This window comes from Vidua macroura, chromosome 4 (assembly GCF_024509145.1).
Source record: "Vidua macroura isolate BioBank_ID:100142 chromosome 4, ASM2450914v1, whole genome shotgun sequence".
NCBI classification, from domain to species: Eukaryota; Metazoa; Chordata; class Aves; order Passeriformes; family Viduidae; genus Vidua; species Vidua macroura.
The window spans coordinates 68,450,674-68,568,405 of NC_071574.1; the positions used below are offsets into that span (position 1 = coordinate 68,450,674).

The window sequence follows — 117,732 nt, forward strand, 5'->3', positions numbered from 1 at the left end:
CAAGGGAAATCCTGGGGACAAGAAGAGCCCCAGAAACCATTGCCAAAAGAGTGTAGGACCTTCCCAGCCACCCTGCTGGGGCCTTAACTGAGCAAGGAATCACCCTGTTGGACTGGCCCCAGGTGGCCCAGAAGAGCAGCTCATCCTCTCCTGAGCCATGAGGGAGCATTTTGGGTTTCTGTCACCGCGTTTGAAGCCTTCCCCCGAGGCTTATTGGTGCCTTGTGTTTGCTTCTCTCCCTCCCAGCTGCCCGCCGCGCTGGACCAGTACAAGAGCATCTATCGGAAGGACTTCTGCTGGCACGACGATTACCACTCACCCATCCAGGCGCACGTACCGGTACCGTGCTCTTGTCCTGCCTTGGATGCCCAGCCCAGGCTGCCCCATCCCCTCCCGGCTCCGCTGGGGACGGGGCTGGTGCCAGAGGGGCGGCGGGGCTGGCTGCTGCCTGCGGGGCCGTGGTCCCCACGGCTGTGACCCACCAGCGGCTCCCATCACGCCCAAATGCCCTCGGCTTGTGCCCCCGTCCCTCCTGCGGGAAATCCCCCTTGCACCCTCGGGTAAAGCTGTTGGTGGGGAGCGATGCTAATTGCACTCATTAAGTCAGGGCACTAACGACTGCTCGCTGAACCGGTGCCGGAGCCTTGGGCTGCGCCTGTTCCCCGTGGGGCTGGCGGGGTGCGTCAGCCCCAGCCCCGTCCCGGGAGCGCCTTGCGGAGGGGAATTGCGTTTGGGATGGAGATGGCTCCTTGCCCTGACACGGCCTTGAGAAGGGTTCTGTGGTGAAGCTTTTTTTTTTTTTTTTTTTTTTTTTTTTTTTTTTTTTTTTTTTTTTTCCCCTAATCTCTCGCAGTGCGAGCGACCCCCTGAGCTATTTAATCTGATTTGCCTCGCTCCGCCTGCCCTGGCTTAATTGCTTGTGGCAGCCCGGTGGGGACAGCTGCGGTGTGCGCTGGGCCACAGTGGTGGGGGGCATGTTCGGCTGCTGGAGTGCTTTGGGCTCATAGCTCACGATAGAGTGGAAAAAAATGTTGAGGCTGGGGAGGAAAAGGTGGGGACAACAACAGAGAAATCATTGTGTGAGTGTGCCCACCGAGGCAGAGGGGCTGTCTGTGGGCACCGCTGCCATCTCTGCCCCAGCAGCAGCCTGGGGAGCTCCTCTCCTCTCCTCTCCTCTCCTCTCCTCTCCTCTCCTCTCCTCTCCTCTCCTCTCCTCTCCTCTCCTCTCCTCTCCTCTCCTCTCCTCTCCTCTCCTCTCCTCTCCTCTCCTCTCCTCTCCTCTCCTCTCCTCTCCTCTCCTCTCCTCTCCTCTCCTCTCCTCTCCTCTCCTCTCCTCTCCTCTCCTCTCCTCTCCTCTCCTCTCCTCTCCTCTCCTCTCCTCTCCTCTCCTCTCCTCTCCTCTCCTCTCCTCTCCTCTCCTCTCCTCTCCTCTCCTCTCCTCTCCTCTCCTCTCCTCTCCTCTCCTCTCCTCTCCTCTCCTCTCCTCTCCTCTCCTCTCCTCTCCTCTCCTCTCCTCTCCTCTCCTCTCCTCTCCTCTCCTCTCCTCTCCTCTCCTCTCCTCTCCTCTCCTCTCCTCTCCTCTCCTCTCCTCTCCTCTCCTCTCCTCTCCTCTCCTCTCCTCTCCTCTCCTCTCCTCTCCTCTCCTCTCCTCTCCTCTCCTCTCCTCTCCTCTCCTCTCCTCTCCTCTCCTCTCCTCTCCTCTCCTCTCCTCTCCTCTCCTCTCCTCTCCTCTCCTCTCCTCTCCTCTCCTCTCCTCTCCTCTCCTCTCCTCTCCTCTCCTCTCCTCTCCTCTCCTCTCCTCTCCTCTCCTCTCCTCTCCTCTCCTCTCCTCTCCTCTCCTCTCTCCTGCTGTTCCCGGCGCTGGCCAGGGCTTCCCGGGCAGCCTCAGCCTTAGGTGGCTGCTCCAGTTCCAGGATCCCGGCTGGCAGGGCAGGGTCTAACCCCTGCCTGCTGGAAAAACCATGCATCTTTGTTTCTTTTTCTTCTTCTTCTTTTTTCTTTTTCTTGTATTTATTTCATTTAAATTTTGTTTTTGGAAGGCTGCACACTTCCTGTGGAGGTGCTGGTGTATCTTGGGAGATAGGAAGGAAGGAAGGAAGCTGTGTCTGATTCTCTTGGGTTGCAGCTCCCTTTGGCTCCTTATTAATTCCCAAGGCCTGCCAAAGAAAGTTGTCCCACTGGGCCATGTGATGATGAGGTACTCGGGAGGCCCAGGTTTCCCTCTTGGCCCTGACAGGATTTGTTCTTTTTTAAGAGGGTAAAACAACTGTGGTGTTTTCATCTGTGAAATTTTGGGCACTCTTCCCAAGGGGAAGGGGAACCCCTTGGGTTAAGGAAGAAAGCACTGGCTGGTGAGCCATCCCTGCCAGGGTCTCCTGGAGGCTCTTGTCCCTCTGGAGATACCTCAGGAGAAGCTCTGGCCATCCTCAGTGGGGGAAGCCCCCAGACACAGGTAGTTCCTGTAGCTCTGCAGCCTCCACCTGCCCTACTGCCAGCCTGGCAAAGGAAAAACATTAGGGGATTGCCCTGGGAACCCTGGAGTTTGAGGGACAAACAGAAACCCACCGAGACCCAAAACAACCACAGACAAACCCTGTGAGGAGGGTCCTTGCTGGCCCAGCAGCCTGGAGTTGCTCACAGCAGGAGAATCCCTTTCTGAGCCCCTAAAAAGCATCTGCAGAGGCTAGAGGCAGCAGCCACCCCAGGATCCTCTTTAGCCTTTCCCTGACATGAACCCTGGAGCCATTCCCTCTCCCACTGCTTTTGCCAGGGCTGCTTCCCTCCCTCCCTCCCTCCCACTGCCCAGCCAGGGCCCAGCAGAGTCCCAAGCTGTGAGATGGGCAGACAGAGGAAGCTGGAAGTTCCTGTACTTCAGTGAGAGCACAGAGCTGCTCTGTGGCCCTGTATCCCCAGGGATGCTGAGCTGGGGATGCAGGGGCTGAGCCCAGGCTTTGCTGTGGGTGGCTGCTGGACGATGCTTTAGCAGCTGCCCCCCAGCTGCTGCCTCTCCATTCACACGGGACCTTTTCCTGCAGACACCTTCATACCCTCCTCTGGAAAACCTACCCAAGTGCTACCTGCCAGAGTTCCAGCCCTCTGACCTGACACCACGGCGGGCGGGGAAGCTGGAGATTCTCGCGGAGCCCATGCACGACCTGTGCTGCTGCTCGCCCCTTCCAGCTCCTGCTCTGACAGATGGAACGGAGGGTAACCCCTGATGGTTCACTGCTGGTGAACAGGCCGTGTCCAGCTGCCTGAGGGACTGTCTGCCTGGGCCTCTGCCAGCCCCCCAGCCCCTGGCCCGTGCTGGCTGGACACACGTGGATGGATTGCAGCATCCTGATGATGCCTCAGTGCTGGGCTGAGCCTGGCGAGGGTTCTCACAGCGCCGTCACCATGAATATGCAGCTCCCAGGCCAGCCCAAAGCATGGGTGTAGGGAGCTGGGGTTTTAGAAACATCTTGGTGCATGAAGAGCCACTTCTAGCAAGGGTCTCTAAGGGTTTTATCTTTACAGCTCTGCTGGGATAGAGGGAGAGGCAGTCAACCCCATGCTGCAGACGTGCAGGGAGGGAAAGGGGCTCTGGTTGGGTGTGAGGGGTTTGGGTGGTTCAAAAAACCCTTCTGCTAAGGGTACCTGTCTGACAGCAAATGAGCTGGTAGCCAGCCCTCAGCCACACCATTGAACAGCTTGCTTGCATGGATTAAAATACTCATGGAAGTCAGGAAAACAAAAGGAGTGGTCACCAAGCATCATTCTGACATGCCCAGCCATCCCAAAACAAAGATTTTTTTTCTGACTTCCTGCTTGAGAGGGAAGAGGGTGTCATTGCTCAGCAGTGCTCCAGAAGCAAGCAGGAGACATGGCCAGGGATGTCCTCTCTGTTCCCTGAGCTGATCTCTCCCAGTGTGGGATGCCTGTGTCTGGATCCTTCAATGATCAGAGGGGAGCAAAGACACAGCCATCTCCTGTAGCTTAAATGCCACCCTGACAATGAACTGAAGTAAACCCTGGTGGGTTTTCCCTCTCCACTCAATAGAAGGAGAGTCTGGACAAGCAGCTCAGACAGATGTGTCTCCATATGGACTTCACTTACATCTGAGGGCTGCAAAGATCTCCTTGCCAAGCCCATCTGAAGCTGTCTTATGCTAAAACTCCAGTGGGCTTTTCCCTTCCTGCTCTCCCCCATGTATCCCAGCAGTGCACTCACACACAGACCTGCTGCTGAGGGTCTCCTTTTAGCACTCCAGGGCAATGTGGAGACAGTGGGCTCTTTCCCCTTGCTTTGCATCAACATAAATCCTTCCCTTACTTGAGTCATGGACCATTAAAATTGATGCCCCTCAGCAAAGTTGATGCACCTTCAGCTGCAAAGCTCTGCTGAAGTGACTGGGTCTGCCCTGATTTTTGCCAGCTGGGACTCCAACTTGCCCTATCCAAAGGGTAGGATTTGGGTGAATAATTGATGGTGATTCCTAATTCACCTTCTTCTCCTCCCGTGTCTCAGGGGCGTTGGTGCCAAGGGAGATGCCATCTGCTAACTTGGTCACCTACCAGCAGTTCGCCCAGGATTTGTACAAGGAAGTGATGTTCAATGCTGATAAATACAAAACCAAGAACCTGAACTCATCTGTTTTAATGCAAGGTCAGTGGATGGAGGCTGTGGAAGCTGCCCCAAGAGAATAACTGGTGACCTTCAGCCTGGTTTTATATTTTTTTAATATAATTCCAGAAGAGACTGAGGAGGGTGAAGGGAAAATGAGTGACACAGGAAGGGTCCACAGATCCCCTGTAATCATCTGCCCATCAGTGGGGAGAAAGCAGGGCAGAGAAAAACAGTTATCTTCTAGAAGAGGTTGGAGTGTTGTAAATGGTGTTTCTTTCACCCCAATATCCAGACTGCCCATCCCATGGACCACAGACCTGCTTGATGTGGTCTCCCTGGAAATAATGTCAGGAGACAGGGGCTGCTGCTGGGTTGCATTAACAGCCTGACACAGCCATGCACGTGTGAGACACCTGTAACCTCAGCCTCAGTGAAAACAACAAAAATACTCTACTAATTACTCACTATAGGAATGTGTCATTTTCAAAATACCCAGAAAATCTGTCTACAGTGGGTGGCTCTTCTTTGTGTGTCCTCCCTGCATGTTTATCCCCAGTTAGATCTGCTTGATCAGAAGGACACACACCGAGCTCTTCACACACAGATAAGACATCTCTGGAGAGTCCGATGGGAGGATGGCACCTCTTCAAACCAGCTCCCACAGGGATTTTGGGGGAAGATATTACAGCAGATGTGATGGTGCTCAATTAGGGGCCTGAATCTCTTCCTTAAGTGGGCCGTGAATCTCTTCCTTGGTTTAGTCTCTGATGAGTGGCAGGATGGAAAAGAAAATAGACAGTGTGGGAAAATTGATACCAGGTGACAAGTCAATATCCAGACAGGAAGATCACAAGATGTCATTTCCAGGTCTGCCTTGTGTGGCTTCCCTCACACAGGCTGTAGAAAATAAGGGCTGAGTAATCTCATCTGAATAACCTTATCTACATCAGGGAAGCAATTCCTCCATTTTCCCTTGGTTAATCCCTTCATCATGGTAACTCCAACAGGAGAGCTGGAAGCACAAAGAGCCGATGGAGCTCAAGGGAAGGGGGAACACTCAGACTGTGCAATATAGGAGACAGAGGTCCAAAAAAAGTCTTTAAATTATTTGGACTCTCTTTCACTAGACTACTCTGACCTTGAGTGGAAAAGTATCTACAAGCAAGATTTCGAGCCCCGGAGAGGAATCCATGCTGGATTATACACAGAGGAGATAAGGCCTTCTCCCGTTTTCCCTGAAGATACCCGCTTCAATGAGTAAGGGAAAAGTGGGATGGGGAGGAGAGGGTGGCTGCTGGGAGTGGGGGACAGACTAGGAGTAGGTCAGGGAGGTTTTGGAGCTGCTTGGAATTAGAAGGTGTTTCTCCAGCGTATTTCTCTTTGTCCATGTTATGCAATGAGCCCAAGGAAATTCCCTCGGGGACAAATCCATTCCTAAAGCCTGATCAGCCTTTTCTTGAAATGTTTTGCAGTGGGGTTCATAGGAGTGGGGAGACAACTCCTGAGACAGCCTCATCCCTGTGGAAAGAAGATCCCCATGGGGCTGGGGCAGGAGGCATGTCTCATAATTTCCATGCCCAGGCTTCCCCTGGGAAAGGGCTCTCTCAAATCAAACAGGGCAGGAACTGTTTGCAACGTGACTCATCTGCACACTATGAACCAAACAGGCATAAACTGCTCCTGAGCTCTCATTTCTCACTGGAAAGGCAATTCCTCCCCGCTGCCTCATGCCCCCCACCTTCCCCGGGCACACATGTATTCCAGCTCTGCATTGCAGATTTTAATCTGTGATCCTGGACTTACATGTGGGGTGGAGACTGCACCTGTGTAATGGCTGGTCCAGGTGGGAGATGGATCCCGATGGCAGCCGTGTGTGCTGCAGCATCTGCCCCGTTCCTGATGGACACAGGCTGTTCCCCCTCTCCCCCATCCCACCTGAATGTGCTTTTGTTTGCTCCACACGGATTCTTGGCTGGCTGGTCGAACACCACAGAAGGGGAAGCAGGTCCCTTGTCCTGGCACACGAAGCACAGGATGGAGATCCTCTCCTTATGCCCTTCTGCATGTTCTCTGCAGGAGCCGCTGGGTTTCTGAGTATGCAGACAGCTACAGCATTTTCCTGAAGAAGCTGGACTGGTCCTCTCCCATCTCTGCGCAATGGCTGCCCTTTGGGAAGGACGCGCGATGGACGCCGCGATGGAAATTGGTCGGTAACTGAGTGGTGCCAAGGTGGCTGAGGTAAGCACCAGGATCATCCATTTTGGCCCTGAGAGCTGGGATTTCAGGGACTGAGGCAGTGGGGAAAGGTATGAACAGTCATGGGACCTGGCACAAGCTACCATGAGACCTGATAGTTCGGCTGCTGGAATGTTCTTCAGGAGGGTTCTCCAGGAGGGTTGGGTGAGATGACCTTCAAAGGTCCCTTCCAACCAAAACCGTTCCATGATTTTCTGGCCTCCTAGAAAGTGATTTTCCAACCAGATCTAATTAGGAGAATATTTTTCACTGTGAGGGTGGTCAGACATTGTCTGGAGACTGGAGAAGGTGGGGGAGTGGCATGGAGATGTTCACTGGGTGACAATGCTGGGTCTGAGGAGCCTCTTCTAGGCTGGCCCTGTTGGACCAGGACACCTACATTATTCCACATTTTTCTGATTTCTTTTAGGATGTGTTACCTATGTTGTTCTGTGATTACAGCTCTTTGGCCCTCCAAGCTGCCTGTGTGATATTGCTCATCAGAGACCCTGAAAGCCTTGGAAACCTTGTCACTACCAAACCCACCATGTCTGTCAGATGTGAAATGTTTGGCAAAGACCTCTTTAAGTGCAAATTATGATTAAAATCTCCCAGGAACCTCAGCTTTTATCATTGTCAGAAAATGTTTTTTTTTTTTTTTTTTTTTTTTTTTTTTTTTTTTTTTTTTGAGGGGGACAATGGAGGTTACAGAGCTAAAATCACTCGGGCAGTTTCAATTTATGTACTTTAACGAAAACTTGATGATAAAACTTTGACTCTCAGCAAGAAGTAGTGTGTGTTAAACAGCATTGTTGGTGTTCATTTACTCTCTAAAACCCTGTACACTTACAGGGAGGGAAATACTCATGCCATCCAGGGCATCTGAGTACCAGCCTTGCAGAGCTCCTTCCCCTCCTTTACATTTAACAGCTTATTCCAGGTTTTGACCATCAATTTCAGCTGATGCTGGGCAAACGGGAATTGAGTTTGCCGTGTCCGTTCGGGATTTTTAGGCTTCTGGAAGGCTCAAGGCTGCTCCCAGCCTGAAGATGGCAATGGAGAGCCGCCGAACCCAGACCTGGAAAGGGCTGACAGCCCTTCTGCTGTGGCTTTAGTGATCTGAATGGGTCTTCTAAATTGATGCCAAAATTATCCCAGAGTAAATGGTGTAGAGAAACCTCTCCCTGACTCCTAAAAGGTATTCCTTTTAAAGGACGTCCTTGCAGTATTGAGGGATAAGCAAGAAATTTTTAACAGATACAGCTAAAATGTCAAAAATAATGAAAAAAAAAATTATTTTGTTCTTAACAGTAATATCAACTATCCTTAGACCTGTTGGTGACAGGACCTGCGTAGACACAGCAGCACACTGGTCCCTGCCCCAAAAAGTTCATCATCCAATTTCTACAGGATTTAGCAAAATGATGTCTGGCAGGGCCAAGCTCCAAGCAGAGGACACAGGGAAGCAGAATGGGCCAGTGTTTCTCAGAGCTGCCCTGGTGTGGGGCATTGCTGACCACAGCTCATGCAGCATTTGGGATTTCCACTGTAGCTAAGTGTACTGGACTGGTGTCAATTTTGGAGGACAGAAACAATGAAACTACCTTTAACTTAAACAAAAGGGAAACATACTTGCTCAGATCAGAGGGGAGACAGAGTTTGACTTCTTTGAGGAAAATGAGACCATGAGAATTGAGATGTTCTTAAGGGAAATGTGTGCTTTTATGCCACTTAAGATTAACCCTGTGGCCTTACTGATAACTTTCTCTTATTAAAAAAAAAAACATTTTCTTGCCTCCTTATGCTGGAGTTGGGCTCCCCAAACTCATTCCCACTCTGCTGTGCTGTGTTTTGCTGCACAGATGGAGGCTGTGTCTAGGTAAGTTCTCAGAGCACATATACAAGGTAATACTGCTAGGAAAAAGCATATTGCTAAATTTTAATCACAACCATGGTGGAAAAAAAATGGCTGGATAAGAATCTTGGGTTTGTGCTATACCCTGTCAGGAGCACTAATGAGGATATTTGATCAGGCAGATGGATGCTGGGTTTGCTAATGGGGTCCTTAAGTTTGTGCCAGGGAGAAGGAAGGAAGCTGCTGATGCTGGAGATAAATGTCCTTCCTGGTTTTTCTAGCAGCATCCTTGCTCAGGTACTTCTCAGATTTGGACACCAGGCTTAGAGATGCAGCTTTTGAAAGTTCAGCCCCCACAAAGGATCCAGCCTGTTGCAGCCTCATCTCCTGCCATTCCTCTTCCCATAATTTTCTTTCAAACCTTTGTTTCTCCAGCCCTCATTGCCCCTTCCAAATCTGGGTCTGTGTGTCATAGCAGTGATTGCTGTTAGTGCTTTTCCCCCATCCCAGCTCCCTGGAAATGGAAATTGTGATGGTCCCAAGGTGGTTCAAACACACCAAAAGGCTCTCACACCTCCCCAGCAGTCACTGCTGCATGCAGGGGGCATTCAGGCTGCGTGCAAACATATCCAGATGGCAGAAGGGAGCAGACACAGAATCAGGTTTTCAATTTTCATTTCATTTTCAAAATGCATCCAAGGCTTTTCAGTGGATGGATCCTGTTCATGTGAGTGACACAGGGTTAACACTGAAGAGCACTGGGGTCAAAAAGAGGTGAGAAACTCTAGATAATATTGGCTTTACTTGAACACCATCCATTTCCAGTCCATTTTTTGCAGCAGCAAGATGACACCAGCCATGAGCTCAACAGGGTTCAAAAAGGGATGCAATCAGCTTGTGCAGAAGTAACAAAATCCAAGAGAAAACCCCTGGAACAACACAGAGAAACAAGCTGGGCACGAGTCAGGAAGTGGCTGGTGGAGATTAGGAGATGTTTTCCAGGATCTTGTTGCCTCTTTACTGCTATGGTTAAGCCATAGGCAAATTTCTTCAGCGTATTTGGTGGTTCTCTGTGTCCAAAACAGAGTAACATCACTGGATGGAGGCTGCTCTGATCTGGGGAGAACTCACTGGAGCCATGAGAAGGACAATCAGTGTTCCCTGTCAGGACACTTGGTCCCGTCACAAGAAGCACAACCCAGTGAATGTAAAATTTGCAGCTTCCCCCCCTCAATGTACAACTTCAGAAAAAACAGATTTTTAGTAAGGCTGAAGTGATGCTTTTTACCTGAATGCCTTAGTGCCATCTCCTGGGTAGAAGGGGAAATTCTCACTTTGGAAGTGGAACTGAACTCCCTTGGCTGTTCAGCCATTAGAATACTGACTGGCATCAGGATCCCACACTCTGCCTGGTCCTGCTGAGCTGCTAAGGAATTGTCTTCCTTGGGATTCATAATGGAGATGTCTGTTCAGGGAAAAGGATGCTCTGGGTTCATCCCTCATCTTCATCACGAATATTGAAATAGCATTTTCCATCTTTAATTTTGTCTTTTCTATTTCTCAGCATGGAAACACTGACTGAACTCTAAATTTACTTCATGCATCCTTTATGGAAAAATTAATTCAAAATTATCATGGATTAATCCACTGATGACTTTTTCTACTTTGAGTCTTTCTAGAACTCTCCACAAATTATCTCACTGTACATCAGAGGTACAAAACACCCTTATTGAATGGCTAAATGAATTTCACAGTGCTGAAAGACAGGTTAAATATGTCTGTGGTCATTCTGGCCACCACTACGGAGCATCTACTTCACCAAGGAATAATTGAACCCTCAAATGTGTTTGATGCTGCCTGCACCTTGCATGGGAACAGGCAGAAATCCCACAAAGGCTTCCTTGGAAGAGCCTGCTTGGGAAGAACTGGTGATTTGTGTCGTAACAGGCACAAATTTTCAGAGGTGTTTTTACAAATGTAATTAGAGGATTAATTTAGCCCAGCAGAACAAAACATTGGGGTTTCAGTGGCCTGATGTGACATTTGTAAAAGGGAAGCACCTGCAGAAAATGCTTGGTCACCTTCACTGCTCTGCAAACAGCACTGCCCTTGAATGCCACCACATCTTCAAAGATTGCAAAGGCAATCAAGGGCTGATCCTCAACCCCATCACTGAACAATCAACTTTTCCTCCTGTTTTGGACAAAACTCTTCCCATGGTCTCCACCCAACTCACAATTGTGCAATAAATCATTCAGCATATGCTTCATGTTAGCAGAGAAGGAGCTAATGATGAAAATCCACATCTGCTGCAGCCAGGTCAGCCCTGCCCCTGGCTCAGCCACCAGCCTGAGCAGAAGTTATGAGCAAAGAACTTGCCAATCAACACGTTCTGCTAAATTGAATTTTGTCAAGGGATGGTGGTCAACTCTTTTTGAGTGGTATAGTTTCAATGGCACTTTCTTGGGTAAATGATGGAGTTCAAAAGAGATAGAGAGAAACAGAAAGAAGTGTGAAAGTTTTACTGTGATGGCTTGGCAGTCCAGAACAAAGGCAAGTTCCAGCCACTCCTCCTGACATCCCTAAAAGCAGGTATTTTGCTTTCCAGCCAGACTCAGCTGGCCTCATGCCTGTTTCCACACTGTTTCTGTGGCAGCTCAGGTGCTGTTAGTGCTTGGGAACAGTCTGCTGGGCTTGAATTTGGGACACTACCTTCATAGAAGCTCATAAACCACTAAAAGTTCTTCACTGCCTTTATTTGAGCTTGCTTAGATGAAGAGGGTTTCTTTGGTTTGGTTAAAAGCTACATGAATCATCAATAGAAAGAGAAAGGGGATGTATTGCTGGATGGGATGACTCCATTTATGGTGTACAGATCTGTCTGATGCTGCTGCAAGATAAAAGTGAGTTTACAGCTATAAATGACTGCATGATGATGACAAGTGCTCTGCATGCACCTGCCTGGCCTGTGCTCAGCTCAGAGGTGGGTTCCAAGTGCTTTGCCTCAGATCTCCTCCTTCTGGAAGGAACCACACTCCTGATGTCAGGACCTGAGGGAATGGCCTGAAGCTGTGTCAGGGGAGGTTTGTGTTGGCTATCAGGAAAAGGTTCTTCCCCCAGAGGGTGGCTGGGCACTGAACAGGCTCCCCAGGGCAGTGGGCACAGCCCCAGCCTGGCAGAGCTCAGGCAGTGTTTGGACAATGCTCTCGGGCACAGGGTGACTCCTGGGGATGGTGCTGTGCAGGGCCAGGAGCTGGACTGGATGATTCTTCTGGGTCCCTCCCAACTCAGTTTATTCTGTGATTCTGTGGTCAGCTTGAAAGCTGCTTGAAGGATTTGCCTCCATCAAATATAAACCATGCTGGTAAAACTATTAGAATTTTCCACTAATTCTGTAATATGTTTTGATTTTGCCGATATTTTTTCAGTTCTCCTTCCATGAGTTCAAAACAAAATGTTTCAACCCAGGGTCATGCTGACCCACATGTTGTACTTTCCTCTTCATCTCCTTGGTCACTGACCTTAAAAAAAATTGTTTTTTGGGTGGCCTGAGCCTTTTCTCTCCCTTGCAGGTCATTCTTGGTGCAGTGGACACATCTCAGGTGTTCTGGGATTGTGTGGCCTTGGTAGAGCTGAGCATTGCTGCTCTCCCTCTGAACAGTGGTGATATCCAGCCAGGCCTATCCCCCTTAGGCAGAGCCAGTCTTACATAGAACTAAGCCTGTATAAAATATTTCCCTTTAAAAAAAAACCCCAATTATCAAATGGAAACATGCTGTAATATTTGCAAATTCAGTTCTCATCCTTCCATGGCCAGCTGGAAACATCCAGCTGTGTGTGTTACTCAGCAGGAAAATTATATGCCAGAGAAATATGAAAAATAAATAGATTTTATTTCTCTGTGGGATGGATATTCAGGGAGAATATTCTCATGGGTGCTGTTGGATGGCTCCTGGGGGAGTTGCTGATAATGAATCCATTAATTAAGCAGGTCAGCAGGGCAAACAGTCCCATCAGGAAGCTCCTGCTCTAATCAACACGTGAGGGTCTTCCAGGCTAGGAGCTGCTCCTTCCAATGCCAGCTGCTCCTGCTTTCCATCACTGCTCACACTGTGAGATTTCACTGGATTTATCCCAGGAATGTGCATGTGAAACACATTAATAATGACAAAAAGTGAAAACAAGCACTTCAGCGTTTTATTTCAATCAAACTGTCTCAAAAGCAGATGTGATTGATGTGCCACCTTTACAATCACCTACACCTTCTTCAATTCAGCTGTGACAAAAACCGCCTTGCCTGGAGAGCCAGATCAGCTGTATTGCACTGCAGGTGACAGAGGAGTGCCCAAAATCCTATTGCATCTCTCACTGTGGTGGTGGTGGGTTCACACACACTGAAAACTGCATCCAAAGGCTATTGGGTTCACTGGAAAATCCTCCACTTACTTCAAGAGGCTCAGGCTTTGTAAAAAATAAATAAGGAAAAAAATTAGAAGCAAATTTAATAAAAAGCAGAGAGAGGACACCCCTGATATGACTCTTTGCAGTCCCACAGCTGAAAGTGCTCACTTTCCCCATTGCCTCCCCTGCACTGTTTCTGGCAGTGGCCACAGCTTCCTGCAATAAATCAATAAACCCAATCTTGCTGCTACCAATACCAGCCTGCAGGTTTTAATTCTGCCTTAGCCTGGCTTTGCAAGGTGCTGGTGCTGAGTTAGGCTGATTCACATGATGCTGCTGCCCAGACTGGTGCTGAGTGCCAGGTGTGACAGGGCAGAAAACTGGCACAATAACAGAACCCTCAAAAATTGGGGCACTGGCTCAAAACAGAGCCCCAAACCTTTGCACACCCCACTGAGGCTTTTGGAGGAGTGTGAATCTTGAGAGGTGGGGAAAATTGCTTTAAGACTAGCAAAGAAATCAAGAAGTGGTGCAAAGCAGAAGGAGAAGAGGTGAGCAGCAGCTGATGTGCTTGGGGAATTAGGTGCCCTCTGAGCCTGTGCCTGCCCACTGCTGCCTTGGAACCCAGCCCATGAAGTGGTAGGTACCCAGTGTTGCTTTGTACCAGTTTCCTGTTTGCCTAATACAAAATAAATGGGCTTTTTTTTTTTTTTTTTTTTTTAATTCCAAACAGAGCTGTGCAAGACAGATGGAGAAATGCCAGCTCTGATTCTTTGGTTTTTCATACAATTCTTTCTGATCCCAATATCGTGTTTGCAGGAAAAAACATCCAAGCAGCATTTCTGCAGTTCTTGGAGAGCTCTAATATCTAACTCCAGTCCTCTCTGGAGGTCATCCTGGTGAGACAGGAAGACCATTGGTGCTGTGGCTCTGTGGGATGGAGAACCTGGAGCTGCCCAGGCAAAAGGGACGGAGTGCAGGGTGTGGGAACCAGCCCATCCTGGTTGGGAGTGAGGTGTGGGGTGTCAGGTGAGTGCAAGGTTGGGATGTTCTGTGGTTTCAGGAGCAAGTTGCTCTAGGTTAAAAGAAGTGTGGGAATAGTCCTTGAACTAGAGTCAGGCCTTTTCCTTTCACTGGCACACTTCTAGCTTTTGAAGAAGAAGATTGAAAAACAGAGGAACTGGAGAAAAGACAATAGTTGTGCTTTTAGAAAATCATAACCCTCTTTTTCTGTTCATTTTTGACCTAATTTAGTTATCCACCTTTTTCAGGGCAGAATCTGCTGTCCCTTTAATCAACATAATCCTAACCATGCTAGCAGGGGGCGTTTGGTGAAACCCACCTGAATTTTCAAATAGTTTTGTGGCCAAAACAGTTTTTCACTCTGAATGAAAACTGCATTGAAGGGGAACCACTCTTCCCCCAGAATTTCACCTCTGGGAAGGAAGGGAAAAGTTCCTGAGTGTGAGCCCCAAAGTCCCAGGCCTGCAGCTGGTAGGGACAGACAGATGGATGGATTTGGGATGCTCCTGGGGATGGGACTTGCACGACAGGACAGAAATCTGCGAGGCTGGAGATGAAACTCTCCGCTGAGTCACGTCAGCTCTGCAATGCAGGTGCTCTGCTGTCACTCTGCTCCTCACTGTTTTGACCACTCTTCTGGGGATGACCAATGTCTGAGTCACCCCTCATAAAGCTGCTCCTGGATTCACATTTTCCACGGTTGCTGCACATCCTGTAATAGATGTTTTCCTATTCAAACCCTGTTTGTTGGGGTGTTTTCTCCTCAGAGAAGGCAGCAACCCACTCCTTCATTTGTTGATCACTCAAAACCTTGACCAGTATGTATAACACATAATCTTGTCTGGGGGATAGCACTGAAAGCTGTTTTTTGGGTGGTTGTTTTGTTTTGTGTTGGGTTTTTAATATCTTTATTTATTGTACTGTTTCCATATTAAACCAGACTATGGAGAATGGGTTTGAAAGGAATCCTGAAGGCACTTGTATGATGCAAAATCAGAGAACCAGGGAAATCAGCTGAAGCACTGGAACAGGGTGGTCCATATAGCTGAATTTGTGCTTAGCCCATGACTCAGCAAGACAAAGCTGCTGTAGAGGATTAGTGACAATGGGTGTGGATGAAAGGCAGATCTGGCTGCCCAGCCTTGTGGCCAGGGTTTGGGTTTGAGCATTTTTTTTTCATTTAGCACTGTGTGGATGTACCTCTGTGTGTGTGTGTGCCTGTGTGTGTCCCAGCCTGACTTCAGGCACAGCTCTGTGTTTGCAGGAAGAACAGCTCGTGCACCCCACGTGCCAGAAGTCCAGCATCCCCAGTGCCAGCTCCTCCTCATCAACCCCTTGTGCATCATACCTGACCTCCTGCAGCCTGTCACCATCAGCCATTCTTCTATCACAAATCATTCATTAATTTAAGTTTTTTATCTCCTTGCTTAACACCCAAGCAAGCTCCTGGAAGAGCTCTGCTTTGGGAATTTGAGTTTTAATAGCTGGCACCTTCTGGCTGCACACCTTACTCTGTGCAGCACCTCTTACTGTGAGCCAACCTCTGCTCACCTTATGATACTCTCCAGACATTTATTCAGAGATCTATTTAACATTGTTCATCGTTTAACAATAATAAACATCCATCTCCTCCAGCCTGCGTCAGGCGCCGTCATCGTGGAGTTTTTCTGGCAGCAGAGAGCTGAGAAAGGATGATCACAAGGGTGACACAGCATGGGATGGAGCATATTTAACTGCTGGATTCCCAAATGGGGAGTGATGAGATCCATTAATGCCAGAAGCATCCCAGCAGTGCCTGCCTGCCCTTCACCTCCAGCTCAGCAGTAATTGCTTTGCCAGGCTTGGCCACAGAGCACAGCCCGCTGTGACAGCCAGCAGCACTCTTCTGGTGAGGAAAGCTCAGAGGTTTAACCAGCTGAACACAAATCTCCACTGGCAACTTGTGCAGGTTTTTTGGTGTGTTGTTGTTTTTTTTTTTTTTTTTTTTTTTTTTTGTTAGGGTCAGGATTAAATGTGCGAGATGGTATTTTTTGTTCGGACGCAGATGTTTATTAGTTTTTATTTATATTATATTTTTATAAACTGTGAGTTTCACAGTACTTTAACAAACTAAAAATGGAGCTTTATCTCTCTCTCTCTATGAGGCTTTTCAAGGATAAATTGTCTAATGAAGAAATGACAAATGATTTTTACTTTTAACTCAATAACTAACTACTCGTGGCCCTCAGTGTGGACTTTCTTATTTAATTACACAATACTACATAACCCAACAGCAACTCATGAAATCTGCATTTTCCCTCCCATTCCATATCCAGGGATACAGCACCTGGGTGCTGCAGAAGCCTCTTAGGGGTCACTGGGCACTCTGCAGTTATAAAGCACTTTCTTCAGTCAGCCCATTTGTTGTGCCAAGGGCACAAGACGAAGCTTCAGCTTTCCATATTGAGCATAAAATATTAAACTCAACAGGTTTTCTGTTGTTCTGTGAGGCTGCCATATGTCGATGGTTTAGTCTAAGGCTGAGCTGGGAACTTCAGTGCAGCTCAGACAATTTTATTCTCAGGCTTTTTCTGGCCTTCAGGCCAATTTGTTACTGCAGAAGCACTTGCTCCCAGGTGTGGACCAGTGCTGGGCACCAACACAGGTGTGTTTCACTGCTGGAAGGGTTTTGCCTTCTGGGATTGTGTTGTACAATTGAAAGAATTTGGCACGGCAGCAGCAGGTCACCAGCTGGAGTCTCACAGGGCACAGTGTAATGGTCAGGGATTTCACTGGGCACTTTGGCTCCTGTCAGGAGTTTCAGGAACACCTCCAGAACAGGTGAGAGCAGTGTAGGAAGGTTTAAATGCTTCATCCATCCCCACTCAGACTCATGGCTTGCTTCCTCTGGGTATTTCCAACATGTGCTTCAGCCATTGCCTCTATGGCTGGGGAAAAAAAAAAAAACCAAAAAACAACAACAAAACCAACCAAACAAAAAAACTCAAAACAAAACATATATCAATACATCTATATACATGTATAAATATAAAATATATGTATAAAATATATAAATATATATATGTATAAAATATATAAAATATATATATAAAAGGATGTGCCAGTTACACAGGCAGACCCTAAGTGCCACAGAGGAGTGGGGTCAGAGACTGTAGGTCAGTCGTGCTGTACAATTTCTTGTCGTTTTTATGAACAGCTCCCTGAGTGCCTCCAGGAGCCCTGCAGGCTCCAGCACTTTTCTCCCCTGTTTGTTCATCCCTGGTTGACCATGCTTGGCAGGCACTGTCAGATTAATTTGCTAAAGGATTCCTGCAGTCAAAAAAAAAAAAAACCAAAAAAAACCCCAAAACTTTTAATCTTTTTGTTTTCATAATTGAAAATGTGTTTGTTTTGTTTTGTTTTTTTTTTTTTAATGTGGGTCTCCTTCCAGTGTCCCTGTGATTTATAGGCCCCTGCCTCTGCCATAAAGCACACATTTAAGCACACAAGTCCAATAATGGCTTGGAAATCCTTGTGTTCCCTGTGCTTTTGGTTGGAAGAGTTTTTAGGGAGCTGATCATCTGACAAAGAAAGAGGATTCTGATTGTTCTTCAGAGGTGACCTAATTCCATCTATAATTCACGTTTGGGACTGATGACCTTCCAAGCAGGACCTGGCTTTGACCAGAGGCTGGGAACCAGGCTTGGATAGGGGATGAACTCCAAACCCTTCTGCTCCTCTTCACACTGAGTTCCCACCACAATCTGAGACTGGCAGGAACTGGAGCTGGAAAATTGCTGAGTGCAGCAGCAGGCTGCTCTTTGGGAAAGGTGACCAGAAATGCTCAGAGCATCCATTTTCCAACACCATTGTTGTCTTTTAGGCACTTGCATGCCTTTGGTGCTTTCAAGCCCACCACAAGGCACAGGGAGAACTTGGCATGTTGGAAATGTGATCCAGACACAGCGGGAAGAGGAAACAGCTGAACATCTCCACGGGGTCATGCTGAGCTCAGCTCTTCCCTGGGAAATCAGGCAGCTCCCCCCATTTTCATAGGCATGAGGAGGAATTTCTTGTTCTGTTCATGACCTTTTCCCTGTAGCTCAGCCAGGGCTGACTCCTGATGCTGGGATCTGCTGGTGAGGGCCAAGTCTGGGTGGAGATGACACTTGGACAGTTGTGGAAAAGCATCTGAAAAGTTAACTCTGTCCATTTGTTCACCAAAACCAAGTTTCTAGCTGCTATCAGATAAAAAAAATTAAAATATTTATTTTTCAATTTAGAAATAAAAATGTCTTCAGGTTTTCTATTTCCCAGTGTTCTTGCCAACTTGAGAAAGGTACCAATGGGCCCCTATTTAAAGCATGGTGAACAACAGAAAACTAAATATTTAAAAAGCAAACAGTTGTTTTTTTTTTTTTTTTTTGCCTAAACACAGAGCTGGAAGGGTAAATTTAAAACACAAGCACCGAGTTTAACAGACTCTATTTCATGTGTCAGAATGTGAAATGAAAAAATATAGACTGCCTCTCGCCACAGGTTTTTTTATTCCCCATTTATCCCTGCCAGGGATGAGGGTGACTCAGGGGAGGAGGATGCCACTTCAGCAGGAACAGCCAAGGGTGACACTGTCACTGAAACCTACAAATTATGCATGGAGAATTGCTGCTGGTTTAACCCTAGACTCAAAGCCAATCAACACATTTTCTATTTGGATGGAAGGCTCTCCTGGGCCCCTTGGGGTCGTGTTTTGGGTGGGCATTGGCTCTGCTGCTCATTCCCCACCTCTGAGGACACACTTCTGCCTCTGCAGTAAGATATTTTCATTATTTCATGTTCCACCATGAGCCAGTGAGGAGGTGCTGCCAGGTGTTTCCATCTGAGGAGTCCAGAAAATGCTCAAATACAGACATTCTTCTCCTTTGAGAAGATATGAGCCCTGAATTTTCCCTTTATTTTTGTTCTTATCATTTTGGCCTCACAGAAAAGCAATTTCACCTGAAGTTCACCTGAGATTAATGTATCTTTATAAAATATTCCCATCCTTACTTTGGAGATGGTTGTTTTTCACTGTACACAATTTGTTTTCCAAGCGAACTAAAAGTATTTTTGTGTTTTAGTGGCATTTTTCATTTTCTATCAAAATCCCTGCACTAAATCAAGTTTGTGAAGACTGCAAATAAGTTTTCCTATCTCTAATAACAAGCATGAAAAACTGGATTTCAGACTCATCCCACTAATGGCAATGTTTTCTGTGTCCTGCTGTCTCAGTGCTATGGGATTTTGTGTGTTTTGGGTAAGCACAAAACAATAAGAAGACTGAAGATTTGAGTTTTTTAAAACCAACATCATCATTCACCTCTTCTAGACACCCCATACCTAAGTCCCCTCCCGAGGCATTGCACAGAGGAGGCTCTGTAACAGTTTATTTTATCTTATCTTTCTTTATTGGCTCTCTCCAGGCATTATCTTTTTGCCAGGCTCACTGCAGATTTTTGGAGCAGTTTGTTCAAAACATGGATTTATCATTCAAGTGGTGGTGGGTGCTGGCACAGATCAATTCCTGCAGCAGCTCCTACACTGACAGAACTGCAGATATTGGCCTTGCAATCCACAGAAGCACGATGCCCACAGATGAAACGCTGCTTATTTTTGAAATGACAGCATTTCTGTCACAGGGAGCTGGGGAATGTGGTCAATGCATAAATCAGCACGCTGGGAAAAGGAAATGGAGTTGCAAGGTTCTGCTCCATGAGCTTCAATTCTGTGAGTCATGCAATTCACAAGCAAAGGTTAAAAATGTTCTTGGGCTTCAACTTAAAAAAAAAAAAAACAAAAAACAAAAAAACCAAAAAACCCCAAACAAACAAAATAAAACAAACCCCAACCAAAAAACAAACAAACAAACAAACAAACAAAACCCCCCCCCCAAAAAACTAACAAAAATAAAAGGAGAAAATTAATATGCAAGATTCTCCTTCTAATGCATTTTAATTAAAAACTTAATTGGTTTCAGCTAAGTATTTCTGAACTCTATAAAGTAAATGAATATTTAAAGCTCCCTTGGGGCCATCATAACAAGCACAAGCCGGAAAAACAGGATTTCCTTTTACCAAAAAATAAAGGCTTTTAACAGAGCACTGTGCAGCACCAACAGGCAAAAGTCTGAACTGGGCAGTGGTGAGGAATCTGATTTGCATGAGGGTCTTTTTGCTTGCCAGAAACTCTTTTGTTTTCTGCCCCCCCACAACTGTTTTTATATTTGTTTGGGGTTTTTTGGGGGCGGGTGAGGTTCTAGGTGATATTTTTTGTTCTATTTAGTGGAGCAGCACATCCCCAGAAGTGACCTCACTGGAAATTACTACAATTGTTCTGATTAGAGCAGCCTTTTGGCACACCCTGGGTGTTCATGAAAAAAGGGACATGATACAGCATTCTTCATCAATGCTCTGTGCAACATGAACTATATAGTAAAAAAAAAAAAGTAAACAACCAAATTATCAGAGAAAAAACATCTTCATGTGCATCTTAACCTTCTGCAATAATTTACATAAAACCTGATGAATTTACATAAGATCTGATGACCCATCAAAGGGACCTGTTGCTAGAATGATGCAATTTTTTTCAGAGTTGTGGCTGCCCCAACCCTGGAAGTGTCCAAGGACAGGTTGGAGGGGTCTTGGAGCAGCCTGGGCTGGTGGAAGGTGTCCCTGCCATCACCCATCGCCTTGTCTGCCTCTGCAGACTCACCCCCAAGCTGCAGGAAGGTATTTATCCCTCCCAGTTAATGGAGCAGAGAATGTGAAATGCTTTAAATTCAGTGCTCAGACCCTGCCTGGGACGTGCCCATCACTGACAGCATCAGAAAATGGCAGCACCTGGTTGTGCTGCTTGGGAAGTCTTTGCTGTCTGTGGTGATGGCTTCAGATCAGGCTGTTTTCCTCATTTTATTCCTGGAATAATGTGGGATTCAGCCTTCAGAGCCACAGGACTCTGCTTCAGCCACAGTTTTAATAGATAAGCACTCATTTTTGACTATGAATTCCTGTAAAACACAGCCACTTCCAGCTCATTGTCCAAAGACTCCTGGAGATCCCCTGCCAGCTGTGATTTCTTTGGGCTATCTCTCCTGGCTTTGGAAGGGGAGAGTTGCACAGCCTGGGTGAGCAAAAGCAGAGAGCAAAGCTTTGCTCCAGGTCCTGCTCACAGTCAGACCCAGACATGACAGTGCCTCCCCCAGGCCAGCCTGAAGGTCACTCTGACCTTCATCTGCTTCTGTGGATGTCCCTGATTTGGGAAATATCAGCTTTGTAGCTATGGATGGTGTCACATCTAAAGGGGGTGATTGGCAACTTCTTCACAAAGGTCAGAAAAATATAGTTTTGCAAAGAGAAGAAAATAAGAAAACACATGAAAGCAACTTATAACCTGTTCTTGTTTATTACCTGGTTCCTTTTCTGTATTCAGATTTTACTTCTTTACCTTGTTTAAAACTGATTCAGCCAAGCTGCTAACATAAATAGCCTGGATACCAATTCTTTGAATCCAACCTATATTTATCTGGCATAGATCATATTTATCTAGCACAAAGTGTAAAATAAACAAATATAGCCTGGCTTGTACAAAGCCAGACATGAAAAACAGAACAACCAAAAATGAGTTTTGGTATTACAGATTAGGCAGTGGAAAGCAGACAGATAATTATTGGGAGAGAAGGGTTTTGGTGGTCCTTAGGGATCAGTCTGACACAGTTGTCAACAGAAATACATTTTTGGATTTTGTTCCTAAGCTGTTGGCTAGGGACAGCACCTGGTGCACCATTTAATGTGAATTCCTGGGAAAGAATTACTGAGCTGGGAGAACAGGGGAAAAGGGGCGAAGAAGCAAACATGAGAAAGCAGTGAGATGAAGTAGAGATCTGCTGGGTGGGCATGGTTGTCTGGCAGGGCAATGTGCACACACTCTCACAGTTTCTGCTGTCCTCATCAATGATGAGAATTTTCATTCCCTTCCTCACTTGCTTTATACCTGTTTCTGGAAAACATGAGGTTTTGACGAGATGGATTTTAGTCCTGCCCCTTAAGAGCTGTGTGACCCAGCTCAAAGAAGTTCATCATCTTAGCAGACAAGGTGTATTTTCCTCTATTCAGCCTCTGCTATGCCATAACCCAGCAGATGAGTTTCCCTCTCTCCTGCTCTTTCTGAGAGCCAGCGGGTCCAATTGTGGGGGGGCAGAGGGCACAGCTGGGCACAGCTGGGCATCCCCAGCAGAGGTGCCAGCATGAGCACGTGCCCTTAGGAACCTACCAACATGTGCAGTGATTCTTGCTGCCCCCCAAACCGCTGCATTTTTTTCATTTATATTCTATCCCTTCTCTTGCCATCCAGATTGAATGACCAAGTAATATTCACGCATCGCGCCAAAAGAAAAATCCTTGGAGAATAACACCTGATTTCCAGCACATGCTTCTTTAATCTCCCTGGGGCTTGCTTATCTCCGGAGCAAAGCAGCATTTCCAGAGAGTGATTTCCCATCCCGGAGGAGCAGCATGCTCCTCCTCCTGCTGCTTCAAACGCATCCACAAACACTTGCACAGGCATTCAGATCAGGTGTGTGCTCTCAGCACAACCGCGGGCAATTATCCCACCATTCCCGGTGGAACAGCAAGGCTTTGCCTGCTCTCATCAACTTTCCACCCATGGAGCTGTGAGGTATTTTGCAGCTTTGGTTAAGCTTAAAAAGACAAGCAATGAGATGTTTTTTACATGCCAATGCACATTGCTTAACTTAGTAAAAGTATAGTGGCAAGGGACGTTTTGTTATTCAGCTCTAAAGTATTTTGTAACTCTAATTATGATTTTTCTATGTAAAAATTTAATGGGTTAAGTAATGAGGGTAGGGGGGAAGGGAAATAATGTTCTAAACAAACAAACAAACAAACAAACATCTTCCACTAGACCAGGTTGCACAAAGCCCCATCCAACGTGGCCTTAAGTACTGCCAGGGATAGGGCATCCACAATTTGGTGGAGGGAAAAAAAAAAAAAAGAAAAAAAAAGTGTATAGTTCAAACTTTGAATCTTGTAAATAATTTTTAAATTCTCAAGTGAAAATCCATAATAAAATGTGAAATATTAACCTTGCCAGACAACATTTCATTCTTCAACTAATGAATCACATCCTCTTCTGGACTGAGGATGAAATGCCTGGGAAAAAGAAAAGATTATTCATTTGCTGTTGCTGTGCTCTTCAGCATAAGGTATTCTACATCGTGTCTGTATTTCTGCCACTCCACTTGCTCTGGGTGGGCAGTGATAAGATTTGAAAGAATACCTAATTAAAGCTAAAAATAAACCACAGAGATACTTGTCAAATGAAAAAGGCACAGCACAGCTTTTCGTAGAGAAGAGTACAATTTCCCAATGCAACATAGGATGGCCTCACATTGAAACAGAGCATAGCTCTTTTCCTGTCCAAAATCTCTCTGTGCACACAAGTCTTTCCTCCTGATTTGTAATTTTTTTTACTGTGAAACTTCTCAAAAAATCAGGCATCACTGCCCTGATGCCATCCAGCAAGATAAAATCTGTGCTCCGGGCACATCGAAGGAGCTGAGGAATGCACACTGTTCATTTCACACATTTCAAACATATTTCACAGCTCAGGAGCTGTCCCTGCCCCAACCACGCCAGGAAATGAATGGGCATGTCAATGGGACTGACTGCAGTGCTTCAGGGATTAAATAAGGGTTTAATCAAGGGATTAAACTTCAAAAATTAAACAGTGAGGGGATACATTTTCAAATGGGACTGTAAAATTGAAATGAGACTGGCTCTTGTTGGAAGTTGAGGCTCAGTGCTATGGAAGTTGAGGAAAAGCATTTAAGAGACCCTGTGTTTCAGAAATCCACTGTCCATCTCACTGTGAAAGGATGAGTTTCTTCAGAGTTCTCCAGGGTTTTAGAAGTAACTTTGTTTTTTAAAAAAGTTGTCTACTTACTAAAGCCTATCTATAGCAGATCCATCATGTCTGATATTCTGACTGAGACTCACTCCTGTGATCTCATCTCCTGCTCAGCCCAGGGCACTCCTCTGTGGCTCTGGTCTGCCCTGATGTGCACAGAATCACAGAACCATAAAATGGTTTGGGTTGCAAGGGACCTTAAAGATCAGCCAGTTTCAACACCCCTGCCATGGGCAGGGACACCTTCCACTAAACCAGGTCACTCAGAGCATCATCCAACCTGGCCTTGGACACCTCCAGGGTTGGGACAGGCACAACATCTCCAGTAAACCTGTGCCAGGGCCTCACTGCCCTCACCGTAAAGAATTTCCTCCTAACCTCCAATCTAACCCTACCTTCTCTCTGTTTGAAGCCATTTCCCCTTGTTCTGTCACTCCATGTCTTGTCAAAACTCCCTCTCCAGCTCTCTCGTAGCTCTTTAGGCACTGGAAGAGGTTCTAAGACCTTCCCAGAGCCTTCTCCTCTCCAGGTGAACACCCCCAGCTCTCCCAGCCTGTCTCCACAGCTCCAGCCCTCTGAGCATCTTCGTGGCCTCCTCTGGACTGGCTCAAACAGCTCCAGGTCCTGCTGGAGGTCCCAGAGCTGGACACAGCACAGCAGGTGAGGTCTCAAGAGCTGGTGTAGCCCCAGGGCAGAGAGGAAGAGGTGCTGTAGAACCCAGAAGGACCCTGATCTTCCAGTGGGGTTGGAGAGGAATTAAAATGTATTTACTGTGCACGCTGATGAGGGTGTCCAGGGTCCCACCGTGGTGTCCCTCCTCCCACCACCTGGTGCAGAGCAGGGCTTTCAGGCACCAGCATTGCTCCTGCACAGGAGGTGCCCATGAAGATTTATTCCAGAGAGGGATCCCTGTGGCAAGCACATTTCTTTCTCTCTCAGGATTTTTCATAGAGCAGCACAGAGGAAAGAAAGAGAATACAATTTCTATTTCAGCTCCTTGTTTTTCCCTACGTGGAATGTGTTTGGAGAATTGTTTACCTGGGGTGATTGCTTGATTGGATTTTGGTGAGGATTGTTTGAGCCTGATGGCCAATCCAATCCACCTGTGTCTGGATTCGAGAGAGGGTCACAAGTTGTGAGAGTTAGAGATGGTAGTTAGAAAAGTAGGTATGTAGTTTTAGTATCTTCTTGAAATAGTATTTTAATGTATTATAGCATAGTTATAATAAAGAAATCATTCAGCCTTCTGAACTGGAGTCAGACATCATCATTTCTTCCCACTGGATTCGCCTGTGTTTACAGTAGATCCCCTTTTTTTCTTTAAAACGGGAGGCCCAAGTGATAAATGAATAAAGGGTTTCACAGCCCTTTATTTAAAATAAAGGCCCTGTTTCTTCATCTCTTCTGGGCTGTACAAATGGTATCAACCTGCAACAGGGATTGCCATTGAAGGCACTGGATTGTCTCTCAGTGGTTTGTCTCCTGCCATACTTCCTGCACGCAATAATCCCAGATGTCCGGTGAAATCTTCCTCCCATCTTCTCCCGATTACTCAGCCTAATCCTTGCCAGCCTGTAATCAAGCCAGGCAGCCCTGTGAGATACTAATGTGTTCTGTGATTGCAGCTTGCTTGCCAGCATTTATGACATTTGCAAAGACAGTGGTGAGTCATACGAGACAAATGGTTAGTGCTATCTATTTTTTTATGTATGTATATAATTAGATTTTTCAGCACAAGATAAAAGAGCCCCTGTCCAGCTTGTCAGGAGAACAATAAAAAGGAAAAAAGAAAATTTTCTTTGGCAATTTATTTCAGCGTGACAAGTGGTTTCAATGATAAGTTTCTCTTTTTTTCTTCAGAATTATACAATAATTTCAGCACTGTTGCTAGAAATACACAACAGAGCCAAGAAACAGGATTGTTGGAAGCAATTAAAATATGGCAGCTATTCAAATAGATTCTGTGTCCTGATACAGCATGTAGGATATCCTGAGTTTTTTCCTCCAGTGTTTTTTTCTGTGGGTGTTTAGTGCTCTCCTCTTTCTCAGGACGCTGTTTGGTGTATCAATGGTGGCTTTTCTTCCAAGATCAACAAAAGCCTTTGCAACTCCCCTTGGTGGTCTCTGCAACAGATCTCTGGTGTCTCCTCAGTGAGATTTCTGACTAGATTTGTAATTTTCTCCATCCCTCACATCGACACAGTCTAATAGATAACACACTGAACCAGAGTTTTGCCTCAGACCATGACGTTGAGTCACTGTGCAGCTTTTGGCAGGCAGTGAAGGCTTAAAAAAATGTCCTCTCATTTCTGATGACTCAGTTTGAGCGTTTTTATACCTCTTGGGCTTGAATTTTCTCATGGTCTTTGAGAACTCAAAGCACACACCGAGCTCAGAGGTACAGCCCTGCTGCAAGCCCAGCCCAATCTGGATGCTTAGGAATGGAGGAGCCCATAATCAGAGAGCACTTTGGGGAATGTTACTCACTGGGTTTCAGTTTAAGGATAAAAATACCAAGGTTCCTTCTGGACAAAGGGTTTCTGTTTGCAAAACATGGAGATCCTCAGGTGAAAGTGCCGTGGTGTAAACATGGCAAGGAGCGTGACCATGGTGAAACCCTGACCATCTGATAACTGGGACATGCCCTGTGCAGGGAAAAAACATTTTGCTTACAAGTGCCATCAAATTTCTGGGGAGATCTCCCACACAAATAAAAGTCATCTGCCCAACAGCTACAAGGAGATAAACAAGCCACTTCAGAGATGTGAGCAAGCAATTCCATGAGAATATGTAGCAGATGCGTGCACACTGCGGTGTGAGCTATCCAGAGCTCCCAGAGAGTCTCTTGATGTCTAACAGCTGTAAAAATCATTATTGCTTTCAAGTAAACTCAGGGACAGCTCCCTGGCAGCCTTGGATACCCCTGCTTGAATTACAGGGTATGTCTCTGCTGGATTATTGGCCAGTGAGAGAGGACAGTGATCTGGCAGTATCAGATCTACTGTCCCTCTCTGGGATGAAATGCTCAAGGTCTCCCCAAGCAGTGGTGAAGGTTCAGCTGGCATTGCTCACTCCTGTGTGGAAGGACACCAGAGTGTGGCTGAAGTGAAGCTGGAAAGAGCAACATGAACATTCAAGAGCACTCAGGAGCTGTCACCGTTGCAAGTCATGAGGCAGAGCTGGGCCATTTCTTTGTCTGGATGTGCTTTTAGAGCTTGTGAGCCTCAAACCCTTCTCTAGCTCAAGGGAAAATCCAAGACAGAGCAGAACTTGGACACAAAATCTCACTTACTGATTAACTCAGTTCAGTAGCTCCAGCCCTGCAGTTAAGAGGCTGTCAGCACAATTCTGGGGATGGTGACCAGAGGTCCCTCTGGCAAACACACATGGCTGGTTTGCACCAATGGAAAACTCATGGGGAGTGACAGAAAAAAAAGATTTTGGAACTCATTTTCATCATCAAGCAGCTTCAAAGGAGTCACAGGCTGCTCCTCAGCAGTGCCCTGCAGACCAGCCCTCTGCACTGCCCTGCCCTGTGCCAGAGGTCACATCTGCATCCTGGGCACCAGGACTGACTGGGCTGAATCCACACGTGGCTGGGAGATGCCCACAGCATTTTAGGGTTTGGGTTCAGAAGATTTAAAGTGTGATTGCTCTTCTTCCTCTCCAAGTGGGATCGATCCAATGACCCCAAATTGCCCTTAAAACCAGAACCATCGAGCATATCCGTACAAAATTCCTGATATGTACAAACACCAGCTCTCATGAGCCAGTTTAAATTTTGAGGATTGTTTTTCTTCTATTTTTTTCTATAATACTGTAACTGTATATCCATCTTACTGCCTTGAATTAATGGATGTGATGATAATAAATGTCTAATAAACTATCTCAGGCTCCAGTAATTCCCATGGATTTCACCAAGAATGTTTTGGGTCTCCCTAGTTCCCCTGATAGTGGGGAGGATGCTGATTTTTCAGCAGTGTGACACAGGCTGCAGTTCAGCTGAGGCACACCCAGAGACATGGAGTTATTTGCAGGGTTAAAAGTGTATCAGCGTAAACATTGTTGGAAAGTAGTGGGAATACTTGTATTATTTATTTCCAGAATATAAATTGCATAATGCTAAGACAGAAAAATATAGATCAAGAAAGCAAATGCTCCTTTCTTCCTTCTTCTTCTCATGCTGCTGCCTGAAGAAGGGGCTGGAGAAGAGGCAGTGCTGTCAGGACAGGCTCCTCAAGAGGCAAAGGAAAACACCAAAACTGCCCCTCCTACGGGCCTATTTGCCCAATACCATGTGATTTGCAGGTCTATTTTATCCATCATTCTCTGTGCATTTTGTAAATCTCTGTGCATGATGGGGTTATCACCTGCCACGGCAGCATCTCCACTGCTGAACCATGAGGTCTAAAATCCACCAAATTTCCTTGTGTCCTTCTACTTGGCAACACAACATGTTGGTCTGAGCTCCTTCCTCCTTCCCAAGGGATTTAACAATGCTGCCCAAGGGGCCACAGAGCGTAAATGAAGCCTCAAACCATTCCTGAGTATTCCAGCCCCTGCACCACCTTATTTGCCAATTTAAGGAGCTCTACCTCAGTGTCTGCATGTCTTGGTTTGAAAGGACAGGTGTCTGCTAAGGAAGGCAGGAGCCTCCCTTGAAATGGAAAATGTAAACCCCCTCCCTCTGAATTATTATAATTTTGAAATTAAAGGGCTCTCAGGCAAAGATGTGGGAGTAGGAATAACAGTTCTTTACTAGGAAAATTAAAAACACAAATGCAATAGTACAAAAAAAACCCCAAACACTGCCAGAGTCAGAGCAGGCCCTGGCAGCCTGTGGGTCAGGGTGGTGGCAGCAGTGCCATTCCATGGTGGCTCAGCCCTCCTGCAGTGCCAGCTGTGCTTCTGCTGGAGCAGGATCCTGGACAAGGCTGGAGTTTTCCTCTGAAGCTCCAGGGCTGCTGGAGATGGGCCTGGGCTTCCCCTGGGAATGCAGTGGAGAAGAAAGCTGCTCCTCTGGGAATGCAGTGGGGAAGAAAGCTGCTCCTCTGGGAATGCAGTGGGCAAAGGCTGCCATGGTGTTCCCCAGGTCAGATTGTATCCAGGTAGGAATGCTTGGCTCCTCTCCCTGGGTGGGGCATCTCCTCATGGGATGATGGAATTTTATCAGCCCTGCAGGGACACTCACTGGCCATGAACAGAAGTTAATTAATAATTAATGGCCCATGAACAGAAGAGATCTCCTGGAGGGAGGATTGGTTGTAGAAGAGATAAAGAAAAAAATTGCCCAATGAACAGAAGAGAACTGCCCCATCTCTAACAGATGGCAGTAGGATACACACCCCCATTTCCAACCTAAGATAATCCTGTATAGGGCTTTTATCAAGTCCTAAGAACTCTCTCCAAATTTGTTTCTCACACGTGAGTATTCCAGCCCCTGCACCACCTTATTTGCCAGTTTGAGGAGCTGTACCTTGGTGTTTGCATAAATGCTCTACTATTTCTCAAATTTTCTAAGATCAAGCTGCTTTTGATAAGCAAAAGGACCCGGCATGTTCATTGCCTATTACCCTTCTTGTTGTGAAGGTCAGAAAGCTAAATAAACTCAATTTCCCCTCATTCCTCCCTTTCCAGGTAGCTTTGAAAATATAATGTAAACCAGAACACCAGAACCCATGAGACAACATCCCAGGCATCCCTGCTTGACAACATCCTCAAATTTCCAGTAAATGTTAAATTTTTTCATGTTTTTTTCTGATGGTTTGTGACATGCTGACAGGTGAATTGATCACAGGTGACATTAATATGAGTGGCTGTCACAGCATTTGCAGCACTCTGTCCAGACCACTTCTTGCTGTTTTCTCTCTCCTTTGTCATTTCTTTTGAGATTAGAGCTTTGGAAGAGCTGCAGGCCTTTGCTATTATTCTCTACTCCATAAAAACTCAATTACTGGAGTCTGACAGCCTGCCTGGAATCCAGGAGGACAAAGAAGGGCCCAGCCAAAGGAGAGCCAGGACCCAGCTGTGCCACCCTCTGGTACCACAGACAGTGGCTCAGGCCCCTCCCAGCCCTCAGGAACCGGCAATTAATGCTAATTAGGGAAAGAGGCAGCTTCCTTCGGGAGTTTTGGGCTATTTTTTTTACTATGAATTCAAGGGAAATAGAGGAGAAGGGGGTTTTGGCAAGGCCAGGTGCTGGTGCTGAACCCCGGTGGATGCAACCCCATTATCAATCCAGGCTGGGGGATGAACAGACCAAGAGCAGCCCTGACAAAAAGGATTTGAGGTCCCTGTCCACAGCAGGGGGATTGGAACTGTATGACCTTGAAAGGTCCATTCTGTGATTTTGTGAGTCTATGAAAACAAACCAAGACCCACCATAAACGAGATATTATTAAAAATCACAATTTTTTTCTTGTTTCTGCAATTTAATATATTTATTATGCTTTTAATGTATTAATATGACACAAAATACAATTGATATAAAATGTGTATATAATATATATACTTTAATTCTATTTGTTGATGTTTGTTTGTCAGCAAATGGAGAAATAAAAGACCTTGGTACAAGCTTTTAAATAAAACTTCTACCCTTTTGCTTATCTTCCCTGGTCAGATGCTCCTGTTTGGTTCAGTGGCATTAATGGAGTGAGGAAGGAGATCAAAAAGTGGCTTCAAGAGCTCAGCCTGCAAAGACACTGGTGAACCTTTTCTTCAGGTTTGAAAATTGTTCTTTTGATCAGAAATAAAATATTTTGTTCAAATTTCAAGTTTTATTATATTTTTTTAAATTAAATGTAAATTAGAAGACAACTTTAAACACAATAATTTAAAATATTTACATTGAAGTTGTCAAAGCTGATTTTTTCAGAAACACATGGAAGCTTATTTTGACTAAAGTAATGGAATCAATCTAACTCCACAGAAAACTCTGCTTCACACATTACTTATTTCTCCTGCTTTATAGAAAATATTTTGTTCTTATTAAAGGAAAATACAGGGATGAGGGTGTGTTTGGCTGTGACATAATCCTTTCCTTTCCTTTTTTTTTTTTTTTTTTTAAGATTTTATTATGTTCAAAGAACAATCCACTATTTCTGAAGCAATAAATATGACACAAAATGATCCAAACGTGCTCTTCCATCACAGTTTGGTTGTTAATGTCACAGACAAGCCTGAAACTTGAGAGGCCAACTGCCAGCCAGGAGCTGAGCTATTCCAGGGAGGGGACAGTAAATCTGAGTTTCTTTTCGTCCCACCAACCCTGATCAAGAGATTTCCTTTTGAAGAAAGGAAATCCATTGAAAAACCCATTGAAAAAAAATCTCCGGTGTCATTTTTGGTGGTTCGTGAAGCGAGCTTTCAAAACCTTTGCAACAGTCTTTGGAAAACAAATGGAAAAGGAGACCGACGTGCCAATGACAGCAATTCAGTGTGAAGAGCTGATGCCTTTGAGCGTGATTTGGGGGTTGTTTTAGGACAGGAGCCATGGCCGAGGGTTACACCCGCCCTTCTTCGTGTGTGACATTCACCCCAGCACTCAAAGAGCCAGATTTTTACACCGAGTTCATTTTCTGCCAGCTGAGCCCGAGAGGTGCCGGTCCCTCCCTGAGCCCGGACCCGCAGCTGGGGACAGGACTGGTCCTTTCCCGGCCAGTTCAGCCGGGCTGTCCCACGGACATGCCTAAAGAATCCAGTTCCCAAAATCCAGCACCCACCATCGCAGCCCTCCCAGACTCGGGGACAAGGCAGAGCGGGGCTGGCCGGGTGACATCTCACCAACCTCGTGCCACAGGTTCCTCTTCCAGCCCGGGATTCTTGGGATTTTTCCGCTTAGTTTACGAACAAAACACCCTGTCTGGCAACAGGGGAGCCAAACCCACGGAACGCCTCTTATTTTTTATTGTTGTTTTCATGCATCAGGTCGCCGTGTGCCCGTAGCTGCCGAGGGGGAGTGGGAAGGGCTGGCTGGAAGCAGGAAAAAGGAGAGCAGCGTTTCCACGGGAGCCCCGTTTCCCGGAGGGAAGGAAGCTTTCCCGGCTGGAGCGGGAGGAGCGGGCGCTGCGGGGCGGAGGAGAGACGGGGGCGGCTCCTCTGCCTTCCTCGGTAAGTGCTGCCGCCGGAATCCTCATCCTCATCCCCATCCCCGGGCAGATCCTGACAGCCCTTCCCCTCCCCTCGGGCAGGGCTGCCGCTGCTGCTCCCCGCTCCGGGGGCTACCCCAGGCACGTCCTGAACCCTCTGCCCTTTCAAATACGGTCTCCCCCTCGGAAAGGGTTTCCTCCTCTTCTTCCCCACCTCCAAGACAGATCCTCTCCGCGGGCAGGACCCCTGCCCCTCCCCGGGCTGATGCAGATGTGGTCCGCAGCATCCTCGGCGTTTTGCCCTACCTGGGCTCGGGGGTTTTGGTGCTCTGGGGGTTGGGGGTTTTGTCCCCAGAGGTTTGGCGGGTGTGACCCCAGGAAGGGTGGATTTGGCACCCCGGGGCTGTGGATTTGCCCCCCGGGGTTAGCGCATTTGTACTCAAGGGTTTGATGCTTTTGCACCCCAGGGTTTGGGGGTTTTTGCACCTTAAGGGGTAGAGCTTTTTGCACTCTAGGGGCTGGGGGTTTTGCTTCCCAGCGGGTGAGGGTTTTGCCTCCCCAGGGTTTGGGTTTTGGCACCACGGCTCCGTTCCTAACGCCGGTGAGCACCCCGGTGCTGGCAGCGCGGGTTTAACCTCGCCTCGAGTTTTGCTGCTGTGATGTCGCTCCGGTGTCTCCTCTGTCCCCGGGGCAGGCAGCGGCTGCCAGAGCTGCTGCGGCTGTGCAGGAGCGTTCCCGTCTGCCGGGGGTGATCCCAAACGCTGTGCCGGCTGTGGATGAGGATTCCGTGTCCCGCCTGGGGGCAGGAACCTTCAGCCTCCCGCAGCCAGGCTGGGAGCAGCTCGGTGGGCAGGGATCCGGGCTGGCCCGAGCCCCGGGCGCCCTGCAGCTGGGAAAACACGCTCCGGGCTCGGGGACAGCGCTGGGCTGCTTCAGCCGGCACTTTGGAAGGTAAGGATATGGTGTTTTACTGTGTTCCCAGCCCCGCGGCTCTCCGAGAGGCTGTAGGAGTGCAGGTCTGGGGGTGGAAAGAAATAGTGCCCTGAGAAATGCAGTCCTGCCAACGGGAAAGTTGGATGCGGGGAGGGAGAGAGAGAGGGAAGGAAAGTCAGTGCAGAGACTCACTCGGGTGCGTGTCCTGCTGGTGGAAGCATCCCCAGGCATTCTCCCCCTCCTTTATCACCACCCACAGCCTTCCACAGTTCAACAAATTGCTCGCAGCGTTCAACAATCACTGAGCTGTTGCAGTTTTCTCATGGGGAGGAGGAGGGAAAGGTGTGTGAGGTCCTGGGGCAGGCGGTGCTCCCTGCTGCCATGTGCTGGTTTGTGCCTGATTCGGCAGAGCAGCAGAGCCTGGCAGCAAATAATTCCCAGTAATATATTTCCAGTTTTCATCATTCCTCAAAGATTTTAAAGTGCAGTCAGCCTTGAGATTGCAGAGCTTTTTTTTCTCCCTCCCTTACCATCAAACTATGCCTTTTACCGGTGAAAATAACCTTTAGCTTGGGATTTATCTGCTGAATAAATTAGGTCAAACTTTCTGGGGAACAGACATGGTGGAGTTGCTTTGCTCAGGCAGCCTCAGAGCAGAATGCAGCCCATCAGTTTTTTGAAAGGAAGTAAAACTATAATATCCAAAAAAGAACAGTGCAAACCCTGAGGCATCTGAGATCCCCAGGAAACCTGGGAAGATCCCACATCATGGTACAACTGGGCATTTTTCCCTTTGGTTTAAGAGGGCTCTTAGAGGAAAGACTGAATGACTGATGTTGTAGAAAGACTCTGGGCTATCTCATGGCTATATCATGGGCTGCTGCAGCTCACTGGAGCATTTAAAAGATCCCATATTTTAAGCTGAGGAAGTGCATCCCTGGGAAAGATGGCACATCCTGCTTTGTCCCAGGAATTTCCACAGAGAGGTTAAGATGGTATCATCCCCTGTTTCCCTGTTGACAATTCTCCAGGCAGTTTGAGAGCAGCACTTCTTAGTTAACTTAGCACACTTTGGATAAAGGTTGGCTTCTCAGTCAGAGGCAAAAGGATCCAGACATCCACCCTGGGCTGCTTGGCTGTGGCAGGGACTGTGGATGAGATTCCTGGGACTCTGCCAGGGGGTTCTTAAAAGGGATCAAGAGCAGCAGGATCCTGTTATCTGCATCCTGAATTAGAGTTCAAGGTTCAAACCTGAAGTTTCAAGAATGCATCATCTCTTGTTTTTATTGTTGGAGTAATGGATGTCAAATAAAGACAGCCTTATTTCCAGTCCCTCAACCTTTGTGTTGATAAAAAGAAGGAAAAAAAATGACAAAAGAGTGTTTCTCTGGTGTTTTGTGAGTGTGGGCACATCTGTCTGCTGGTTTTGTGCACTGTCATACTCCTGGATGTATCCCACATTAAGGAGCCTGCTGTGAGTTTTTCCCTTGAGAAGACCTTTTAACCCAGGCTGGTGGCTGAGATGATGCTTGAGGAGCACAGAGAGCTGGCAAAGAGGAATCCTAGTAACCGTGTCCTAATTCTGCTCAAAGTTTGAGAGTGGTGTGTGTTCACAGAGCAGTGTGAGTAATGATCTGCTTTAATTAGAGTTGTTCTAACGCTGATACAAACTTAATGACTGTGTGGGAACAGTCATTCTTTGCAGGAAGGTGTGACTTCAAAACCTTCTTGTCTCGGTGTTACATCTAACAAAACCCAAATAATTAATCCAGAGTTCTCATCTATCATTCTCATCTACCCATGAACAAAAATTTGACAGTGATTTTTAAAAACCTGAAGACTGAATGTTTTAAACTTTAAAATTTGACATAGTGTTTTTTTTTTTTCCTTAAAAAAATTGATTTTTCATCAAACCTGATTTTTTGCTGTTCATGTCTTAGGACTATCCTAATGCTGCATGCCCTCCTGGGAGAACCTGGGGTTCACTGGGTGGTACTCAAGTGTTTAAACTGGTTAGGGGTCAACTCCACGTGGGGTGAGAGGGCATATTCCAGGTCTTGTAGAGGTACCAGAGGTGTGAGGACACCAGCAGGAGTGGGAGATGAGAAGGAAGATGGCTGTGGAGCAGGGAATGGCCCTTGGAGAGGCGGGTTCTGGAGCCTGGCTCCCGTGTGGCCATGCACTGTGTCCATGTGGATTTCCAACCTGTATCCATGTGGATTTCCCAGCAGTGTCCATATGGATTTCCCACCCGTGTCCCTGTGGATTTCCCACCCATGTCCATGTGGATTTCCCAGCAGTGTCCATGTGGATTTCCCACCTGTGTCCCTGTGGATTTCCCACCCGTGTCCCTGTGGATTTCCCACCCATGTCCATGTGGATTTCCCAGCAGTGTCCATGTGGATTTCCCACCTGTGTCCCTGTGGATTTCCCACCCGTGTCCCTGTGGATTTCCCACCCGTGTCCCTGTGGATTTCCCACCCATGTCCATGTGGATTTCCCAGCAGTGTCCATGTGGATTTCCCACCCGCTGTCCCCGAGCTGTCTGTGTGGAACACACAGGGAGGAGAACAGCCTAAACAATTCCTTCTTCCAGGAAATGCAGCTGCATTGAAACCCAACTGTTCCACAGGAGCTCATCCAGTCTGATCACATCCTCAGTGGAGCTGTTAGAAAGAATGGCACATATCATCCTCTTTCCTAGCAATTATGGGAGAGCTGGAGACTGGATTTTTTAATTTTATTTTATTTTTTATAGGGTGTTACCAGGATGTGGAATGTTGTCCAAGGAACATTTGCATAAGGACTGAGGCACTTAAGACACCCTGCAGACTTTTAGCAGTGCTGGCCCAGGGGCTGCCTGAGATGATGTCCAGAAAACTTGCTTGTTCTCAGTGCTGGAGGAGCAGGAGAGCTTCAGGTTTCAGCCAGTGACTCCCAGCTCCAGAGAGGAAGAGCTTTCCTTCTTTATTTTTTTCTTTTTTAGACACCTTGAGTCTTCCCTTAATTTTGTTTTTTATTTTTTATTTTTTTATTTGAAAGAAAGGAAACCACTAAGTCCAGCAAATAAACAGAAGTCAGGGGATAGAGCGGAGGATTTTGAAGGATGGGTAGGTGCATGAGCACACGAATACATCCAAGGACAAGGTCACTGTTGCTTTCAGAAAATGCAGCCCAGCCTCACAGTTGTGTAGGAATGCTTGGAAGAAGTCAGCAGGTGGAAAAGAAACACCTGGGTGGTGTAGACTGCTTGGAATTCTGGAAAGTTTTCAATATAGTCCTTTATGGTGGGGGCTCTTAAGGAAATCTAATAGTCCCAAGTCAAGAAGGAAGTTCCCTGTGTGAAAAAATGTGGGAAATGTATTTGTATAGATATATAAATCCATTTCCTACATTAAAATACTTGTCTGAAAGGTGACATGCAGGAGGGGTAAGTGCATGGTGAGTTACAGAGAGGTCAGGGATGCTCTTTACAGGGATAGGGGCTGGGATATGTAGGGTTGTAGAGATCGTGAATCATGAAGTGGTGATATTTACAGGCAAAAGAAAGTGTAACCAGGGCATGAAGGATAATGTCTGACTTAATGAAGTGAAAAAAAGTTTTTATGAGACTCATTGAGAATTACAGTGGAAGAAAGAATTCAACTGTGAAGTGATGGGGTTTTGAAAAGATGGAGAGAACTTAATTTCCTCATTTCATGCTATTTTCCCATCTAAAGCAGTGGACTCTGAGCTCTTGTTGCTGCCCAGGAACCAGGCCAGGGATGGTGGTGAAAGGGGAGCAGGACAGAGCAGAGATCATGCCCTTAGGTAAATCCACAGAGCATTTACCTCTTGGAGATTGTTTGGAGTTCTGGTCCTTCTCAGAGGCTCAGAAGAGCAGGAGGGACGGGCAGGAATCCTCTGCTGCTTCCCTGCGAGGAATGAGCAAGTTGGCAGATGAGGAGGGAGCTGGTGGGGTGTGACAGAGGTTGAAGAGCCCACCAGTGGCACTGAGGCAGTGGCTGGGGAGGGGTTGTGTGATGTCTCTTCCAAGGCAAGGACCAGAGGTGCCGGATGAAGCTGGCTGGTGGCAGGCTCAGAGCAAGCAAAAAGAGGTGTTTCTTTGCAGGCTGTGCAAGGCTGAGCCATGGAAGTTGTTGCTATAGCAGGTGATGGATGCTAAAAGTTTGCTGGGCCAGAGGGGAAGCAGGACAATTTCATGATTCAGAAATCATTGAAATTATCTTAAGAGGCAATTCTGGACCATAGGCTGCAGGAAGGACAAAGAGATGTTGGGAACACTTAGCTGCCTTGTTCTTACGCCCCTCCTAAGACAAAGTTTGGCCCCTGTGAGATGAGACAAGTTGGGTTACAGGGATATTATCCAGTCCCACCCTCACACTGCACTCAGAAGGATGCCCTGGAGATGTGGGATTGACTTGAAGGTACTGTGGAAGCAGATCCCAGTCACAGGAGAAGTGATGATATTTAAATATAACAAATTTTAATCAGGAAATATTTCTATAATTCTCTTCCCCTTGCAAGTTTTGTCTTTGTGTTCCCTCAGCTGCACCAGTGAGCTTTGAACTGCTGGAGTTTTTGCAGGGCATCATTCCCACCTTTCCACCCACCTGTGCCACACTTGGTAGAGTCTGGGAACTGAGCTGTGGACACAAGCATGTGGATTTCCTCAATGGAAAAATCCCCAGTTAAGGAGCTGGGAGCATCACCTCCCCTCTGGGCACAGAGGGAACATGAGTCTGTGTCAGGGCTGCACCTGAGACACCTCAGTGTGATGATCCTCCAGGCCAAATAATTCTGTGATTCCCTGATTCTGCTCCCTGTGTAGCTGCTGGCAGCCCTGCCTGGCCATTCAGGCTGGAGGATGGAGCTGCCCACTGTGGTAGCAAACAACCCCTAAACTTCAGAGTCTGAAAAAGCACCAGGACAGCCCAGGGCACAGCACGGAATGAACAGTGGGGCTATGGAAGCAGCCAGCCTGGGCAAGCAGCCCCAGCTGCTCTGGGGGTGGCAAAGATGATAATGAGAATATAGAGCCACAGAATGGTTTAGGTTAAAGATCATCTAGTTCCAGCCCCCTCATTATGTGCACTTGGCATGCTGTTCAGTGGGATTTAGCCCAGCTGCTTTAATTTTTTATATTTCAGTTGTTTTCTTTTCCTCTCTCTGCTCTCAGTACATTTCTATTTTTTTTTTTCTGGTCTCATGCTTCATCTGATGATGCATTTTCATTCACAGGAGGGCTTTTAATTGCTGTGAAGGACTTCAGTCAATGCTTCACATTTGTCCTCAGCCTCAGGATTTCAGACACTTCTAATGGCTGCTAACCCAGGACACAGGCACAGCAGGGTGTGTGGATTTTTCCTGGAGCAAATGAAGCATAAATGTTATTTCCATCCTCCCTTTCACACACCTACAAATCATCACTGAAGCAATTCTGGTTCTCCCCTTTTGTCTCGTTCAGATTTTAACAGCGGGAAGATGCTGATGGACAGGAATGAAACCTGGCTCTCTAATTTCTCCTCTGCTGCCTCCTCCTTTGCAAGGGGAGGGGCTGGGCTCCAGGAGGTGCTCGTTGGGCTTGTCCTCACCCTCATCGACCTGGTCACACTGCTGGGAAACACCGTGGTGTTCCTCTGCCCGGTGGTGGAGAAGAGGCTGCGCACCGTCACCTACATGTTCATCATGTCCCTGGCCATGGCAGACTTCCTCGTGGCCTGCCTGGTGATGCCCTTCAGGTGAGGAGTGTCTGTGGGGTGGGAGCAGAGGATAAAGGTCCTTTCTCCCAGCTCTTGGAGCAGAGCTGGGGTTCACCTGCTGGGCTCAGGTCTGGCTCTCCAAAGGGCTGAACTGTGGCTGTATGTGCTTCCCCGTCTCTGCTCTGTGTTATGGACCCCCTTATGATGCATGGATGTCAGGATCTGTGATATTTAAATGCTCCCGAGATTGTAGAGAGTCTCTGTCTTTCAGCCCCGCTGCCAAAGAAGGAGTTGTAATTCGTCTGTGCTGGTTTTCAAGGTTGTTTATTTCTTCTTATCTAAAATATTTTCTCTCTGACCTGCAGCAGGTCTGTCTTGCAGGACAGCGTGCGGGGCTCTGCCCCTCAGTGGGATGTTACAAACTTTATATCCTAGAAACTACGTGTGCTACATTTACAATAACGTGCCAATATCTATCACCCACGTTGAACAGTGTGTCCCCAGCCCAAACCAACAGAAAAATGCCAACACCACAGTGAAACATGGAGGGCATGAAGAAGAAGAAAAAGGACAAGGCACGCCCAATTTTCCTCCATCTTGCCCCCTTTGAACCCCTTATCTAGAATCCTAAAATTCTACTTTTGCACCCATGCCACACTAATTACTACTTACATCAAACACTCAGAGCTTGTAATTCATCCTGTAAGATTGAGAACTCTTTTCCATGGACAGAGATCAGAGACAGTGTCTCTTGGGGCTCTGTACAGGGGGGTTCCTGACCCCCTGCCAGGGTCCCAGACCTTCCAGGGCAGCCAGAGGGATGCCCTGCATTCCCACACATGGAGACACAATTCCCAAGGGTCTTTTTCCTGTTGGCCACACAGGGACCCTGGTTGCTGATCTGAACTTGATTTCCAGCTTTGCATGTGGAGCTCCAGTCGTTGAGCCCCCTCTTCCAGGACTAGCCCTGCATGTGGAATGTAAGGAATTTATTCCGTATAAGCAGAGTAATTTAGGCTTCCCCTACATTTCATGGAGGAAGAGGTTCTTGAGAGGGCAGGTGTCCCTGCATGAGGTTTATATTTATGGGAGCTTCACTACCTGGTTAAAACAGTGAAACAAAAGCAGAAAGCAGCTGGCTTGTGATCCTGGCTGTCTTGTCCTGCAAAGCAGCCATAGGTTTGTGTAAATCAGGGAGCTGCACCCTGTTTTGAGTTCACGGGGCAATATGAGGAAGCTGAATGCTTTTCATGTTCTATGCTTCAGTTCTCATTGGGCTGCCTATTCCTTTGAATTTGACACTGAAAAATGTTGTCTCAACAAGCAATGACAAACTGAGTTAAACATTCATGGTATCAGGTAAAAAAATGCAGTTAATGATGTTCTTTTATAAAATATTACTGCTAACTTAAATTCTATGCTCGATGAATTTAAAGTTCAGGTTCTGAAATTATAGAACCATAGTGTGGTTTGGGTTGGCAGGGGCCTTTAGGGGTCATCTGACCCAACCCCTGCACTGAGCAGGGACACAGGCAACTGGACCAGGTTGTTCAGAGCTCCATCCGACCTGGCTTTGAACACTTCCAGGGATGGGGCAGCCACAGCATCTCTGGGCATCCTCACTGTAAAAAATTTCTTCCGCCTATCTATTTTGAATCTACTTTCAGTGATTTAAGCAACAAAAATTACAAAGGGGAGCAAAGATCAGAGCATGGTTGGTGCTTTGTGCCCCTCCTGAATGTCCTGGTGCTGCCTGGTGGGGAGACCTGCCAGCTCCTGGCGGGCCACGTGCTGAGGAATGGACCCTGCTGGCTCCATCAGCCTTGTCCAGCCCTGCCAGCAGAGTGGCTGCTGTTTCACACTTTCCTCTCAGGGTCTGGGTGTCAGGATGACCCCATGATTGTAAAAGTCCTTGTTCTCCCAGCCCGTGCAGCTAAAGAAGAAGTCAGAATGTGTAGGATTGGCTTCTCAAGGTTGTTTATTTTCTCTTATCTGTAACATTCTTTCTCTGACCTGCTGAGCTCTGTCCATCAGGTTGCCCATGCCATTCTGTGTGCTGCCTCGGGCAGTGTTTACATTTTATACCAAAACCTACATGTGCTATGTTTACAATATTGTGCCAATACCTGTCATCTATGTTGGACAGTGTGTCTCTACCTTAAACCAATAGAAAAGTATCACCATCACAGCAAGACATGGAGGACAAGAAGAAGAAGAAAGTCAGGACACGCCCAAATCCTTCCATTTTATCCCTTGAACCCCATTCTAAAACCCCAAAATTCTACTTTTTCACCCTATGTTAATTCAACTACCACACTACTCAAACCCTTGTGGCTTGTAATTCCTCATACAAAGTTGGCAACCTTTTCCACGGGCTAAAATCAAAGCCACAAGTATTTTTGACTTCTTGCCAAGGTCTCTGAGCCCCCTGCCAGGGTCTCGAGACAGCCAGGGCAGCCAGAGGGATGTCCTGGACTCCAGCACTTTCCCACTGTTTTGGCTTCACATCTACGCTGCTCTTTTGGATTTCAGTTTGCTCCTCAGTTGGCAGGTTATTACGTGCCAAAGGGAAGGAAAATAAATGATCTTAAGAGGCAATTTGGCTCAGGAGAATGTGACAGAAGGGAAAAACAAATTTGTTCTTGGTGTCTTAATTTCATAAGAGTAAGACTTCTGTTTTGTTCCTGGCTTAAGCAGGAGTGGTTCAGCTGAGCTTAGCTCGTTGTCTGAGTACTCCAGCCAGTTTGTCATTTCCAGGCTGAATATTTCCATCTATTCTTTTCCTCTGCAAGCAAAAGGGCAGGGGTGACTTCATTGTGTGGGTTTTTTGGCTTTTACTACTCCTTCTTGTCCAGCAGCATTTCCAAGCTGCAGGGACTTTTTACCCCAGAGAAGAGGGGTCAGGTATCCATTACCCCATGCTGTGAGGACATCTGCAGGTCACCTGCATCCCACCACATGTGTGCAGGTGAGAACATGGTCACCTGCTCACCTGGGATCTGTGTGCAAGCGTGTCCCCACAGCAGAACATCTCCTTCTGGGAGGCCAGGGCACACCACTGGCTCTGCAGCATCTCTGGGGATAAAGAGGGCTCTGAGGAATGGCAAAACAGCACCCAAGTCCAGTGCTGAACCCGTGCTCCAATTCTAATGCCTCATTTCCCCTCTGTAAAAGAGCCATGAAACCTTTCCATGAGTGCGCTGTGGGATCCTCCATGCTGCCCATGGTGTAGGGACAGGCTCTGCTGTAGTTTGCTTGGATTTTTGCATGGAATCCCACATAACAAAAAGCTCCTGAGGGTTGGGACCCTTCAGCAGCCTGCACCCACCCACAGCAGTTGCTGTGCTCTGGAACAGCCTTCACAAATCGATTTGGTGAACTGGTGCTGATGAGATGTAGATCAGGCATTGTTTTCTGACATCAGGTTGAATCTTTCCCCCGTGCTGGACACCTGAGTGCTGCAGCTCAGCAGCCCTGATCTCACTGTATTTTACCAGCAAGCTGGCAAGTTACAGGATAATTAAAGCTTTGCAGGACTAGGGAGTTACTCATCAAATTAACTCACAATGGTGATTTCAGCAGCACCTCGGGAGCTGCAGAAAGCTGGAGAAAGAAAGGAGAAGCAAATGGTTTCTCACTGAATGCTATAGAAACATTCATCAGCCTTCCTACAGCTGCCATATGTTCCTTCCTTCACTGCTCACTTCTCACAGGCCCCTCTTGACTTTGTTAGAAATATTTTTGGTACTGTGTCTTTTTTTTCTGGTGTGTTTACCTTGTTGAGGCATTCATGAGCCACATAATGTACAAGCTGCATGGGCTTCCTCCCATTTTTTTTTTAACCAAGAGAAATCCTTTCTGGTTTTTAAGCATTTGATTGGATGTGAAGTGAGTTTCTTGGAGATGTCCCATGCCCCAGGAATTGGGGAGAAATCATAAAAGACTGTGCTGTGTCAGGCACTGGGAAAATGCTGTGATAAACAGAACTGTGCAGATGTAAATTTGGGGAGCTTTGTGGGGCAAAGCACCTCTCTCAAGGCACTCAGGCTACAAGAAGCACAGGTTTGCTCCTGTCCAGTCATGCTCTGGCTGTGGGGTGCTCCTTTTTTGGCTTGTGCTTGGAGGATGAATCCCTAATGTCTGAGCTGTGTGTCCATCTTCAGTACCTGTGTGATAAAATACAGCATTACCTCAGTCACAAAGAAACAGTCACAGAATGGTTTGGGTTGGAAGGAACCTTAAAGATCATTTTGTTCCAGCCCTGGGCAGGAACACCTCTTACTAGACCAGGCTACCTACCCAGCCTGGCGTCATACACCTGCAGGGGCTGCTCAAACAGCCCCTCCAGCTCTGATTTCCAGCTGTTTTCTCTCCCAGCATCATTTACGAGGTGACGGGGATGTGGCTCTTTGGGAAGCTGTTCTGCAAAGTCTGGATCTCCTTCGATGTCATGTTCTGCACCGCATCCATTGTCACGCTGTGCTTCATCAGCCTGGACAGGTACTGCTCCGTGGTCACCCCCTACCACTACTCCAGGAGGATGTCCCGGGGCAGGTGAGTGCAGCTGCTCCTCCTTTGGGGTCCCTCCAGGTTGTCACTTGGCCATGGCTTACACTGATCTGAGGCTGAATGAGCTCAGATCATTCAGGTGCTGCCCAGAAGCAGAGTGATGTGGGGAAAGGAACTTCCACCATTTAAAACTGCAGAAAATGCTTAATGCAGTGCAGGAGAGGACAAGAAGGATGCAGCTGAAGGGCTCCTGTGAGAATATTTCTTGAAGTAAGGAAAGGGTTGCAAAATGGGGTAGAAACCAGTGATATGGACTGAGTTGGACCTACAGGTTTTTCCCTGTGCAGTTATTTCACGGGAATTTCATAGAATCACAGAATGGCTTGGGTTGGAAGGGACCTTAAAGATGACCTTGTTCTATCCCCCTGCTGTGAGCAGGGACACCTTCCACTAGACCAGGTTGCTGGAGCCTTGGCCTTAAACATTTTCAGAGATGGGGAAGGACTTTGAAGAGCTTCTAAGGACTAGGTGAAAGGAGACCCAGAAGGATGCATGTAGCAGCAGTCTTCCCTCTCTTAAACTCACCATCTTTTCTGAAGTGATATTCGGAGAAAACAAGGAGAGTTCCTGAGTTCCCACGGGAGTTTCATGTGAAAGGCTGAAATGAGGACTGCAGGGTGAGGAAAGTCATCTGAGGGTGGGCAGAGAGGGCACTGCAGCAGTGGAGTGCTTTACAGGGTGGGTTCAGGCTCTTCTAGGAAGGTTTTCCCACTGTCACTCTTGCTGTGTGTGATTTGTGGATCACAGCAAAGACAGGAGGGGGCTCTGTGGCCCCCCCTTGCAGATTCTGCCATCTGGTGTCCATCAGCTCCATCCTCATCAGGCCCCAGAGGGTGAGATAATGGCAGATACTAGAGCTGAAAGCAAAAATATCTACATGCTGTTGTTTCAAATACTAACAAACATCTTCTGTAAAATCTTTCCTCGTCTTTTTTTCAGCAAGCTCTGAGCACTCCTTAAGCTGACCCCAATTCTTTCAACTACAGACCAATTACCCAATTGTTAGAGATATGCGAGCCTGGACTTGTTACAGTCCAGCTTTTCCCTTCTCCACGCCCTGCTGGACTGCTCAGCAGCGATATCCCGCACAGGTTACCATGGGAATTGAATTGTACTGGATGTTCTCAACCCAAAATTACTCAGACCCTCCCTCCCCTCCACATCTCTTTCCTTTTGCAGATGCATCGTGATGACCTGCACGGTCTGGGTATATTCCTCCCTCATTTCCTTCCTTCCCGTCATGCAAGGCTGGAATGAGATCCCCGGCGTGGACTTTGATGCCGGCAGGGAATGCATCTTCGTCACCAACTGGGTTTTTGCCATCGTGGCTTCCGCCCTGGCCTTTTTCCTTCCCTTCATGGTCATGTGCAGCATGTACTTCTTCATCTACCGAGCCTCCCGCCTCAAGGCCACCCGCATCATGTCCCAGACGCTGGAGATCCACTACCACCCCAACAGCAAGCGGCAGAACCACCTGCAGCTGGAGAACAAGGCCACGAGGACCATCAGCATCATCATCTCCGTGTTCGTGCTGTGCTGGCTGCCCTACTTCGTGCTGAACGTCTGGCTGGCGGCCAGAGGCACCGACTCCACCAGCACCGTGCTGCTCGGCACCTTCAAGATCATCACCTGGCTGGGGTACTGCAACTCCACCATCAACCCCCTGCTCTACGCCTTCCTCAACAGGGACTTCCAGCACGCCCTCAAGAAGCTGCTCCTGTGCAGGCGCAGGTCTCAGGTGGATGTTGGGGAAGACATGGTTTCCATAGCCACGTTTTCCAAGACTGCTCCAGAGCTGGAATACAGCGTGACGGTGCCCAACGGTGCCCCGAAGGGCAAACCCAAGTCATAGGGATTCGGGATCAGTCGCTGGAGGTGGTGATACAGAAAGTGCTGGAGCACATCCCAATGGAAAAACAAAGGGTAGGAAAATAGGGGAAGCAGGGGCTGGAATATTACAGCTGGGGACAATACCACAAAGATGCATTTCTTCACCTTCCACAGTTTCAACAATGAGGAACTCAGATGTTTTAGGGGCAATCTGCTATATATTAATGGAACTAATTAATTCCTGGATAATTATTTTTCTAATGAGCATTTTCTAAGACAAATTCAACCTTCATGTTGGGTAAAAAAAACCAAACCAGTATGGTACAACGTGACCTTACATTTGTGCACATCCTGGTGATCTGTGTCAGGTGGGACAGTGTTTCTTATCAAGCCACTGTAGCTTCTCATCTCAAAGTTTCATGACAGATTTGACCAGTTTTAATAACTCCATGTGTACCAGTCTGTGTATGGGAATTAGAGGAGGGATGTGCTCACTTCCTGAAGAGGCACCACTCTGCAGCCTGGGCTGTTGCTTAGGGTTCAGCTCACTAGCTTCTGCAACATCTGGGTATTCAGAACTTTCTGGGGCCTGCTGTGCATTATCTGTGGGTTTCCTTGTTAATTCTGGAAGGGGACATGCCCTGTGGTGGACCCCAGGAGATGACAAAGACTTGCTGTAAAAGCAGGAGCACCGCAGTTTCAAAGCTACAGGTGGCTGACACCATCTGAAGATGGGATGTGAACAGAATTACTATTTGTGTGTACACTGTGGTATCTACCACAGATACAAAAAAAAAAAAAAAAAAAAAAGATAAATGGAAATTATTATTTTTACTACTCCCAAGTGCTTGTCTGGACTTTCAACAGCACTGGCTCTCTGCAGGAAAGCCACAAGTACCTCACTGAAGGGTTACTCTGGAAAGGTAGCAGGGGACTGTCCTCAGAGGCAGCAAAATGCAGGAGGACCTGCCTGGAGCATCTGAGCTGCTGAAGATGCCAGCACAAGGGTCAAGAGTTCTCTCTCAAGAGCCTGGTAGAAAAAATAGCCCTGACCTGGGGTTCAAGAGTGATTCTTGTGTGAAATGATGAGGAGAGGGTGAGGTGTTCCAGGCCCTACAACTCCAGCAACAACACGAAGTGGTAACTACCTACATCTTATTCTGGGGGAAGCATCCCGTGGGCACAAATCCTGCTGCTGCCACCCAGGTCATTTTGATAAAACAGGACAAGGAATGGGGTTTCATTCCCAAGAGCTATGGGGGAGGAAAGGAGCTGAGGGACAGGCAACATCCTGTGAAAGAATGGGACAGGAGCCCGATGCTGCACAGCAGAACCCCAGGCCAAAGGCCCTTTTGCAGGGCTGTGAGCTCACACTATCCCACTTTAGGTGTTCTTCCACAAAACAGTTGTCAGGAAGGTACACATCATTCAAAGGAAAACCCCTCAGATTAGAGAAGAGCCTTTCTCTGTCAAACCCTTGACAGAGAGCAAAAAGGGACAAAGACAGGGACGACACACTCCAGTGCTTAGAGAAGCAAAGACTGACCAGGCAGTTCAGAGCTGAGTGTGGCCAGATGCTTTTATGGCTGGCCAAGGACCCCACAGGAGAGGACTCATCCACCCCTTTGAGGGCAAATGTAACATCCCAGAATATGCAGACACTCCTGCTGTGAACACATATGCTACCTCTGGTACTGAAATGCTGCAGGGCCCTTGGAATAGGCAGTTACCCACATCCAGATATACAGCAAGTTAAAAATACCTTAATCCTCATTTCCTGTGCTCCACCTGTAATCACTGAGCTGGCAGGGAAGGCAAAGAGGCTCCACACGTGGCCATTTCACTGTGCAGCTGATGCAAACAGGGACATCCAAGGGAAGAGGACACACTTAACTCTCCTGCTTTAACCCAGCTAAACACAAATTCTGTTCTGATCAGACACTCACTGCAGCACTCTGTTTCGCCTGGACAAGCCAGTCTCTAGCAGCATTATCCAAGAGGACATGGAAGACAATCATTGTAATCTAATTCTGCCTTATCATAAAGCTGCAGGGTGCCAGCTGGTTTAATTGCTGGTCACAGTGTCACACCACAGTAGAGTAATCCCCACAAGGATTTGAATCCAGTATCTTTTTAGGAAATTGATCTCAGAGACTTTAATAAATTTAAGTCTGTGAAACAGAAAAGCACAAATGTACAAGAACAGCTCTAACAGCGTAAGAGTTATCCCCTCCTCCCCTCACTGATGAGCCATTGCCTCCATAATCCACCCAGTTTAGAGCTCAGTTCCCTTCTTTTTCCAGATCCTGTCTCACTTCCAAGCAGCACATTCAGTTTTGCGTCATCACACACGCTGTGGCCAGTGTGAGACAGGGAAGCAAAGGAAGTTTCAGGAATGCAGAGCCCATCCTGTTCCCACTGCACAGGGCTGCCATCTGCAGCACACATGGATGCAGGCTTCCAACAGAAGCAACTACTATTTTGTCTTATAAATAAAAAAAGTTTATTAAATCATTTAGACTTGAAAGAAGTCACAATAATCAATGCACTCAACAATTACAGCAAGTGCATCCTGTACACCACCAACCCAAATGGATTGATTCTGTATTTTATAAATAAAAATTAACATATTTACAGTGAGAAATAAAAGCACGGCATTAGGCAGTTAAATTAGCAGATTACACAAATGCCTACCAGTTGATTTTTTTAAAAAGTACAAATCTACAAGATTACATACGACATGTATGACTTCATTAGGTTTAAATTTTTCAGAATCACAACATTTTTGTACATAATTTTGACTATGGCTCTTCCAACCACTGCCTATAAAATCCCCCATTTAATGGCAAAAAGCTCCTTTTCCTTCTCTACAGCTTCATCCGTGTAAGATGCAATCCCTAAGATCTACTGTAGTGCAGAAGTATGAAATGATTTCCTCTAATGACAGGCTATGGACAGTGACAATATGTACAACTGTGGTACTTTTTTGCTTTAAAAATAGTGCAGATTCCCAGTTTACCCACCAGGGACAAAAATGGAGTCAAAGTTAATTTCAAAATCATCTTCATTTCACCAAAGAGCAAGTGACCCAGATAGACACTCACTAGGCTTAGAGACTGTAATTTGCTCTATAAAAATACAGTATTTTAATTCTATTTACATGTTACAGATCTCTCACTCACCCAGCAAGCTGACATTTACAAGCTTCAAAAAAACCCAAGAAACCCCCCAAAAAAAGGCTAATGGCGCACAATATTGGCAAGCACAGCAGCTGGACCCGTCCGCTTAGGAGAGCAAAGGTAAGGAAAATGGAATGTGAAAGGTTTGGTTACTGGGCTTCGTTGGCTGTCAAAGTGAACAAAAATCTGTCCAACACGTCTTATACATTGAACATGGCAAAAAAAAGCTGAAGTAAACTATTCCCAAGATAAACATTCTGCATCATAGGATCCTTCTGCTGAACAATCCCTGTGAAACCTGCCGAGTGGAAGAAGTGATCCTGAGGATAGTTATTTGCTTGGTTGTCTGGAATGTTTATTTCCTGATAGGCTCATTGTCCGTGACCTCTGCCTGAGCACGGGTTTGGGTGGGAGCTCCAAGTCTTCAAAGACAGGATTTTCTATGATTGCTGCAGCCTCTGGTCGTTCAGTGGGACTTGGAGAGAGCATGTCCTTCACCATGGTGTACTGAAAGAAAGCACGACACATATTACATGAACCAATCCATAAACTCTTCCTCATTTCATGTCCTGGTGTCAGCTGTGGCTGTGTGAACTAGTGGAAAATACCCCCAGCTGCTTTCTGAGTTATTGGGTGTTGGTGCTTTGGCTCAGTAGTTAGATGTGCACTAAATATTTTAAAATGTATCACTGTGCCTCTCTTAAAGTGTCTTCACTGTCATCGGACTCAAGGTTTAATAGAGTTATAAAAAACTTCACATTATTTGCAATCAGAATTAAATTTTATGAGACATAATTTATATGTAATTTTTAGATTAATGTTTAAACCATCACATATTTAGACACACTGAATTTTTCTCGTGGCAAATTAGAATTTTCCCTTTAAATATTCAAGTAGTCTGAATATTTATTTCAAATTTAATCAGAATTAGTGTCCTGCTCCAGCTGAGCACAGCACAGCCCCTTCTCCCAGGCAGCCTTCAGCTGTAAAGCAGGAAAGGCTGGTCTCATTTGGCCACTGGTCTGCAGCTACCCTGAACACCTGAAAGCACCTCAGCTTTTTACTGGGGAGGTTTTGTACATCATCTCCTCTTTAACTACAACCACATCACTTTATAGCCCTGACTAACGAGAACACAGCACAATTTGCTCATGTGATTTCCCTCTTGGGAGGTCCAGTTCTGGAGGGGATCCCATACAGCCACGGTGCTACCTAGAGCTTCTCCTTTACCTGTATGAAGCATTGCACTTTCTCTTTGGGAATATGGATCTGTTGCAGGAAATCAGGACAGGATGTATGTGAAATGAATGACTGTAAGTGACAAAGGGAAGCCAGGTAAAAATGTATTCCTGGAGGAAAACTGTGACAGAAGTGTCATCGTGCCCATTATTGCAATGTTATAGCTTTGAAATGTAGCACTGGGATAGAGAAATGCATCTTAATAACATGAAAGCAACCTGGTTTCTCCATTTTTACCTGCAAAGCAGTTGGAAAGCAAAGAAAAAAAGCTACAATTATTAATGAAAAAGCTGTAATTAATAGCACCAGCTGTACCTACCTCTTGTGCATATTTCTGAGTGAACAATGGTGGAAACTTCAAATTTCGAACATCACTTAAGGTCTGCAAAAATATGAAGAATGACATTAACTTTTCCAAAATATCATTCTTTAGTAATATTACACTTATCCTTCAAAAAGATGCAAATATGCAAAGAAATCAGCCTGCTGGAAAGAAAATCCTTTGTTTTAAAGTGTTGCTTTAGTGGTTAAAAATCACAACCTAGTTGAACAGGTGAGTTGCTGCTTCCCTAGGTATTGAGCATGCAACAGGAAGAGTTGTGCTACAAGAATTGTGATCTTTGCAGTTTTAAATCAGTCAGATACATGAACTTGTACTTTCTCACTTTAGCTGAACAAAATCAACAAATCTGTGCACCACCCATAACTCCCAAGATGGACTACACCAGTATTAAGACACATGAAATGACTGTCTCTGCATTACCAATGTAAGCACCTGTCTTCGTTCAACATTTAAGGAGGAGTGAGAACATTTATCAGCAGTTTGGAAAGCAGTTGTGTTGGGTATTTCTGTGCTTCTTTCATACCAAGGCCACTGGCTCCATCTAGTGACAGTGCTTTTCCTATGTTCAGCCAGAAGCACAGCATTTAGCACTTCAGTTTCTTTGGAAGGATCTCCTTTTACAAAAGCTTGAGCACAAAATACAAGCATTCTAAAGTTAAATCAAAATTAATTTCACTGTTACTCCACTGGAAGTATAAAGTGACCAGTTAATAGTGATGTGCAACAGCCAAACTCCTGTTGAAGAGAACTGAGTTTGATGACATGACATTAAAATGCTTCAGAAAACTTTTCTCCTTTTCTGTCAGTTCAGTATGCATTTAGTGATCTGTTTTCCAGCATGTCATTTGGAAATAAATTGCACTGCTACTGACTTAACTGCTCACAGCTTGAGACAAAGGCAGCTCTCACGCTCCACCTCTGGGGATTTTTCCAGCCAGTTGTCACAAATTCCTAGAATTTGCTGGGTTACTTGGTCAGGCAGAGCATGTTTTGCTTCAGCAAGCAGTGCTAATGCTTGGCTGATGCCAATGAAAACCTCAGTGTGACAACACAGAAATAACTACTGAAGTAGCCAAGCTCCAGAACCTGGCAATGAAAGGGCAGGGGTGTCTTTTTAGCAAAAAGAGTGAAATAACAGTGAAAATCCTGGAAAGTCAGGGCACTCTTTTAACACTCTCTTCAAGTAAAAATTCAAATTAGATGGAATTTAGGTTTCATTCTGATTACTTGCTTTGCTTCTATTCTTAGGAGAGAAACTGGAAGGGCAAAGCCTGCTGCAAGAGATCTGACAATCCGGGATGGCTCTTTCCCAGGTATTTTGTTTCAGTAAAGCTGATTTAGAGAAACTGCAACTGATTGCAGTGCCAGAGGTTCAAATTAAACACCAATTCCTCCTCTAGACTATACTCTTAGTGCCATTAAAAGCCAGAGCATTTAAATCAAGAGAATGCAACAGATGAAGCACTCAGTCAGGCTGCTGTTCCAAGTTGTTTCTTACCTCTGTGCTAAACCCACTCCATCTTCATCTTCACCTGAGAATGTAACGCCCTCAAGCACATTCAAATGATAAATACAAGTTTTAATGACTCTTTCTTTTCTGCACAGGTCACTGGTTGTCACAGAGGAGAGACCTTTCTGGCTGTAGCCCCTGTTCTCCATGAACTTGCTCCTGAGCAAGATGAATCTCACACTTTAACAGCAAGCAACAGCTGTAATGCTCAAACATCCCAAATTCAGATCTGGTGAATGTCATCAGTTATGGGAAGATTGTGCTTGAAGCTGAGCAAGACTCACAGCTAGGACTCACTACAGGAAAAGGAACAGCCATTTTTCACCGAGTGCTCTGGGTGAAAAAGCACCACAGATGCAAAAGAAGAAATAATCAAAATGCACAGCATGGTTCCAATTCTTGAATGGAAACCAAGCTGGAAGGCTTAAAGTCACAAGCTATATTTGTTGCTTGAGTTCTTGGATATCGTAGTTCAATAGTTTCTCTTACTTGGCCTGACAACAGAGGAGCTTTGTAAAGAAATTAAAGCCTCAATTCAACCACACGCAGTAGGAAGACTGCAGTTTATTTTCAGTGATTCAGGGGGTCTGTACAAGGCTGATAAAGAAGCTGTGCTCCTAGCTGCAAGGCTTTTTTCCGAAGAAAACAGAACAGGAATATCTTGCCAGTGTTTCACCAAACAAATAGCTGTTTTAAACAAATGCTCAAACTGAAAATAACCCAACACCACACATACCTTGACCCTCTCCATCTGTGTGCTGAAGGGGTAGAGCAGCTCAAAGAGAATCAGTCCCAGAGAAAAGATATCCACCTTGTGCGAATAGGTGTTGCCACAGATCTGAGAAGGCAAAGTCAGGGTCAGGGCAATCAAGCTACTGCATGCAATTATCTACAAAGTAAACATCACCCTTGCAAGTTCACCTGTGGAGGTCACCAGCCCTGTGCAGAACTGAAAGCTGCAGCACAGGAATGTTGGTGAGCTTCAGCAATGAGCACCAGGGAGTAAGCAAGGTCCTGATCCTCAGCTCCTCTGTGCTGCAAAGCAAAATGCTTCACCCTACTTAACCTCATGCATAGGAGTGTGTCCTTCCTCAGTTAAGTGGAATCTTTTACAGTTACCTTCCTATACTGCATTAAAAACAAGAAAAATGAATGCAGCCAGTCTGAATAATTAGCCACTGTTTTGCTATAACAAATATATACATTTAAATATTCATTTTGGAATTCAATTTAGCTCAAAACTCTATTTTGATGAGAAGGAATTTAAGTGACTTGATTGCAATGGTTTACTAGGAATGCCTGATCTTAGAGCTCCCAAAATTCCAGGGCTCTTCTAGGCACTGCCAAGCACAGCTTTAGAGAAGAGAGCACAAACCTGTTCCGGGCTCATGTAGAGTTTGGTCCCTACTTGCCCTGTGTGCCTGGCATAAGCTGGCATTGGGGTCAGAACTGATTCCTCCTCCTCATCTTGGTCCATAGCAGTCACCAGTCCAAAATCCCCAACCTTTACTACGTCATCCATTGTGAAAAATATATTGGAAGGCTGAGAAAACAAAGAGGTGAAAAGAAAAAGTAAGTAACAAACAAATGTCTGTGTTTCAGTGGTTATAACAGTTCTAACTCAGAAGCTGTCAAGGTGAAAAACACTCATTAAAGTGCTGAAGAATAGCAGTTAAGAATTGTAACTATTCAGGAAAAAGGAATTTCTCCTGCATTAACCATTGTCTCTTCCTGAAGCTCAGATTGCTCATTTCTTGTCATTCAGCAGAGGTTTACCAGCAGCACATAGGTCTGCTGAGGAACACACACAGAGTCAGCACTGCTGGGAACAGCACAGGTAACTTATCCAGCTCACATGACACTTTCACACCACGTGCTGCAGTTCCATCTCCTGGGCTTTTGTATTTTAATCCCTAAGTGCTGAAGTTGTTTGCTGTATTATCAGCAGGCACACAGGACATCATCTCAGTGTTAAATTATAGATACAATGGGAACAAGGTCTGCTTTTCAGTATAATTCTACAGTTTAACATGGGAACAGCTGTTTGCATAACAGAATTAAAAGTTTATTTTTGGTAGAAGCTTAAGAACTTTGCAATTCATAAAGGCAGCAACAGTGATGATCTGGCTTTAGCTTGTTTGCCACACACCACCATCCCTGGCTTAGCCTACTGATAAAAGAGACTGGAACAGAGCTGTCCCTTGGCCAGTGGTGCACATCCAAGACAGTTTTTCCAAGAAATTTGCTTCCTGGCTGATAGAACAGCACCCACCAAAAGAATGATTATTCCCTTGAAATATAACCACTCCAGCTGGGTTACAAATACAGACACAGAGTTTTGGGGGAAGAACAGAGTGATCCTGCAAGGGGAAGGAAGCAGCAGGGTGCTGTGCAGGGCCAAGCTGTGAAGAGGCAGGTGGTGCTGGGCAAGCTCCTCTCAGAGCTCCTGGGCCCTCGAAGCTGGGAGAACATGGTCTATGCTTTGCTGACATAAGCCCTGCAACAGGAGAAGGAAGTCAGACAGAAGGAATATTTCTCTACAAGATAAAGGACCACAAAGCTGACCTATTTCTAAGTCCATCTGACTTCCTCAGTTAAAAACCCTCTGTGTGCACAAGAAACAAGACAGAGAAAAGGATTCTTGGTTTTTTTTTGGTTTTTTTTTTAGGCAATGGTCAGCTCTGAGGGAAGCACTAGAGAAACAGTTCCACAGTGCCCACATCCTGCCTCTGCCTTCTGAACCAGGTCCTATCCCCCACTGTATTTCCCTGTAATGAACATCCAGCCCTTTGGAGTCACAGTGCATTCAGGCCACAAAAGCCACTGCCCTGTAAACCCACAGTGTTCTCCAGGCTCTGGCTGAAGCACTTACAGAGCACCGACCCCTCAGTGCACACCTATGTGGTCAAAAGCCTTGATATCAGAATTTTAATGCTCAAGGAATAAACATCTTCATCAGGAGTTTGATCTCCATTCTCCTCCTACAAACATATAAGGCAAAATTTGTCCTGCTTCCTGGGGAAGAACTCCTCGTAACAGAAAGTTTATTTTAATACTTCTCTGGCTGGACACAGACTGTCTCTGAACAGGCTGGCATATGGTTTCTACAAATAAGAGGAATGGACTCTCTACTATTGCAAAATATCAGCAAAAAGAAGCCATCAAGATCATATTTGGGAGAACAAAAAGCCTAAGGCAGAAGCAGAGAGTTTTGATTTAAATCATCAGCAGAGTACAATCAAATATAACCACCCTCTAGTTTAGTTATCTTGCCACCTGCACAAAGAAACTTCTCTCCATATTCTTCAGTCAGAATAAGAATTCTCATTTTTTCACATGAATAAGCTTCTCACACATCTGGAGTACTCTGTTTAATTCAATTAATGCTGCAAAATGTATCCCAAGACTGTTCTTGCAGTTCTGTGAAACTGATAATTTCTTTTGAGCTGCCAAGCATGACCGACAGCTTATCCTAGGAAAAACAGTTAATTCACTTGACAGGCAGACTTTTGTTTTTGCACTTCATTTTCTTCAAAAGAATTTGAACTCTGACCTCTTCACTTGCCCACATAAATTCCTACCATCTTGTCATTACAGTATCTCTGATTAGCAGGAGCCTAATTAATGCATTTTTAATGTGCACTGTTAATTTAAATATTTAGATTACTTCTTGGATCTTTTAATATGCCCACCTAGAAATTTATTTTCACACAGATCTACCAGCTTTTGTTGGTGCCAATGGGAGCAAGAATTGGCCTCTGCTATCACTGAGCTCTGCCTGCAGCCAAGCCAAAGCAACTTTGCAGGTTATTCAGTTGTTGGTGCTGGCACCAACTCAGGGCTGCATGACCAATCTCTTGGACAAATTACAAAATTAGATGAGATCTCTCCCTAGGAGTTTCTGAAAAGTATAGAAAATAATTAAATAAACTGGCTGTTGTTTTGACCAAATTAACACATAACAGACAAATAAACTTTGGGATCCAAGAATAACATCTATACATGCAGAGAAAGTTTCCTGAAGGAGGAAGTTTTCATCCAGGGAGATTGTTTCCAAGTTGGTTATACCAAGTAAACAAAATTAAATCTCTTGTTCAAACTGCTGCCAACACTGAACTTTTAAGATGTTCCAACAAAACATTCTACACCTGATTAAGACTAATACAGTTTTAACTGAAGATCTACATAAGGTTTACTGAACCTTACTGAGCTCAGTGAAGACTGCAGAGGGCTACAACTGACAGTATTGTTAAGAAAGGTTGTTAATTAACATGTCTAGCAACATATTAGTACAGGGATTTAATTACTTTTATGGCCAGTTTCTCAAGCACTAAAGGTTTGTCAGATAACTGGTTCAAGGTAATTGCCTAATGCTGATGGGAAAAGAAAATACTTGGAAGGGCTCATGAGTTTTTCTAACTCTGACATACCCTTTGAGGATTATTGAATTTGAACCTCCTTTTACTGCCACATCTGACATGGTATTTTTTAGCTTTTTTAGCTTTTTAGCAAATTACCATCTGAGAAGCCACAATCATTTCAGTAATTACTCCACTGAGGTAGGGTACTAATGCCTCCTCAAACAAGCAAAGAGAAACTGAACTGTCTCCATTTGGCAAAAGGGATTCATTTCTCAGAGCTTGGCCTAATAAAACTAACTTTGGCTGGGCTCTTCAATTAAATTTATTTATTTGGTAACACATACTGACACTTCCAGTGCATTAAGTTAGAGCAAAATCAGGCACTAGCATAGGAGGATCATGAACAAAATGAGAGAAAAGGTAACAAGGTACTCCTGACTTCAGTTACACTGAACACCAGAGATGCAAACCACCTTTCCCAGTCCTCACTGCCTGGATGCTATGAGACATTAAAAATACTGTGAATCCTTCAGAAAGCTTCACTGTGATAGCTGGCATTGGCTCACAATTCTGCTCCAGGACAGTTTACATTTCAATCCCAGAGAAGCACTACGTAATTTTTACTTTCTCTAACCAAGAGTAACACTGCTCCTTTTAGGCTATAGAAAGAAGGAAAATACCAGAATTAGAATCACAGAATCATTTAGGTTGGAAAAGACTTTTAAGATCAAGTCCAACTGCAAGTTCCACACTGCCAATTATGTGCTTCACTTGAAATAGTAGAACAGGATCCAAAATAGCTTTGTCATACAGCTCAGCACTGAACAACCCTGTACAAAGAACATGAATTAAAAATACCATAGGACAAATGCCACTGATCTGTGCCAGGTACAAGAAGTCTTACTGTAAGAAAGACTTTAATTGCAGTAACAAATGATGAATATTTATTTCCTGGAGCACTGCACCTCCAGATTACTGCACAGACATTAATTCAGCTTTTTTAACACCCATGCCGAGGTCACTGAAAGGAGTCAGCTATTTTGGCAGGCTTTGTCTGCAGTGCCACATTCCTCCCACATACAGCAACCTATGGATACAAACCTTGAGATCCCTGTGCATTAATCCTTTGCTATGCAGAAAGTCAACAGCTTCAGCAATCTGCAGAAATATCTGCAGACACTCTGTCCTTTCCCTCTCCTCTATGGTGCATCTTCTGCTCATCCAGTCTTTAAGGTTCTCTTTCCGGCAGAGCTGCATCTGGATGTACAGATACACCTTTGGAGAGGTGGGTTTGACTTTTTCTGCAGTGTTTTTAGAAAGGTCCAGGCTTAAACTCGTTGGCCTTGGAGGAGAAACAGAGAGGGGACTTCCTGAAGCAGATTTCTTGTTATCAGATTCCTTTGTACTTTTCCCTTTATCCTCAGAAGGACTCTCATTATGTGAGACATCAACTTTATCTTCCTTACTAGAGGCGTTTCCACAGCCAGAATCCTCAAACACAATAGAGGAGGAGGTCCCTTCCTTCAGATGTACAACAGGAACAGCTGAAGAGCAAATTTCCAAGGAGTGTCCCAGCTCATTACTGTTGATAGTACTGTCTTCTACATCACACCCTGTAAGGACACTATCCTGAAGGTTTAACAGTGGATCTTCTGAGTGCTGCAAGTCCCTGTTGTCTGTGTCAGAAAATTCCAGAGGAGAAAACTGGCTTCCAGATGAATCTGACTGACCACAGGGTATCCCCACAGACCTCACCCTCTCCGAGGAAGCTGCAGTAACTTCAATGTGTTCCTTTGTTGAAAATGGCTCTGTTGTGATCTTAAATGATGGGACATCCATTGGGCTGGGAGAACTGAGTGGCCAATCAGTGCTGGAAGATGAGATGAGAGATCAATACTAGAGAAATTGTAGTAGATTCCAACATTCCACTAGAAATGCACTTCCAAAAACCTGTATTTTAACAACTGCTACCCCTGACACCTGTGTCATACTGCAACAAGGAGTGACTACCCAAGTGTGGGAATCACCAATAACCAGGATTTAGCATCTGTATCTTAGCAAGGATTATGTTTTCTCATTGAGACAAAAGTGTTGATAAAGGAATATTTAACAAGCTCTACTGCCTGGATTCCTAATGTGCAATCAAGGCTCATCTTTTGAAAAAACCCATCCCTTTGGAACACGCACTGCAAGGACTATTTAAAGTGCCTTGAAAGAATTACAGCTGTGAAATGTTAATTTGATGCCTGAAATATAAAGGTCGCTGTATTCTAAAAATTGTGAGGCATGTTAAGATGTTATTATGAAACCACCCAGCAGTCTTGTATTAGGCCTCATTCTATAAATGCCAACATACACCCACTTTTTTCCTCTCTCTTCACATTCTCTAACTCCTTTATCTAATTTTCCATTTTTAACCTACTTCTACACCAAGCTTCACAAATCCTCAGTCTGATTATCCCTTGTATTTCTAGTGAAATAAATTCATTGAATTCTTGGAGTACTGTATCAGATCCATCTAACTAAAGACATTGAACAGGAAGAAAGCAGTAGGAAGGAACAAAGAAGGCAGAAATGCCAAAGTTTGCAACTGAATCACAGCAGCAATGCTCCAAGCTTCCAATCACTGCAAGGTTCAGCTACACAAGTTCAATTAAGAACCATGTAATGTTTCCTAAGCTGAAAGAAGGATCTTAACACAAGAGAGGACCCATAAATCAAGAACTTTATGCAGAAGTGTGATATATTTTTATCTGTTCAGTGGAAAAGTTGGCAGGCTAAGTTAAGAACCATCTCTCTCCTAGATAGTCTCTCCATCTTCCTGGATCCTCTACCAGTTTTCTAGTTCTCTTGACACACAATCTCAAATTCAATTGTTAAAAAGAGCCCCATGAGTTACCTTTCATCTTTTAACCACTGCTCATCCATCTTTTCCTGCCATCTCTCAGGGGGAGCTTCCAGCCAAGCATTGAAATACCGAACAATCCCTGGATGCTCGAGCTTAGCCAAAGCCTTGACTTCCCTCATCACCTTTTCACGAGCCAGCTCCCTGTGGTTTGGGGTGAGGAGAAAAAGAGACATGGTCACAAAAAGCAACAGCACAGCACAAAAATTTCTGCAAAGGAATTTAATCAAAGCTGCCCCAGTATACACCAGGCCAGTAGCATTGCTTTTCACATCAAAACAAAAATATGTCTTAAATTCCCCAGAGTAACTCCTTTAGCTTTGAAGTGTGGAGGAGCAGAATGCACTCATAATGGCTCAATATTTAGTCTTCCCTTTTCACATAACTACAGGAGGCAAAAACAAGAAAAAATTCATCTTTCTCTCAACTGTTCTCAAGGATAGAAAAAAAAGATTTTAAACAGCAATATTCTACAGGGATGTAGAAGACACTGACACAAAAGACAGACAGCAATACCTTAGTATTTGTTTTTTAATTGGCAATAGGTAAGGAAGTTGCATAAGAATTATTTCTGTTCTGTGGACAGGAAAGCAAGCAGCCTCCTGTCTTATTGAAGAAATTTCTCTCTCTTCATAAGACTGTAACTGGATCAAATAAAGCCTGATGGTTTTATTTAATAGCTTTGAATATACTTGGAAAAGAAGAATTTAGGCTACCTTAAATTTCTGAACAAAACCTTTAATCTTAAATAGTTATGCTTATTGAACACATTAAAAAAATAGTAATTCTAGATTTCATAGCTTTACCCCCTCCCTCTTGCTGTTCTAACTTGAGATTTTCAGCAGCAGTGTCTCCCATCTCCCACTAAAAGGAAGTGCTGCAAGCTCTGGGTAGGGTAATCCAGCAGCATGGCTTGACCACCTATGACTGAGAAAAAAGGTAGGGGTTGTGGGACCAGAAAATGAAACAAATGGGCAAATGGAGTCAAAAAAGTAGGTGAGGGAGAGAGAAAAGAAAGAGGAGATGGAGTAGGAAAGGTAAGGAAAAGAAGGAGAGAAGCACATTAACAGCACTACAATAACTGGTCCTGTTAGCAAAGGCTCCATTCACCAAGGAAATCCCCACAGAGCAGCATCCCCACAAAGGGATCTGCAATGTTTTAGCCAAGCAGGCCACCTCTGCTGGGATTACATATGCCAAATTCTCTGTGCCAAAACTAAGACAGCCCCCCGTTAAGAAGTATGTCATTCACCCAAATGAAATACTGGGAAATCAGCTCAGGAGCAGATGGTTCTGTGTAGGATGGGATCCCACCATTCATTCATTATTCTTCCCAACAAATCCATTCATTACCTGTTGGGCAATCGGATCCTCTTGATGGCATAGTTGCAGTCATCTACTTTATTTCTGGCTTCAAAAACCACTCCAAAACCTCCACGACCCAGACACTGAATTGGTTCAAAATCTGTCAGATATCTGGGAAGAGAGGGGTGTGAGGAAGGGACAGAAGAAGAGAGGGAGGATAGAGGAGAAAAATGCATTAGTATAGATAGAAAAATAAAGTAATTTATGGCCATGACTGAAATAGTTCTGTGCAGGCAAAACATGCTGAAGGACTTGCAGAATTTCTTATTTTTCCCTGCTCCCCCACTGTGAGCAATTCCCTATCTATGAAATGGACAGTTGCTAAATATGTATTTATGCAGAGCCTATCACAGGCCAGCAGGATCCACCCTGCATGCACTGGACAAACTGAAGAGTTTTTTCAGAACACCAGGCTGCATGCCTACTGGATCCTGAGTACAGAGCCCACATTTCTATAGCTGAGTATTTTCTAAATCATTATTTACCTTTAACCCTACTCCAAATAACTGTTTCTGCAACTAGTCCTTCTAGTCCTGATATTTTTCCCTCCTCACAACAAATCAATTCATTCAAAACCAGCACAACATCCCATCCAAAACATCACTGTTCTTATATATCACTACTTTTCTTACTCTTCCTCATTTTAATTAGGAATAATTTTAAACTCTCCAGTTCTTACTTTCATTGAGTCACAAATGTACAGGAGATGGTCACATTTGCTCTGGAGCATAATGGCATGCCCCTATTAAGCCTTCTGTCTTAAGCAACTCCTTTGTAAAACCAATAAAGGTTTTACTTCAAGTATAGACTGTTTATTCTGCAGAGTATATAAAATGTCATCTGTTTCCATGTGCAACTGCCTTTCTCTGCCTTACACCATAAACACAGGAACAGATGGAGTAAACACTGATTAAGACCTACAAGGATCAATCTCCCATTTTGCTTATCAGGAAGAAGTATGAGAGCAATACTTCTGACCACATGTAACCTGTTGACTCTCTGGAATTTCTGAGACTAATCATAACTGCAATCTCCCATGAGTAATGGGGTCACAGAGTCCTTTGTGCCAGTTGCTGATTATCCTGGGAAGTCAGAGGACTGGGAGTTCCTAGGTAAGAACAGGTGAACACCTACTCTTTCTATCTCCAGACAGCATTAGTAGCCACACTGATTAAACACCTTGTTTATGTTGTGTTGAACAGACCTCACCTTGACACATATCCCGAGTTCTTGGCATCACTCCAGCTGTTGTCTTTAATGTCTCCACAAGTGGGCTCATACTTACAATCAGTCTGACACTGTGTTTCAGACTCCTTCCGCAGCTAACAAGGATTTCCAAAACAAGAACAAAACAAACAAACAAACAAAATCAACTCCTTGAGTGCCTGAGACTGGCTTGTACCCTAGATATGGCATTAAATAAATATCTCCAGACACGTCAGAAGCAGTCTAATCTGCTTGCTGAAGCAGTTAAGCAAATTGTATGTGGCAGCTGGCAGCCTTCACACACAGATTAAACAATAAATTTAGGCTTTTGATTATATTATCTCATTAGTTATTAACTTATTAATATTACTCATTGCAGAGTCCAAACTGAAAGAAACAGCTAAAATAATTCCTTCTGTATTTGGGATTCCAAAAGAAATACTTACTCTGCTGTAAGGGTGGGGATGGAAGAGTTTGCGCACAATAAAGGTTGTGGCCACGATACAAAATAAAATGGTGCCAACAATTTCTTTCCACCAGTGAAGCAGAAGAACAGGATCCTTTTTGCGAATGTTCTTGTAATTCGTGTCGTCAAAAAATCTAACCGTGATCTGGTTGCTGCGTTTATTTCTCTCCCTCTTGTAGTAGGGTAAGTAATAACCATTATCTGTGTATAAAACACAAAGAGAACACAGATTTATTTGCAGGTACCTACAAAACAACTTTGGCTTCTCATTAATAGGTCTCCTCAACAGACATGGGGTGTTTTTATTTCCATGCCCCATGATTTTAAATGGCACATAAGCAAATTCAGTTAATTAAGGTTGTGGACAGCAACTAGGTCTCTCTAGCTTTAAACCAGAATATCTTCCATATGGACAACTTGTGACAACCATTCTGAGTCTCCAGCACTGTTAGTAAATTCTGAAAAAAGTAATTCCCAAGATTTTTTCCACTCCAAACAACTCTCAGTAGCAACAGCAGCACACACAACAGCTCTTCAGTGGCAATCCTTGGCACTTTGTTGTTTTTTATTTGGCACTAATTGTACCTACATTGCAATCTGGAAATCCTAGTTTGGGCAATAATTTCCTAATTCATTAAATATTTAAAAAATTACACATATTTAAGGTCTAAGAAATGGTCATTTATTGAAATTCACAGATAATAAAACCTGGGTATTTGAAACACTTTGAAGTCTGGAACTTCACCTACCATAAGGGTACTGCAGAACTGACAGTGCTCCGTTGCTGTATTCCTCATGAGAATACTTGTCATTGCTGAGACACTTATCAAACTCATCAGAGCCCACCAACACTGGAGTCCTGGAAGGAGAATCTAAGCACAGAAAGGTCTCTGAGAAATTCTCTGAGCTTTATTTCAAGTACAGACTGCTTATTTTGCAGAGTATATAAAATGTATGTCAATTGTTTGTAAAATCCTGCTCTCACATTAATTTAAAGAGAACTCCAATTGCATAATCTTACAAAATGCCTCTTGAATCAGGTAATGAGAAGTAAATTTAATGAAAGGAAACATTAAGAAAGGTACTTTAAGGTAACAATTACATAATAATTCTCCCCCTTGACAAGTCAATTCACTCATATTCACATCACTGCAAAAAATTTCTTCCCCTTTTCGTTGAAAAATTTGATTAAGAAGACCCAACATTTAATTACTAACAAAGACCCTGTCAAATCCATAGTAAAAGAAAACAGACATTAAACATTTAATTAGAAAAAAATCAACACTTAATAAAGCACAGAGATATTCCTGAACTACTTTACAGTTGGAAACATCAGACTAGTTTGAAACATACTGGAAACCAGAAAGATGCCCTGTCTTTTCTGAGTTAAGGCAATAAATTAAACTCTGAATTGTTACTTACGGATTAAAGGTTTCCATTTGATTTTGGGAAGTGGAATAATTGCATTATCATTCCTGGATTCCAGAGCCTTTGGGTTGGTTGGGAATTTCTCAGAAATTCTGACTGATGATTGAAGATACAACTGGCCCCTGAACATACCTAAGTAATAAACAAGCAAGCATATTAGTCTTTAGATTTGGTTCTCTTCACCCCTGGAATAAAACTGCCTAGTCAAAATACATGGTTAAAAACATGTTTGAAAATATTCCTTCTTATTCTGAGAATCTGAGATACTGACTCTGGTTGCTAGGCTGGATGAATTCAAGTAATATCTTCCCTCTGTTCTGGAAAGCAAGAGTTCAGGACATCTCATTTTTACTGCTGGAAAGCTGGTGCTACAGGAAAATGCCAGCAACTTTTAAGAGCTATAAAGGAGTTTGGGATTTGCAGAAGTAAGACCTCATTCAAGCTCCCTACCCTTGTTAATGCTGCACAAAACAGCCATTACCAGGAAGGCTGCAACAATCTGGCTTCTTCATGGTGTTATTCTTTATCTGTTATTCTAACCATTAACTGGAAAGCTACAAGGTGCAAAGATTTAGAGAAAAAGGCTTAAGGCAAACCAAGTCTTAGAAAACTAAAGCACATTTACCTCCCAGAGACAGACAGCTGAGGAAGAGGACCTCAAGCCACTCTATTTCAAATAGTCACAAACCACATCCAATGAATCCTGACAGCTGGATGAAAACTAAGCCATGTAAAATCTTATCTGAATTTTCTTCACAGTATGTTAGTGCAATCAGTGTACAAATTAATGGGCAATAAGGCTGCTTTATTAGCTGTCAACCTGTCTTCTAAAGTTTCAAGACTTTTAGTCATCTCCAATGAACTGAAACTACAAAGCAATGAACATTTCGGAATCAAAATGGGAAAAGATTTATGGGTTTGAAACCTACCAGTACAAAAAGATTTGCTTTACTACAACCTCAACAGAGAAATGAATGATGTTTAGTACAGAAAATGCTGCAGTTGGTGTCTCACCCAAATAGACACTGGATTCTGTGGCCCCTCTGGCAGCTTCCACAAGATCTTCTTCATCTTCCAGTACCTCATTATTTGCTGTGTAACTCGTGTCATCAAACAGACTGATTGGAATTACTTTGCCATCCTTAAGGAGCCATGCAGAAGCAATTGGAGTGCAAAACTTAAGAGGAGAGAGGTAATTGGAAAATTAATGTTGTATTAATGAGCTATTAAATAAGAATAATAAAAAACAAAGTGCTTAAATTTCTTGTTTGCATTTTTCTAACAGATACAGCAGCTCAAAGTCAGAACTTCAGTTAAAAAATTACAAGCAGATGTGTGCTCCTTTACAAAGACAGTGCCTGAAACCAAAGATGAAAGACAACTTCAAAACATCTACTTTTGTGATATTTAATATTCTATCTTTCCCCCTACCTGGTATTCCCATTCCAGATGTCCTCCTCGTCTGTTAAAAGCCATCACCTTCCAGTCAGCCACGGAGACCTTTATCACTGTGTCTTTCATCATAGCTTCCTGCTCATCCACATCTGAAATGATTTTTGTTTCTTCTTTGTTCATAGTTGATTTAAAATTGCTCTCAATGTATCCTGCTCTAGTTTCAATATCTGGGACATAGCGCAGCTCAAAGTGACCAACACTGAAATTCCACCTCAAAGGAAAAGAGAAAACCTCTGTAGAAACAGCTTTTATATTCCAAGGAAGTCCCAAGTCCTCTGTGCAGAAGATTTCTACACTGAATTACCTATATTTGGCCCATATTTTCACAGTAAACTCTCAGACTGTCAAATGAACAAAACTATACCAGGAGGGGAGTGCTAATCCAGAACACAAATCAAACAAGCTGAGAAATGTTGTCCAACACGATGGGTGAACTGAGGAAAAAGCTGGTAAAGTAGGGCCAATGGTACTACAGGTTTAGTGTATGAAGGGGGAAATTAAAATCTTCAAGTACTAGAGCTGGGTCTGCCTAGTAATAAAACACTCTGTAGCTGAGGAAAGCAGTAAGTACAAAGCTGTTAGGAAGCAGCATTCTAACAAGCCATTTCTCTCTTCACTAATTAAGTGGATTTAACTGGAAACATAAGAATTTTCAAACTGGGAAAGGGACAATGATTTTTTTGTTTAACCCCACATACAACCTGACACAGGTCCCTTGACAGGTACTTCATGAAACCAGGACTGCTCATGTCCCATAGCTTAACACCAAAAAAAGACAAATGTATAATGAAATGTGTAAGGAGCAGAGTTTTCTTGCACAGCAAAAACTCTTCAATTCTTGTAAAACTACAAAGATACAGGATGGGAAAAGCATGCAATGTTTGGACAGCATGAAGGGGTAAATATTTCTTGAACAGTATATTTGGGTACCTAAAGCTTCTTATCAGTCTGGCAACCACCAGGAGTCCAAACTGTCTCTTTAAAGAATTTACACCCTTATGGTAAAAGTTTGGCATATTTTATACATTCAGTCGATTTATTAAAGACATTATTTTTTTTTCCTCTGCATTAAAAGCCCAGATGTTTCCTACCCATTCCGTGTCACCAGGAAAGCACCTCTGTTCCTCACCACAAAGACAGGAGGATTCTGGGACACAAGACTAAATACTATGGTTTTGACATACCTCTCCTGGCTAATATCTGTCACCAAGAAACACAGAAACCAAGATTTATCCTCTCAGACATCTGATCTGATACTGAGTTCTCATTAGGTTCTCTCTGATAGGCTACAAATTCACAACTTGTCACATCCTGCTGCAAACAGAAGAGGGAGCAGGGGAACAGGGAATGACTGGTTCTCCACTATGTTGCTGGGCAGTTACTTGTATCTATGTACAGAACCCATCTTTTTAAGTCTGTGTTTTATGAAGTGGGTTTGGGTTTATTTTTTTTCCCAGAAAATATGTGTCTGTAATTTTACAGAAATCTTGATGTATTAAAACTTCAGTGTGACAGCATTAGAAAAATCACAGATTGAATCTGTTTCTACAGCTTAGAAAGAACAAACCACCTACATTATGGAATGAACAACATAAATTTAAGAATGATTTAAAGTATCAACTTAAAATGAAAACTTAAGACATCATGCATAACCTCCCTCCCCAGTGACAGCTACCATTAGCAGGTAAAGAACCTTAAAGGGAACAGATTATAACAAGACTTTTAAACTGTCTCCTCTTGCACAAAAGCAGCAGTTAGAACAAACGCAGTGGCATTTGCCCTGTGCAGTACAGCAGTGACAAACTCTCCCGAGGTGAGCAAGGACACGGGGAACAGTGTGATCTGACTCCTATGTTTTCTGCCTCACCATCTCTACGGGAGTGTTCCTGAACAGTTCAGACTCACTTCTCGTTGCCACTGCGTGGCCCCACAGCCCGGACGGTTTTCTGGGTGCGGTGCAGCAGGAGCGTCTCCTCCTGCTCCGTCTCCTCATCGTCCCAGCGGCGGCAGCCCACGGCTGAGCAGATGTACTTCACCTGAGGGACAAGGCAGGCTCACATGTGCGACTTCAAAACAAATATAATCAACAGCAATATTCAAAGCTAACAATCCTTACAGCCTGCTCTTGGCTGGCAGGCAACTTGGAACTCCGTGACTTTAGATGTTTGACTGGAGGGATGTTGAAAAGCCTGGTTTTAGAGATAACGGCTTTTCAGAACAAAAAATTTCAAAGGATTCCAGAAAGTTTACAGTCTGTGGTGTTTTGACTACCATGTGACAATATTTTGTATGTACTTCTAAAACAAAGAAATCTGAACTCTCTCTTTTCCCACTATTTCTATGGACATCAAAAGAACATTCCTGCAAGACCCGCAATATAATTGTGCTTTCATGTCGTATTTGTCTCAGCATAACTCTATCAGCTTCAAATGAAGTACTACTGATTTATCTAAAATACCACAGTGCCTTCCCCCTTTGCCCTGTCAGCTATTAAAAGAAAACCTTAATGAACTCTCACAGAGTTTCCAACAGTCCCAATCTCAAACAGAATTCGCATTATATGGGCAATGCCAAAGAGATGAAACTGCCCAAACTTTTAGGAAGGAAGAGTCAGGCACTATTTCCTCTAAGAGGCAGCTTTGCTACTGTGAGCATAAGCCAGGAATCAAAACAGAAATGAAAATCTCCTCTTCTGAGCACTGGAGGAGGAGGAGCCTGTTGGTGCACAGAGCCCTCTGCTACCAGTGAGGAAACCAAAAGGAATTAATGAACTCTGGTTTGGGGTCTGTGCTCTTTATCATTAGTGATGATTCCACACCACAGAAGTATTCCACATTAAAATGTATGGTGAAAATGAAAAAAGAACCAAAAAAACACCCTGATTTTGTTGAAAACAAACACTGGGAACTTTAAATTTTTTAACTGAATCTATTTAAAACTTATTTTAAAATGCAATGTTTCTGAATTATCAAATACCTGTTTTTCACTACACAAAGTACAAGCACTTCAATGACATCTGACATTTAACTTAACTTTTAAATATAACTTTAAAACATAAGGAGAACTTCTTCGGATAGTAAGCACACTGACAAAACCCAGAAGTCCTAAACTTTTGCGTATGTTGAATTTTTTCTCTTCTCAGTAGTTTCAAAAAATTTGAAATTAGGTTTAAAAAGGTGTCACCTAAAGCATTAATTGATACACAGTGAGCTGAACTGCAAAATCTTCTTCAAGCAGAGGCAGATGATAAAGTTGAACTCCTCCCACAGAAAGGGGTCATCCCTCTTATCCTCTCACTATGCTCTGGTGACAGAACCCCTGTCCCTTTGCTTGTGTTGGCTCTGGCACTCCCTGATCCCCTGCTACAGCTAACCCAGCACAAAACAAATCCAGTAAAAAGTGAACAGTGCTCTGCTGGGTTAGCAAATGGTGAGACAAGGGTTAAAGCCAGCACAGGGCACAGAGCAGGAGCTCCCAGGCAGGAGGAGATAGCAGTGCCATGGCACCTACTGCAGCCCAAGAGGCTCAGGTTCTGACCTTTTGTGCCCTGCATTTAAACTCGTGAGCTGCACCACAGTTTAAACCTCAGGAGCTCCCTGTTTGCAAGGCAGAGCTCGAAACACACAGACACAAAACACCTTTTCAGGCTTTTACCTTCCCTGAATAGGAGCTCAGCCCGTAGGTGGTCAAAGACTTTCCCCCAACTAAGACAACGTCCTCGCCGAATTTGTAGGATGACTCGAGAAGAGACTCCACCGTGAAAGGAACGGCTTCCATGCTCTCTCGATCCCGGTCCCACTGGAAGAGGTCCCCATCCAAGGAAGGGATAATCATCTTGTTTCCAAACACCTAAAGTAAGTGAATTCAAGGTTAGCTATGATTTAACATAATTTTATGAAAGCACATGGACCACAAATGGCAACAAAAATGCTGTATAAGCAAGTCTAGTGTGTTATGGTCCAGTGTCCTAATGGTTTTGTATCTCAGAGTCCTATTTTTCAAAGTTCTACTGAAGACAGAAAACTTTCAGGCATTCAAATCAAATCCATATTTCACTATTCTTAGTTAAAAAACAGTTCAGTGTGTGACACTTCTTCAAAACATTTGAAAGCTCGATGACTTGACAGGTTTCATCCAAAACTGCAGAAAATATGATGTGGGTTGAAAGCAAATTCTCCAAGAGACAGGCACTGGTTAAAGTGCAAAGTTTTACAGATTATTTGTGATAGTTTCAAAATAGAGTAATTTTGAAAGTACAACTGAGGCTGTTTGCATGATTAATATCTATTTCAGAATATTCAACTGTCTGTAAAGCAGAGAGAACAATCATCACTGAGATCAGAGCTCACATTTCACCTTTGCCTCTCCAGACAGTTAAATCTGACTTCTCCTCGGAATTTCTTATCTTTAAGCAGACTGTTTCTTTAAAAATTGCCTGGCTTTTCCCTAAACACACAAGTAAGGGGATACAATATTTCTCCCATTACACACAGATTTTCAAGGAGATCCTAGTTCGGAAGTATGAGTCATTGTCAGGGAGTACTAAGGGACTTATTAAGAAGCTCATTATCAGCATGATGGACCATAACTAATGCTGTGGAGCCACAGTGGCTGTGCCCATCAAGAACAGGGAGAAACTGTAATCCACATAATCTTAGCTTCTGAGGATATGGATTAACATGGGAGGTTTTACTGCTTTTTCAGAACCTCTGTCCATTTGTGCAGTATCCTACAACATAATTACATTAAATTTGGATACTTGACACATTAGGAATTAAAGACTGCTTCTGGTACATGTGTATTAGTCAACTGGAAAAAAATATTCCCGCTCAGACTCCAAGGCATAGATGTGTATTACAAAGTGGTACAAAAGATGCAGAAGGTTTCTTCTTGTTATTATTTCTGGAGCTACTGTGAGGATCTGAAACCACATCTTCTGCATGATTCAAATTCCATGTAACATGGAATTTTTATTCCTCTAACTGGGTCAGTTGAGAAAACAGCATTAAGCAAAGTTGGGATTCACCTGAACAGGGAGGGAAAGACAGATATTGTAGATGTGTGCATGTCATGACTAGTATCTCCTCATACACTGTTCAACACGCCTCATTTACAGAAAAAAATCAGGTGAGTTACCCCAAACTGCTGGTATTTATGATCCCTAAAGGATCCAACACCAATGCTTTCCAGGTTTGAAAAGCCTCATGATGACAGACAATCGAAATAAAAACTCCTCTCAGGAGCACAATGTGTAATTGAAGAGATGATAAAAATAAGCTCCTGAGATTAGCTGTGAAGCTCTTACAAAGCAAAACTAGATGTGTTCATTCCCTCTCAGATATTTACCTTATGGCAAGAAAGGCCAAATGTCCTGGAAGAGACATTGCATGTGACACATAAATGTTGCATTATGGCCTACTGCCGGGGAGGAAAAATAAACACACACAGCCCTATGCACATACATACAGAAATAAACCACATAAAAGGAAATATTCTGGTGGGGAGTGGGGCAAGTAATTTGTAGAGATCACCTGATCAGTGGACAAACAAAGCAAACAAGCTTTATATATTCAAATATAAATATTTTTCATATACAAATACATATTTACAAATATTTCAAATACAAATATTTTTCATATTCAAGAGCAACCTTGTGGTCTTGAGAAACAAAAGACTGAGAAGATTTGGAAAACAGACTTTTAAAGCCAAAATGCCAGTGCCAAAATTGCAGCTGTAACCATGGTGGAAGTACCTTGTTAAAACATTCAACACAGAAGAGTAATGCCACAAAATGTTTCTGTAATATATTCTTTCAGAAGCCCATAATAATTCTGATGACAACTTTTAGCCTGTGCAGCTGTTACTTTGCATTAACAAATCCTCTGAATGGATCTGCACATGATCCATACACATGCAAGTAGTCTGAAAGCCCAGCCACTATGAGATAACTCTGCTCCAAGGGCTGGAGACCATTCCATGGTTTGTGAAGAATGGAGACAGTGGTGTAAACTGCCCAGGAATTGCTGCTGAGCATGGAAGACTCTCTGGGGGTAACTGCAAGCTCTGGGGACAGTGTGACACATGTCACCTTAAGTGCCTCCCCTGTCCCAAAGCTCTTGCTCCAGGGCCTGAGTAGGAAATTTTCCACCAGCAAACAACACACACACATTGGCTATTTCTAGGAACCACACCCGAATTTCCAAGATGCATGAAGCTGACTCAACAACACACACCTGTATATCCCCAAAATATAGATCAAATCAGGTTATGGCTTTGAAAATTCCGTGGCAGTGCCTCTCTTCCTGCTCGACTGTTAAAACCTCGGTCCCCATAAACTGCAGAGGACACATGACACTGTTGGTCAGCTCTGCTGATCACCTGTCCATGCTCCCAACCTTGAGGGCATCCACAGGAGCAGCAGGTCCTGGTGACATTGGGAGGGAAAAGCTGAGAAAAGACACAGCTGCTGTCCATGAACACATCAGGGGAGGGAGCAGGGGCAGCAGGAAGAGCTACTGCAGTGAAGGACAATGCTAGAGTAGAAGAGGATAAGGTTAAACCGACCCTAAGTGCAAGTGAGACATTTGGGTTACTTACCATCACAAATAAGCTATTTCACTACAGAAACAGAACAGGGAAAAAAATCACCTTCTTTTAGGATGACTTTATTTATAAGTGGATTACATGACACAGTGCTAACAAGAGGTAGCACCTGATTACCATGAAGGTCTTCTTTCAACAAAATAGCTTTATTTGAAGAATGGGGCAGGTATGCAAATGTGCCACTTGCAGGTACCCACACTCATGTGTAACAAAAGACATTTGTGGCCACTTGTGGTGACATCCGTTTTCAAAAGAGCAGTTCAGCCAGAGGCTTTGGAAGGACATTAATAACAACAACTATCTGAATTATGCAGCTCATTCTCTAGTACATGAGAAGCAGAAAAGGGACTTTCCTTGAAAGTACTAGCAACTAGCATCGGCATGCAGCTCAGGTAAAGGAATGACATCACCCTGTATCTCAAAAGCATTACCTCATCTCCTAATCCAAGGAGTGAGTCACCCAGGCAGTCAGCTGCAAATCTCTTGGCACAGAAAATGTAGGTTACCACGATGCACTTACACATTCCTCTGATCTGTCAATGTAAATAGCTATTTGTTCAGCTTCACTGGTCAGCAATATGGCACATAATTGTTAAGTGGCTTGTCTTTCAGAAGTAACACTTAAAAAAAGCCCCCCCATTAACTACGGAGCCCTAAACGAGCCGCTGCTCTTTTTGCTCATTAAGAGTTTGCAGCCCAAGTTCTCCATTGGCTCTGCGCGGGGCTCTGCAGCCCTATCAGCGGCGCGGGCTGCGCAATCTCCAGGCCGACGGGTGAGGTAATGCAGTTTCTAAAAAGCCTCCACAAAAAAGCAAAAAGGCATAACGATCCGGAATGGCACACGCTTCCAGGGAATTTGCTGTCTAGACTCTTTACTGGAAAGGAGGGCACCGTACGCCAGGTGCCACGGCAGGTTGATCGGTGCAGGAAGCCGCTGATTTACAGCGGTGGAGAGAAGAGAAAAAGAAAGAAAAGGAAAAATTGTGTAAACAGAGATCAAAACAAGCTGAAGTACTAAAGCTTCCAGGAGCTGTTTAACAGCAAGCGTGACATTCTACCCCCTTCCTAAGGCTCTTTATCGTCTGAAACAAAAATCAAGCCTGCTCACGTGCAGACACATCTGAGCCCAGTCTGGTGCCAACACAGTCAATATTATTGTTTACAGATGGGCTGGACTATCTACTAACTCCAAGGAAATAACCACGCACAAGTGAAATATTTTCCTTAAAATAGGATTTTATGTCTTTATGTTTTTCTAACACTTCTGCTTGTAGTTCTCAAATCTTACTGTTACTATAAGCTGCAAGAGCTTCATTCCAAATACTAATTAACTAAGACCAACCTACATGATCTTAAGTGATAAAGGTACCAGTTTTTTCCCCTCTATGATTATCCCTACAATAGGATCACTGTAACAAACAGGATCAAAGCCAACATCAAGCACGCTCTTAAGAAAACTACATCTCACTGAGAACTATGTCTTTTAAGCCTCTTTAAAATTAATCTAGGCAACATATTAAAAGTCACATATGGCAGTTTTATTCTGAAGGGTAGAAACAAGAGTCTGCACAAAGAAATATGGGAAAGTGAAAGCAAGCTGGTATGCTCCACTTAAAAAAAACAAACAAATTAAAAACACAAACCCACAGACAGTAACACAGGTATTCTTACTGTAATTGTTTACAGGTTTTTCAGGTAATATAGATATATATAGATATACATACACACACACAATTTTTGAGATGTCCCTAGTTTGGGCTGGTCTGGAACTGATTTATTGTCTGCTCTTTTTTGCTATGCATGCAGGAAGATTATCGGCACAGAGACATGGGCTTATAACTTCCTTCCAATAGAAGAGGTTATTTCTCCTCCTCACCTTAGATTTCAGGATGCTGATTCATCTGTTTTGCCTCCAGCTACCTGCAGAAATCCTGAAGCACAGGGCACTACGAGGATGACAGTGTACTATTACTAACAGGCAAACCCTAATCAAACAGCAGCACACAGGGATGAAGGGGCCAACCAGAGTCTTCAAACTTCTGCAAAGCCCACAGCAGTCCCACTTCCTTAAGAGAACAAAGACCCAGGCACAAGCACAGTCTTTTGAAAAACGGAGGCTATTGAGCTATTCCACTGCCTAAAGCACTGTTACAAGAGCAAAGTATTCTTCAAAGTATTGTTCAATCAGCCAGGAAAAAGAAAATTGACTGTGAAAGAAGTCCATGATTTAGATCAGTAAAACAACCCGAGACATTTTCAAGGGCAATGAGGAAGCTGAGGCAGGAAATACCAACAGGTTGTTGTTTGTCTAGAAATTTTTTCCTTCTTGTGAGTACCATTACTTCTGATCTCAGCTCTACACTTGTTCATGAAGTGCATACCTGTCCTGACCACCTCCTGTGCCTGTTAAGCACTGAACATGCCCAAGCCACCTCTGAGACCAGGACCGTGAGAAAGGCTGCACCTGGCCATCAGATAATCAGTATTTTATTGAGCTGTTTACAGAGGTGGGGTTAGGTGGCCTTCCTCCCCTGCAGAGCTGAGAGCCAGCCAGTGCCCCGGCGGCACATCAGAGAAGCCATGGAAATAGGTTTCATCTCAGCTGGGCTGTGACAGCCTGAAAGAGCACACCAGGTCTGCACAGCAACAGTGAGCAGAGATGCTTCTCAGAGCTCAGGCTGATTTTTACCATCAGGCTGTACAGCTCACCCAGCAACAGTTCACAGCATCTATCAAGTAACCAAACTTGGTCCCTGCCTCCTGCCTGCATTAAGTACCTTATGACACAAGTTTGTATCTATTACAGCCTTTCTTCTCCTTCCAGCATCCCCCATACTCCACAAGCTGGTAGTTTCTATTTCATTTTTCATGAATACATGGAAAAGAGTAATACATTCAACTTTCATGGGCCTGTATTTTCTGTATGATGAGTGTATAAAGTGATGCTGTAACCCTGTGCCTGGGTGAGTACTAGAGAATTCATTTCAAAACTCCTTTCTTCTCTCTCTTCAAAGCAACACCTGCAACATCCTGCCGACAACTTTAAAAAAAGACTAGAGCTGGTATCTCTGCCATGATTCTACAGTTCAGATCTGATCAAAATCTGATCAGGTGTAAGCACAAGAGTCCCAGAAAAACTGTCTTTTACACAAACAGTGTGAAAAGCAACAGATGACAGCAGCACAGCAGCTTGAGACTTATACTCTCCTTTCCAATGTCAGGGGCACACTCCCTTGTTTTGCCTGAGTTTGCCCTTAAAAGAATTATTCCTGCTCTGCCCTCCCCTGAAGGGCCATAAAGGAAATCTGAGGAACTGCAATGTGCTAACTAGACCACCCCAGCTTCAAAAGAGATCAGGAACCCAATACTGTTTGCTGTGCAATCACACAGACCCTTCCTCTGAAGACAAGCAAACTGAAACACCACCCTTACTTTAATCATAGTCAAACAAGACTTGGGGTTTTGAGATACAGAGATGCCAGCCTGCTCTGCTGCCATGGTAACAGACTTTTAAAAACTGTTCTCCTTAATAATAATAAAAAAACCAACTGCACAGTGCTTTAAGAAAGACTTTATTTTGACATTATTCCATCCCCCTCTTTTACATGGCAAGTTTTATTAATAAGACTGCAAGTCTTCTGAAACTTAAGAGCAGTGCTTTCACTCTGCTTTCAGACAAACGCAGTGCTGCTGCTAGCAAGCCCATCACTGAGCTTGAAACTAACAGCACCTCTGGGAGTGGATTAGTGGAAAAAAATTACCCAAAGCCTTGCCTTTCCAGAAACAGGCTCTGAACAGTTCGTCAGCCACCATGGCAAAACTGGTACTTGTATTTTGTTTGCAAGGCAAGGCTTTGGTAGTGGGGGGGCTACAAAGGTGGGAAGAACTCCACACTGGAGCAGGGGAAGAGTGTGAGGGGTCCTCCCCTGAGGAGGAAGAAGTGGCAGAGACAACGTGAGATGAACTTACTGCAGCCTCCACGCCCCATCCCCCTGCACCACTCTGGGGTGGAGGGAGAGAAAATCAGGGTGAAGTTAAACCTGGGAAAAAGGGAGGGGTGGGAGAACCTGTTCTTCAGATCTGATTTTATTTCTCCTTATCCTATTTACTATCCTATTTACTGGTAATAACACTGGTTTCCCTGAGTCAAGTTTGCTTTGCCTGTGACAGTGCCTGGTGAATGATCTCTCCCTGTCCTTACCTGTACCCAAGAGCCTTTTCAACAGATTTTTCTCTCCCCTGTCTAGCCGAGGAGGGATGTGACAGAGCAGCTTTGGTGGGCACCTGGCATCCATGCAGGAGCAATAGCAAAAGCTTGTGGCACTTAAGGAGACCAGGATTCAAACTGATCTCAGCTGGACCCTGTCTGTTTCTTCCCCTGGCCCCGCATGAACAGGATGGTTTTGCAGATAAGGACACAGAGTCCATGTGAGAAACTAAGTCCCAGAGGAACTCCTAGAGGAAAAGAGCCCGATACAGGAGAGAACAGAACACAGCAAATCAATCTCCTCTTTCAAGGATGCAAAGAAAGAGTGCACGAAACATGCAGTGAGTCTGACAAAGATTAATAGTTACCTCCTTATGGAGCACAAAGTCCAGAAGAAATTAGGAAATGAGATGTCAGTGGCTGTGCTGCTAGAGGAATGATTTGCTAAGCTGTATAAATCACTTAACCCTTGAAATGGGCCCTTCTTTATATAGATAAAGATATAGCCGGAAAGTTAGAAAAGGCTCTAGGGCACAATAAATTATTTTTTTTTTTTGTGTACTGGGCAGCTGAATTCTAACTATCCAAGTTATCTATTACCTGAAACAGGTATTTGTCTAGGTACTAGAGTTGATCAATTTTATTATCTATGAACACCAGAACTGCTAAACAGCCAATACAAAACATGCAGTGGGCCATATGCAATTAAATTACAAGCTCTCTTCCTGCCCTTATCTAGACCCAGGAGGTAAAGGGTCCAGACCACAAGATTTGCAAGAAGTGGCTGAATGAGCTGCAGTTAGTTAGCCTGGAAAAAAAAGGAGGCTCAGGGAAGACCTTATTGCTCCCTACAACTACCTGAATGGAAGTTTTAGCCAGGTGAGAGGAGTCAATATCTTTTCCCAAGAAACAAGCAATAGGACAAGAAGGAATGGGCTCAAGTTCCATCAGGGAAGGTTTAGATTGGCTGTAAGGAAAATTTTCTTCACTGAAAAGATGGTCAAGCATTGGAACTGGCTGCCCAGGGCAGTGGTAGAGTCACCATCTCTGGGGAGATGTAAAAGCCTTGTGGATGTGCCACTTAAGGATGTGGCTTAGGTGACCTTGGCAGTGCAGGGTTAACAGCTGGACTCTCTAATTCTGTAATCTTAGAGGTGTATCCCAACCTAAACCATTCTGTTATTCTACTATAAAGAGAATAAAAAAACAGAGACAATGGGGATGGTAAAAAGCCTTTCCAGTATTTGGAGCATTTTGACTATGGCTGTGAGCATGAGATGAAAGCTGGTCGCACACAGAGCAACTCTGAGGAACTTTCCTGGCTTTGCTCAAGACAGAGCCTCACCTGAGGACTGGTCTCAGAGCTTTGGTATTGCACAGGCCACAATATCCTGTTCTGTAGCTGCTCACGTGTCCCCTAACGGAACTTGTCATCCTCCAAAACGTCCTTAAAGCAGTGAAAGGACACGTGTCAGCATTTTCTCAGGGCTTTGTCGCTGCTAACTCCAAGTGTCATCAAGGCAGCCACCGAGCTGCAGCTACAGGAAGGCTTTTGGGTTTTTTAACTGAACAGGACACCAAACTAAGAAGACTGAAGATGGGCAGTTTTGATAAATGCATAACACCACTTGCTTAAGCAATAGCCCTACTTGTGGTAAGGGTATGATGGTGCTGCACCACACTGACCACCAGCTCACCTCAGGCAGCTGTCAGCAATTCCCCTTTTCCTCAGATTTGCCATTTCCTACTAAAAAAGTTGGCTGTGTTTCCTATAAAAGCTCAGCTTCCAGCTATCAGGGTACTTTAAAACAATTAGTCTTTTGCAGATTACTTTTTGTCCACTAAGTAACATTAGAAGCTTATTTTCAGGAGAATTGTAAATTGTTTTAGTTTCATCAAGAAAGCAACAAAATCTGTACTCAGAAATCCACAGGTCTCTCTAGTGAAGTTTCCCAAGCCCGTCACCTCTTCATGCACATGTGTGTTTCCAGCAACAGAACTGAAAAGAACCACCTGTGCCGTCAGGAATGCTAATACATCCATGCAGTTTAAGAGTAGGCACATCCATTCTCTTCCGGCAAAACACAGGCTCCACTCCCCTTGATAGCCCTAATAAGCCTTCTCTGCCTCAATTGCAATTAGAATTTATCTTCCTTTGAAGTACAGTTCTGGACACTCACTTCTTATTCATTATGAGCTTTTCCAGGACCATTTAAGACACTAATCTGTCTCTCTCTACCCCGCAGGCAATACGGAATCACATTTCCTTCCCCTGCAGTGGAATGGAGATGGCAGCTGGTTCCCTGTCACGGGATATCTTAGTACACAGTTTTCTCAGTTTTAAACTGGTCACCTCCAGCCTTCAACAATAAATCCACTGTTATCAATCCCCACATCTTGTATTTCATTTAGCACAGATTAATTTCATGTCTGTTATAGAAAACCTCTAGGACTGAGAACCAGCTGATGCGCCAGTCCTCCTTGGCAGGAATGACACCTCCAACTATCTAAGCATCTGGTGGTTCTACACTTCTCAGTAGTACACAAAAATAAAGGTCACTACAGAACACTAGAATACTCTTTCAGACAACTAAAATTATACCAGTTTACCTACAAGGAAACATATTTTCCCTGGTTTAGTCACCTCAATAACCAGACCACCAATTTACACTCTGCCTGCTTGAAAAGAGTGGCAATTCAGTGCTTCACGTCTGCTCAGAACATATTATAGCTGGAAAGTAATTTTACAGCATGAATAGTTATTTTAAAAATTTTATTCTTTGTTGAATAAAACTGTCCTTTAAAAACCTTTTGTACACACTCAAACACCTCAGAGAACCACTTGCTATTCTATGTATATCAAAGTCTGACTCTCCTGCGAGCTGCCTGGACGGTGCACAGAGACTCTTTCAAGTGCTAAGCAGGAAAGATTGTTTCTGTTGCTGGCATGTCCCATTCCAGATGTTTTAAGATGCACCCAAGATTAAGAGTTAAATTTACTAACAGTGAACTAGACAGAGACATTAGTTTTTAAGCAGAATTCAGACCAAAGACATTTTTTCAGAATGTCTGTGTAGTTTGAAAAGCATCTCCTTTTTGTATGGCCAGTGAACGTTAGCAGAGTCAGAACAGTTTTATGCAGTATTAATATAAATTCCTAATATTCATCACTACATTTAACGGCTGCTATAATAACCTCTTCAGTGAAAACACTCAAGTGTCTGACAGTTTTAAGAGTTCCCCACCCATATCTAAGACAAACACTATCAGCTTTTCCTTGGATGGTATTTACAGACAGTGACTCAACCGAGAAATAACTATAATAGAAAGCCATGAACCAAACAAACACGTAAGTTTTATTCAAACTAACAAAATACTGCTGTAAGTGGTTGGTGAAACTTTCCTAATTCTTTCAAAGACACTGTTAAATTATTTACCCTCCCTGAACTTCTGGGAGGGCACAAAACATAATTCACAATTCAAGCCCCTCAAAGGGTATTTTGACCTCTTGCCTTGCCCTGACCCATTTCAATGCGGATTTTGTATTTTCTTCTATTCCAGAGTGTAAGAGGTCAAAGGATGGGAATTGCTGAGTTTCCTCCTGTGTTCCCAAAGCAACCCAAGACAGATTCTTCTCTGGCTTGTCTGGGCACAGAGGTTGCCTTATCCTAAGTGCTACAATGCACAGGCAAGTCAGTACCTCAAAGTGAGTCCCAGGTGTCTGGACACTTCACAGCAAAATTCTGCATTTCTTTTGGGAAACCAAAGCACTGAAAATTTGGAAGGGTTAATGAGGCAGATAAAGGGAGGGAAAAAGAAAGAAGATACATTCATACTGTACACATTAAATTCAGTCACTAGTGGAGTTTTTTGAGATTTCAAAATCCTTTTCCAACTCACTGCTCTAAGCAAAAAAAGAACAATCTGCTTAAAGTCTCGATGGGTTCACTTCATCAACAATGCAGGGAGTTTTCAGATGACTTCAGTATAAAAGTTCCTCACTTCTTCAGATTTCTATGGAGAAAAAAAAATGTAACGCTAGGCTATTCCATAAAAAGATGCCACTTCTATGTCCAAAAAAGATGACACAGATGTCTAGGTTTGTAGAAAAGTTGGTTTTATGTGGCTATTACAATAAAATATATCTTTTTATGTTTATATATCTATATATACATACATACACATAATGCAATACAAAGGTCATGAGAGTCTTTATTGGAATAAGGATGTTGACAGATTTGGTGACATGGCATAATCAAATTATTGATTTTTCCAGGATACAGTGGTATGTTTACTCTGCTATAAATGTCAGCCTTGTGAGCTGAAACTGATTTTGTCCCATGATCTTCAATGTCTCAAATAAGGAAATAAGATGCTTACTTAGGGATTAGTCTGTACCAGCCTACCAGGTACTTTTATCAAGTCCATCCCAGCGTAGCTTCTGCCCAGAGCATTGAAACAACTCTGATTGGTGCCCATTATGTAATTTAGTATAAAGTTTGCAGGTAAAAGAATTAATCATCCTCATCAGCAAACTGTGTGCTATGAACCTTTCCCACTGCTTCTGAAGCAGTTCTCTCTTCCACTATAATTAAGCATCATTATTTCAACACGCTGCTTCTCCCAAAAGTATTCTTTTCTTAGTACGGACAGTGTATTAATTACAAACCCAAATTTTAAAGAGCAAAGTGTTTTTATTAAAATTAAGCTCCCTTTTAGAAAAGTTGTGATTCAATGACTTTACTGTCAATTTCATCAGGCAATCTTTACGTGCAGGTTAACAGGAAAAGTTGGAGTTGTAACCAGGCTTTTATAGAAAAAAGGTTTTCCATTTTAAAACAATGGATAGGGAAACAGAGAATTTAAATTCTCACACACAAGCCTGAACTGCAGAGTCAACTTTTCAACATTGGCACCCCGACCGTGATTTGTTTATGTTGGAGCTTAGAGCCAAGGAAAGAATTTTAGCATTTTAGTTACCCAGACACACAATTAATACTTCAGCAGCCCTTCCTTTCTAATTGATCTGTTCACATGACAAATGATGAACATCTCACTTGTCAGTGTCTTAAGCAGTAGTTTCAAGATCTGAAGCGTTTGACAGAACTGCTGGAACACTTGAAATTTCACTGCCTCACTTTCCTAATTAACACAAGAGCTCCAGACAGCCAGGTTGACATTTTACAGTTAGGTAAAGGAAGTTAACTACAGTTCTGTTAAACACTGAAAGTTTAAAGATCTAACGTCTATTCTTAAAAGGCACTTGGAAATTAAATTTATGTTTTTGCACCAGGACTTGGAACTTCAGTTCATTATAGTTACACTACACCTGAGATAAAAAAAACCCTCATCAAAACAATTAAGACCCAGCAGCACATACTTTCCTTGCTCTGAAAGAACACAAATCTTTGTCACTGCAAGTGTAACACCGAGTTTCTCATCTGCCATTTCTTTCAAGAAGATGCAATTTAACAGCTTACATAATGTTACTGCTTTATGATGAATACTGTGGTTACTAGCACAGAAACCTTTGTTACTTCAAAAATGCTGGAAGAGGAAGGAAAAGCCTCAAGACTCAGTTTGAGAGAATAAAACTCAACAGGTCACATGCCCGCATCAGTATTTTGACCCAAACCAGAATTTTCCCAGCAATTTTAATGAGGTGAATACTTACTTTGTATCTAGATTCACTGCATGAAGTCTTTCAGCTGATGACTGACAGCAGATTAAACATTTAAATATTTAAATGCAGTTTATTCAGAGTATTCATCACTGTTCATCATGTTTCTTTTTAAGTTCTCTCTTAACAGCATTTGTTTACATGACAGAAAGAAGTCTAAAAAGGCCCATATTCATAACAGTTAACAGCTTCTAAAAGGCCAAAATGACCTTTTCCTTCCAAAATTAGTTTATCTTATAGACTCTGCATCTTAACTGCCAAAATCCCTCAGTGTCTTTGGCCACAGCTGTAGAAATGAAAGTATTTGAAAGCCCATCTGAAAGTCCAACTTCCTCTATCCATAACAAAAGCTCTTTAAAAATGTATTTTTATGACTACCACAGAAGGGAATTAAACACCACATGGACAAACTGTAATTTTTGTTGTCTAAACCCCAACCTTTCATTTCTACAGTCATACCATATTGGAAAAATATCAAAACCCTGGACAGACAGTTGAGTGACAGAATCTGTATTTGCAAAAACACTTCTATCATTGGAAATGCTTGCACTCCCAAAATCTTTAAAAACCTGGACTTAAGTTGTAGTGAAAAAACAAAATTTATGTTTGCAGAGATTTCAAATGTGTGCTTTTCATAACCACTGGTTCATGTGGTCATCAGAAACTATTTGCAGTAACAGATAACAGACCAGTATTTTATGTATCTACTGCTGAGAACATTTGTGAAGGATCATGCAATCAGTGACACCTTCCATCTCACAAAGCTCTTTACAGTTCTCTCTTCTGTATTCTTTTCAATTCTGCTCTTAAACATATTTTTGGAGGGAAAGTTCTTCTTTCCTACAGTGTTTTTTCTAAACCACAAAAATACACCTGAACAAATCTCACAAAGCTGCATCCATAAATAAAATTCTCTCTCAGAAACAAAAGAATGTGAGTAAACATTCACATTACTTCTGCAACCTGAGCTACTCATTAGCAGCTCTCACAATACCACAGCAACAGATCACATCTTTCCTTTGACTTCTGTACACCAAAACAGAGGTCATGGCCACAGACAGCCACAAAGAACCACAAGCAAGAAAGTCATGCAGTCTGAATAACCCTGAACTCAACTTTCATTCTCTGATGCTCATTGTGCAAAAGCATGATACAGGACTGGTCATCAAAACCAACCATCCCTGACAGGGAAGGACTGTGTACTTCTGTGGTGTGTTATCATCCCAAATTACCTCTTTGTTAGTGTTTTTATTCCTTCTAATTCTAGGAGAGAATGAATCCGAGATCTCCCCAGTGCAGGAAATGGAAAAAAAAGGAAAAAAACCCCTTTGTTCTAATTTTTAGTCTAGTTTATTGAAACTGATGGTGGCCAATAGCACCAAACAAGAAACTGAACTCTAGATTTTCTTCTTACAGTTCATCAGCAAGAAGTGATGCAACCCCTCTACCACTCAGTACTTCAGGGTGACCTTCAGCACTCTGTTTAATTGCTAACACATTCTATTTCACAGGCAGCCTGCTTATCTAGTATAAAACACCCAAAACAATCCTTTGTTCATTTATTAAGTCACAAGGACTTTTGCTTTTCTTGAGGGAAAAAAAGAAGCCAGTACTTGCCAAGACATAGTCTAGTAATAAGAGGCAGATGATCCTTTCATTTGCTTGAAATTACAAGTAACTTGTTTTCAATCAGCAATTACACACAATTCCCCAACTCAGTTACATCATCTAGTTTGGTAGTTATCAAATACATCAATCCCAAGGCTGAAATGCTGACACACTCCAGTTTGAAATGGCAACATGATGTAAGCAGTCAAAAAAAAAAAAAAAAGTTTGAGAATAGTACTGACAAAGTTTTGTAAGTGTTTGCTCCATTATTTAATATTTACCAAACAGGAAGGAAGCTGCATTCCTTTTATTACAGACAACTCCATTTTTAAAGATTTAGTCAGGAAACAAATTAAGCCTTACCTCTGGTTTACTGAGGCTGGATGACACAAGAGAACCTGATCCCACATCCAGATCCCACTGTTTTCTCCCACTGTTTTCTGGATCCAGTGCAGCAATTCGTCCATCCAAAGTGCTGATAATTACTAGAGATCTGCAAGATGAAAACATTCACAGTCAAACCTACAGCAGGATGGACTTCCCCTATTAGCTGCCTTTTATGCTCAGTAAAATCCAACTCCAGTCCTTAAGTCAAGTCTCTTTATTCTGCAAAAAAGCAATTCAACTGGGTAGGCTCTACCCAGACCAACAACAGAGTAGAAGAGCTGAAGTCTCTGGCTGAATGTCATACACTAATTTCCCTGTTGTAAGACACTTTCAGAGTTCAGATTCAGGGGAAGGCAGTTGACTTTTTGCTCTTGCATGCAGATGTTACCACTACAATACTGAATGAGATCATCTTTTTGGAGATATTTATACAAACAGTACGGATCCCACTTCTTCCAGTCCCTTCCAAACTGAGCTTTAATACACCCTTTCAAAACAACCTAAACCCAAAACTATTAACCCAACCAAAGAGGATGTAAGAAAATAAATTGCAACTAAGTTTTTAATGATTTTGGATTAAATATCAAATTTCTGGGATATTTTGTAAGTCTCTGAATAAAACAAGTCCCTCCAAAGGCACACACAGGCCACTACAAAACCTCCAACACCTGCAGACCACAAAGCAACGAAAGTGTGTTTTGCAGCTTAGGCTTTAAGTAGCCTGATGTCTGGGGATACAGGGCCATGGCAGGCTGGGTGCTGATTTCTACAGTGCCTGAAGCTCCTCAATTTCAGTACATCTTGTTTATTACAGAGCAGTACAATTAGAATAAGCATTTCTGGTTGGGCTAGAGCTCCAGCATTAAAATAAACAAACAAACAAAATAAACAACACATCAGAGACAAAGCACTGACAAGGCATTTCTCTGAAGGGCCTTTTTTTTTTCCTTGAGGATTGTTTCTCTCTGACCTGAAAAAGCTGAGATTGTGTTGTCAGTTTAGCTTGCAGCAGCTCCCCAAGCTTCAAAGGCAGAGGGAGTAGAACTTGATCACTTTAAAGGCTGCTTGCACTGAGGGAGGCTGGATCTAGTGACCCAGAAGGACCTTTATAGTCACTGACTTCAATGAGAATAATAAACTGTGCAAATAAAGTGATGGGGAGATTAACCAGTTTCAGGTGAGGGTGAAAGGGCAGGGGGCTGGTAGTGCACACACAGACATGTATATTAATCTTTGTTTTAAACAAGAAGGAACAATATATTATTGTATAGAACTCTGGCCAAATATATTCACTTGTCCAAAGTTAATGGTGTAGGCAACACGGAATTTAGGGAAGATATGATGGGGATTATTAGTTTGCTTTAAGGAGGGAAAAACTGAAATCATGATCTAAAAACATGTTCAGGGAGAGTGGCTCATGACATCACCTCTAACAAAGGTCATGTAAAACATGGCCATTTTACATGTTAAAGTAACCCACAATATTTATAGGATTTTATAATGCTTAAAGCACTACACTACTAATAAACAGAAAAATAAAGAGATCTTTAACCTGTTCCAAAAATGCCATAGCAGCTTCTACTTCTGAAGGTGGCCAAGCATCACATTCCTCCAAAAGCTAAGTTTAAAAAACTGTTAGAAAAATACCAATTGTGCAAATATTTGCACAGTAGAAGACATAAGTTTTTATAAGCTGATTACAAACACTTTTCCCAACTGCCTAGAAATGTAGACTGGGTTAATAATAAACCAGATTGCAGGAGATTGACTATTTTCAAGTACTGTAAACAAGTGCTCACACACTAAAGGCCTTGGACACATATTTAACACAATCTGTTTGCTTTATGGTAAAGCAATTTATCTGAAACACTCTAGCATTGCATAAGAAAATATTATTCCAAGTGGGTCTACTTAAATTTTATGTTGATCCTCCTGACAACTAGGTTATAAAAAGAGGTAGAAATGCAGCTAAAATGAAGGGAATTTTGGCAGCCATACTGCAGAGAAGACAAATCCTAAAATTGCACTGTGAAATGTTTTCTTCCCGTGTACTCCCATTGTTTTCTTTTATCTAATTCTTCCTCTTTGACTTCTCCCTCAAGTAACAAATGTTTCATGCCTTTCTATCTTACATTTCTGTATTATCTTTCCCCACCAGATGCAAACCTCAACCTTCCCTAGGAGTTACCTCACTATTTAAGGCTCTCCACCACCACTCAAGACGGCGGTTTTGGAATCTGTACCTGCACCCTGACCTCCAGCCACCCAAATGGTGCTGTAGCCACACTTCAGTTTTAAGTTTAGCTGATTAGGAAAGAGGAGGGGAGTGTGGGGAACCTTTGTGCCAGCAGCACACACTTGGAGGAACTGATTTAACCAGCCATTTCTGCACAATGTAAAAATCCTGGCTTTTCTTGGGTGCAGTGGCACTCAAGGTTTGTCCCCAGCTGTAGAATGGACTTTGTTTCACCTACTGAGCACACACTTCCATGAGATAGAGGAACAGAACCAGCCCAGCTATATCTAAATCTTAGGTGTGGCTACCTTTAGAACGGGAACTAGATGTAAGAAAAACATCCATTTCTCTCTGCTTTTTAAATAACTGATTCATTTTCAGCTAAATAGCCACATTTCTGGTTCCAATTTCATCTCGTTCTTCAAGGATACCACATAGCAGGAAAAAAGAGCTAAAACTCCTTACTCTTCTGATAAAATCATTCATTCCTTACTCTATTTGTCTATGAGTTACAATCTTAATACCTGTTCTCCTCTTCTCTGATGGACTCCAGTAAGTTAAAACCCCATCACTTGAACTCTAATTGAGGTAAGATCTAAAATTTGTGCCCAAGACGCTCACTAGTGTTACACTTTCACTGTCTGATTTTCCCTTCCCTTTCTCTGTGAGATTCCAGTGCTTGCAGCTTTGTGTACTGGGAGCATGAAGCGGTGACAAGGTTGCTCAGGTAGTCTAGTCAAGCACTAAATTAACACATTATGATAAAAGCCATTTAGGCAACTACTTCAAGAAAATATTTCAGAGCTTAAAAACAAACAGGCAGGTGACTTGCTTTCTGTCACCCCACAGGGCCGCTGTGGGCTTACTGCAGTGTATTATGGCAATTCTTACAGCAAACTCTTAGCAACATGAGATGAATACAGCCCCAGTTCCAGAACAGAGTCGTTTCAGCCACCTGTTTGCCAGCCTTTGCTGGCTCAAGATGTCAGGGCTGCAATTCCTGTAATTCCATTACATTAAACTGAAAAAGCACTATTTTTGAGGCGTGTTCGGACCAACTGATTGACAAACTGAAAGCAAAAGGAATTCCTGACTCAATTTCTATTTTGCTTAGGCCTGATAAACTCTTTTTTTCTCTGAAAAACACCACCTTTTTGCTGGCTTTATTAACATCACTTCCTGACTGGGGTAAAGCTGAAAGACTGCCTTGACCAAAGATGCCAGCTTCCAGGAACACACAGGTTTTCTGAGAACACTACCAAACCAGATTCCCTACTGAGAAGGGAAAACACAAAATATTACCTAGCTTAAGGCCAAAAGTCACAACTGTAACACCCAGGAAGTGAGGAGGATAGAGACAAAAAGCATCAAGGCTGTGTCAGTACTTGTTGACAGTAAATCGCAGACTATACCAGGGAGTGAATCACATCACAGGGATACAAAATAAAGAAAAGAAAAACAACTATGACCAGTACCACAAAATTATATTTCAATACTCTCTGGACTAGAAATTATATTTCAATACAAGCCTGGACTAGAAAAAAAAAAGGTACAAAAAGAAATTACTCAAAATGAGGCAGTCACCTAAATCCTGGGATCCCTCACCTGAAAAATAAACATCAGTAAAATGAAGACCTGCACTTCTCCTTGCCTTGAGCTGCTGGTCCAGAATATATTGTGATGGAGGAGAAGAAAATCCCTTCTGGGCCCTTACAGATGGCCAACAGCAGGACTAAAGCAAGGGGCCAGTTTGTGGAGCATACAGAGATAGCAGTAATCAGAGCAGCTGGCAGAGGACAAGCTAATGCTGTGCAGTGAGATTTTATTTGCACTTCGTCACTATGAAAGCACATCTGGACACGTTTCCCTGACCCCAGCTATCTGAAAACAGCCTCTATGGCTGAATGAAAATGTTTTCTTACCAGTTCCTATCCTCTTTTGCTCACAGACAGGAACTTGTTATTCCAGGGCAGTGATAATGTCCCCTTTAAGTTATGCAAAATATCTACTGCAAACTTCCACATAAGTTGACAAAAGGCACTTGAAACCTTTTTTAGTACCCCACAATGAACACAGCCCACTTTGGGAGATCAAGAGGCCTGAGCACAGCGCTGCTCTACCTTGAAGAAGTGAAGGTATGATTTACCCACAAACAAAAGGGCTAAGATAGCAAGAAGAGTTAACAGGACAGAGGAGGAACACTTCTTTAGTTCACCGACACCCTTTCACTGCACCAAACTTTGCATTTATTCAAGTAAGTAGTTTTTGTTAGAAAAACAAAGCAGAACTTGTCGTCATCTTGGTACATTTACCACTGTTCCTATTTCAGTTTAAAAGAATCATCAAATCCTCAACACTCAAAAGTCCATTGGAATATTGCAAATATGGCTGTTTGTTAAACTTGAATTCTAAGCAGCTATTCCAACAGCAAACCCTGCAGGTCTGTATGTAAAGAGCACAGTAAATCACTAACCCTCCTATTTTCTTTTAGAAAAACAAAATAAATCTTCAAACCAAGATGATTATATTAATTTGCTTACAGCAAAGACAGTTGGAGTTTTGGTTTTGTTATTTTTTTTTTCCAGATTATATTGACCTCTATATTGCCTGTGTATTGCTGAAGAACAATTAGCTGAGATGAGTGGAAATCTCAGAAACACAGATTAAAAAAATAAATGCATGCAAACACTATGGCCAGGCAGCCATTCTATTTTTATTTGATGACAGCAAATCTGTTCCTACATACTAATCAATTACAGAGCAGCTACATTTAATCTCAGGCTTAATTTACTACATTGAACATCTTTAGTGTATTCTACTAAGCTGTAGAAGGCAAACAGAAAATATATTTTTAAAAATTTCCTAGGCTAAATAAACAAGGGTCCTATCAAAAACTGAATACAGTAGAAATGCAATAAACCAGGTGGTATTTTGATCACCTGATACACCAAAGAATGATCCTGTTGCTAACTGGTGAGACTGTCCCCCAAGGAAACAGGGTGCCAAGTTATCAGTTTCTTGTTTTAAGTGAATACTTGGGCATGCTAAGAACAAGCTTTGGGCTATTCATTTTCATGTTTTCAAATACAGCAGGTATTTAGTCATGCTGTTCTTCCTTTAAACTCTGGCTGTGGCTTGTCATCTCTTCGTTAACAGCCAATTCAGAAACAGACTGGAATCAGCTCAGTAGCATTTCTGCACTTGAGTCATTTATCTACGTCCTCCTTTTGCCGGAGCTTCTTGCCACACGCAGTTATTAAGAATTTTATTCCCCCTTCTTATATTCTGAAACTTGTTCATCAATTTGCCTAGCATGTTTGGCTTCCCCTCAGGCACACCCTAGTGTCTGCGCTGAACCGACAATTAAGTACACGGGGGGGAACTGCATTTTATTTAAAACAAAACGATGACAGAAAAGGACAGCGTGCTCTGAACAACTGTGAGCTGCGGGTGTTGGGAAGAGTTTAGACTCCAGATGCTTTAGGGTCTCCTTCCCGCAGGCACAGAACTGCCACCTGCGACCAAGGCAAGGAACGGATCGAGACGTAGTATTACCAAGGAAAGCAGACGGGCCAGATGTCACATAGCGTAACATCCGGCAGCTTTTTTGTCTAACAACTAAGACACCCTTTCTCCTTGCTAACAACGGCGTAAAGAACAAGCACCTCAGCGCTGGCGAGGTCCCGAAGTTCCTTTTCCTCATTGTCACTGCCTCCTCCTCGGTCCAGCCTGTCCGTCCCTGTAGCGCTACTCCAGCCCCATCACGGGGCTCACTTCTTCCACCTCTTCTCCCTGCACCTCTCCTCCGGCCCTGGGACACTTCCCTGCGTGTCCCACAGTCTTGCCCCACGCAGCAGCCTGCGACACCCTTATTTCACCGCCTTCCCAAGCACTATTCCACCTGCGATAACCCTACAGCGCAACTCTCCCTCCTCCCCTTTTCCCGCTCCAACACTCCCGGCCCATCCCAGCGCTATCCCCGTCCAAGGCCACTGCTGCACGGTCCCTTCCCCACACACGACCCCCGGGACGCGGCAGCCCTTTATCCACGCACTGCCCCCTCCCCAACATCCCCAGCTGCTGATTCCTAGCGTAGACGCAATCGTGTCCCCCGCAGCACCCCTGGACACTGCACCCTTCTCCCCTGAGGCGCGGAACCCGCCCAGCACCCCCACACCGGAGCCGAGCCCCCTCCCCAGGACCTCCCCGCTGAGACCACTGACCCCCAGCCCAGTCCCAGACACCCTTCAACAGTCTCAGACACTGACTCCCATCCCAATCACTGATACTCGCCCTAATCAGACTCAGGCACTGATTCCCGACACTCTTCAGCCCCCCTCACGCACAGACCCCATCTCAGCCGCCCCACACCGACCCCCACCCAGTCACTGACCACGCTCAGGAACCCCAGCCCCCGACAGCCACCCCAGCCCCCGACACTCTCCCCAACCAGCCCCAGGCATGACCCTCACCGCAGATACCGACCCCGCACTCTCACCCGGGCACTGAAGCTCCCCTTCAGCCCCGGGCACTGATCCCCAGCCCAGTCACCGCCCTCCCCCGCTCACCTGCTGCCGGGCCGGGCCTCTCCGCTGCCCTCAGCGTCCGGCTCTCCGGGCGCTGCCGGGGCCACACCGCCCTCATCGTCCTCCACTGTCACGTCCGCGGAACCAGCGGGCAGAGCGGCGGGAGCGGCAGCCGCCCCCAGCCCGAACGCGGCCTCCACAGCCGCGGCATCGCTCGGCGGCGGCTCCGGGCCGCCCGCCGCTACCCCGAGCAGCACCAGCAACGCGAAGGCGGCCAGAGCGCTGCGGCCCCGCGGCCCCCGCATGGAGGGGCCCGGCTCGCCCGCCGCCGCCACCCGTTAGGACATGAACGCCGCCGTCGCTGTCGCCGCCGTCGCCGCCACAGAATGGGCGCCCGCCGCGCGCGCAGCCCTGCCCGCCGCGCCACGCCCGCCCGCCACGTACCGGCACCCCGCGCGCACCCGCCCCTGCGCGGCGGACACGCACCCCATTGGCCTGCCGCCACGCCGCTCAGCCCGCCGCCTCCTTGTGATTGGCGCGCCCGGCGGCGGGGGGCGGGGAGGAGCTGGGTGTTTGTCAACAGAGCCCGCCGGGCCAATCGGAGCCACGCCGCTCTCTCCCCCTCCTCTACCGCCGCGCCGGCCAATCGCCGAGCGCATGATTCACCGGCCCGCTCGCCCATTGGCTGCCGGCTGGCGCGCGGGCGGCGCGGCTCCGCCCCTTCCTCGGCCGGGCTGGAGACGTGGCTGTTCCTCGGTGCCGGCAGGGCGGGGCCAGCGGCGCGCACCACCCGGCGCTGGGGGGGAGGGGGGGCGGGCGCACAAAGTGCCTCCCCCCAGCCCGGAGCGGAATGGAGCCGTCGGGCGGGAAGCGGGCCGTGAGGGAGTGAGCGCCGGGGGCGCCGAGGGAAGAGCGGGCACAGCGGGCACAGCGCTCAGGGTCGTGGGGCTGTCCGGACAGACGTGGGACTCGGTCAGCTCAGAGGTCTTGTCCAGCCGAATTGATTCTGTCATTCGGTGGTGCCCCTCCCCGGCTGTTCTGGGCGGTACAGGTAACCCTACCCCCGATAGCGAAATCGGCCCTGTGCTGACCCCAGGTGACCTCGCCCCAGGTGACCCCACCTTTGTGCGGCTTTCTGTGCTCCCCCACCCCAGCACACACAGCCCCATGAGCGGCAGCCCCAGCACTTTAGCCCGGTGTCATAGCAACCCCAGAAAGCCCCTGTGGTACCTTAAACTCGTGTTCCCTCCATGTGTTCACGGATCTGTCCTCGGAAATTGTGAATGCCCCGTCCCTGGAAGTGGTCCAGGCCAGGCTGGATGGGGCTCAGAGGAACCTGGTCTAGTGGAAGGTGTCCCTGCCCATGGCAGGGGGTGGAACGAGATGATCTTTGAGGTCCCTTCCAGCCTGAGTCATTCTGTGAGCCTCTGTCTATGGTATACTTGATATAAATGATATATAATTGCCCCCTTCAGAGTTAGTGTTCCCCCAGTTTTTTTCCAGACCCAGTTTACCATATTTTGACGGACAGTCCTTTGTCATCCTGGTGGTACCACCCGACTGATGAGGATGTCATCTGCAAATTGGATTAGGGCTGATTTTGTATTTATTTCCAAATGGCTAATGAAAATATTGATTACATATGTGTGTAGCACATATGATCCTGGAGGGTCCTATTAGAAGCAGCCTTATTCAACAGTGATTTATAACCACTTATAAAAAAATAATCTCTGTGACCAGTGTTTAATGTATTCTTCACTGATGCTTTATTACCCTGTTCAATTAAAATATTGTGCAGTTCTAAGTAAAAATGCTTTTAAAAGTTTATTACAGCTTTCTTTCCTTTCAGAAGAAATTGAATTATTTGTTGTCTTTTAGAAGCATTAAATGAGAATTCTATTAGGCCTCTGACTGGCATTACTAATTCTTTAATGAGTGACATAACACCCTTTTTTGGTATTTATCCAGAACATTATCCATAGATCCGATGTTATCAAATCTGCATTTCCTCCATATCATGCAGCCTCCTTTCCTGAAGACAGGCACCAGCCTGGCACTTTTTTAGCCTCCTAGCATTGCCCTGGTCAATCAAGGTTCACTAAAGAGGAACATCAACACACAAGGGGTCTCTGCATTCAGCTGTTTCCAGCCTCCTGGGCCACAGTTACCCCTGGAAGACAAGAGCTCCATTGGTCACTAATGCACTGAAATGAATCCCATCACTGTCAAGTGACCCCCACACATGTATGTATCTTCCTGCTTCTTTACAAACACAGATCATAAATGTTCAATGAACACTTCTGCATTGTTATTGACATTTTAATCATGTCCATCTAGTAATGGGCCTGTACCATTCACTCCCAGGGTTTTCTGGGATTTAGCCTTGCCAGCTATGGATTTCCTTTCATGTGCTTCACTTCAAATAACTACTCTGCTTCTCACAGCTTCTCATTTATACCAACACTTTCTTATTTCCTGCTTTCTCCATTTTGGCTATTTCTTTTTTAATTTTACCCACACTCTCCAGTCCATTAATAAAACGAGTTGCCAATGTTTTTTCTCTCTTGAAGTTGTGGTTCTTTGATTGCCCAATAAATTCTTTAAAAAGAGCTCATAATTGTAATTTTTAGACTTGTACCTAAATTTTTTCTTCCTACTTGCACTCTTATTTTCTGATGATTTGGAAATACAGCTCTTTTAGAGAGCACCAGGTGTATGCAAACCCAGGTCACAAACACAGCTCCCCAGCCAACCACTGAATTGCAATCTAGGGATCTTTGTTTGCGTTTTTTTACTTCATTATAACAAAGTCCAAAAGAATTTGCCTTGTGCCACATGCCAAATGGCACATGTCGTTTTTAGTAACTTAAATGACATTTTATTACTGTACCCATATGGTCTTGTGCTACTATTTTCTTTATTTAGATAACTCCTCTCTCTTGAGTGTCTACCCGTTCATACATTTATAAAGAGTAATCAAATTCCTTGTTTCTCTAGGCAAACCAAGCCAAAGGCTTTTATTCTTCCCTTACACATTTGGCTCTCTGCTCTAACTTGCCCTCTCCTGCACCTGTCTCCATTTAAATTCATTCTTTTCTGCATGGTGATGTTTTGAACAGTCACGTTGAAGGGTAAATTTAGTTAAATTTTAAACTCCATTATATTCCTAGACAATGAAGAAAACCTGTTTCCTTGCCATGCTTTTTACACTGATGTATCTCTTGTCCCACAGTTATTTGAGGGACTCAGAGACATAACCACAGAGCCCAGAAAGGTCCAGAATATCGGGGTATGTCACGACTAGACTTGCACTTCTACCTTTGTGCTGGGTCACGAAGGCTTATTACACTTCAGGCAGAACAACACCCCCCCTGCAAGCGTCCCTCTCACACCCATGAGCATGACCTCATTTTCTCACGTCCCCTCCCACCCCCCGCCCCAGATCAGCAGCCTTCCAATCGCAGCCTTTCGTTTTGGGGAGGATCTGGCACTTCTCACCAGAACACACGTTTCCTTCTAGACTCCTCCTAGATTCCGTGGCACCGAAGAATAATGAATAATAATCAGAATGCAAAAGCTCTTATTTTTCTTGTTTTGGAAACATTTCTCCAAGAGATGGACAACGTTATTCTCGAATCCTTATGACAAACATGGCAATACAGCCCTATAATTTTCTCTCTGTATTAAAAATTTGTGCCAACAAAACCAAACTTCCTGCTTTTTGCAAAGCATGACTCACATCCTCCATTCTGTTTTGACTGACTGACATAAGAGATCTATTTCAGTCATATGACAATAACTTTGAATCTGACTAGCCACTTATGTGGAAATCAAAGCCTGTTCTTGCGGGATGGATGGATGTTAACAGGAATGGTGTTTTACATAACTCCACTGAAGCTCTGCCTGCTTTTCCCGAATAACTTGCTCCTGGAAGAGCGAGGCACGGCAGTGAAAGCCCAGCGTGCCACCTCGTGGCTGCCCTGTGCCCAGGGCTGTTCCTAGCACCTCCCTTTTCCAGGAGAATCCAGACCTTCCAAGAGCTGCATATGTTGTAATTAGCATACCGGCACCCCTGCTGATGCCTTCTCACAAGCAGAATAAAACCGAGTAATTCTTCACCTGACAGATCAAACCAGAGACAAGCAGGGAGGCAGGTGTTATTCTGAGGAGATGTCACTGAACTGGAGTTTGCAGGATAAAAAAATTAGGTCACAGGAATGTAAATTGCAGGGATGTGACAGGCTTGGAGTGCTGCTGCCAACCAGAAAGAGAGTTTGTCTGGGAAATTCTCCATCTTCCACTTGGTTTCACCACTGTGTTGGTGAAGTTTTACTTTCATGGGTCTTGGATTTCAGCTGTTTCAACCTAATCAATGAGAGAAGAGTAGTTAATTGGATCAACACATCTGCCACCCAGAGGGGCTGTGCCTTTGCCAGGATTTCACTCGGGTTAGAATGCACTTTTCCAGCTGGTTTAGGCTGGGTTAAGCCTGCCATGGAAGATGGTCCCAAAGCCATCCCTCTTCCAACTGATAGATCTTGCTGCCTTCCTCAGGAAAGGTCAAGGAAAACTGACCTTGATTTTTTTGGTTGCTTAACCTTTCAGAAAGAGCAGTTCTCTGTCAACACATGGAAATAGCAGGAAAACTTGGCAAGCAATGGACCATAAGGTGGGAAGGTGGGAATGCTCCTTTTTTTTTTTTTTTTTTTTTTTTCCTGTCTTAGACCAGAGCAGCTTAAGCCAGTTACAAAACTCCCTTTCAGAGAGATATATTAAGTTTGGCTGACCCACTTCAACCTCACTCACCTGGCAAGAAGAAACTGCTTTTTCTTGCCTGCATGGCAAGGTGAATCAGCACAGGGTCATGGGAATGCCAGCACCAGCATAACCAGTGCCCAGGCTGCGTGTGGATGGTGACTGAAGGCAGTGAAGAGCAGGCTCTTGCCTTTTTGTCAACGGCAAGCTGTTATCTCAGCTACCATGTAATTTTCCTACCATGTAATTTCAGCCTCAGATGCAGAATTCAGCACCCGGAGTCACGCAGTCGCCCTGACGGCCTGAAAGGGCTGAGCTGCTCGTTCCTCAGTGTGGTTTTTGTTGGGGTTAACACCTCGCAGTTGCTGTTTGACAGGCAGAATGTCCAAAGCAGGTTCCAACACCTCCTCGCACTGAAGCACAGAGCGTGAGAGTTGGCTCCTGGAGAAGCTTTGACATGGACAAAACCAGGCTTGTACAAAAGGACGTGGAGCTGTTTGCAAACAGAGCTGGTTGTTGCTGAAATTCACAGAAGATCTATTTCTAAAATGCCCACTACAAATTTTTTGTGCACAGGCAAGGCTCAGCACAGCATAAATGAAAGATTTTCTGCTTTTACTGGAGGTGTAACTCACCAACAGATTCAGATAAATTGCTAACAGAAAGGTCATTATCTAGAAGTGGAAATGTTTGTGTTTCCCCAGGCACTGCAAGATGTGTTTCAAGCCAAAACTATCAGCCGTTGCTGTGAGGGTACAACAGGTTTATCACCCCACACTTCTGCACTAACATTCCCCACAACAGTGGGATTTGAGAGAAGCCCAGGATGGGCTTCCTGAGGCAACATAAAACCCTAGTGACTGTTCTTCATTTCAGTCACATACTTAGGATATTGAACAGAATAATCATAGAATCATGGAGTGGCCTGGATTGGAAAAGACCTTAAAGATCATCTCGTTTCAACCCCTGCTGTGGGCAGAGACATCTTCCACTAGACTAAGTTGCCCAGAGCTCCTTCCAAACTAGCATTAAACAACTGAGGCAGCCACAGCTTCTCTGGGCAACCTGTTCCAGTGCTTCACCACCCTCGCAGTAAGTTTTTTCCCCTAATATTTAATCTAAACCTACTCTCAGTTTAAAGCCATTCCCCCTTGTCCTGTCACCACATGCTCTTGTAATGTCTCCCAAAGCAAAGCTCCTTCAGTTTTACCCTTCTTGCATCATGGAAGAGCGCAGTGCTTGGGTCTGATTCCCTCGGAATATATATCCCACTAGATGTGTGTATTTACACTTTAAAATGGGTAACTTGCAGGAAAAATCGTTGCCAGCTGGCAGAAAACACTGAACCGCTGCATAGAACCACGTGCTGCTCTTAACAGCGAGTCACCTGCTCTGTACAGAAAGGTAAGGCCTCACTGAGATGAGATAAGCCCGGGCAATGATAATAGAGTCTTTGTTGAAATCCCACCCCATTGTTCAAGGACTGCCGTGCCGGCCCAGGGAGAACAAAAGGAAATGTTTCTAGTCCTTGAAAATCACAGCAGAATCAGAGGTTGGCAGCAAAAGCAAGCCAGACATACACAGAATCAAAAAAGAGAAGTCAGCGGCAGCTTTTCTGTTGAGCAAATAAAAAGATTATAAAAAGATTATTCTCAACGAATTGTAGCCTGACCTTGGAGTGAGTAGTAAGGGGTAAATACATGCAATTCTCATCCACCTTTGTGGGATTGCAGCTGGAGAGAAACTGAGGTGCTTGTGAATGGTCCTAATGTGGTTCACAGGAGTGAAAATGCCGGTGTGGAGGGACTTCAAGGTCGCTCTGCCTCTCTAATATGTTTTAGAAACAACTTCATCAGAGGTCAACCCGGGGTAGAGGGAAAAGCTATGACAAATAAAAAGAGGCTCTGTGTGCTTCAGGAGAGGAGATCTCAGTGGGGTTTTGTCCTGACCCTCCTGCAGGGTGGGGTAAGGACTAAGTGCTGGTTGATACCATGTGCCCAGAGGACCCCTGGCATTTTTCATGTCCATGTTGCTACTTTCGAGGGAGATCGTGCTAAAGTTTGAGTGAAAGCCCAAGAAAGGCTCTTCCTCAAAACCTGTGGAGCCCGGCCAGAGTTCCAATAACTCCCTGAGCTCAGTGCATTGTCTGGCCTCCTGCAGGGGCTCCCCCCACCATCCTCCCTCCTCCCCCAGCACTTCCCGGTGGGACACCCCGCATCCCTCTCCTCTTTGTGGAAATGCCTGAACCTTTCCAGCCTCGGCAAACCCGGTCTCTCGGTACTCGGCATGTACTCGGTACTTACACAACGATGCAACAAGTTGCTCCGGGCACTGTCGGGCATTGTGGGAGCTGTAGTTCGCCGTACACAGCACTACAAGTCCCAGCCTCCCGGCGGAGGAGAAAGAGGAGGAGGAGGCGGAGGCGGAGGAGGAGAGGAGCCGGCACGGCCCAGGCCTGCAGCCCGTGAGGAAGAGCCCCCCGGGGGCGGGCCGCGCCGGCATGCGGCTCCCCGGCCGGCTCGCCCTGCTCCGGAGCACGCCCCTGGCTGCCCGGCCGCCAGGGAGGGTCCGAACGGGGCGGGCGGCGGCGCGGCGCGGCTTCTCCCGCGGGCGGCTCGGCGGCACCATGGCAGAGGAGGCCAAGAAACGGGCCGCCTTCGCCGCCGTGGACAAGCACGTCCAGGTGAGGCAGCCCGGGGTGCTGCGGGGCGCGGGGGGCTCGGAGCCCCGGGGCGCGGAGCGGCCGCGGGGTGCGCGGAGCCTCCGGGAGCACGGACGGACCCCGAGTGCACGGAGGGACTCCGGGCTGCAGGGACCCCCCCAAAGCACAGAGTGGCTGCAGGGTGCTGGGGTCCCCCAATCCGTGCAGTGACCATGGAGTGCGCGGAGCGGCTCCAGGGTGACGGGACAAACTCTGGGTGCCGGGAACCCCCAGTACACGGAGCGGCTCCGGGGTGCCGGGACGGGATCTGGTGTGCCGGGACCCCCAGTACCCTGAGCGACCACGGGGTGCACGGAACTTCCCAGCACATGGAGAAGCTCTGGAGTGCACGGAGCCCCCAGTACACAGAGAGATCCCGGAGTGCAGGGACAGGCTCCGGGGTGCCGGGACCCCCGAATGCACGAGGGACCACGGGGTGCGTGGAGGCCCCCAGTGCACGGACGGAGCTCAGAGTGCACGGAGCGACTCCGGGGTGCAGAGACCCCTCCCTAATCCCCGGACTGAGCTCGAGGTGCAGAGACCCCCTAATGCACGGAGCGGCCACATGGTGCGCGGAGTCTCCAGAGACGCGGACGGGTCCCGGGCTGCGTGGAGCGGCTCCGGGCGCAGGGACAGGCTCTGGGGTGCTGCGACTCTGAATGCACGAAGGGGCCGCGAGTTGCACGGAGTCCCCCGGTGCACGGAGCGACTCCGGGGTGTCAGGACTCCACAAAGCGCAGAGCGGCCGCGGGGCGCACGGATTTTTGCAGTGCATGGAGCAGCTCTGGTTTGCAGGGACAGGCTCTGGGGTGCCGGGACCCCCCAGTACACGGAGTGGCAGTGAAGTGCACGGAGCTTCCCAGTGCATGGACAGGCTCCGGGATGCACGGATCTGGGGTGCCGGGACTCCCCAAAGCACGAAGCGACCACAGGGAGTGCAGAGTCCCCCGGTGCACGGACGGACCTTGGGATGCATGAAGCGATTCTAGGGTGCAGGGACACCCCAAAGCACAGAGCAGCTACGGACTCTCCCAGAGCACGGATGCCCGTGGGTTCATGGAGATGCTCCGGTTGCAGGGACAGGCTTTGGGATGCTGGGACCCCATAAAACATAGGGGTACATGGAGCCTTCCAGTGCACTGCCAGACCCAGGGCTGTGTGAGGCAGCTCCGGGTGCAGGGACAGGGAGTGCCGGGACTCCCCAGTGTATGGAATGGCCATGGAATGAACTGAACTTCCCAGGGCATGAATGGGCTTCAGGTGGGCTTCAGGAATCCTGCAGTGCACAGAGCAGCCCCGAGGTTCATGGATGCAGTGGGGGCCACTGAGAACCCCCACCCCCCCAGAGCATGAACAGTCCTGGGTGTAAAGCATGACCCTGGGGTGCATGGATGGGTCTTCCTGAGTCTCTTTCTCCTTTGTTTTGGACTTCACTCCCTTTAGCTGAGGCAAAAGGAGAAAACTGCTTTTCCTTCCCCAGTGTGTGCCTCCCTAGCAGCAGCTTCATGCCTGATCCAGCTCAGCACTGTGTATGCTGAATTTGGGATAATGTTTTGCACCTCCAGACTTTCACTTGTACCCTCCTGCGAACTGGGCTGTGGTGGGAGTTCAGGCTAATGCCATGTACTGCTTCTTTCTCCAAATCCAGGATGCGCTGCTGCTGCACCCCATTTGTGAGCACCCAAGCAAGGAGCAACAGTCCCTGACCAGGGGATTCTGTCTTGTCCTCTGCAGGGAGGGAAATGCAGCCAGGGGCTTGAGTCAGCCCCATGAATGTCAGGGCTGGAGCTGCCTGAAGTTTGGCACAGCCTGATTTGGAAGCTCAACGATCAACGGTTACAGTCACGCAGGAGTTTATCGCAGCGCTTGCTGTGCCAGCCCTTTCGCAATAGCAGTGGTGAAATCGGGGTGAGGAGTTGCTGCTAAGAATGTAGATATTAGCAGTTAGGGGAGAAAAAAAATCCCTTTTCCTTCCTGCTTCCCCCTCGCTGGGTTAGTGTTCTGAGGTTCAGATGGCTTCCCTTATGTCCCATGGAAGTTTTGTTCATTCTGCAGCCCCATTCCTTTGAGCAGTCTGTACCTGCCTGAGAGCACAGCCACATGCTGTGTGAGACCCAGCCCCTTCCAGGCCAACACCATCAAAGGTGATCAGTCTGTGAGATGGGGGAGCCTCTGGGCTCTGGTAGTTGCATAAAAATCCCCTTTTTACCCAAGGCAAACCCAAAATTGTGCATTGAGGGGTCGTGCGAGGAAGGACTTGTCTCACAAGGCAGGGAGCCAAGACACCACTGCTGCTGTGAGGCATCATAAATAGGGACTCCTTTGATTTGGGTTAAGACCAGTACTTTTGGGACTTTAACAGTGAAATAGCTGGCCTTTGTGCTGTTTTATGGCCAGGCAAACTGAGGATAATGTTTCTGGCTGTGTCCCGACTAATTAAAGTTCAATGTCCGACTTGTGATGCCGGTTAGGTAAATTAGGCAATGTCTGTGTGCTTGTACAAGCTGGCTTCAAGAAATGAATGATGGAGAAGGAGGTCAGAGTCACTGCCCAGGAGCTGGATGGTCTCAGCTGTCAGTTTGTGCTGGCAGGGGGCAGCTGCTGTTTGTAATGGATACGTTTGTGTTTCTTGTTAGAGCTCTCAGGAGGGAGCAATGTTATCTCTGAAAGCAAAGCTAAGGCTTCCCTTGCACAGCAGGGGTGTGTAGGAGACACCAGGATTTGGTTCTCCTGGACAAATCTCTCTTGCTTAACTGTGCCATAAATCTGTGGCACTGGGGGCTTGGGACTGGTACTGGATGAGGCTCCTCGCTTGGCATCCACCTTCACACCCATCCCTGCCTTGCCAGGACAGCAGCTCCTTGTGTGGCAGATATAAACCTGGGTGTGGGAGGGGGATTAGGAGAGGATAACTTGTTTTTCTGTTTCTTTTTTTTTTTTTTTTTATTTTATTAAAGCTAGATTGGTGTGTTTACCCACAGCACTTGTCCCTGGGCAGCTGCAGGAGCAGAGTTGCCCAGTTCTGGAGTGGACACTGAGATGACCAGCCTCAGAGACTGTGGACTGTGGGGCTGTGACAGCTTGGGGGAGTGGTGCTGGCACAGGGTTGGGGCTTTAGAGCTCTAAGCTGCTTGGGGAGAGCTGGCTTTGCATTTATACAACACCTCTGAGGGCGGGCCCTGCGAGCACCTCTGTTAGAAATGAAAATACAGCTACTGCCCTATGTCCTACTGCCCCAGAGAGGACTGAGCAAACTCTGGGCTTTGCTCTGTATTTGTCTACTGCTTTTAGATGGAGCTTTTTGTTCTCTGGCATTGGAAACTTTATGTGGGACTGGCCAGTGGCTGTGTGCTGCTGGTACTGCTCCATCTGTGTTGCCTTATTGGCTTCTGTAGTGCTGGGCAGTGTCTTTAGGCCCTTGGGTTGGCTGAGAAAATGCTGTGGTCGCTGCCCACTTCACCCATACTGGGGTCCTCAGCTGTGCTGTGGCTCAGTGCCTTGGTTTTGTTTGGTGGGCTTTTGGTAAACAACTTGAAATGTAATTTTTTTTTGCATGAGGTGCTGCTCGTCAGTGCTCTGCTTCTCACCAATGTTTGCCCTGCCCTTGTTTTTAAAATGTTTCATGGTTGTTTTGCTCCTGGTCTGGCTGGGGTTGGAGCTGAGGAGGGAGAGGTGGGAGTCATGGTAAGGCAGGGGCTGTGACATCAGTTTAGACTGATTTAAAGTGCTGCTTCACCTCTAATCACTGATAAATGGATGGGCTGGGACCCTTGTGTGCTCTTCCTGCTTCATTACAGTGGAGTTGCCCATGCTGAAGCTTTCCCCATCCCTTTAGGGTACCCAGCTGCTCCAAGAAGCTGTCCCACCCTACAGAAATGAGGGCAAAGAGAAGAAACTTCCTCTCCCTGGGTCAAAACAAGTCTTTTGGGAACACTGGTACTGCCCATGTCCTGCCAGCCTCTGCACAGCTTTGCTTGCCCCTTCCTTGGCCGGTCTTGCTTGGCTCTGCTGCTGGGTGGGTGACACGAGAGCCTCAGGAGCTGTTGGGTGTCTGCTGGCCATGTTGCAGGTGTGCAGCAGTCACCTGTTGCTCTGGCCAGCTTTTGCAGAGTTACAGTAGTTTAGTGAGAGCTGAGCCTCTGGTTTTGGAGAACTTCTGTTTTCTTTAAGCTTTTAACTTGCAGAAGCAAGAGAAATGACTAAACCTAGGGGAGTGTGACCTGTCTTGAACTCCACCTTTCCAGGTAAACTTGCGTGACAGCAAGATTTTAGCTGGTTAAAGTGCTGCAGGTGTGGCTTTTTCCACAGCTGCTGAACTCTGGATTTGCTACACATGAGGAAAGAGCTCCAGATCTATTGAATATCCAAGAGATAATGCACAACAGCTCTGTGCCTGCATCTCTGGTTGTCTTCACATCTTCCTCATTTGAAGTCTCTGTGGTGATGCTGGGCCTCTTTAAGTCAATTTAAGCTTTGGATCCCATCCAAAGAAGACAAAGTACACTGAAAATGGGAAGTGCAGAAGGCTGCAGGTCACTTACAGGGGGTGGGAAACCGAGTTGATAATAAACAGAGACTGACGTGGCAGAGAACATGTCTTGCAGAAGTAACACAAGTGCACCCATCCACCTCAGCCTGCATCACCTTTTAGAAGTGTATCTGTGTTACAGATGACAGGGCAGTGATCTTTCTTAAATCAGGCAATACACAGAGAAAGGCCAGAATGGAGCTGTGGTTAAAATTTCATCCTCTTCAGCACATGCTGCCAGGCTCACCCGCTTTCCAAGTTTTGCTGGACTCTCCTATAGGCAGCTTTACACTCTGGTTTTGGAAAACATTTTTTATTATTCACAGAAACAGCTGCTGTGCTCTCTGCTTTGGCTCCTGGTGCATCTGTGCTGTTTACTAATGATATGGTTGGCAGCAAACGCAGCCTTTTACTGTGTGGCTTCCTTGGGAGATTTTATCTTGAGGTTGTTTCCCCTTCTTCCTCTGTGGTATTGTCTGAAATTCACAGCTTTCCAGCAGGAGAGCTTTCATGGAATGCCAGCAACCACCAGTGAGTGTGCATTGAACACCCTGAGATCGGACTGTGCTGGTAATTAGCAAGCACATGTCCTTTAATGAGAGGGAGAGTTGATTAAAATCCCTTGGCCACAGACCACGGCTGTGCCCTCGCTGGCACAGTGTGTTCCCTCCCTTGCGTGCAGAGTGCTGAGATGCTGTATTCACGTGCATCCCTGGACAAGGCTCCTCTTGCATGTGTTTATAATGCCAGTTTTACTGGGGAATTGGAGTCTGGAGCCTCCAGTAACAGCATTCCTCTGTCTCTCTTTGATTTGCAGAACAATCAAGTTCTTGGGATCGGAAGCGGATCTACGATTGTACATGCGGTGCAACGATTAGGTAGGATGGTCCCCTTCCTGTCCCTCCCACCACAAAAAGTCCCCTTTTCCATCTGCCCCAACTACTTGAAAAATCCCCTGTGTGCTGACTTGGAGCTGATGCCTTGGGTCTGTTCACTGGCTGCTGTGTCCTGCTTGAAGCTGAAGGTTAAAACTGGGCATTGGGCTCCAAATTTATAGCCTGAGAGTCCTGAGGAGGTATGATTTGCCACCTGTTCCTGACAGCCAGGAAAAGCTCTCCACTGGCACCCACCACAAACTGGAGCTGGACTCCTTGGTCTGGATCCAGCTTTGCCAGCTCTGCCCAGTGCTGACTTGCTGTGTGGCTCGGGGCCATGCAGCTGCTCTGCTTCCTTTAACCCGTTTGCCTGTGGCTCATTCTGCTCCCCACATCCACATGATTCACACTGAGGGCCCCGCTGAGGTGTAATGAAAATGAGGAATGTGAAATCCTGCTGCATTTTATTTATGTACCCCGCAGCCACGTTTACCTACTTGCTCCAGGTGCAGGATTTTGCTCAGGGATTTATTCAGAAAATTTCAGTAAAATATTCAAGTGAGGCAAATGCATTTTTGCAGAGTGAGTGTGAGGGTAATTACTGTCATGGCTCATTACAGAGGGTGCAGAGGTTTAAAGTTCCTTTGCAGGGCAGTCTCAGCCCTGCTTGTGGAGGTGCTGAACTTTGGATGTCCTTGGATGCAGAGCAGAGCAGCTGTGGGGGCCATGGGAGTGCAGCATCAGCCCTGTTGTTCTTGGGGGTCTTGCTTGGATACAGAGGGGGAACCACAGAATCATTAAGGTTGGAAAACACCTCCAAGATCCTCAAACCCTACACAGCACCACTGTGTTCTCCACCCAGCCATACTCCCAAGTGTTAAATCTACACTTTCAGATATGAAGATTCCACCACTTCCCTGGGCAGCACAGTTCAATGTGTCCCACCTGGGTGACTCTGCCTATCTGAGGAGTCCCGTGGTGACCTCCAGCTCCCTTGGGCAGAGCTGTCCTGCAGCCCAGAGCAGGCTGAGTTCTGAGCACAGCTCAGCCCTTCACTGTGCAGGGACACAGCAGGGCTGGGGCTGCCCCTTGTCACCCGTTTTCCCACTCTGTGTGTGATGCACTTCATTGTCTAGGAGCTGCTGTTCAGCCTTCTGGGCTTGGCTCAGTACAGCAAGCACTCCCTCCTTGAGCACAGAGTCAGACTAAATAAATGGCTATTGTATTTGAAGAGGAGTGGCTGTTCCAGGCTGCAAATTCTGGCTTTTCACGTCTCCTGATCGCTTTAGAACTGGCATGTGGCTTGTAACAACATCCAGCCTCATGTAGTGCATGTTCAATTCTTCCAGCAGCAGCATTACCTTGGAGCATGTAGCTCGTGTGCTTGCTCTGGTGCACGAGCTCTTGCTGGCTCTTTGGCTGTTGGCTTGTGCCTGAGTATTATAATTACTAAAATAACATTTTATCCATAATGATATCTTAGTAATAGATTTTAGTCATTTGAGGTTAGCCTGGGGGAGGAAATATTTCCTTCCATTTAATGGAATACTGTACTTTATTAGTTCTTTTCCTGCTATATATTTAAATGTTCTATAATAAATTAATGTGATGTCCCCAGGGCAACAAGCCAGCAAACCTTTCAGACAGCTGCTGGAGCTCTGTGTTTACATGGAGAGCAGCAAAAACCTGTCTAATGGAGTGAGAGAGGGGATGGGGCCGATTTCCCAGGTGAGGATTTGCTGATGGGGCTCCTCTGCTGCTGGAGACATAAAGGTTAATGGCTCATGGTGGCTTGGGCTGGGCCAGAGTGGGTGTTGAAACATTTCTGGCTGTTGAAACTGAGCCTGAGCCCATGGAGGGGGGCACCTGTTTGCTTTTTGAGCGTGACTGAGTTATTTGCAAGCCAAGCAAGTAATTGCAGTGAATCAGAGGGGCTGTGCTAAACTGAGGTTTCTTAAAGAGAAAGTTGCTGTGTTTTTGCTTTGTGCAATGAACAAACCAAGGCTTCTGCTTTTTGCCTGCAGCTGAGAGAGTTAAGGAGGAGAACCTGACAATTGTCTGCATCCCTACATCCTTTCAGGTGAGTGCTTTCCTCCTTTGCTTCCTGCCAGTCCAAACACTCCTGCAGGGGATCTCCCCCTGGGCTGTGGGAGGCCACCCTGCCTCTCTCTGGTTCACAGTGGTGTGAATGAACCAGTGAAAGCAGTCCTGGTGCAGCCTACAGAAAGACCTCACAAAGAAGGTGATGGTGCTGTGTTACCCTGACCTGAGCTCGGGGCTGGGAGGTGTATTTGGAGCCAGTGTGGTAAGGCTGGTTGTGTCAGGGTTGGTGTGTGGCTTCCTCTGGATCCCACTTGCAGGAAAATGCTGCTTTGTGATGAACCAGGGTCGTAGTGCAAAGCTCACTGGAGACACTTTGTCTCCTTTGAGTCTGTGTCAGCCCTGACAGCTGTAAAGAATAATAGTAAGCTCTTGTGTTTTCAGCAGGAACTTCAAAAGCATCAGCTGGATTTGATAAAAAATTGCAGAAGAGGAATTCACTTAACCTCTTATTTGCTGTGCAGCCTTTGCAGGAATTGGTTCATAGCAAGCTAGATGTTGAGAGGGCTGGAGGGAGAATCTGGCTTGGTGGTGGAATACAAATCTGCTGGGGAAGCCTCTGAGCATCTCCCTTGCGTTTGTCAACTGGCTTTGATCTCTTTGCCTCCGTTCCCTGAGATGGAAACCTCCTTTTGGGCAGGTGACACGGTGGGGACAACCCGAAGGGTCTTCAAGGCTGGGTGGCAATACCCCAGTCAAGGAATTGGGCATGTGTCCTTCTCATGGTCCTGGGGACTGTACTTTTGTCACAGCCTTGTCACCATGAGAGCAGTGTGGCAGGCAGGGCAGAGCCTGTCCTGTGAGGTGTTCAGGGACTGGCTGGATACAGCCCTGAGCAATCTGGCAGCTGACCCTGCTTTGACCTGCAGGTTGGATGGAGAGAGACCAACCTGAATTATCCTAAAAGCTTAGGAAAACCTAACATCCTCTTACCCTGCAGTTGTTTAGGTGTGGGGGTGACAGGGCTCTCGTTTCCCAGCTGTTGCAAACAACTGGGGTATAGTGCAAGGTGCTGCAAAGGCCAGAAAGTGGGAAAAAAAAAAAATAATTCCAATATTGGTACTTCTGTTGATTATATAGACTGTGGTGAGAGTCTGTCTTTGATCTGTCTCAAATGATTCCCACCCCAAAATGCCATGTCCCCTTTGAATCTAGGAGAAGTGTTCTGAGTTCAGTCATTAGTTCTTAAGGAAAATTTTGATGAAGCTCTTGTAGTGAGCATAGGCTGGAGCCTGTCTTGCCTTGAAATGTTGTCATTGTTCATTTAACATCACTGAGTTTCTTACCAGTAAAACAAAAAGTTGCTGTTAAAGGGAAGAGAGAGATTGTATACCTGCAGGAGCCAAAATTCCCAACATGGGGCTGCCTTGTATCTCTTGCAGTCCCTTAGACCTCAACCAATTCCGAGTGGAGCGTTGCCAGGTCAGCAAAACAGCATTTTATTTTCACTATGTACAGGTGTAGATGGCTGCCTGAGGTCACTGGCAAGGAAGAGTTGGTTTCAGTGGGCTTTTATACTCCTCCCTTCCCTGTTGTCAGGTCATTAATCCATCACCATCAGTAAAGCTAGAGCAGGGTAAGTATCTGTCCCTGGCGTTTGCGTTGTCTCTTCTCACCGGGACGTGTGCGAGAGCACGGAGTGGGACTGCTCCTGTCAAGTGCTGTGCAGTTCCCACCACTTTTCCCTCAGTTCTGGGAGCTCTGCTTTTGATTCCCACTGCTCCCATTGCCTTGCAAGCAGAGCCTGGAGACAGCCAAGCCACCTCGTTGCCACACCGCTGACTCTAAGCCTGTTCAGGGTCTGGCCTGCATGTGCAGCACAGTGTTTTTCAATGCTTTGAGTTTCCCAGATTCCTGAAATCTCCTTTTGTGGGCACCATGTGATGAATGCCAACCCACTGGTTTTTATTCCTATAATTGGTGGGAGTCCTTAGGGCCCCACAGCCCATGGGTTTTAAAACTGCATGCTATGAAATGCCATGATAAATTATTCAAATCTTACCTCGTTGCCAGGAGTGCCACCTGCTAATTCTAATGTTTTTGGGATGCCAGTGCCTGTGACTGATGCACTTTGTTAGTGTTAGTGGGTAGAATTCAGGGGAATCAGCTGATCCAGGCTGTTGCACTGGGGTTTCTTGGTCTAGCTGCAGCATGGTAGCACGTTTGGACTTGAGCAGAGTCTGTGCAAGGAGGGAATCTCACTCAAATCATGATTTGTAACATAGAAAATTCAACCAGTTAGAGAGTCTGCAGATGACACCAAGTTGGGTGGGAGTGTCGATCTGCAGGAGGGCAGGAAGGTTCTGCAGGGGATCTGGACAGGCTGGATGGGTGGATGGACCAAGGCCAAGGGTCTGAGGTTCAGCAAGGCCAAGTGCTGGGTCTGCACTTTGGCCACAACCTCCTGCAGATCTGCAGGCTGGGGGCAGAGTGGCTGGAAAGAGGCCCAGCAGAAAAGGCCCTGGGGGTGCTGGGAACACGAACCATTGTGTGCCCTGGTGGCCAAGGAGGCCAGGGGCACCTGGCCTGTGGCAGCAATAGTGTGGCAGCAGGACCAGGGCAGGGATTGTCCTCTCTACTGGGCAGTGGTGAGGCCACACCTTGAATCCTGTGTTCAGTTTTGTGCCTCATGACAAGAAGGGCACTGAGGGGCTGGAGTGTGTCCAGAGAAGGGAGTGAAGCTGGGGAGGGGTCTGGAGCATAGTTGTGATGAGGAGCAGCTGAGGGGCTGGAGAAAAGGAATCTTCTCACTCTCCACAACTCCCTGACAGGAGGGGCAGCCACGTCGGGGTTGGTCTCTTCTCCCAAGAAACAAATAACAGGACAAGAGGAAATGGCCCCAAGTTGTGCCAGGAGAGGTTTAGATTGGATATTAGGGAAAATTTCTTCACTGAGAAGGTGGTCAAGCACTGAACAGGCTGCCCAGGGCAGTGGTGGAGTCACCATCCCTGGAGGGATGTAAAAGCCATGTACATGTGACACTTGGGGACATGGTTTAGCAGTGGCCTGGGCAGTGCTGGGTTAAGGGCTGGACTTGATGTTAGTAAACCTGGCTAAACAATTCTGGAATTCCCTGTTCAAGCTGAGTGACTGAGCCAAGGGCAGCTCTGGGTACCCTGATTTGTGTTGCCACTAGAGGGAAACAGCCACTGCAGGAGACCTAGATCAGAGCCACCAAGCAGCTGTTTCAGCAGCTTCCTCACTTTTCCCATGAGTTGTGCATTTGCTATTTACTTTTTAGCTTATTTCCAATGTGAAAAATACTTTCTCTGTTAGTTCCACATTGCTGTGGTGCAAATATTTAATTTTCTTGGTCCCATTTTTCAGCAGAAGGAGATAAGAAGGGCTGGATGGGTGTAAGGGAGAATGATGTCCAAGCTGAAACAACATAGGATTTAAAAATTCCATATCTGCTTTAGTGCTTAGATACAAGTGATTCCCACCAAGCTGTTGAGGCCTCCTGCTATTTAGTATGGAGACACCCAAACCCAGAAATTCTGTTGTACCACCTGAGCATTTTAGTTCAAATCAGCAGCAGGATTTTCTTTTGACTAAACTGCTCTGGTGTGGAAACATCATTTTCTCCTTGCTGTGTGTTCCTGCTGCAGCCTCTCCACGAGCTCAGAGTGGAGCAGTGGAGCTCTCCCAGGGAGGCTCCATCCTTGCTGCAGCCAGGGAAGGACACCAAGAATCTGTTTTCCTTTCCTGCCACTGGTGTAAATGGTGTTTGTTGTCTTCTTGGTGCACAGGCTCGTCAGCTGATCCTGCAGAATGGCTTAACACTGAGTGACTTGGACCGAAATCCAGAGGTAAGTGGGACCACAGAGGTGAGACCTCACCTGATTTTCCTCTCACCTGGTCGTTCAGAAAGCATCCAGGCTCCTTAGTCCTGCCTTGAGGTTGAGTTTGAGCAGCCGTGCTGCAGAACTTGAGTTGGAACAACAGGAAACAGCCTCAAGTTATGCCACAGGAGGTTCAGATTGCCTGTTAGGAAAAATTTCTGCACTGAATGGTTGGTCAAGTACTGGAACAGGCTGCCCAGGGCAGTGGTGGAATCAGCATCCCTGGAAATGTTCAAAAAACATGTAGATTTGATGCTTAGGGACATGGTCTCGTGGGGACCTGGCAGGGTTTGTTGAATGGCTGGACTCAATGATCTTAAAGGTCTTTTCTAACCTTGATGGTTCTATGATTTGAACAGGTTTAGTTTATTTTTCCCCCAAGTTCTTTCTTAGTTCTTGTCCCTTTAGATAGCAAGAAGGCTGCTGGATTGTGTTGCCTCCAGCTGCTTGGGCATCTCTTCTGAGATGAGGCTTGAGACAGGGATGTTGCTGAACTGTCAAAGATTTTTCTTGGGAAAATCTTGCATGCTGCTCCTTAAACAACACCAGAGGCAAAAGAGATGTGCCTTGCAGGCCAGCAGTTGGTTTGGGTTTCTCTTCCTCTCACATGCCTCTGGTTGTTAGAGGGGCTTGGGTGGTCTCAGGGTGTCCTTGGCTGGCCCATCAGACACTTGTCTCTGGTCAGGCTGGCACCAAGGTGGTCCCAGCTCTGGTGACGTTTGTGACTGCTGCTTGGGACACTCCAGCCCCGGAGCTGCACCAGGAGCAGGGCCTGGGTGCTGCACAGGAGGGGTTTGCACATCCATTTTCTCCTCTTCCCACAGCTTGATGTTGCCATCGATGGAGCCGATGAGGTGGACTCTGATCTCAACCTTATCAAAGGTGGCGGGTGAGCCTTGCTGTCCATCTGTCTGTCTGTCTGTCTGTCTGCCTGTCCCAGTGCTGGTGCTGGGGGCACTGAGCATCCCTGTGTGGCTGTGGGTGTCTCTGGGCTGGGCTGGGCTGGGCTGGGCTGGAGGGGAGCCTGTGCTGGGCTCTGTGTGCACCCACAGTGGGAGATGGCTCCTGGCCAAGGCTGCCAGGGACAAGGGGCGCAAAGTGAGGGGTGGAGATAATGAGTGTAAGGTGGGGGGCAATGGTAACTCCAAAACCAGCAAGAACATATTAGAGGGGACTGGATTGCAAGGCCATTAGGCACAGTGAGGAGCAGTCTGATGTTTTCTGGTTTTGTTTTTTGTTTTTTTTTTTTCCCTTGCAGTGGCTGCTTGACACAGGAGAAGATAGTTGCAGGATTTGCAAAGTGCTTCATTGTTATTGCTGATTACAGGTGAAGATATTACTGTTCATAATACCTTTCTCCTCCATGGGAGGTTTCAGATGGTGCTGTGTTGGGCCATTATTGTCATTCCAATGGTTACAGGAGAGCAGGAATGGGTGGAAATGAGCCTGGCTCTCAGTATTTCAGCAATTCAATTTATCTTTTTTTCTTAATTTTCAACTCAGCAGGCCTGCTTGGGAGTCAGCAGAGCTTGTGGGGAAGTGGCAGTTCTGCTCTCTGAGCTCAGTGATTGTCAGCATGGGATAAATTTTCCAGCCATGGGGCTGTGGAAAAAACAACTCCTGTTCTGCTTGTCCAAAGCATGTCAAAACCGGGCTTTTGAGTGGATACAGCATTGTGCATTAAACTGGCTCTTGCTGACCCTGTGTCCTCCTGAGCCTTGTGCCTGAGGGGTTTGCCAAGGGCCTGGGGTGATGTTAATGGTGTCAGCAGTGTAATGTCCAGCACTAATCCCACCTCAATCTGTGCCCTCAGGAAAAAATCTGACAGCCTGGGGGAGCAGTGGAAGAAGGGAGTTCCTATCGAGGTCATCCCCATGGCTTATGTCCCTGTCACCAGAGCCCTGACCAAAAAATTTGGCGGTGTCGTGGAGCTGCGGATGGCTGTTAACAAAGCAGTGAGTGTCCCTGTCAGCCCTGCTTCCCCAGGGGATCCACCTGAACGTGGGCAAAAGGAGGACTAGAGGTCTGGCCCTTCATCTGGTGAAATCTGGACTTTCACTCCCACAAGTGACATCTTGTGTAATTCCTCCTTATTACACTTTGGTTACTGGATCGTGTATTCATGTGTTCAGGCTGCTCATTGAAAGCCTCTCTGGCTAAGTCTCCTAAAGAAGCATCCTGCAGCAGGGAGCAGAGGGATTGCCAGCCTGGGGCTGACCTGCTGCTCTGGGGCTGTTGGGGGGCTGCAGGGCAGTCAGAGAGGGTCTCGAGCTGGTGATGGTTTCACTGACAGGTTTATTGTGGGGATGGCCCAAATTGACTTGAATGATGACTCTAAACCACTGCAGAGGGGACAGCTGGTCCCAGTGGGGGCTGTGACAATCCCTGTCTGGGAGCAGGAGGCTCATGCCATGACAACTGGGTTTGCTTCCAGGGCCCTGTGGTGACAGACAATGGGAACTTCATCCTGGACTGGAAGTTTGACAAGGTTCACGAGTGGCGTGAAGTGAACACCGCTATCAAAATGATACCAGGTGATGTCTGTGATTTTTTTAAAAACCACAAAAGCTGGCTGAGGCGTGGTGTGTGATAAGTAACCTGGACTGTGGTATCTCTTAGATACCAGGAAATGTGTGTGTGTGTGTGTGTATTTGCTGCCCTCCTGCAGATCCCTGCATTTGTTTCTACTCAAGAGAGCAGTCAGCTCAGTTGGTACAATTGTGCCCATGGGGCTTTTCTCACACGGTGGTGAAAACCTGGAGTGATATTGGTTGATGTTGACACTGTTTCCCATTAACACAGCAATGCTGTCCTCTTCCTTACTCTCCTTGTGCCCATTGAGAGAGGGACTTTAGAGGAAACACCGGTGCACTCTGGAGGGAGGGTTTGCACTGTGCTATGGTATTTTCCAAGAGCTGCTTCCAGCTCTGCATCCCATTCCCATTGGGAAACCCTCCCTGCTGGCCTTGCTGTGAGGATGAAGTGTACTCAAGCTCTTGCTGGGCTCGAGCAGCAGTGGCTGAGTGCTCTGTTTGCAAACAAAACAGCCTCTTTGCAAGGACTCCTGCCTTGCATGAGAGCTGCTGCCCAGGCAAGAGCTGCCTCTGGACCATCCAGGTCTGCCCAGGGGCACTGGCACTCTCTGAACTTCAGGGAAGCTGCAGGGAAGCAGCATCTGGATGTCTGGATGTCTTGGCAAAGCTTGTCCCTGCAGTCCTGCCTTCACACAGCTGCCTTCACTGACTGCTCGTGTGTTGCCAGAACGTGCAGGAACAGATTGGGATCTTGTTGCACAAATGTCAACATCCCATGCACAACATCCCATCCAATGCACAAAGCAGCCATATATTGTCCTGGCTCCACAACTGAAACACCAGGCCAGGCACAGGCTCTAGTCAGTGGTTTTGCTTCCCTCAGTAGTGCTTATCACAGAATCACAGAATTGTTGGGGTTGGAAGGGCTCTCTGGTGTCCTGGTGCAGTGCTCCATATCCCAATCCAGTTGCTGCCCGTGGCTGTACAAATCTGTGTATCATTAGAGCTGTGTCTGTGCAAGAGGCAGACAGTGCCTGGTTGCTCTGCACAGCAGGAGCTTCTTCCCTGCATTTCTTGTTGTTTGAGAAAGGAATAGTAAATAATGGGACCTGTTTTCTGCTCAGAAATGGACCTGCTAAGGGAAGTGGATGAGCCTAAATGTGTGGCTGTTAAAGCCTAAATGCAGTGCTGGGAGAAGGGTTTTGGCCACCCTGTGCTTGTGGTAGCCCTTGTCTCCATTTCTCTCCACCTTCCTGGCCTCTGGCTGTGCCTCAGTGATCTCTGTGAAGTTAGGAGCACCCCATAATTAAATGCAATCAAAAGTACATTTACAAATGGGTTACAAATTGCAGAGGTAGCACCAGAGCTGCCAAGTCTTAACATTTGAACAAGCGTTAGCCAGGTGATCTCTTACAGGGAAGTCTTTCAGGTGAGTTTAAAGGCAAAGGGAGTGGCCCCCACTCCTGTGGGTGTGTGCAGCTTCCTCTTGCTCCCATGGGTCATCAGATAGCAGAAAATGCTTTTCTCGTGGTTGTCTTGGTGCAGCAGTGGTGGCTGGGGCAGCACGAATGTCGGGGGAGCTTCGGGAGTGGTTCCTCAGTCTCTGGAGAGTTTTTGCTGGAAGTGGCTGCGTGGAAAAGACTTCCCAGAAGCTCTCAGTGTGGCTGGTCCAGGTTGGACACTTCTCCAAACCTCTGATGGAGGCAGTGGTGCTTTGGAACGAGCAAACCCGTGGGCAGAGCAGAGGACGCGAGCGCAGGGGCGGCTCTGGCAGTAACCAGCGACCTCTCGTTCCGCAGGCGTGGTGGAGACGGGGCTGTTCATCGACATGGCCGAGGTGGTGTATTTTGGGATGGAGGACGGCTCCGTCAGCGTGCGGGAGAAGCAGCCCTGCTGACAGGGCCCTGCCCGGGGACTCGGCTGTCCTGCCCGTGCCAACCCGACGTTTTGCCTTAAGGAGCAGCGGCTGTCGCAGGAGACCCGCGGGAAAGCCCATCAGGATCCGCTGACGTGTTACTGAATGTCTTTTTTTTAAAAAAACCAACCAAACAAAAAATAGATTCTATTTATATATATATATATTTTTACTTTACAGGAATGTCGTCTTTTTTTAATGAGTCGTTTCAATGAATTGCTTTAACATTTTTATTTTCTTTTCTAAGAAATACTTACCAAAAACATTACTCCCTGGTTTTGTGTTTGGAGGGTTTTTTTTTGTTGTTGTTGTTGTTTTTCAAAGAGAACTTGAACCCTTCTGGTTGCTCATAGCACTTAATGATGGAGGTCAGAAATACAATCCTAATGCATCATTCCTAACTATCCTGTCTGGGAGGGTGATGTATGTAACAGGAGCACATCCAGTTGGGACCTGCTGATGCCTTATTTGGAACCTTTTTGGTTCAGTATTTTATGCCTCTTATTTTTCTATACCACTGTTTTTTAATATTCAGGATGTCTGGTTGTCCTCTGTGCACAGGACAATTCTCTGAGCCTAGGGTGGTCTCTACATCCCCCTCTCTGGGAAACTAATAAGGGCCTTTTCTGGGTTTCTGTATGGAGGAGGCATTCATCCTTTGAGCCAAACTCTTCTCTCATTTAATTCAGTACCTCTGATTAAAGTCTGTCCTGTAGCTGGAGATGTTTGGGACTTTGTCCTTGTAGACCAAGAGCAGAACTGGGTGCTTGATGAAGCTTACAGGAGCATATTTTAGGAGCTTAGGGCATCATGAAATAGTGTTCAGTGGCAAATGATTTGGTTTGGAATGAAGGTTAATTACAACCCCTCGCAGCTGGTTGATTTGTGGAAGGATAGAGCAGAACGCACAGGAAAACAGAGTCTTCCTGCCTAAATTTTTCACGTGTAGCAGGAGGGAGACACTCGTTCAGTATCTCATTTTTGGTGTATAGGTGCTTTGCATGGTTCTGATGTCGAAATGCAAGCCCTCTCTTTGTGTTTTAGACTATGAAATAAAGAGCTGTTATACCAGACTTGGTGGTAATTTTTGTTCTCAAAATAACTTATTTTGTGGATAATGAAGGTAGATCATGGTCAGACCAACTTCTGCTAACTTCCCCCTTGCAAGAATCACTTACCCTGGCCAAATCCACCCCTCTGCATTTGATTTCTTTTTGCTTAAGGTAAATGAATTATTTAAAATGCACCAAATTATCTGGTCAGCACTTGTTATCTGCAGTACTTTCCTCAGCAGACACTCTACAGTTTGCACATCTAAAACCTGTGCATCTAAATCCAGCTCTTGTACTAAGCAAACTGCCAGCAGCTTGCTGGAAACACTGGGATTTCTTTTCCCACAAGCCAGGTGCTGCAGAAGCCATTTGCAGAGCCCTAGCTCTGGCTAGGGGCTGTTTTCAGATGCTCTTGGGCTCCTAATGTAATCCTGGATAAACAGAGAGCAATCGAGCACAGCTTTGTGCCCAAGTGCCTTCTCACTCAGTGTGCTGCTGGAAATGAGATTAGCAGGAGTGAATGCTGCTGTTGACTCTGCTCTGCCTGAAATCAAACAGCTCCTTCTCAAAAAGCCAATAAACCCATTACTGCACCATTATTTTCTGGCCCTGAACCAGCTGTGATCTCATTCAGCTTTGTGCTTAGCAGGGGCTCCACAGCCTGAAGATGGGCAGGTCTGATTCTTGAGCTGCTCTGGGTGCTGGGGTAGATCCCATGGGGGCTTTTGCAGCAGATTTCCCTTCTGGGGTGGGACTTTGAGTGGGTCTTGGGCTGTGGGTTATGGGCACAGTGTGCACTGTACCACACAGCTGGAATTAAAATGTCTGTGTGGAATTAAAACCCCTGAAGAAAATTTAGCATCTGAATCCTTGTGCAAGCTCCCCCAGCTGACATTTGCAGTCAGTAGATAGGGTTTGACTTCAGGAGCTCTTGGGAATGGTCATGTCCTTTCCCTTGGAGTCTGCCAGGCTCCCTCATCTGTCATGACCACCCTCATCTTCATCTGCCAGCACATTCAGGTGTGCTGCAGGGAGTCCATCCCCTCCTGGGGTGGCTTTGTGCCCTGGCTCTGCCCTGTCACCAACACAGCCCACTTACACTGATGCTCAGTTGCCTTGCTACAAACCTGTTTGAAGAAAGTGAAGTGTACAGGCAGTAGAAGTATTTCTAGTCCCTGCTCCTTGCTTTTCCAGGCCATCACCATTATTACATATGTTTTTGGAGAGGTAACAGTTCATAGATGAGCATGCTGTGGTAGATCTCCAGCTGAGGGCAGGCACTGCAGCTCTCTCTCACTTCTTGAGTAGAAGCAGTGCAGCTTCTCCTGAGAGCTCCTGAACCTGAATTTGTTGAATTTGATTTTACCACCTTGGCTGGTTTTGCTGTGGCGTTTGCTCTGGGCTTTGGTTTTTCAAGGTGCTTTTCAAAAGAGCCTTTAGAAGCCTTTAGAAACGGGCTGCCACTTCTCTCCCACCCTGCTCCCTGGCACCTGGGAAGAAAAGCAGGGATATATTTTTAGAAGATGGCATTGGGAAGAAAATTGCTATCAAAAGCAGGTGGAAGAAGGTGTCCTTTTACACCCAAGGCAGGCTGTTGTGGCTATTTAGGGTGCATTCCTGCAGTGGGTTCTGTTACCTGGTGTGATCCAGCCCCCGCCCCCCATTCCCTTTTGGGTTGTGCATGGTGGGTAATGCACGGAGATTTACCATTAGCACTGAATTATGGATTAACTTGGCCCTGGAGGAAACAAATGTTTCAAGAAAGAGCAACAGCAGCACTAAAATTAATGAGCAACAGGGGTAATGAAACACTAGTCCCATTCAGGAAAAAAAAAAAAAAAAAGGCAATATAAATACAGTAAGAGAGTGCATCAGATCCAATTTAATTAACCTGTGGTTAATAGGTTAAATAATTAAGATAAATTAATTAAACTAACTAGAAAGAAATTATGTGTTTTGTTAAACCAACTCACCTTATTCCATGTTCTATAGAAAGTATTACTATTTGTCAAGTTATTATAGTCGGTGTAGGATGGGGTTTATGATCTGACATAATTACTGATCTGAGAAATGTGACATAAAAAGAGGTGAAAATAATTAAGCAGGCAGTATAGAGGATGTGTGCTCTGGGTATTAAACCAAACAATTATAGCTAAAGTGATGAGGAGGAAATCAGCATAGTATAACCAGTGATAAAAATTAGCTGTGAGGAACATTAGTAAGCTGTAATACGTATTAACATCTTTCAAACATAAAGCCAGGTTCAATTTTTAACTGTGTGGATTTAAGAAAAAATGGTGTAATGACACTGTCTATAGTCTAGCTGGACCAGGAAAGGAGCAGGAAAAGGAGAGATGTCCTAATTTTCAAAGTGATTTTTTCCAATTTATCAAGCCTTCTGAATCCGCAAAAATATATTTGCAGCTTTATTTCACTCAGTTCAGCAGAAAGGTGATGCATTTCAGATTAAAGATGAACTTAAAGACCTAAAACTGTCAGGTTTTTGTACTAAAAATTTGTGAAGTTTATTCACTTCCCCTTCCAGTAACTTCCACAGGAGTTTTATCATCCCTGTAACTCCATAACCTTGGTAGCTGCGACCAAGAGTTTTTTTTTTTTTTTTTCAGAGCATGAGACTTTTCTGTTTGTATTTTTACATCTACAAACACCTCTTACACTTCCTTAATGACATTTCTAGCTGTGTGAAAGTCATGCAGACCATCAACATTAAAATGTAGTGAGCAAAACAGAAAAGGATCAGTCACTGGCTTTGACTACAGGAAATTATATAAACAATTTTTTTTAGTGGAAACAGAAGACTTTGTAGAAGAATGTCTGAGTGAAAGATAAAACCATCAATCATGTTGGAAAGCAAAATGCTTTTGATGATTTATGTTGTTTCTGGAAGTCAGTAACAGAAAGATGAAATTCAGCAGAAGAAAAAAAGTGACTATTAAGCCAAATACCTCAGATCTGTAAACGTCCTGACATGTTAATATCCAAGTTCCCTTGGGGATGCAGAGTTAGAAATATTCTTAATCATACTAAATTCAAAGTTCTTCTCATGCTGTATTGTTAAAAATATGTGCACGTGAATTTGATCATGCAAATATCCCCAAAGAAGCTTCAGTGCCTCCTAACTGGAATGATCTTTTTTATTGTACACCAAACACTAAATTCCCTTGTGGTGGTCTTCCAGTGCAGGATTAATTAAAGAAAATACTACATCAAGTATCCTTTCTACTTATAAATGTCTCACAGGTTTGTGTAATCTCCAACTGAAGCTATTACTAGAATGCCTTATAGATCAAAATCTTTAATTAAACATTAATTCCCTTAAAACATTTTCAAAGCCTTAATTTCAGTAACTTGCAAGTTTTATTTGCCTGCCACAGCACGCTGTCTTCTTGTAATCAGTATTTAATAACCTGTACAGTTTAATCCCAGTGTAATGTATTTGGCAATGACAAATGAAATTGAAAAACCCCGCTGTAAATCTAGATGGTACACTGGGATGCTTTTCTTACTATCTTAATTTATTGC

General features: G+C 45.4%; 4 protein-coding genes and 1 long non-coding RNA gene across 9 annotated transcripts in view; 3 read left to right on the forward strand and 2 right to left on the reverse strand.

The window, feature by feature from the left end:
* Positions 1–7,464, forward strand: part of LOC128806259 (uncharacterized) — an 8,733-nt gene extending 1,269 nt beyond the window's left edge. For 4 of the 5 annotated variants that reach the window (XM_053975681.1, XM_053975684.1, XM_053975683.1 and 1 more), the window contains 6 exons: positions 247–339; positions 3,036–3,207; positions 4,508–4,645; positions 5,734–5,863; positions 6,683–6,844; positions 7,304–7,464. In XM_053975681.1, the coding sequence (XP_053831656.1) occupies positions 247–339; positions 3,036–3,207; positions 4,508–4,645; positions 5,734–5,863; positions 6,683–6,824 (675 nt within the window). In that variant the 3' untranslated portion in view covers positions 6,825–6,844; positions 7,304–7,464. Of the gene's footprint in view, positions 1–246; positions 340–3,035; positions 3,208–4,507; positions 4,646–5,733; positions 5,864–6,682; positions 6,845–7,271 lie in introns of all 5 variants that reach the window. The other variant, XM_053975682.1, reaches the window with a different exon arrangement.
* Positions 7,465–36,846: 29,382 nt separating this feature from the next.
* Positions 36,847–46,314, forward strand: LOC128806855 (histamine H2 receptor-like). Its single transcript, XM_053976687.1, has 4 exons — positions 36,847–37,036; positions 38,550–38,823; positions 43,162–43,338; positions 44,533–46,314. Exons 1-4 carry the CDS (start codon positions 36,847–36,849, stop codon positions 45,203–45,205), a joined length of 1,314 nt encoding a protein of 437 aa, XP_053832662.1. The 3' UTR covers positions 45,206–46,314.
* A 1,915-nt stretch (positions 46,315–48,229) lies between these two features.
* Positions 48,230–90,231, reverse strand: EIF2AK3 (eukaryotic translation initiation factor 2 alpha kinase 3). The gene is made up of 17 exons (XM_053976046.1): positions 89,930–90,231; positions 83,102–83,231; positions 68,295–68,489; positions 66,546–66,676; positions 64,617–64,851; positions 64,200–64,362; positions 63,180–63,317; positions 62,507–62,629; positions 61,738–61,958; positions 61,295–61,407; positions 60,074–60,196; positions 58,715–58,864; positions 56,917–57,685; positions 52,830–52,997; positions 52,191–52,292; positions 49,921–49,983; positions 48,230–48,869 (listed from the first exon to the last, which is right to left on the reverse strand). Exons 1-17 carry the CDS (start codon positions 90,190–90,192, stop codon positions 48,693–48,695), a joined length of 3,264 nt encoding a protein of 1,087 aa, XP_053832021.1. The 5' UTR covers positions 90,193–90,231; the 3' UTR covers positions 48,230–48,692.
* A 592-nt stretch (positions 90,232–90,823) lies between these two features.
* Positions 90,824–97,041, reverse strand: LOC128806625 (uncharacterized). The gene is made up of 3 exons (XR_008436887.1): positions 96,946–97,041; positions 93,952–94,252; positions 90,824–92,057 (listed from the first exon to the last, which is right to left on the reverse strand). It is a non-coding gene; the product is annotated as an uncharacterized LOC128806625 (long non-coding RNA).
* A 40-nt stretch (positions 97,042–97,081) lies between these two features.
* RPIA (ribose 5-phosphate isomerase A) lies at positions 97,082–114,210 on the forward strand. The gene is made up of 9 exons (XM_053976337.1): positions 97,082–97,325; positions 102,689–102,749; positions 104,771–104,826; positions 108,596–108,655; positions 109,513–109,577; positions 109,947–110,015; positions 110,502–110,643; positions 111,123–111,222; positions 113,022–114,210. Exons 1-9 carry the CDS (start codon positions 97,143–97,145, stop codon positions 113,117–113,119), a joined length of 834 nt encoding a protein of 277 aa, XP_053832312.1. The 5' UTR covers positions 97,082–97,142; the 3' UTR covers positions 113,120–114,210.
* Positions 114,211–117,732: the final 3,522 nt, after the last annotated feature.

Bases quoted from the DNA above. Each gene is read 5' to 3' on its own strand.
- LOC128806855 (XM_053976687.1), top strand. From the start codon at position 36,847: ATGGTGGTGAAAGGGGAGCAGGACAGAGCAGAGATCATGCCCTTAGGT. The intron at 38,824-43,161 runs GTGAGGAGTGTC...TTTCTCTCCCAG, and splicing joins TGCCTGGTGATGCCCTTCAG to CATCATTTACGAGGTGACGG. The intron at 43,339-44,532 runs GTGAGTGCAGCT...TTCCTTTTGCAG, and splicing joins AGGAGGATGTCCCGGGGCAG to ATGCATCGTGATGACCTGCA.
- EIF2AK3 (XM_053976046.1), bottom strand. From the start codon at position 90,192: ATGCGGGGGCCGCGGGGCCGCAGCGCTCTGGCCGCCTTCGCGTTGCTG. The intron at 62,630-63,179 runs GTAAGTAACAAT...TTCTGTGCTTAG, and splicing joins CAAATGGAAACCTTTAATCC to ATTCTCCTTCCAGGACTCCA. The intron at 61,408-61,737 runs GTAAGTATTTCT...AATCCTTGTTAG, and splicing joins ATCCCCACCCTTACAGCAGA to CTGCGGAAGGAGTCTGAAAC.
- RPIA (XM_053976337.1), top strand. From the start codon at position 97,143: ATGCGGCTCCCCGGCCGGCTCGCCCTGCTCCGGAGCACGCCCCTGGCT. The intron at 108,656-109,512 runs GTAAGTGGGACC...CTCTTCCCACAG, and splicing joins ACTTGGACCGAAATCCAGAG to CTTGATGTTGCCATCGATGG. The intron at 110,016-110,501 runs GTGAAGATATTA...CTGTGCCCTCAG, and splicing joins ATTGTTATTGCTGATTACAG to GAAAAAATCTGACAGCCTGG.